This window comes from Calliphora vicina, chromosome 1 (genome assembly GCF_958450345.1).
Source record: "Calliphora vicina chromosome 1, idCalVici1.1, whole genome shotgun sequence".
NCBI lineage: Eukaryota > Metazoa > Arthropoda > Insecta > Diptera > Calliphoridae > Calliphora > Calliphora vicina.
In genome coordinates, this window is record NC_088780.1 from 82,038,078 (window position 1) to 82,182,256 (window position 144,179).

The window sequence follows — 144,179 nt, forward strand, 5'->3', positions numbered from 1 at the left end:
CATCTTGTATAAATTCGTACTATAGAGTAGTTAATGATAAATTTTGCCATTAGTATTATTGGAAATTCGTAATAAAGATCGTTCGTACTACTGGACGTCCACTGTATATCACAATCGTTGCCTAATGAAAATTATAAGTTTTATCATGCTCTGTAAACCACAATAATTGAAAAGTGCTTGTATAACGTCAAAATAACCATACGGTTCGATATTACTTTTTTGACAACTTTCATTTGTTGCATATCTGTAATAATCTGTGATGTACACTTTATATCATTTAATTAAAATTATTAAGTTGCTGAAAAGCAACTTAAATTTCAGAAATTTACATATTACCGATTTTGCTGACTTTCAATACAAACATTCCGTCACGTGACTGACAAAATCTGGACATTTGCCAACACTGCTCGCCATACAGATTTGAACAAGTATAGCTTTAAGTTCTCATGCTTATTTTATCAGAAATTTTCCCAATTAAATTAAATCGCAATAAAAATCAGAGTTTATAAAATCTGTTAACTTGACAGCCATAAATTACTTTAAATGGTATACAGTTGTGGGCATACAATTAAGTTACTACTCATCTGCTGTTGCCTTCGCTTTACAAAAAAAATTACAAAAAACAAGTAAGAAAACATGGTATGTCAAGCCCGACCATGTAATACCCTACACTACGGTTAAATATTTGCTCGAGTAACCGATTAAACCAGAAACCCGATTCATTGAATACCATAGTATCTGTTGATCAAATTTGTTTGGTATTAGAAAGGAGTAATATCGGTTAATAAATTCACATAGCCCAATACAAATTTATAACCCCCCCCCCCGAATAATTTGTGTATACTGTAAAGTATTTTGAAAATCGGGCAACTATTGTCCCTAGTCCCCAAACAAGGTCCCCCTCACAAAATGGCTTGAACATTAATAATTGTCTTACAATAATTAATATCGCGATGAAATCTATTTACAAACTTTTGAGAGGATTGGACCATAATTGACCCTAACCCCGATATAACCACTATATCAAAAAATATTTTATTGTCAATAAATATAATTATATTAACATAATTTTTTTTGATTCAAGTCCCCTTAGAAGGCCAAAAATACATATTGCTGGTATACAAGATTCGGCTCAAACATTATTCCAGCTAATAACTCGGATTTATAATATTTGTTGTAGTAAATAGATAAAAATAATTGGGGTATTCACTCGATCTACATATTGTCATAATGTCCTAATTTGTTATAATAGTTGATGTTGTGTTTTAAATAAAAAAAAGTATTATTTTATGACAAAACATTAAACATAATTCAAATAGTCTTATTAGTTTAGAACTTTTTTATTTGAAACACAATAAAAATTTGTTTAAATTATCATAATATATTAGGACATTATGACAATATGACCAAATAGTAGACCGTGTGAATACTGCAAATGTTAATAAATAAAAATTATTGTATTAAATTCCTTTGTAGTTATGTCTTAATATTTTTGTAAAGTAAATAAAGGCAACAGCAGATGAGTAACTTAATTGTATGTCCACAGCTATATGTATTGGGTATATTGCGTTTGTGCTGATGTTTGTAACGCTCAAAAATATTAGCCTAACACCCACCTTAAACTATACCAATTGACACCGAACCATTTTCTGAGTCAATTAAACGATGTCCGTCTGTCTGGTTGGCTGGCTGGCCATGTAAACCTTGTGCGCAAAGTACAGATCGCAACTTTGATGATATTCGAAGCCTATTGAAACTGTCTGAAATCGGTTCATTATTTCACCTAGTCCCCATACAAATATCCTCCCGAAATTGGACTTTATTGGTCATAAATGTTTAATTTATATAGGTATCTACACAAATTTTGCTCCAAATAAGTTTTATAAATATATGTATATAGAATTCTTGTCACCAAATTTTATTATGATCGGTCCATAATTAATCATAGGTCCCATATAAGACCCGCTTCCGAAATCACTTTAACGTGCATAAATCTCCTAAAAACTTTCATATAGACATAATTCACACAACCTAATTTCATGGTGATCGGTCCATAATTGGTCATAGCTCCCATATAAGGCCCACTTCTGAAAATCATTCACGAAAATTAATTATTGAAATTTTAAAAGAAAAATTATTTTGCTGATTTACTTAGTGTAGGGTATACTTTCTTACTTGCTTTAAAGTGTACTTCTGAATATATTGTGAATTAGTTTGTGTAATTATTTACACCTACATATGTATATAAGTATCTGCATATATGCACTTATAATTATACAATATTTAAATGAAAATTTATTTAAATGTAATTTAAGTGTTATTTATTTACTCTTACAATTATTATTATTATTTTTTTTTTATTTAAAAATGATTGGTCATCAGTGTATATCGTGAATCTCTGACTTGATGTAATTGATGTCAACCGGCTGTACAATGAATGACTTCATTCGTGTATTGTTATTAGACAACAAAACACACATCAAATTCAATTAAAAATTCTATTCGAGAATAAACATACAATTGATTCTACTTGTAGAATAATAAAGAAAAAAAAATTAATTGAAAATATTGTTGCACAATTCATATGCAAAACATCAGGACATACAGAGTACTGATTCCTTGTTTCCTCTTTGCCATTTCAATCATTCATAAAAATCAAACTGAATATTACTGCCGAACATGGTTACAACGAACTCGATGGAACCGATACAATTAGTTCGTTATTAAATGTAGTTCATTATCAAATTGTGAAAAATTTGTATTAAAATATTTGGCGTAAACTCTTAAATTATTGAAATATTATGTATATAACGGTATATCAGAAAAACCAGAGGGCTTAGAACTTAAATTTGATCCTTAAAGGTTAGGTTCCTCTAAAATAAAAATTTGACGTAAATATAGTACTTTAACAAATATTTTATAACACATGCCATGTAGTATACCGCTTTCAAAGACTACAATCCAACCAATTTAGAAAGAAAAATTCAGTTCATTATCGATAATAATTTAGCTACATATGATAATTTTCATCTGATCAAATATAAAAAATTAACTTTTTTCCAAATTTAAATTAAATATTTATATTTACATATTTTGGCTACCTTAGTTTTGATATGTTTACTAACTAATGGCAAAATTTATGTTTTTTCCAATGAAATTCAATTCTGTCCGGCGACGTGTATAATTTTTTTTTCTGCATTACATGAGAGGCATATTTGCCATATATTCACTTATTAAAATATTCTCCATCGAAGTTTTCACAAAGGATTTCTTTATACATACTTTGTGTTTCATATAAAAAATTTGCATTTTGCAGGCCAGGTGATAAATACGAGACTTTAAAAACATCGGCATATGATATACGCGTTGCCCCATATTACGTTATTTTAAAGTTAAGAATCAACATACAGTAATAAATACACTTATTTTCTTGTGTTATATTCATACATTTTGTTTGTCTATTCGTCAATGTTAGCCCTTTTTTAGCCACTTTTTGGCCCTTTTTTTAGCCTTTTTTTTCTAAGTATTTGGCCCTTTTTGTTCACCAAGAATTGGCAACACTGGTCCGATCATCAGGAAACTTTTTCTTAAAAGGATTTAGAAAAGCTAAAGATATTATATAGAGTGAATGAGAATTACAGACACTCAATCTTTATTGGAAAAAATTTAAAATTTTAAACAAAACATTTCTTATATTCCCTACTACAATTGGTTGGTTTCTTGCCGACTCGAACTGTAGTTTGTAAGTGGGTAAAGGGAAAACCAAACAGAAATAAAACAAGTTGCTTTATTGTTTTCGCAAGAAAATCAAAATAAAGCAAGTTGCCAGTTTAGTCTTGATGCACTGGCACCTGCAAATTTATCATCAAAATGCCAGATCATCAGGAAACCTTTACCCTAATTTTTGATATTCTGTTAATTTTAAATAAATATATGTGATGGAAATACACTGGTACATATCATAATATTAATAGGCAAGTCGATTTCTTTAGACTCCTTTTACGCTCACATTATACATTCAATTTGATGTTTATTATCATTATACATTCAAGAAGATGTTACTAACACATATGCAAAAACGTGTACATGTGAACCAAGGCGTATTTGTTGCCGGGACGCACTCACCTTGTTAATACGCCTTGATGTGAACCTTAAGCTAAAAAGTAAACAAAGCAATGCATGTTTGTCCAATTTGTTGTTGTAAATAAATAAGAGAAACAATTAAACTGTATTTATTTCGCTCTGTTTTAACCTTTAACTTATGACGTGAAAATTTTTGACATAGTCACAGATGTGGTGTAAATTTTACACCTTATAATTTTTGCAAAAATTTTACTTTAAAAAACATTTTTTCTTTAATATTTGCTTTTCAAAAATAAGATACAACAATTTTAATTTAAAAAAATTAAAAAAAGAAAGCAAAATGTTATTTGAAACAAAAATCCAGGCACTTTATTTCGCAAGCCTTTTTGATAAAACTTTAAAAAAATGAAGAGAGGGTGTAATATTTACCACCACCTCATAAGTTAAAGGTTAAGTGAGAGTTGTTATAGAAAACAAAGAAGAAGACTTTAGTAATTTAAAGTCACAAAAATATATTTTGAAGGCGTTTTTCTTATTTTCTAACTCCCACATGCATAAATAATTTTTAAATTGATCAAAATTAAACAAAATTTCCATTCAAAATTTCTGTTATAAACATTTGACAAATTTAAAAACTGTTTATGCATATGGGGGTAAATATGTAATTGTACATGAGTAAATAGTTTTTTTTAATATGTGCAGAAATATAATTATGACGGTTTTCAAACTTCATATGAATCAATTACTTATCACTGCATGAAGTTTAATCAAAAATGCGACGGGTCGGAAAAAATGGTGAGTCGCCTCCCATACAAAGTAAATATGTTTCTAAATATTTTGTGAACTATAATTGCAAGATTCTTCAAACATGGTCTAAATGGCTCTTTTATAATTTTGCTGTTTCGCTGAAATTGTTCGGGATTGGAATAGTGGGCGTGGCTTACCCTATACAAAGTATATAATTCATTTCGAATATCTGTAGAACTATAATTGTAAAAGTGTTCAAAATTATAGCGAATTAACTTCTTATTACTGTGCGGAGTTTAGCTGAATATAGGCGGAATTAGATTAGAGGGCAAAGCACCCAAAATGGGAGGGGTCGGAAAAGGAGGTGAGTCACGTCCCATACAAAGTAATAATTACAAGGTTCTTCAAACTTTGTCCGCATAGCTCTCTTACCATTTTACACAGATTGGCTGAAAATAGTCGGGATTGCATTAGTGGTTGTGGCACAAAGTAAATAATTAATTTTGAATATCTGGAGAACTAACTATAATTCTAAAAGTATTTAAACTCTGTATCAATCAATTTATTACCATTCTACGGAGGTTAGCTAAAAACGAATTTATTCCTGTTCCCTGTTCGAAGTTTTGATAAGCATGATCGGCATAGTAGGAATTAACTCTCCCTTATAAAGGAAAGTTAAAGTAAATATTGATATTTACATAACTGTTCAAAAATGGGTGGGATCAGAGCAGTGGAGTGGTATCTCCCACACAAAATTAGTTAGTTATTTTCGAATATCAAGTGAACTGTAATTGAGTGATTCTAAAATTTTGTATGTGTTATTTTCGTATTTCCATTCATATTTTTTTAATTTTACTAGGATAGGGTAGCGAAGTGCACCGGGTTATGCTAGTTCCTATAAACGCACATCACTATATGGGCAATTCCAGTAAAATAGATTTTGCAAAAATAAGAGTATTTGAAAAATAATTTGGTCTTTATGTTCCATTAGGAGGGTGCTATATTTTAAAATAATAAAAAGTTCTTTCGAAATATTGTTGTCCAAAATATTGAGCGAAATAATGGTAGAAACATTTTAGAAATATGCGAAAATATTCGAATCGTGAGAGGCGTTATGTTATCTTTTAATTTCTTACTCTAAACGAAAAATTTTTCCTTTACAATCCGTCATATTTAAATAAAAACAATCTTTGTATGATTTTATAATAAATAAAATTTAATATCGTACGTGCAATACCTTACGTGACATATTTTTCTCTTATAATAAAACAATATATAGTATATTCTGTAAATATATGTATACAAAAACTAAAAAAGTGAATAGAAAATATACATTCGGTTTCAATAAACAATTTGACAATAGCAAAAAAACAATCAGAGTCAAATTCATTTCATACTACAAGCTAATTGGAAGCCTAGTTTTCGCCGCAATTTTAGCCTAAAACATACCTAAACATTAAAAAATTAAATATAATCAGTTTAAACTATTATTTTTGTCTTTAAAATGTTGTAATATGATCTAAATACTTTCACATAGTAACATTTTATTATTTTCTTCTATTCAAATCATCTTAAAAAAAAGTTTCAAGGGTTTTTGTGTTTTCAGTCGTGGTAGCGATTCTCGTGGAATTACCCATATGGGTAAATTTGTTAATCAAATCTTTGTCAAACCATTGTCTAACTGCAGAAAGTTCCAAACTGTTTTCCTTCTCCTTTATAATATCAACGTAGTTTGGCCTATCAACGTCTTTTGTTTTTAATGATCATGATTTTCTTTTTCAATAAATAGTTTGATTTTGTTATTGATACTTAAAATATATTTTTACTTTAAGTCTGACTTATTATATAAAAATTTTATAAATTTTATTGGAAAACAATGCCAAAATTGAGCTTTATTATTTGGCTTTAAATTTAATTTTTTAGCATTTTTAGATCTATTTTAAAGGCGATTTATTTAGCTTTATATTACTTTAAAATCTGGTCAAACTGATTTCTATTCAAAATCAGTAATTAGTAGAAATATGTATAAATATTTACAAATTAAAGGAAACGCCAAATACACCGTTTCCCAGTGTTTTTATTATTTCGTTTTAATTACAATTCATACATACAAAGGTATTTTGATTCAAATCTAATAGATTTTGTTTAAATTAACACTCTAAAATACCATAAGAGAACACTGAGTGAGTGTGTTTATTTGTTAACTAGTCTGTTCAAATTTATATTCTATAATGAATGACGCGAACAATTTATTACGCGTTGACCATCATTTTATTTCGCTACATCATTTATGTAGGTCTCTCAGATTAAAAACAAACAACAAATCCAGCCAGCGCACAGTGATTTGCATTTTCATTTTATGTAAATAAAATAAATATAATTACTCACACAAATTAACATACATATGTACATTCATCTGTATTCACTAATCAAATTAAGTAGTACATTTTAATTATGTAATAACATAAATACCTTCATATTAATTGAAGTTTAACTTTCATGTGTTAAAATAACATAAGTCATTTTCTTTGAGAATTTATTAAATGAATTTCAGAATTCTTTGTACATTTGGAATTTTGACATAAAAAACATATGAAATAATAAATAATTTCTTGTGATTTATGATAAATAGATTCGACAGCCGCCTGAAGCTAAACTCACTTGGGTTCTGCGTCACACAGTGGATATTCCGGATATAGAGAAGGTTTAGTTGAGTTTAAGTTTTTTTTATGTAAATTCAAAATTTTTGGCCAAATTTTCTCGAAAGGAAATCGGGAAAGGTTTGGATATTATTAGCAAAAAAGCAGACTAAGGTATGTAACCCACTTTGGGGCTTCGAAAACTAATTAATTTTAGTATAATTTTTATGCAATTGAATAAAATGTTATTCAAAATTTGACTACTTTTACAAAATCTGTGTAATGTTTATTAATTCTAGTAAATGTGTTTACTAAAATTTCTAAAAAAAATAATTTTAAAAATAGATGTGACATTTTGTTTCTACTATAGCTTAGTATTCTGTTCATATTTGCGAGAATTTATGGTTTTTTCATGCGAACAATTTTATATGCAACTGTTGGTTTTAATTTCGTGCGAAGTGCTGCTCATATTATGTATTTCGTTGTAGAAAAATAAGGCTGCCAGATTATTTCACATGTTTTTCACAATAAGAACAGAGTACTGCTTTTGCGAAATTATTTCGCAAATATTTCATTTCACATATTTCATATGTAGTTTGAGAGCATTTCGCACAAAATTTTGAACAGAGTCCTAAGCTTTTTGGCTGAAGTGGGGTGCATATCTATGTATATCGATTTAAAGCCAGTTCCTATATATATTATATAACATATTTTTTATAACATCCCTTTTTTGTTAAAATGTTACCATATTTCAAACTAATTTAAAATGTTTTACTTTGATTACACACTGCTACAAATAACACTTTTTCTCAGAACTTAAAAAGCGACCTAAAAAGCGGGGTTGTATGCATCAATGAGGACATACAAAAAGCGTTTTCAAAGATTTTGAAACACCTTTGAAATTTTGAGTTATTTTGAAAGAAAAAAACTGTTATAGACAACTGTTCAAACAATTATGGAAGGGCAAAGAATTAGGCTTTCATGAAATGTACATACATATGTTCCAAGAAATTAGGTGAGTTTTTATAAAAAGTTTCGCATTTTATATAGAAAAAACCAAGACATTACTTGTTAAAATTGGTTTATATTTGCAAAAGTTATTACAATTTTTGGAAAAAATTAAAACTGTACAAATAAACTGTACATTTTCACTGGAATTCAAGTTGAATGCAAGTGTAATTCAAGCCTTGAATTATAGTCAAGCAATTGAAGTACAGTTGTATTGCACTTTATTTCAATAGCATTCTCCAGTAAAAATTAAACATAAATTCAAGCCATAAGTTTTTTGTTTAAATAATATTTAATTTTTCAAATATTTTTCATGTTTAAAACGTAATTACATTTGCATTAAAGCCAAATTCCAACAAAATATTCAAGTGCTTGAATTTTTGGGGCTTTGGTGCTTATTGGATATAGTTAATTGTTTTTTTATTCATACTAAGAAAGGTGTTAATGATAAGTTGAATAACTTCTACAATTTCAATCGATTTGAAAAATTAAAACAATATTCGTAAAAGCTTTCACATCAAAATAAGCAATGAAAAGTTATTAAAATCAAATAAAAGTTGATAAATTTTGTTTTTATTTTTTTAGATATTCTTAACAAAAACAATACATACTTATAATTTACAAATGTTTCAAAAAATTTAAAGTCGGGTAAATACTGGCTGAGTTACAGGTCGATAAGTTGACGAACATAGGTCGTTATTATTCACGACTAAGCGCATTGAGATATAGCAAGAAAACTTTTTACGTGTTAATCGGAATTTATTAGAAATAAGTGGATGTTTTTAGCAAAATAGTTGAACATCCATTACCGTAGATATTTGCGATAAACAAAATAAAGTCATGGTAAAAAACGAAAATGTCAAAATTTAAGTATCTTTTAAACTATAAGATATAACTTAGTGAAATAAACTGGAAACTCTTTAAATTCCACTTGCTTTACAACAAAGTTTCATTCATTGAAATCTGTCTACATGTGTACAAGTTTTCCTACCGCGATGTGGTCAACTTTGACACCCTGTATAAATACATTTTGGATTATTTCCGAAATTTTTGTTCAATGCGGGACGATTTTACTTTAAATAAACTATTGTCATAATGATTTTATTTGTTTATCAGTTGTTCTATGTCTGAGAAATTTTAAAACACATTTGGTCAATTCACAAGGTCTTCTATCATGTCATATTGTCATAATGTCCTAATATTTCACAATGGTTTAAAAATGTTGTTATTGCCTTTCAAGCTAAAAATTACCTAAAATAATACTATTCTGTATATGTACTTGGTCAATTCACAAGGTCTCTTATCATGTCATATTGTCCACCGATATTGATGAAACATATATGGTTTAAAAGGTTATTTTCTCTAGATGCGCTCAATATAATTTTTTTTAAAACATTTTTTTTCATAAAAGTTGTAAAAAGCGTTTTAAATTTGCTTGAAAAACAACAACAACATGTTTATACACATCTAAATACACGTGTATTTGTACACAAACGTGAAAAATATGTTTGTGTATACTCAAAAGTAACTGTATATTTTCGTTATTAGTGGTCGAATTTTGACAGCCAGGCGATCCTAGTATAAATTATTGCTTAGTATAACTTAATTGTTACAAAATAAATAAAATAGAACAAAAATTAAGTGTGTAGAATTATGAATTATTACAATAGTATAACGTAGAATAACATTGAAATACAATAATAAGAAATAAAAATTATATTTGTACATACAATCACATTACATTAAAAAGATTTGGTTTTTAATTTGAAAACAATTTAAAAATGTTTCTTTCAAATTTAAATGCGTTGCTTACGTCCCAAATTAAATTATACCCGTAATGTACTATGTAACCCGATTAATCTAATAAATAAAACATTTTATGTGATAATCTCATTTCTTTTTAAAAACATTCCTACTCTAAAACTATGTTGTCTTTATTTTTGTAAAATGTTTGGATGGTCAAAATTGTAATTGCATCATTATTACAACGTAAATATAAGAATGTTGCATAAACTTACTTTTAAACTTATCTAAAACCCACATCGTATGATCCAACAATATTTCAGGAAGTACAATAAATCTACAAAATAGTCTATAACAATATACATTTGTACATACTGATGCATTTATTTAATAGCGTTTGTTCTCAATAATCTCAACACTAATTATGAGAATATTTATTTATTTTTTTTTTCTACGAGACTTAGAAAGGCACTGTGCAATCAGAATAACAACAGAGAAATATTTTTGTTTAAATATTAAAAACAAAACACAAAAAAATTAATCTGTGTGTTTATAAAGTAAACAGTATCTGGCTACAAAATTCTGAACGTTAAGACCCTAGAGAAATATACATAGAGACGAGACACTTCGTTTTGTCGAACAAAAAAAAAACAACAACTAATATGACTCATACAACAACAAAACACATTGATTTCCAAAAAACCGAAAATTTTCAAACCGCGGTTTCGGGTTTAAAAAATTTAAAACCGATCGTTATCGGTTTTGATATAATTTGTTAAATATTCAGTGTTAAAGAAATAAAATCAGTTGATAATATAGGAAATGCTATACAAATTTAAAATTCAAGAGGATAAAGGAAAATTTATTTTAATGGTACTCTTTTAATATATTAAATTAGTTAGCGTGTATACATTAAAGTTTAATAAAAGTTCCGTAAAATATACCTTAAGGTCTTAGATTTAGATGAAACTGTCATCAGTTTTGGAAATAATTTTTTTTTCTGTCCAAATGTAATTCGGTATTTTTATACCCTTCACCTTCGTGAGAAGGGTATACATATATAAGTTTGTCATTCCGTTTGTAATTTCTGTTGAAATCAATTTTCTGAAGACCCAAAATATCTTCGGGATCCAAATCTTCAATAAGTTTGTCAGAAATGCTTTCAAGAAGTTTCCTATTTAAAATCAGCAAAATCGGTCCACAAATGGCTGAGATATGAGGAAAAAACCAGAACAACCTCGATTTTTGACCCATATCTGGATTACTAAGAGCTAGTTTCTTACTTGTCAGTTAAACTCAGCTTAACACGCTGTTATATTAATCCTGAAACATATTTTGCCGGAATTTAACCAATGATTGTGTTTCTCACTAGTGGATTAATTTTGTTACCATTGCCATACTTTTCAGTCAAATCACATGTTTATTCTTCAAATTTTTTCATATAAATATGGCAATACTATACATTTATAAGAAAAAGCAACCGCGTTACATAACTTTTTTTGTAAATTTTAACTTTCTAAAAGAAAAAGCGACATAAAAGTATATAAAATGTATATTAAAAATTATATTGATGTTAATAAAGCAAATAAAAACAAAGAGCTGCTGTGCTGAATTGTTTATTTTATTTTCCATCTGTTTGTGCTTTGGCATTTTATACTTAGGTTTAACTCACCAATGATGCTCAGTTAAACCTAGATTATATAGCATATAAACAATAAATGAGAAACACAATTTTTAGTTTAATTTAGGTTTAAGCGAAGAATGTAGATTATCTCTATCCCAGAAACTAGCTCTAAGTCATTAATATAGACAATATGGATATCTAATGATATATATTTCGTAAGACCATAGTAAGTTGGACCTACAATGGGTCAAAATTGGAAAAAAATATTTCAATTCACCAAAAAAAAAAAATTTTTAAAAACAAAAAAAATTTAAATTTAAAAAATTTTAAAAAAATAATTTTGTTTACCTAAAAATATTTCAAATTTGTATTTTGAAGTATACTTGTTTTTTTTTATATTGATTGATTAAAGAAGTAATTTTCTAAGTTTTTCTGGCTATTGGGCCTAATTAATAGTTCATTCAAGCCTAAAGTATACACATTAGGCCGGGTCGAATTGTATGGACCATAAAAAAGTAAAAAATCGTATAGCAGAAACGCAATCTACGGAAAATTCTAAGATTCCTCAAGAAACCATAGGTCTAAAATGAAATCCTATCTTGCGCATTTCGACATTTATCCAATGATATTTCAGTATACAGTAATTTTTACTTACCTGCACAATCAACTTTGCACGATATTTTGTGCAGGCAATGCACTTACCTGCTCATTGATGCTGGTAAGTGCATTTACAGGTTACTGCCCAAAAAAGCAGCTAACGGCAAATAATTTACATGAAGCTTTGTGATTTTTCCGTCTAAAAATAACGTCAAATTGATATTTTAGCTACTTTTAAAATTATTAAGAAGTTTACAACATATTTTTTCATTCAAAACCGTATTTTTCTTATTTGTTTTGAATTAATTTTGTATTAGGCAGCTAAATTAATTTTTTTTCATGAAAACCAGTATTATGCACTTATCTTAAATGTGCAGGTATGAACAATGCACTTAAATTAACGAATTTATATGGAGTTTGGTAAATAAATATACAAAACACAAGTTTTGTGCACTTATATGGAAAATGCTCTTAAGTAAAAAGCAGGTAAGTCAAAACTACTGTATATATATTTTTTTAATAGTTTTTTTAATTGGATAAAAGTCGAAATGCGAAAGATAGGATTTCTTGGGGAAAATTTCTTAGAATTTTCCGTAGAATGCATTTTTTATGAAAAAAATCTACCTAATACAGATGTTCAACACATTTTTGTATTGCTTCTAGAGCAGTGATGTTCAAAAATAAAAATGAAGATGTATTGGTGAGAGAGCTACCCAGCAAACATAATGTCAAACACTTAAAATAAGAACAAAATAAAGAATGTTTAGATTTAGAATTTTTGCCAGATATAACCAATTTATTAAATGAATGTAATTTAAATTTTAAGGAAATAAAAGAATATACATTATACGTCCGAAATTCTCTCAAATTTTTTATTTATTTCTGACTTTGTTGTTTTGTGTTCAATTGTAATTGAAACGCGTGTGTTTGCTATGCTTCGTCCAAAAACCAACCAACAACAATGCTTAATAAATTTCTTAAAAAAATTAGACATTTGTTATGCTCTTTAAAGAGAATAAGAATATGTGTGTTGTTACTCAGCGCCAGTGTTGCCAGGCAAAGTTTACCTCTTGTCCCCAATCTGAAAGTCGATGTCCCCAAAAAAATCCCCATTTCAAAATTGAAATCCCCAATTTTGTCCCCATAAAAAAAATTAAATTATATTTTTAATACTAAATTTTACTATGTTGAGTTTAACAAACAAAAGTTGCAATATGGCATAATTACATACGACAAGCATTTTTACATCTATTTACCTCATTGTCAGTTTTCAAAAAGTTGATTCATCGATTTGGGAACAAGTTGTTTGGAAGATGTCATTTACTTTGAAACCTGCCAAAGAATTCTTGATGTTTATCCGATTTTTTTTATAACTCCTTGAGAAATCATATATAACTCCTTGAGAAATCAAGAGCTTTATAATATTCGATTTTTTATTCCAGGAAATGAAAGTATATTTTGTAAAAAATGCACAAAATAAGCCTTAATTTCACCGGAAGTGGAATCCATTTAAGTATAATTTAAAAACTCATTGTCGTATTAAAATAGAACTTAAAGAAAACACTCTGCTACAAAATAAAACTTTTTGTCAGAACTTGAAAAGCGACCTAATGGGAGTTGTAGGCCTAGGTGAGGGAATACTAAAACCATTTTTAAAGTTTTTGAAACACCCTCAAAATTTTGAGTTATTTTGAAAAAACTGTTTTATGTAGTACTTTAGTACCTCTAACTCACACATTTTTAGACCGATTTAAAAATTTTCAAAATTTTTCAAAGAATTAAGCTTTCATAAAATGAAATGATGTATGTTTTTATAAAAAGTTTGCATATTTTTTTCGTCGTTTTACAAATTCAACAAAGTTATTTTAATTTTTTTCTATGAAAACCTATTTTTTACACAGTGTTTTAAAGACAATAAAATATATAGAAATAAACATAACTTGTCGAAATCGGTTTATATTTGCAAAAGTTATTAAACTTTTTCGAAAAAAGGTCCAACAAATACCATGTAAATTAAAAACTGTACCACCATAGTGGGAAGGGTATATGATGTTTGCAAAGTGCAAAAATATTGTCCCAACACCCACCTTAAAGTATACCAATCTGTTCTGGATCACTTTCTGAGTCGATTTTGCGATGTCTGTCCGTCCATGTAAACCTTGTAATCAAACTACAGGTCGCAATTTCAAAGATAATTTGGTACAAGCTCTTGTATTGCCGCAAGGACGAAGCCTATTGAATTTGATTAGAATGGGTACATCATTTCTCATAGCCCCCATACGATTGCCATATCTGATAATAGTTAAGCTCTCATAAATATCTTAGTTATATAGATATAAAAACCAAATTCAGCAAAAATAAGTTTTATATATGCCGAACTCGCCTCACCAAATTTCCCATATAATGCCCACTTCCGAAAATCGTTTTAATGAGCATAGATTTCTTAAAAATGTTTTAAATTCAAATAAAATTCAACACAAATAGTTTTCATATATACAGAAGACATGTTAAGAACTAAATTTTCTTTATACATTGCAATGATAGCTTATAAAAATGTATATCAATGCATTGGTATAAGCTCTCATATCAAAATAAGTATTGAAAAGCTACTAAAATCAAATTTTGCTTTTTTTAGATATTCTTAACAAAAACAATACTTATAAGTTACAAATGTATCAAAAGATATACGATGTTTTAAAACGTAATCAGTTTTCTTTCCAAACCCGTTGAAAAATATAAAGACGGACAAAAACTGACTAAAGCGGAATGATTTGTTCGTCTGATTTGTGATTGAAAATTTTCAATTACTTGTGATTTTGTTCGCGAACACGAATAAATTATACTCACAAATCAACCGTGTGTGGGCCAGCTTAAGTTACAGGTCGACGATAAGTTGATGAACATCACTGAAAACTTTTTTTTTAGAATAACTTCTGAATTTGAGGGTGTTTCTGAACTTTTTTTTACATTTTTTTCACTTTCGCACAGTGTAATTAATATTTAAATACGAAGTCAAAAATTAGCTCTTAGAGAATGATTCAGCTTTCTGTGTTTAGCAAGAATTTAAAACAATTTAATATCTGTCAACTTTTGATGAAATCCTTTTTTCATTTTTTTATTATCAAAATAGTGTCCTATAAACGAAAAATCTAAAATTTTTTCATCAAATTCTGAAGAAATGAAAGAAATAAAATATGATTATTTATAATGAGAATAAGCTCTATAAAATTAAAATATACAATAGAGGTATTCACAATGTAGAGTAAATGGCCTTGCAATGTAGTAAATGAGCACAATATCAAAAAACTAAACAAAATACATTAGAAATTGAAATGTTTGTCAATAAATAGCTAATAAAAATAAAATAAAAATGTAAAATCACCAAAAATGGATGTAAATCCCCAAATTTTGTTAAAATCCCCAAATCCCTCCCCACGAAATTCTGTCCCCAAAAAAATCTTGAAATCCCCAAATTGGGGACAAATCCCCACATCTGGCTACACTGCTCAGCGCGAAAGCACAATGAAATGAACATCATTGTTCTAGACTCTAGAATCTAGAGTGATCAAATATTCGACATACATATTCCAAAAACAGGTTTTCGAATAATTCGAAAAAGCGTAATTTTTAAAAACCGGTTTTCGGTTTTTTCAATTAAAAACCGGTTCGAATAACCGGTTTTTAAATTTTTTGTCCATTTATGAATTGAGGTATAAATTAAATATTAACACAAAAAATACAACTAACTATTAGGTTAGTTGTATTTTTTAAAATAATATTTCAAGAAGAGACTACAATTTAAATGATTTGAGGACACACGATTCCTCAATTTATTTTTGATTAAAAAAGTAACAGAAATAACACGATCATTTATAGTTGAAATTGCATTGTATAAAAAATTTACTTTATTTTAACTTTTTGAAAATTTGTCCAAGTACTCAGAATCTTGTCAATATATTCTGAACCTACATATATCTACGTATAGGTAGCTGGAACGATTAATTATAACTTTTATTAAAATCAGTAGTGACAATGGCAGTGGTACAGTATCAATGACTTTTTATGATATCCACCAATTTAAAAGACACGGTTGGTATAAACTACGTAGAACAGGAAAAACAAAAATGAGCCAGAAATAATGACAATGGCGTTCGACTGCGCCTAGTCCTTGATGTATAACTTGTTAATGACATACAACATGAAATCATAACACACATTTAGAAGAAAAGTGTTGTTTAAAGTAATCCCTAATAATTAAAATTAATCGCAGAATCTTAAAATAAATTAAAAAAAATATTCGATTTTGTCGAATAATTCGAGACAAAAAAAACCGGTTTGTCGAATAATTCTTTGTAAAAAGAGATGATTTCTGCCGAGCCATCTCTTCTAAATTCGGTGAATAAGGCGGATGAGGGAGCAATTCTTAGTCTAATTCAGAGATTATTGTGGAAAATCAAATCACACATATTCTTATGCTTTCTTATTCCCAAGAGATCATTCAAAATTGAAACCACTGGCTTCCACAATCTATCGCTCGCACTTTAAATCTCTGATCGGCTAACACCATATCGTGAATTTGTTCAATTGCCTCCTGTGTACAGACCTCAACTGCGCATCTAGAATGTTCGGCATCTTCGGTGCCTGTATGGCCACAACGAAATTCAGTAAATCACTTTTTTGCCATTAAAAATTTATGGTGCAGAATTACCATTGTATTTATCAAGCTTAGCCTTGATTTGAGTGATGTTTTTTTTTGTCTGCAAACACAAACTAATGTGTGTAGAAGAGTGCGATTGGGATAGTATAAATAAAATTAAATGTTGTTACGTTTTTACCTTTTAAAAAAACCGGATACATAAACATTTAGTGTTGGCATACTTACAAAACAATGCTAATAACTGCGTACTTATCAACATTGTTGATAAGTAGAAGCTTCTACTGATGGACATGTTTATAAACATGAGGAATGTTGCAGGCAGTTGTTACAGACCGTTAAATTCAAATCGCTAACGCAAATTCGTATGAATATAGTAATGAAACCTTGAGAGAAAATAAGCAAGTCGTATTAGATTAGGGTTCCATTTGTATATAAACAACGCAAAAAATACTAACAGTTGTTATCATCTTATTTCATGCGGATTGTGTAAAAGCAACAGTCAGACAACTTTCATTACATTTTTAGCATACTGATGAATTCTAATTTTATTTTCGTAGTCCCCTTTTATAACGCTGAAATTGAATAGTTTAGATAGATTTCGAATTTGTCAATCACGTTTTAAGTACAAATTACTTCAGTATTTTCTAGTAAATTTTTCAATATTCATATAAATACGTAAGAAAAACTATTAAAGGTATTTATGGACGGCAATACTGAGTATTAACACTGTTCAAATTTAAAATATTGAAATCATTTGGTATTTCAAGAAATCGTTTCGAAAAAACATTTATTGTTTACACGATTGTATTACAAATACATATTTTATTTCTTTGTTGATTGATATTTTTCTGCAAACTTTATTTTTACTTTATATTTTGTTGACATTTTTGTTTGCTTTATTTTTATTTATAAATACACAACCGATACATATGAAAATAAAGGGTTTTTGAATTGTTTTAAACATGATACAAGGTAGAAGGTAGAATCATTAGGGAGAGAGTTTAAAATGCTATGCCTTGTTACGTCAAATAATAGAAAAATAAAAAACAGAAATCCAAAAATTTAATCGGAGTCATTGAAATGATGCATGCAAATCCGGGAGTGTTTCTTCAGCTCAATACCGCAGGCTGCACTCAATTCTTTAATTTTATTTTCAGCACATTTCATAAATCTTACGAGATTTTGTTCAAATGAACATTTACAAAAACAACATTTAACACGCATGTTTCTTATATTTTTTAAATTGAATTTAAATTATTTTTCAATTTAGTTAATTTTTGATGTTTTATTTCAATTGTACTTTTATTTTTTATTTAATATTAGTCTGACAATTCAAGGCATGTACAATTGAGAACATATTTTTTTCTGATTCTACCTATTATTGTTTTAAACCATGATACAATAATTGTAGAAGGTAGAATCACTAGGTAGAGTTTTCAATATTTAGCCATATAACGTTCAACTTTGATTTTGATTTTTTTCATATTTTTTTATATTTTCTTTTGTTTGACGTTACAAGAATTGTATAATTGAGAATTTATTTTCTACTGAGTGTACCTTATATTGTTGTATCATGGTTTTAAACAAAAATTGAATACCGACCGTAAATCAAAAAATCATTCGTATTTTTGGAAAATCTAATAAAAATTTAGTTTAGACGATGAAATTGTATTATGATACTTGAGTTTTTGACAAATGTTAATATTCAATATTGCCGTCTATAAATAAATACCTTAAGAAAGTTAGTCAGTCAGACTTGATCATATGAAACCTACATAGGTTTTTTTAAGAAGTAAATTAAGTGTGTTTTAGAAATTTTGCGATAAATCTGAGCTATGACGCATTATGGACCGATCGTCTAAAAATTAAGTAGCATGATTTATGTACATACAAAACTTCCCAGGAAAAATTTTGTGAATTTTTGTAATGACCACTAGTTATTTCATGCATTCTTTTGTAAGGAGTGGTGGTTACCCAGCACATTATTTTATTTACTAGAATAAGTACTTATTTTTATGCAGGCTGGTAATGAACTTTTGCATTTAGCACAGTTATCTAGTGTGTTTGACTGGAAAACGGGAGGTTAGTGGTTCGCCACCTGTCTAAGCCATTCATTTTTTTGTTCATATCATATTCATTTATATGTTGATGTTAAAACTATTGTTAGCTTACAATAAAATAACTCGTACATGGAGCAGTGAGTTAGCAGCTTGACTATCAAACACAAGCAAATAATGTGACTGTTCGATTCCCACACAAGGCAATCTTTTTTGTGTTTTTTTTTTAGCTACATATTCTTGTTGTGAATTTACTACTTATTTCTCAACGGATTGTAAGTACATTTGTAAGCTTGACCCCTGAATTTTTTAAAAATCTCGAACGGTAAGTAGTGTTTCAGTCAAATAATAAGTAGTTATCGCTTTGCTCCAATTATACTTGCTGGCTTACTAGGTAAGCAAAGTTTTTGCTGGGTTATTCAACTATTGTATGCTTTTTAAAGAGTTTTTCGGAATCATTTGTGTGTATGAATTGAAACTTATTGGAGTTGTATTATATTTGGATAGCAAAATTTTTATGTTTTTGAAAAATTCGGGACTAGCAGATCCCAAGCTGTTTGTATGAATCCCTGGTAATACCGGGATTTTTTATATTTTTGGATGCTTTTTAAGCTCTGACCTTATGTCGAAAATAACGTATGCACTAAATATTATTGGAATATCTTCAAAATTTCAACCTCAGAAAGTGATGCTGAGTGTTTCGTTATACTTTAAGTGGCAAACTAACATTTTATCTGCTCAAACGTATTCTAACATTCCCACTATGGTGGTATAATTAAGTTTCAGTACAATCAGAGTCGAAAAATAAATTGTTTAATGATACAATTGGTACAATTTGTAAATTTCACTTGCCATTTCTGATTCAAATTAGCGTTACGAATCGGTGGCGAATATTGCATATTATAGGAAAATCGTTCATAATTGTCAGACCAGAACCTGTATCTTTTAAATACGTCGACCTGTAAGTATGTACATTTGAAAATGGTTACTTACTTAGTATATGACCGATTTCAATTTGTTTCCAATGTGTTTGTAATGAAACAAACATTTTTCTTCTCCCTTGTATATGTACGAATATATACCCAACAGTTCTGGGTGACTACATATATTACGTATAGACTTATTAATGCATTGGATTCACTTACCGGTTAGATATCATGAGTTACGTTACTAGCTACCTACGGGTGCTAAGCGGAAGTTAATTGACCTCAAATTGTCAGTTTAAAAGAGAGCTGCTAGACTGCCCATTAACCGATTGCTTGTAAACAAACCTTCCTCCAACTACTCTCCAACTGATAATTTCTGATAGATTACCTGTGATGTAGGTATGCTTAATAAACTGTATGAGAATTATGTCAACACAATTTGTATAAATTCAGTATGTACGTACCACTCTAGATTACTTAAAGACACTTAAGTGACAATTGATTTCACGCAAGATTACCTGGGGTGTATAAAGTAACTAATTGAATTCTGTGCACTACAAAGAGCACATACATACGTGTTAAATGACCCAAAATATATAAATTGAAATCAGCCAGTGATCGGAGAATAGTGACAATTACTGTCTCTATGTGATACACCGACTATTTGTAAAACTGCTGGGTACGTACTATGTATGAATATATGAATGTACATATTATGTAGGTATCTACGTATGTGTAGATAAATAGGTGTAGTAGAAGTCATCATTGTATGAGTGAATGTTTGTAGAACAAAATTTTTTTCTCATAGATAAAATACATCAAATTGGATAAATGGATGTGTGTATCTTTTTGTTATGAGTCTACTTCGCAGCATGCGATTGAAATGCACATTCAGTTTATTTCTCAACTCGGAACGGTATAGATGAACTTTTAAAAGCGATCGATCCACCACAATTCAAATGTAAATTATTTTTTGTAAAACATTTTATGACACGATACACATATTTTTAAAAACTAAGAGCAACAGGCAGACAAATAGACTGTGTCGAGTGCTACTAAACTTTCGAATGAGAAATAATTTTGTTGCTAAAGAAAATCGGTGAACTTGCATAAAAATAACGCATTCAAACGATATTGTGCAACTGCCATCGCGACCTCCATTCAGCCAAACTGTTATAGTATCCAGAGAAATGCACATTCACCCGAGCTCCCCGAATTCAGATATATCGCTGCAATCGGAGGAGAGTGCCGCCATTAAAATACAAGCCGGTTTTCGTGGTTACAGAGTGCGTAAACAGTTGACTGGCCGTCCACATTCTCGCAATACGTCCAACGGTTATCAGGGTTTCAATTCGATTTTGCGTCGTCAGCAGCGTCATCAACAGAGCGGCATGTCGCAAAATCAGGGTTCTGGCAGTAACGGTGTAACATCGGCTCCAGCACAGCTCAGACAAGAACGTAGCGGTGAATCAGAAAACGCCTCTGTAGAAGATCGTTGTGCTACAAAAATTCAAGCTGGAGTTCGCGGTTTCTTGGTTCGCAAAAAACAAAAGGCAGCCGCTGATGCAGCCACAAAGATACAAGCCGGATTTCGTGGATTCAAAGCTCGCAAAGAAGTTCAAAAAATTAAACAGAAATAGATTTTAAAACATAGTTAAATACATACCTATATTTGATTACTTAACAAATAATATCCAAAGACAATATGCATACTTAGTTGGTGATAATATCCCGAGTGTACATAAAATGCAAATCAATCAACTATTCAAGTTCAACTATTCAACCATCGCATCCATCCAATCAAATTGTCTGTCCATCGTTTACATACTTATAACCCACACAAATAATTCCTTAATTGATTGATAACTATACTATCTACTATCTACTATGCTATAGTATTGTATTGTAGTACTACTTAGTATATTTATTACGAGTATATGTTGCTTTTGAACAAACATAGATAATTATGTTAGTAACTACTAAATCTTGCATAGATATACATATAATTAACTATTTATTTATTTATTGTAGTGTATTTGAATAGTAGGTAGATAGATCTTTAGATTTAGATCTGTTCGAGCAAACGTGTACTTTTAAGCTTTTTAGACATGTATAGAATAATGAATTTTATTAAAATGTTTAACTTAGATTGTAGTGAATGTATTTCCCCACATTAATTTAAGTAAATATTTGTGTAAATCTAACTAAATGTAGGTCTCTTATTAATTTGTTCATTATTATTTTTAGTTTTTATTTTAATTATTATTATTACTTATTAGTTATTACTTATTATTATTTTATTTTTCTTTTTGTTTTGCGTTCTAAGAAGTATTTCGTAGTAACTTATAAATTTTATTGTGTTAATTGTACGAACAAATTGTACGCCAAACAAAAAATACATCCATTATACATTATACAAACAAAAATTTACATTTAAATACATAAAACAATAATACAATTTAAATAAAATTAAAACAAAAACTATGTATTTACTAAATAGTAATTTTAATTGAATCGATATTGAAAGGTCAAGTTAATTTGTTATTTTTGAAAAATTATTGCAATTATTGAAACAAACCCATATTTAAAATAAAAATATGTAACGCTTAACTAACATGCAATCAATTACACAGGTCAACTGCAAAAAAGGCTTCACTAACCACTATATAGATTTGATTTTTGAATTCTATGGATAGAGTTTTTTTTTTAAATTTTTATCTAAAATTGTGATAATAACTCAAAAAGGGTTAGTCCGATATTATTGAAGTAAACTTAGAAAAGTTCAAATTTATATAACCTCCAATCTGTTTATATATTACGTTTTAAGCGGCTCAGTAATTTCGGAGTTATAATAACAAATTGAAGCAAAAAATATATTTTTTACGTGAAATTAGCTAATTTTTGTGTTTTAGAAAACTCATAAAAAATCGAAAACGGCAGAACTTGTTCAGGTTTATTACTTTGTCGCAATGCCGCGTATAATAGCAACAAAATGAAATATCGAAGATAAAAATCGAAGGTTATATAAATTTGAACTTTTCTAAGTTTATTTCAATAACATCGGATTAAAACTTTTTGAGATATCATAAATTATGTGGAGAAACATCTAAAAAAATTCACAATTTTAGAAAAAAAAAAAATCTCCATAGAATTTAAAATTTGTTCCATATTTGTACTAATGGAACCACAATACATCAAAATTGTGTAGTGTTTTAAAAATCCTCTAAATTTTTTTGGATTTTATTGCCCTGTGTTATTTACCGAACCAAATTTTTATGTTTCGAATTATAAGTTAGAGAACAAATATACATCATTCATTCCAAGAAAAATGAATTTCAGACTATTTTTCATTTCCATTTTTAAATTGTCTAATTTTGAAAAATTAGCTTTTAATTCAAAAGTCGACAAAGTATATACGATTATATATTCGTTTCTTGTAAAGCTGTGGTTCGATTTAAACAATTTTTATTTATACTATTTTTTAACATATTATAATATGAAAAATATGTTCAGATTTTAATATATTAAAAAATAGTCAAATTTATCAAAAATGTTTCAGAAAATTGCATTTGTATTATGAGTAGACTTTTAAATGACAATAACCTTTCATATCGTGCTTAACCCTTTCGCTACATTGTATCCATATGGATACATTTTAGATTTTTAACTTCGATATTTATAAATATTTTTAAAAAATTGTTTTTGAATCTATTTGGAGATATTTACAATTTATTTCATTGAATTATCGCTATTCGTGTTCGATTGATAGCAATTTGAAATTGTGTGTAAATAGATTTTTGAAAGTAAAAAAAAAAAAATAAAAAAAAGTGTTTTTGATTTTTTGCATATAAAATTTGTAAAAACTCGAATTTTGTAATAAAAATGATTTAGAAATGCTTAGAAACATATTAGGAAAAAACAAAAATAAAAGAGATTGCAAAAAAAAATCATGGGAGCTAAAAATTTAATTTGGTAAAACGGATAAACCAGGACTCGTAGGTCTTTAATTTAATTAAACATGTAACTTTAAAAAATATGACAACGTTGCTGAACTTTACTTAAATTTCAAGCATTTAGTGTTTAGATGACGGAAAATCCAATATAATGAAAATTTTATTTGGGGGCCATCCTAATGGACACATACACTTATTTTTTGGTTGTAGTTAATTAAAAATTAGATCACATTTAGAAACATTTATAAGTATGTACGTATGCGAGCACAATATTATTGCGTTCTTAATTTAGGAAACAAATTGAAAGATCTATGTAGTTATGTTCGTATATCTATGCAGTACACATTTCAATTTATGATGTCAATAAGTTTTGAATGAAAACTTTTGCTAAAAAAATATGGATTTAATAAAGAAAAACAATAAAATAAGAACAAATTAAAAATAATGAGAACGACAGCAAAACAAGATCAAAAATATTTGTGATTTGTGCCAAATTCAATAATAGATTTATGAGTTTATTTCATTTTAACATTGAACTTGACATGAAACGAGTATCTGTGTATTCTGTAAGTGTACAAATACAAGTACATACAACATTAATATTAATATATGCAACATACATAACTATGTACGTACATACAAATGTGTGTTGGATTGTTGCAACTTTATATATAAACATACATACATTCATATGAATGTTTGTACATTCCACAAATGTTCGTGTTGCAATAATTTACTAGTTTTCAATATTCTTTGTTTATTCTACCTACTAAATACTAGTAAAACGATCGTGTCGCTCTTATTTGGTGTGTCTTTGATACAAAAATTTACTGCGAGTTTTTTTTTATCCAAAATAAAAAGTTGCAAACCTTCAAAATGTTCATTTAGCTCTCTAGTATATTTTTAATCGCTTATAAACAAATGTGTGCACAAATAAATGAATGAATATAATATAAAGAATTGTGAGCGTTCTACTTATTACGTCTGTTCAAACTCAGCCAGAAAATACGCTCCCAAAAAAATAAATCAAAACGAATGAAAAACATGAAAACAAATTTTCATATGTTTATTTTGCAATATTAAAGAAACAATATTATTATTTATATGTATATATATGTATGTATATACAGTGGCTCCATCGCATAATCGGACAAAGTTTGTCTGATATAAATATGCTCTAAACATGAAAGATGTACCAAGATAATAGTTTTTTTCTCTTCTATTTATACTCCACATACCTGTATATCTAAAAAATAACAAAAATAAAAATTTGCATAATTGAAACTGTAAATTTGAACAGAAAAAATAAAATAACTCAATTTCTTGCGCTCAACATACATATAATCGGACAAAGTAAAACAGGTATTCCAAAGTGTGCGATCAGTATTAGTTGCATATCCTTTGTTGTCTAGAATGGCCTGTAATCGCTCTTACCAAATTTTGCCATATTTCGGCTCTGTTGAGTTCCATGCTTCCAGTAAGGACTCTTTAAGAAGTATCCCAAAATAAAATCGACCCCAAAGCGATTATAGGCCATTCTAGCCAACAACTTTGGAATACATACATATTTTACTTTGTCCGATTACACAGGTCAACAGCAAAAAAAGGCTTGACTAACCACTATATAGATTTGATACATCATGACTACCTAAGAATAAAAATGGTAAAATTTTTTAAATTCTATGGATATATTTTTTAAAAAAAAACTTTAAGTAAAATTATAATTTTTGTTAGACGTTTTCCACATAATTAATGATAACTCAAAAAGCGTTAGTCTAAAATAAACTTAAGAAAGTTTAGATTTATATAACCTTTAATCCGTTTATATATTGCATTTCAATAGGCTCAGCTTTTTCGGGGTTATAATAACAAATTAAAGCAAAAAAAAAACGGCAGTAATTGTTCAGGTTTATTACTTTATCGAAAAGATTGATTCTTTTCGAATTTGTACACAATTTAGTGAATTCGCTCATTTTCACAAAATTGTTTTTAAGTTTACTTTAATAATATCGGACTAACGGTTTTTTGAATAATCATTAATTATGTGGAGAAACATCTAAAAAAATTCACAATTTTACTAAAAAAAAATTAAAATTTGGACCATATTTGTTCTACTGGAACCACAATACATCAAAATAGTGTAGTGGTTTAAAAAGCCTCTAAAATTTTTTCGGTTTTGTGTCCTGTGTTATGTTTTGTGTGCAAGAAATTGAGTTACATATTTTGGTTTCTCTGTAAAAATTATGCAAATTTTTATTAAAAAACTAATTTTTTGGTAATTTTTAGAGCACATTTATATCAGACAAACTCTTACATGACATCGCGTGAGAACGGCTGGAGCGATTTGGCTGATTATTTTTTAATCGATTCGAAATTTTCTGCAGATGGTTTGTAAAGAAAAAATTCAAAAATTCCGTGTAAAACTTGGAAAAAATTGAGTCCAGTCGACCGTAATAAAAAATCTCCCCAAAGTATGCAGTACAAATTTAGATATTTTATTTGCTAATAAATAAGAACAGGCAGTTGTATGTGGGAGAAACTTGAAGAACTAACATTAGTAAATGCTAACGGGCGAAGCCGGGGCGGTCAACTAGTACATATTTTTAAAGCAACTTTTTAAAAATCCCAAAAATGGGCAAACTAATTCAGAACACATTGGGGTATACAAAACTGGTTGTCAGTTTTGGAAGAATGCAGTCCTCCTATCTTTAAATTTAAATAAAACAAAATGCATTTTTTATTTGTTTGTCAAGCATATCGATGTATGGAATACAACATAGTGTAAATGTCCGCCGCGGCTTCGGTAGGTGGCTCCCATCCGAAATGTCCAATTTTCTTTGACTCTGGCGCATAAATCAGGCTGAATTTGTCCGATGCTATGGGCTGTGTTGGCTTTGAGGGCCGCTGTGGTTTGTGAATTATTCGCATAGACCTGCAACTTAAGAAAACCTCACAAAAAAGTCTTACGGGGTCAAATCGCACGATCTCGATGGCCAGTCTGCTGACGTACCCATTCATCCAGAAATGGGCTTCATCGCGTAAAATGTACGAAGTACACTGAACATGGCTCCAACAGAACACACATTTTGATAAACCAATATTATTATTTGGCGATTTGGCACAAAAAACTGAATAAATAACAGCCAATTCGATAGATCTTCAACAGTATGGCCTCTATCGACTGTCAAAGTTCAGAAGTCCTTATTGGATTACCCTTTATATATCTATAGCAATAAATAAATAAATATATACTCAAGGTACCCCCCCATTTGCGTTCGTAACACATCTTCTATAGCCATGGGAAATTTTATTAAAATCTGACTATCCGTTTAGAAATTACAGATTTTCTCAAAATTTATTGCAATCTGACTGATTTTCATACAATTAAAATTTTAAAATTGATTTCCGGCCGTGTTTCTGAATCAGGATCTTAATGTTGAATATTTTCACTTAAAAACGTATAATTTGTAGTTAAATTTATACAATTAAGAAAGAATAGTCGTTCAGACCTGACTATATAATACCCTACACCAAGTATATGAGCAATATCATATGATCTGAAATCATTATTTGTGGGCAATATATGGGAGCAATGATCCATTATTGACCGATCATCAACAAATTTATTACCATGATCTCTGTGCATATAAAACATTTTTGAGTTATATTGTATATAGATATCAATACTAATAATGGGACTTATATTGTAAGGTTGTCATATGGCCTTGAATGAGCTTTAGTTTGTTAGGCTAAAAAAATGTTTTAATTTAAAAGCTTTACGACTAATCATTTCAGTTGGAAATTGTTACTTGGCACCAATACAACTTTGATGAAAAGGTTCTGTACTAGTTCTATATTTATTGATTTTTGCTTGACATTTCGGAACTACTTATATGTATGTGTTATCACGCTTCGAACAAGTTTTAAGAATCAGTTGGGGAATATTATTATTCCTTTGAAGCTTTTATACAAAAAGTTTTGAAATACTTACATATATTTACTAAAGAAATTTACGCTATGTACATTAAATAATAATTTTTATTCGTTTTAAACAGAGCTGTAAAATAATGATTAATTTTTGAATGAACATTAATTTTTCCCAAATTATGAGTGGAATTAATATTTGAATAAAAATTATTGAATGCATTCGTTTCATCCAAAAAAAGAACAGCATTCATTTTGTTAAAGACTTTCATTCCAATTCATAAATAAACTCCGATTCTTTAATAAAATGGTCCTTATCGTGATTCCAAGCTATAATTCTTTTATTCTGCTTTTACATACAGCAATTTTTTTGAGAATGCAATAACAAAATGAGAATGTAATAACAAAAGACAATTGAAATAACTTTTCTTTCTTCTTTCCTATGTCTTCTATAAAAACAGAATTGCTTCTAGAACAATTGCAGACTTATTACCAGGGAAACCGGAAATATGCTCTAAAAAACCGTTTTAAGCGCTTTAAATATGCAGTAAAAACTTTAAAATATCCTCTTAAAATTTAAAAAATATGCTTTTAAAAAAAAGCTTTTACATAATTTTTAACCAACTAAATATACTTTTATTTAAAAAAATCAATACAATTCATTTCTAAAAAGGTAAAGTAACATAAAATAAATAAAAATAACAAGAACTAAAACAAGTATAACAAAAAATAAATACAACATAAAAACAATAGGAACTTAAGCTATGAAAAGTCCTCGAGAGGTATTTTTTGATGATATTTTATATAAATATAAGGTCACTTCTTCAATTAAGGTTATTATTGCAATATATTACAAAATATTGACTTAAATTTTCAAATAAAAATCGTTTTCTATTGGATCTGAAAACATTTTTATACATAGAAAATGTTCTTTCGACATCAACTGATGTTATAGGAGCAAATTTTAAAAGACAATATTTCATTTTGAATTAGAACTAAAATTTGATATTTAGATGGCGCTATTATTAAAATTGTGCATATTTTATATTAAAAAATCCATCTATTTTTCAATTTTGAATTTTAAACAAAGGAAGATAAAACCTGTAACACAACAGCGAAAAATAAGTAAGACAAAAATTTGTTTTTGATAAAGTCAAAATATGCTATTAAACAGTAAAATATGCTCTAAAAACGCAAAAATATGACATAAATATGCTCTTAAAACAAATATATGCAAAAATATGAATTTAAGGGTAAAATATGCACTAACAAATAGTTCTGAAACGTGTAAATATCTTATCCATTTGCCCATTAGACTCACCAGAAAAAACATGCGTTTGCATATTTTGGTTTCAATGCTTATTACATTACATACAAAGGTTCGAAAGAATTAACTCTTAATTTCATTTTAGGAATCAAATTCAATTTTATCTCTTAACAATTCTGTTAATGAATTCATTGTGAACATGTTTTAAAACATTGGTTTAATACTACACACAATGTTGTATATAAGTGTTTATTTGAGGGGCTTAGGGCACAAGGGGTTCAAGTGACTTATGTTTAATAATGACAAAAAAGAGGTTAAAGTCAATTTACAATAGATTAGATGCTATCTTTTTAATTAATACAGATCCTGAGATATATTTTAATCTAAAGCTAGGTACTCTGTTCAAAATTTCGTGCGAAATGCTGTCAAACTACATATTAAATATTTGGAATGAAATATTTTCGAAGTGATTTCGCGAAAGAAGTACTCTGTTCTTATTGTGGAAACATGTGAAATACATCTGTTTTTTCACACGAAATAACATAAGCAGCACTTCTTTCGCACGAAATAAAAACCATAATTTTTTGGAAATATGAACAGAGTACTAGGCTTTTAATTAAAACATTCAATTGTTTGGCATGGCATTTAAGATATTAGCTTTAAGGAAATATTGAGACCTATTCTATATTTTGAGTTCGATGGAGTAAGAGTAATTGCATGGTTAAATAAAAACTCATCAGTTTTGATAAATTGTTGAAAAATGTGAAGATGTTTTAAGAAAATTAACCTTACTCATTTCATAATAAGTTGAGAGAGAGAACGCCAAGAAAATATACAAAACTGATTTTAAATGGAATCTATTCTTCAAAATTTTAAAGATAATGACAAAATTTTAACAAAAATATTCATTTCCCGCCAACATTAGAGTGTCCCAAAAAATTTTTTTTTGGAATTTTGGAACGCATACGCTCTATTTTTTATATATATAAAACTATAGCTAAATATGAAATTTTGTCTTTCTCAGTTTTTGTAAAAATTTGAAAAAATATTCAAAAAATATGAAATTTTGAAAGACAAAATTTCATATTTAACTATAGTTTTATATATGTACACATCTGCTCAAAATAATAGATACACCAAAATTTATTTTTTAAAAACGAAAAAAAATAATGGTATATTGTAAAATTATAAAAAAAATTCAGTCGATTTTTATTTATAGTTAAAAGGAGAGTAAAAAACAAAAACAAAATATTTCATAATTAATAATAAATATTATAAAGTAAATACATTATCACTTGTGCACTTGTGGTGTTAAGTTGTGTTTACAAATTTACAAAGTGTTTTTCTTATTTTTATAAAAAACAGTTACATTTGCATTGTTTAAAACAATAACAAATTAATACAAAATTACTAAACGAGCGTGTTGTGATGAAGATGTTACTGCCTACCTAAGGCTGAGCAAAATGAGTAAAACAAATAAACCAACCTCTTCTCAGAGAGTTGGAAATCAAAATTATTATGCTCCCCTACAAACAATTGATGACGATGATGATGATATTGTTATCGATGATGTTGCTAAAGAAAAAATACCACCTCTAACCATATTGAAGTGTAAAATAGAGCAAGTACACGAATTGATGAGAATATTAAAAATAACCGATTATTCGATTCGAAAAATGTCTATTGGTTTGAAAGTTTTCTGCTCAAAGAAAACTGATTATGATATTTTTTGTAAATCTTTGAAACAAAATTGTGATTTTGAATTCTTTACGTATGCTAATAAAAATGAGAAACCGTTCAAAGCTGTACTTTTAGGATTGGATAAATGCGACCCAGCAGTAATTAAAAATGATCTCCTTGCTAAAGGCTTAAAATGTACAGATGTCAAAATTGTCACCAGAGAAAAAGAAAATAGAGGTGAAATTGTAATTGTTATTGTTTATTTTGAGAGGAAATCAATTTCATTGAAAGAATTGAGACAAAATTATTGCTCAATTAATTATATAAAAGTCAGGTGGGAGTACCAGAAACCAAACAGATCTAAAATAACACAATGCTACAATTGCCAGATGTTTGGCCACGGTTCTAGCAGGTGCAACGTCAAAACCTACTGTGCAAATTGTGCCGGTAACCACAGGACTACGGAATGCAAATCAAATGTCATTCAATGCGCAAACTGTAAAGGTTCCCATAAGGCTATGTCACCAGAATGTCCAAACAGAGCAACATATATTGGAGTTAAGCAGCGCTCTCCGCCAAGAAGGGTTTCCAGACCTGTAAGTAATTATTTAAATAATAGTAGCACAGAATATACTACTAATTTCCCAAATACATTAAATCAGAATGTAACGACCAACCCAAATCCCTGGGGAAATACGTTACCATCAACCCAGAATAATAATGAAAATCTTTTTTCTCTGGAGGAATTAAAAACATTAACTGTTGAGCTCATTAACAATTTGAGCAAATGTAAGTCTCGAGCCGACCAATTTGAGGTAATAACTAGTCTCGCATTCAAATTTCTCTCACGATGAACAACAATGTATTGAAAATGGCTCTATGGAATGCTCGTGGTGTTCGTTTAAAAAAGGTTGAACTTTTTCAGTTCATAAACAAAAACAATATTGATATCTGTCTTCTTTGTGAAACTTGGCTAAATGATAAAATATCTATTAGACACAACAACTTTAACTGCTACAGATATGACCGTAAACAAGGTAGAGGAGGCGGAGTAGCTTTGCTGATAAAGAAAAATATACCACATGAGTTATTACCACTTAAAAACACAAAACTAATTGAGCATATAGGAGTTAAAATCTTATTTGGAAATGAATTCTTACATCTATACTCATGTTATTTCCCTGGTGGTTTAAGGGTAAACTCTAATAGTAAACAAATGTTTATTTCTGACCTGCGTATGTTAACAAATGTAAACAGTAAATATATTATTGGAGGTGATCTAAATTGCAGAAATCGTTTTTGGGGATGTCATAAAAATAATTGTTGGGGTAATATCCTTTATGAAAAAATTCAACCAAATCATCTGGAAATCGTCTATCCCTTTGAAAGTACATATATACCAGCTGATCCAAGAAGGCGACCATCTACGTTAGACTTTTTCATAACAAATAACCCACAAATAATATCCACAATAAAGGCGATAAACGACCTAAGCTCCGACCACCTCCCAGTAGTGGGAAATATAAATTTGAGTCTTAATTTAATTGAAAATACAACATATAATTTTAATAAAGCAAATTGGACTAAATATGCTCGACACATAAATAGAAATCTACCTCTTCAACCAAACTTTACAGAAGTATTAAGTACTTCTGAAATTGATGATTATATCATGCATTTCAACAACACAATATCTGCAGCAATAGATCATAGTGTACCAAAAAGCAAAAAATTTATACCTGACAAGAAATTGCCAAACGATATAAAAATTTTAATCCAATATCGAAACATCTATAGAAGAAATTGGAAAAGATATAGGGATATAAATGATCACCAGCAAATGACTCGGCTAAACAAGGTTATCACAAATGAAATTATTAAATATAATAACAAATCATGGAATAGCATGCTTTCTACGTTAGATAAATATTCTGCGCCGTTCTGGAATATATCAAAAATATTAAAAAGAAAACACAAAAATATTCCTTTGCTTAAAGAAAATTCTAGAATATACAGTACACTAGAGGAAAAATGCAATATATTAGCAGACACGTTTTATTTAAACAACAATTTTTCAAACCATCTTAGTGATGACGAAACTATATTTGATGTTAATAATGCCGTAAATAGTATAAGACACACTGAAATAAATAACATATCCCAGAGTTATTATATATCTGCCGAAAATACTTCCAATTTTATTAAAATGTTGAAAAATAAAAAATCACCTGGTATAGATGAAATTAATAACAGATGTTTAAAAAATCTGCCAAAAAAAGGAATCAAATATATTACAAATATATTTAATGCATGCTTAAAGCTATGCTACTTTCCAAAACAATGGAAAAAGTCTAAAACAATAGCAATACCTAAACCAAACAAACCTGCTGAAGCTCCGGGGTCTTACAGACCTATTAGTCTATTACCAACAACCAGCAAAATATTGGAAAAGATAATTAAAGAGAAAATATTGAACTTTGTTGATTCACATAATATTTTTCCTACTAACCAATTTGGTTTTAGAAGACAACACAATACATCCCAACCATTACTTAAAATTAAAAAACTAGTTAAAAATGATTTCGAAAATGGAAAATCAACAGGAATGGTTCTTCTTGACATTAAATCAGCCTTTGACTCTGTATGGCATAATGGCCTTATATACAAGTTAAAATCGTTTAATTTCCCACACGAAATAATCAAAATCATATTAAGTTTTCTAACTGATAGATCTTTTCGTGTTTATATAGGAAAAACAAATTCACGTGAGGTTCATATAAATGCTGGATGCCCCCAAGGTTCCTGTTTATCGCCAGTTTTATATAACATTTACATAGCCGATCTTTCAATTGAAAACAAAAAAATTTAATTAAATCCATTTTCCACCCCATAATGTTTTATTGCACACCTGTCTGGTCTACGTCAGCAAATTGCCACAGGAAAAAGCTCCAAGTGGCACAAAACAAGCTTTTAAAAATGATTTTTAAACTTCCTTGGCACTATTCAACGCGTAGACTCCACACACTCGCTGATTTTCCTACCATCAATGTTAAATTGAATTATTTAACAGAAAACTTTATCAGAAGATGTGAACACTCAGAATTCCAGCACATAAACGAGCTAATCGCTTTATAAATTTTACCCTTTTTTAACCTAGTTTTAGTTCTTAGTATATAGAAATTAATTCAAAAAGGTTTTTTAAATTTTTTCCTCCAAAACAATTAACACATAAACTTATTATCAATATTACAACAAAACAAAATGTTTAAGTAGAAAAGGAATATATTTATTGCTAACCTCTTCAAGTAATAAGATAAAGTGTAAACAAATAAATATTAAAAATAAACACATAATAATAAAAAAAAAAATATAAAGTAAATTAAATTTCTTAAATTTCGAAAAATCTGGTGCTCATAATAATAGATACATTTTTAAAAATTCTTATTAAACAAAAGCTAATAAATTTTATCTTAAAAAAATTAGTTTATTATTAAAGTAAAGCTAGTATCCAGTATATCCACCTTTGTTTTGTAAAACTTTCTCCACTCTTCTGGGCATACTGGATATCAAGTTCTGACACTTCTCCAATGGAATCTCGTACCATATTTTTTGCGTTTTCTCCCATAAATCGTCTTTATTTTTGAAAACTTCCTTCGAAAGCCTTATCTTTAATTCACTCCACAAGTTTTCTATTGGGTTTAAATTAGGGGATTGGCTGGGCCAGCTTAAAACAGGTACGTTATTCTCCAAGAACCAGTTTTTAACTAATCTTGAACTATGTTTTGGGTCGTTGTCCTGCTGGAATGTCCATATTAATGGCATATTTTCCGATGCATATGGAAGCATTACGTTTTCCAATATGTCTCTATACCCACTAGCATTCATGGTATCTTCTATTCGGAATATCGGACCAACACCATTCCATGAAAAGCAACCCCAAACCATTATGTTTCCCCCGCCATGTTTTACCGTCTTTTTTGTAAATTTAACGTGGAATTCTTTTCCTTTTGGTCGGCGTACATTTCTTTGGCAGTCGTTTCCAAACAAATTTATTTTTGTTTCGTCGCTCCATAAAATATTTCTCCATTTTTTTTTCGCCTTCACACCCGGACCATTGTAAGTGCTCTTTAGCAAATTCTAATCTTGTCTTGATATTTTTTTGGCGCATTAGTGGCACTTTTCTGGCAATTCTTCCCGGCAATTTAGCTTGTAAAAGACGACGACGAACTGTTTGTGGACTGATTTCGTTACATAGCTCCGCAGAAATAGCTTTCGATGATATGAAAGGGTCTTTTTTAATCATAAGGACGATCCGCCTATCTGTTTCTGGACTGGTTTTCTTTGGTCTACCGCGAGTTTCTCTTTTTTGTTTTTTAGATAAAGCATTTTGGACAAAATGTAAAGATCCCGTAATGATTTTCCTTGATTCTCATCGTTTGAACAATTTTTTTCTCATCTTCGGTACAATGATGATTTCGTCCCATTTTCTTCAAAAGAGTCCTATTTTTTATAAAATTGTTGCTAAAATTTAAATTATACTTACTGTTTCACGTAAATAGGAACAAAAAATTGCACAAAAAAAAAATTGTATATAAACAAATTACAAATTACTGATGTGTATCTATTTTTATGAGCAAATAATTTTTTGTAATTCAAATAAATTCGTTTTTAAAAATCAACATGAAAGCAAATAGTTGCCAGATTTTTGACTGACATGACATTACCAGATAGAAATTTTAATAATATGATGTATTCTTAACGCTTGCGAGGAAATTTTCAATGTTACCGCCATTTAAATTTTTTCCAATTAGGTGTATCTATTATTTTGAGCAGATGTGTATATAAAAAAATAGATGGTATGCGTTCCAAAATTCCAAAAACAAAATTTTTGGGACACTCTAGCCAACATGTATGTAAAGTAATTTAACCTGTAAACGTTTTTATAGTGTATTCTGAATTAAATATTCTATCTTTCTGTATTAAAAACTAAATATTAAATAGTAGACTTAGCGTCTTTGCACTCCAAGCTAAAGTATTAATAGATTTTTTTTCTGTGCGATAACATTAAATTTTATTTAATAGAAATATGTATTTGCATTAGATGTGATATAAGTAAATTTGGAATTGTTTTATTCCCTAATCTATAAGCATTCGACGTCTGTCTTTTTTCTTTTTTTCACCTTCGGCACTTTTTATTTTCTTTCTCATGTATTTGGGTATGACGCGCAACACTTCTGAATCTATTTGCACGGGCATCGAGTTTTGTCTCATTGCAAGCCATCTCATTTTGTTTTCTTCGATTTTCTTGGCGCGGATTGTCGCAGCCGTTTTGGCTGAAATGTGAAAAACAATATAAACATACACGTATTTATTAATAACAAAACGGCACAAGTGAAAACAAAACAAAAATATAAATAAAATAAATGAAAACATGATAATATTCATTCAAAATAGTATGAATTAAAACATTTTATATAAAAAAAAACACATAAATTAAACACACATAGTATGTAGTAGGTATATCCCAGCAAAATATAGATTATGCTAATAATTCGAATTTACAATATATACCTAAGACTTCTTCACAAAAGTGTTATTATGTAAATAATTATTGGATTTTTCGTATACTGTTGGCATTCGCAGAAAACTTTTCAGAAAATGTGAATTCTTAGGGAATTGCCATTACCTATAACATCCAAAATATTAGTTTTAAAAATGCTATAAATAGTGAAAACATTTGCATAATCTGTGCAGAGAAGTTCTGTTTAAGCTTATCAACCTTTAATCCGTTCTTCTTTTATTATCGAAGTAATTAATGGTTGTTTTTTTAAGCCCGATAGAACTTACGAAAGGTTTAACTGTCAAACAAACTATCATACTGCGTTCACTTTTTGACATTTATGATCAGTATACTCCGGCAAATCATCATAAATAGATTGACGCTGAACAACGCTACCAACTTATCAAAATTTACATTCAGAAAAATGTATAGCACCAAAAGATTTACACGCTGCACAGTGGCGCCCGTATAACAAGTGAGGTTGCAAAAATCAAAATTTCATGTGCCCCTAAAAAATATTGAATAAACCTCTTTTACAGTAAATTGTCCAATGATTTCAAAAATGCTAATTATTACAATCAGACTTTTGGTTCAGAAGATATAGCCCTTCAAAGTTGACTGATTTTCAGTTTTCAAAAAAACAGACAATTTTTTGGTAATTTTTACAATATATCGAAAACTATGTAACTGATCGTCATTATTTTTGATTCTTTTGATAGATAGATATATTTATTAAGAAAAGAATAAACAAAAATTGTACTGTTTGCTTTGTATTTGTCCAGGTAAATCGATATTTACCAACTATTAATTTTTTCAATATTTCTCAAATTTGATGGAAAATAAAAAAAACTATCAATTTCTATATTTGCCACATTTTCAAAATAAGTTCCATTTCCAGCTGCCCGTTCTTACCCCATTTTTTGCTAGAGGTAAAATTTTGAAAAAAGACATGGTTTCAAAAATGACATACTATGACCGTGAAAAACAAACCAAAAATTTTTTTTAATCTTTTCTGGAATAATTTTAAATCATAAAAGCGTTTAAAAAGAAACATAAAAAAATTATAATAAATATTTTATTTTACTTCCCATAAAATTGATTTATCAGCAAATTTTAACCTTGCTAACACATAAGTATGCACCTGAAAGGCGTAGAACCATTTCAAACCCTCATTTCATCGGCTGATCAATTATATATCATATGCCTTTTAAATTTTTTGATTATGTCATTTTGTTTAAAAGTTATGATTTTTGCAACGTAAAAACTCAAATGGCGCCACTGTGCGCTGGTGGCATCATCCACCTTATAGTCTAGACCTTGTCCCGTCCGAATAGTATTTGTTTTCTTCGATGCAGAACGCTCTCTCTGGAGCACGCTTCCCTTTAGAACAGAGTATCTGAAATTGTCTTGATTTGTTCTTGGCCTCAAAACATGTGTTCTTTTGGCTCGGAATCCATATGTTGCCAGAAAGATTAGAAAAGGTCGAGCCAATACTTAAAATTTATATTGTACAAATGTTTAAAAATAAAAGCAATCAACTTGAAAAAATCCCGTTTTTTAAGTCATACACCCAATTATTTTGCAGGTTTTTTGAAACTTAAATATGAAGTTATCGATTTCCGATTTTTATAGATGCTCACGTCTAGAACTGTGCCATTTAGTGTAAAAATACGATTGTGAAAGTTTTAGCTCAATCGGACTTTGCCTTCCCGTGCCGAAAGTGCCTCGATGTTTTAAAAATTACTACTAATTTTTCTCATTTTGACAAGAAATTTAGGAAAAAAAATTAACATATTTCGAGAAAAATTTAAATAAAAGGTAATATTTATTTAAAATATATCCGTATTTAATTGTGTATGAGTTTTTGTCTTCGTACGATACCGTTATCCTATTTTTAAGGGCGAATCTCCAATTTTAAAAATTGAATTTGTTGATCATCACATTGGGATTTATTGAGATCATAATAGAGAATAAAAATATGAAAAAATGATGTCAATTCCTCCTACAGTTTTTCCGTAAGTAGGATTTAATTCTTGCGATTTTCGGGAAAAACCATTTGTTTGGCCATATTTTGGGGAATGAGACCAATTTCCTTACTGTTATGAATTTTACGGTAAATACGGATATATTTTTAATAATTTTAATTCTTCTCGAAATATGTTAATTTTTTTCCTAAATTTCTTGTCAAGATGAGAAAAATTAGCAATCATTTTTAAAACTTCGTGGCACTTTCGGCACGGGAAGGCAAAGTCCGAATGAGCTAAAACTTTTACAATCCTATTTTTACATTAAAAGGAACAATTCAAGATGTGAGCACTAGGGTGGCCATTTTTTCCCCTTGTAAATGCAACTCAAAACTTCAAAGGGCTTGCGGCACGTCTTAACCCCAACCGATTTACCTAAAATTGTTACAGGATGATTTTTTTTACTAATGTTCACCAAACTGGGGGGTGAGAATGGCTAAAATCAACTTTCGTTTATTAAAGGCCACCCTAGTGAGCACTTAAACATTTTAAGAAAAGAATTTTGCCCTTTCACAAAAACCAACCAATATGTATTGGACTGGTTTGAAATCGCATGACTTTCAATGTACAAATATTTTAAGATTTGCCAAAGCTAAATACATACATACGTTTTTTGTCCTAAATCAGAAAACTTATCGATAAGATAGCTTAAATGTGTTTTTTAATTACGTTCTAACATCTGTTTGTAGTACTTACATTGTTTTAATAAACTTACGAACTAGTGTTTTTAAAATACTTAACAGAATTTATTCATTTGATTTTCGGGTATCATAATTTTTCTGAAAGTTTTTGCGCAAATAAAAATATTTTTTTGGAAATTGTATTAATTTTTGATGCACAATCAAGCGACTGGTGAAATCAGATTTGCAATATATTCAACAGTTTTTGCTCTACAGAAAAATATGCTCAAAATGCGCGTCTTTAGGTGCGTTGAACCACCACAAGGAGTGAACATTTTCCATAAAGAAGGACGCCATTATTTTTATTTGCGCAAAAAACTTCAGGAAATTTATGATACCCGCAAATCAAATTTTTGAAATTAACTCTAATGTACATTGTACATATATGCAGTTTTCAGCATTTGTACACATTATTTGCAATTATAAGCCACAAATGTATGAATGACAGAATATAACAATTTAGTAAATTTCCAAATTAAAATATTATTGTATTTTTGTTTACTCTGTTTACAATATGTTCCCATAAGATTTTCCGGAAATGATGTACATACATACATTTACATTTAAGAATGATGAGTGAATTCTTAATGATAATTTGTTTTTTTTTTCTGTAATTTATAAAATGACGTATTAAACAAAAAACACACTGATATTATTGTTCGTGTTGTTGTGGGAGTAGCAAATAATTTATTTTAAAACAAAAGACATAAATGTTATAGAAATATTTGCGTCAAAACATTTAATTGTCAGACTGTTTTTGAGTGAGATACTAAAAGAAAAAAAATCTAATGTGCTGTTTTTCTATAGCGAACGAGTACTTTGAGTGGAAATTTAACATGTGTTTTGTTATTGTAACAAAAACAAAATACATATAAAACGTCCTCTCAAAGCACTCGTTCGCTATAGAAAAACAGCACATAAATAATTTCATAGAATTTGAAATAGCAAAAAAATTAAAAAAAAACTCGAACACATGTCAACAATCATCATCGATTTGGCCATAGAGAAGAACACATAAAGCGGAAACTCAAACAAAAAAATTATTCAAAATCATCACACATGCAACTGCTGTTTTTGTTTTATGTACATAGTTTTTTTTCTAATACATTCTCACCACTTGGGTTTTCGACAACTGAGTCAGGTCTTTGACAGGATAGTTTCCGGTCTATGTGTATTTATCATAGTTGGGGGTAGTGCACTAAATGTTGATTGAAATCAGCATTGCACTATCACTCACTAAAATTGCAAAATATTTAGTTTGCACTATTTTTTTATCAGCTTGATAATGCTTATTTCTTAACTAGCACTAACAAAAATAGTGATAGTGATAATTTTTTAACTATCACTAAACGAAGATTTAGTGCAAAAATCTGCACTACAATTAATTAGTGCAAAATTTTAACCTGCAATCAAAATAATGCTGCATTAAACGTAATATCACTAAATTTTCACAAAATGAATAGTCATGAAATTGTTGAATCCAAATTCGAAAAATAAAAATTTTAAATAGTTTTGTTATTTTTAAGTTTTAAATTAGTGCACAGAAATAAACTTAAACCATTTTGAACTTAAAAATTTAGTGCACAATTTGGAGTTGCACTCAAATTAGTGCATACAAACAAGTTGCAATAAACTGATGATTGCATTTTTTTAAATCAACTAATTTAATTTTGAGTGCAAAATTTTTTAACTCACTATCACTAATATTTAGTGAGGCTGTTAATTTTCAACTCAGCACTAAATATGAACAAAATGATTGCACTAATTTTGCAAACTGCAAAATTAGTGCACTACCCCCCTTTATGGTATTTATCTATGGATTTGGCATTGTAAAATTACGAGCAATTTTTAAAAATAGTGATTCACCGCATTGCAATTTGCAATTTAAAACAAAATCGGAAATAATAAAGCATTTTCACTTTTTACAAATATTAGATATTTATATTGAATCATAATGGAAATCTTTGAGATATCCTAATCAGTCATAAATACTTGATAAATACATTAGTAAGAAGAACAGGTGGAGTGAATTCCTATGCCGGCAAATACAAACAAACGGTTTCCGGTTTAACCGAACGGTTTCGAATTTTGTCATTCTAAAAAACCTGTTAACCGGTTTTATATTAAAATTTTATTCAATATGAACAAGTAAGAGTGTTATATTCTGCTGCGTCGAAACCCTCTATCAATATGTAAAAATGCGGGATTTTTTCAAATGTTTAGCATTTTGTACAGCATACATTTATTCAAAGTATTGGCCATTGTTAGCTATGACCTTTTCCCATCTTTCTGCCAACATATGGATTCCGAGGCAGAATAACTGCTCATCTTTTGAGAACAAGAACGAATCAACACAATTTCGGATACTCTGTTCTGAAGTGAAGCGTATCCCAGAGATGGCGTTCTGCATCGATCGAAACAAATAGTAGTCGGACGGGGTAAGATCTGGACTATAGGGCGGGTAAGGCTGGTCATAATAGATAGAACTCTTCTGCTCCCACCAAATACAGAGCATTACCTTAGAGCTATTGATATATGGATATCAGCTGGTTGGTCGGGCTTCACATACATCTCTTACGCTTTGGGTTATTGTACTGGATCCATTTTCATCGTTAATAATGGTTCGGTGCAAAAATGATTTTCATTTATAGCATTCAAGCTGCTTGAACGCTATCATGCATAATTGTGTTTCAGGATCACTCGGCTTCAATACGTATGGAACCCAATTTCGCTGCTGAATCCCACTGCTCGTAAACGTTTCGAAATTGGGGCTTGAATAGCTTCCAATGATTTTGCAAGCTCTTGTTGAGTGTGTCAACAATCTTCATGGAGTTGTGCTTCCAATTCGTGGTGTTGAAATTTTTGTCTGGCCTGGGCAATCTATGGCTTCCATGTCAAAACCACCACTTCTGAACCGGACATACTATCTCTCGCACGTTGAAACGGATGGAACACATTCACCATAAGCTTTGAAGAGCAATCGATGTACTTTAGCGGCACTTTTTTTCAAATTAATTAAGTAAAGCATAACTTACCGCATATGACGATGCGTTGGTACAAAATTTGACATTTTCGAAGCAACAAAAAAGTTTGTTCTTTAGTTTATAATAAGGGTACTCATTTAAACGCTTAAGTTTCCCATTCGTTCAATTGTGCAAATTTGCGCGACGTGTTTCAGGAACCCACCTTTTCAATTTTGTGAAAGTTTATACATTAAATTTCTCTCTATTTGATAAAAATGTCAAATAATAATACATTCAACAAAAGCTTTAAAAAAAAGTTTTTCAAATTGTTTAAATTTAAATCCAAAGATACACAATTTTCATATGCAAATAATATTTATGTATGTATGTACAATTTTATTTGATTTTTATTTTTCATAAACAAAAACAGCTGATTCATCAATCGCACAATAAATTCAAGTTTGCGAGTCGAAATTGTAGCGCAAACTTTTACATGAGGACCCTTAATGTTTAATAACTAACAGATAAGTACCCTTCAGAATGACATATAAGTTATTAAACGACAAAAACCGCGTTCAAAAGATACGACATCTATTCTAAGTCCCGCTTTTCAAGTTATATACCCACTAATTTGTCTTCATGGGGACTTGAATCAGTTATGGTCCGAACTGTACAGAATTTGATAGATTGATTAATTTCATAAAACTTTCAATGACTTACGTCGAAATTTATATGAGTAGGGTAAATTATGGACTGATCCTCACCAAAGTTTTAAAGATTTATGTTCATATATAACTTGTTTATATTCAATTTCATCACGATATTATTTGTTATAAGACAATTATGAATGTTCAAGTAATTTTCTGAGGGTGATCTTGTATGAGGACTAGGGACAAATGTTGCCCGATTTTCTCCATACTATTTGTATAGACATTTTTCTTAAAGAGAAAATAAAAACAATTTCATGTTTAAACGTTTGTTTCATATTTTTTAATTTAGCAATAGCAATAAATAATTTGTTTGGCTTCAATTCTAATTGTATTTTCTTTACGATCATAAGATCGGTTAATTTGGTTCCTAATTTATATAAATTGTTTACATTTACCTTTAAATACTAACACAGTGCTACACCAATCCAAATATACTATGGATGGTAAAATAATAGAGATATTAGTGATTTTTAGTTAAATTTTAACTATTTTTTTTATGCTAAATTTTTGGGGCACTTTAAAATAAAATTCTTAATAAATGAGAAATTAACCGGGCTCTTTTTTGTTATGTCTTATTTCTGACTTTCTGGTTGAATTTTCCGTTTTGGTGTATTCAGGGACTTATAGTAAAATTTTTTGCTGAACATTTTAACCCCTTAAATCCCTGTTTTAAGGGTGTTTTTTGCTCCATGCTTTGAGGATTTAGAGGGTTAACATATTCTACAAAAATGTTCTCCGTAATATTTTACATAAATTTTCTGAACACATTTTATACCTAAAATGTAAGGATCACATGGATTCTTATGCTGATTAACAATAAGAATGTGCCAGAGTTGGGGAAACTTTAACCCCCCCTCAAATGAAATTCAGATGTAAATTTTCAAAATGCCGATACACGTGTCTTTTTTTTTGTCTCCTCTATCAAAATTTATTAGTCTGACCTTGTAATTTTGGAAAAAATTGATTTTGTTATATAGTGTTATTAAACTGAGTATGTGCCACGGACGTAACGAATCTTGATACGGAGGTTTTGACTTAGTACACAAGACAAAAAAATATTAATTCCGATTTTATGCAGACACATTGTGAAATAATTTATCATCATGCATAAAGACGACATCTTTGTCTGAATCTTTGGCGTGACAAACCTGAATACGTATTATTAAAGAACATAATAATCTTAGATTGCCTAGTATCTAGAGGGCTTAAACTATGAACTCATGTTGGTACCTAAAAAGGCCGCTGATAATAAGGAATATCAACGATAATTAACTGCGAAATCATCCCTTAATAGGCTCGACTCCCAACAAATATCTACTTAAAAAACAAATGTATAAAATGTTGCCAACAAAATTCATCAACATTTCATTTCATTAAGGTTATTCATTTAAAAAAAAGGGAAAATTACACACTGATTTTTTTACACCTTTAAACAACAAAAACATGAACAAAATTCCACAAAAAAAATATTTTTTTTTTGATTTTTTTCTTTGAACGAGTACTTTGAGTGAAAATTTAGCATGTGTTTTGTTATTGTAACAAAAACAAAATACATGTAAATTGTCCACTCAAAACGTCCACTCGCTATAGAAAAACAGCACATAATTTTCCATTTTTTTTAAAATGAATACCCTTATTATGTTATAAATTATTTGATAAAATAAATTTTTAAAGCAAATTATACCTGTTGATACCATATCCATATCCAAACTAAGCTTGACGGTAGCATTTTCATTCATACCTCCATCACTAGAAGGTAGAGTTTTATCTTCTTTTTTAATATTTTTATTAAGCTTGCCATTTTCACTTCCACTTCCATTACTGCTGCTGTTGCCTTCATCTGGTGTTGAATCATTTCGAAGAGCATCGCCTCTTTGCAACATAATAGATCTTTTTTGGGCCAAAGTGTTTTCCATGCTGGTGGCAAATTCTGGTGAGAGATTTTCGTCATCTTTTCGATTAGCTTCAGCTAGCCTTTTTCTATAATGTTGTCTATAGACATTTTGAATTCTTTTAGCTGCTGCCTCTTGCACCAAATGTTCCAAAGATTCATTTATTGCTGCATTTCCAAACGACACCTTATTTATGTCATCATGAGGTATTGATTTGCCATCACTGGCGATGCTAGTTTTTCCCAATCGTTTTCGCGTTAGATAACCTCTAGCACCAGCTTGAATTTTGGTAACTGCCGATACTATGGTGGATTCAGTTTCGGTAGAACTGTCACCATTCTCGACTAGAGCAGTGCTCACATTAAAGTCGTCATATTTTTGAGTTTTTGATTCAGAGTTAGTGCCATCAGAATTTGCTGCGGCTTTGTCAAAACAATCCGAATCTGCCTCCGACAAAGAGTAGGCCATCATTTTACGACGAATATTTTCTGCAGTATCATCGTCCAAACATAAACTGCCACTATTGAGTTCGTAATCGGGTGGTTCTATGTATTTGATGGACTCATCAATTGTGACATTTTTCAAAAGAGATTTTGCATCACCATCGCCTGCTATTGTATGAACCCGCTTAAGTGAACCTTTAGATGGAAACGTTTCATCGATGTCAATGTTATCTAGAAAGTAAAAGTTGTCATCTTTATCACCACCAATAATAACTTCAACGTCACTTTGGCCTGAGCTTTCGCGAGTTTCTTCTCGGTTTAACTTATTGATCACGATTCCTTCTTCATCTGTGTCTAAATTATCCATAGGTGCAACTAATGGTTCTTCAAAGTTGTAGTCTTTAGGTTTGTCTAAGTTTGATACTTTCGTTGTAGAATCTCGACGTTGTTGCATTTTTGTAATGGCCATTTCGGTTTTATGTAATTTAACAGTTTTTGTACTTAAACTATCTTCAGTATCATCAATATCCGATGAAGAAGAGGTATCCGTGTTTACAGCTGCCTCAGTAAGGACTTTGGCATCTCTAATGCTGTCCGATGTATTGTGCGGTCTTGATGCTGACTTTTTAATGCAGGGTTCTTCTAGTCGTTCATAGGGAATTTCCGAATCACATTGCGCCTTTTGAGAATCGGTAAAGTCCGAAAGGATTTTTGTAATTTCTGCAATATCTGGAGATGTAAATTTAATTTCTTTGTTGTGATGATTTACTACATCAGAGTAGTGACGTTCAACGTTTATAAATTGATCAATAATACTTGTGTACTTGAATGCCTTTTCGTTTTTATAGGCCAATTGCTTTTCTAAATGAATTTAGTGTAGGAAGAAATAATTAATTAAAGAAGTTATTATAAATAAATATTATAGAACCTATAACGTACCGTTAGACGTAATCTCATTCATTAAAGTATTTGCTTCTTGTTTAGTATGTTCAGTATTTGCATTTTCAATTATGCCTGTTCCAGTTCCTATTACTGAAACTGTATCTTTAGAGATATTAGTTGATGGATTATTTGCCAAGTCTACACTATTTCTACTACGATTAGATACAGGTGCTGTTGGGCTTCTACTAAAGTTGTTTGCATCAATGGTTTCCAAATTACTACTTGAGCCAACTAAATATTGTGATGGATTGTTTAATTCAACATAAGCTTCGGTCTCTTCAAAAGAAATTTCTGATGTCGTTTTTGTCAATGAATCGTTAGCTATAATTGGTTCATCACCAACAAACCAATTAGATTTCGATGATTCTGTCTTTGTTTCCAAGTCTGAACTTAATTTGGATTTTTGTTCAATAAAATGTTTAAAAGCTCTTTGTATTTTTCTGGCTGCTTGGTCTTGGATAATCTGATTGGTTTTAATGTTTTCCTGGGACACTACAGATTGAATATCTTCTTTGGCGGGAGCTGTTGGTTCAAAATAAAAGTGGCCAATTGAAAGGTCATGCTTAGTTTCATTAATTTCCCCAGATTCTTCTTTCATAACATTGTTAATATCAAAGCTAGTTACTGTATTAGTGATACTATTGCAATTAGGATTGGTAATTTCGTTATTAATACTTTCAATTTTGGAACTATTACTGGATTTTAGAAGTTCATTGCTTTTATTGTTGTTCTGGTTTTCTGTATTCGTTTCACTATTGCTCGAATTTTGATTCATATTGTTGATGTATCTGATATTTTCAGATACATTTGTCTCAATTGATTCACTGTCATTAGAATTTTTGTTATTAACTTTGATATTCGCATCTGTAATATTACTTATGCTGTCCTTGATCTTTTCTATAGGATCGTTTATATCACAATTGGCTGGCAAAATGTTAATGGTTTCAAATTTCTGTTTTTCTGAATTGCTATTGCTCATCGTTGTGCCTGAGTCCGTTTCATCAACAGTTTTTGACAGATCGTGTGTTTTATTTTCAGAACAATCGATATCATCCTCAGTACTATTTAAATCTGTTTGCAGTATAATGACATTAAGGTGTTCTTGTACAATTGATTCTTGTTTGGATTCACTATTAATATTGTTGCTAGATGATTTAGTTTTATTAATATATTCATTTCTATCACTACCGATCGAAGAACGATTATTTCTATGTTCTTTTGAGATCGATTCACTTTCATTACCACAATCATCGGAATTTTCAACCAATTGTTTAATTTTTTTTTCACCAGTTTCTTTATAATTTTCAATTTCTGTAGGCTTTTCTTGTGAAATAACACGATTAATTGATGCAGTTACAAATGCTTCTTTTTTTAAAATATTATTTTCTATACTAGCCTGGTCTTTCAATTCATTACATTTGGTATTATTTACTTCGTCATGAGATGTTGAATTAGCATCGTTATCAATATTGTGGAATTGATGGTATTTCTTGTCTGGGGTTTCAACTGAATTTTCAGAAGTATCAATACTTTCGACAGCTTTTAAAATTCTTTTTTGCTTATATTGACGATAAGCTCGCTGAATACTCTTAGCAGCAGTTTCCTTCAAGTCTTCGTAAAATGGATCATTGTTTGGTGGAGTAGGAGCTTGTTCAATGATGTGTTCATAGTCTTGTATCTGTTCATTTTGTGATTGAATTTCCTTGCTAACCATTTCATCTATGGCAAATTCGTAAATTCCCCCCTGTGTTTCATGTCCGCTGTTCAAATTTGTTGGCGTTGCCTTTAAATATTCACCATTGTGTTTTTCATCTAGAAATTCATCTGAAATGAAAGAATTGTCTTCTTTGGAGCCTGTTGTCCAACTTGTACTGGTAGTGTCGCTGATTTTCTCCAAATTGGCTAGGAAATCATCATCAATTGAGTGTAATAGGTCTGGAGGTTTTGGTGTTTCCGATTCACTAAGTTCTATAATTGTCTGGAGCATTGGCTCGGGTGTTAACGAATATTCACTAAATTCATTCAGATGTTCGTCATTGTCGGAATTGTGTTGGGAATCGTTTTCGATTCTTAGCCGTATGATTTCATCAATGGTATATGTAATATCTAAGTCAACATCATGAATATTGTATTCGAATTCATGCAAATCTTGAAATAATTTTGTTGGTGTTTCGGCATCCAATAGTGGTTCAGCATCTGCACACTCGACGAGGTTTAATTTTGATAAACTGAGTTTCTTATCGTCTTTAATGAATACTACTTCAGTATTAGGTTTAGTCGATGACTCTTCTTCTATTGATGTGGCTATCTTAGTGGTATGCACTTTGTTAGATTCGCCCATGTTTATTGTAAAAGAAGTTGGTTCTTTATAGGATTTTTGATTTGAATGACTTGCCTTATCATTTGATACTGTGTCAGGTACACCATAAAAATACCTAGGTATCCGTTCAATATCTTTTGGTGGATTTGAATCATTAGATGTGCGGTATATATTGTGATTATTGGTGGGAGATGATTCCATTTGTGTTATGTTTTCTTTCAAAATTTCGGGCTCAACAATATCAATGATTTGTTCTTCGTTTTTAGTGTCAGCTAATCTTGCTTTGTTTATTTCGTGAACGGAACCCGTCATTGTTTGTTCTTTCGGTTCATTTTCTTTATAATCGTATTGACTAAGTGGAATGCTATTATTCATTACATATTCTTTCCAAAACGATTTCAAATGTGTTTCAGCAAAACGTTGACCAGAAATACTTCCAAGGAGACCTTCGTTAAAATTTCTAATTCTACCAATGTTAAAATTTTGATTGCCAATAAATGTTTCTGGGGTTTGAATGCCAATATTATGTGTGGTATCCTAGCCAAATAAGAATGTGACTGTTTAAAAATGTTCAACTTATTAATACCTTACCAATATATACTTGTTCGTTTGTATGTTCTCCCTTAACATCAGTATTTGTTTGTCCAGTAATTTCTGAAAGAATATTATTTGGAGGGAAATGTTATTGAAGTAAGTAATTATTTTAGACTGAATTACTTACAAAGACCTCCTCGGTCAACAATATACATAATTCATTTTCAGTTTTAACGTTAATGAAAACAAATCGCTTACGGACATTATAGTACAAAGATTAAATGTAGCAATCAGTTCGAAAAACCTAAATATTTTTCCAAATGTATTTATTTAGATCATATTTTTTATACTAGCTCTCTAAAATATATCAAATTTCGGTCATAGACTCTCAAAACATATGTATATATCGGTTTGTCTGTCTGTCTGTTGAAGACACGACCGGTATAAGTATTTTTGACTGGTTAATATGCGTTAAATATGTCCATTAATAAAAGTTTAGGTTATGGAGCGCTCCCAAGCATGAAAAATTCATTCTATTCCTTTTAATTTTGAAAACTATGGCATTCCTATAGCATTGAAAATTATTACTAATTTCGTTAATTAGTTTATTACATTTCGATTCCAATGCGAAAATAAACAACTATGATGATATATTCGACTATGACGAATTTTATATATCCACCACCAATATAATGCTGGCACTAATTTTTTTTACATTTTGTATAAAAACATTTATTTTGATCAGATTTTACCTATAATATTCAGTACCAACTTTTATGGATACCACTATTCAGGAAGATATTTTTTCAAAACAAATTGTTCTTTTACAATAGGAATAACGTGTGCAAAATTTCAGTGTTCTATCTGGAGAATATTTAATATTTCGATGTGTTGCAAACGGAGCGATAAATCAATATACCCCCCAATTTTATGTTTGGGTGTGGGTATCAAAATTAAATATCTGTCACACAACAAAAGTTATGGGCTCTTTCAAAAAATTCATAATAATTTTCATAGCTATAGGGTTCAGCTATAGGTTCAACATTAATCGTTCGTGCTTGCAAATGATCCTTTACCTACTCACCAGATTTTATCCAAATAGAAAAACCATAGCTAAAATATAAAACGGATTTACTCAATAATAATGATCTTAAGAAACTAATTTTGGTATAAAATTTTAATGGTTTAAGGATGTCAGAAATGTATTTAAACATCAATGGATTAATTGAAAAACATTGCTAATTAGACGAAATAAGAGAAATATTTTAGCACATGTGAAGAAAAAAATGAACGCTGAAGCGTTTAGGCTTCATTTGTTTAAAAGATGAAAGAAGATACCCAGGGAGAAAAAAAACGACACGACAACTGGTCTTTGGTGATGCGTGGTTCCTTAGGTGTAGCGACCGGTTCTAGCTCTAATTTCAACATGGCAATGTTCTAGGAGGGGATAAATAGATAGGTCACGGAATAAACCTGTTCAGTTTTGGACACTGGTCACAAAATTAGTGTAAAATTAATAGATAACTGTCAACACACACATGTCACTCAGTGGTTTAGAATTTTTTTTTGAAAATTATTAGGTATATCCGGAACAATTGGAGACAATTTCACGTGGTTGGAGCTAAGGCGATTTCGAGTTGATTTGCAGTTGTTCTGCTTCCTAGCGCTAAAGTTGGACACCTCGGGTCTCAATTTTTTTGAAAAAATCGCCAAAAATCCATTTATGATCCGAATGAGCTGAAATTTAAAATATAAATAGTGCCTAAGAAGATTTAGGTTTATTTGTTTATTTTTTTTTTAATTTTGCTCATCTTTATATGTTTTTTAAGATGTGGCGGGCCTACGGAGGGTCGTTTTTTTTAATGTCATCTATATAAAATTTTAAATAAAATAAAAACAACTTACAACTCCGTAGGTCCGCCACATCTAAAAAAACCATAAAAAGATCGAGCAAAATTTAAAAAAATAAATAAATAAACCTAAATATCTCTTCAACTAATAAGGATAACCAACACATGTAAGCATATTTTTTTTAGATCTTCTATATTATCTATCCACTACATATTTATATTTGAAGTTTCAGCTTAATGGATTTTTTAAAAAAAAATTTAGACCCGAGGTGATCAACTTTGAGAGGCAATGCTAAGAAGCTGAACCACTGCAAATAAACACGAAAATACCTTAGCTCCAACCACGTGAAATTTCGTAACAATTTTTCCAATAGTTCCCGATATACCGAATTATTTCCAACAAAAAAAAACTTATCTAAATCACTATGTGTCATGGCAATTGTCACTAGTGTGTTTAAATGAATTGCTTTCCGCTGTATATCTAAAATTTCATAATTATTTTTTCGTATATGATTGAAAGAACGAATACAATATTTGTTCTCATTGCTTCTATTAGAGGAATAATGAGGCTTATGGAAAGTTCATGGCCGACTATTGTTAATTTAACTAACCTTGATCAAAGTTTTCATGTTTAATTTCATTATCAATTGTGGTTTCAACGTTCGCTGTATGGTTTGATAAATTTAGTTCCGAACTTGTGTCCATAGTTTTGTCCTTTGTTATTAGTTTAGTTTCATTTAGAGTATCGATAGATCTTGTTATTCCATTGCCATCAGAGATCATATTATTGTGGTCATCTGAATGTGTTTCTTTTAAGGAAGTTTCTTAAAAAAAAACAATAAATTATAATATCAATTAAATTCATTTGAACATACCGTTACATATTATTCCCTCGCTCTTAGAATGGGTTAAAGAATCATTATTATTAATATATGGCGCATCTGCTACAACTTGAGATTGATTTGATATATCTTGTAACTCAGAGCCCATCACTGAACCTTTTAACTCATTTGATGTCAAAGTAGAATGATCCTTGATAATATTAAGATTTTTTGATTCATCAGCAGCTAGTGGTGTTTGATCGTCAATTGAAATGTGGGTATCTTTATTTGTAATATTGTTATTATTCGATTCGTTGTTAATTTTTATAAGTTGTTCAGAGTTTGGAATATTGGGGTTTGAATCAATATTTACAATTTCAGCTGATGGATGCAATTCATCATTGTTTGTAGTCCCAGTTTTTTCGTTTTTTGTGCTGCTATATGATAGATCTTCATGTATATTACCGACATTTGATACATTTAATTTATTAATTGCAGTGTTTGAACTTTCAATTTCTTCTATATGTTTTGTTGTAGACGAATCATGAACTAATGGATTGGAAACTTCTGTTTTCGCTTTGTTTTCTAAAGGAGAGCTTTCAGTATTTTCATTTGCATTAGTTTCACCATCTTCTAATTTAATTGTAACATTTTCATTAGTCTGTGCTGAATTTTGTTGTTGAACCTCAATAATTGATGGCTGAAGTTTATTCATGTGTAAATCCGAGGTCTTGCTTCCAACATTTGATTTAATGCCTGAAAGTTCTGGTTCTGAAGGCAACATTGTAGATGAAATGTTGTTTTCAATGTCGCTGGAGTTTACCAGAGAGGATTTTAATTGATAATCTTTTGGATTAGCTTCTCCTTCTGATGCAATTTCCTTGTTCAAAATATGCGTAAGTGTTTTTGAATTGTTTAAAATGGAACTATTTGTTATAGAATCTGGTTGTTGAATCATCTTACTTTCATTTGAATTCACGTTTTCATTAAATTTTGAAATTTGTTCGTCTTGGATTGTAAACAATTTTTGGTTAGATTTTTTATCATCGTTTTTATCTTCTGAATTGGAACCATCGTAATTGCGAGTTTCATCTTCCTCTGACTCTAAGGATATTTCGTTATTTTCTAAATTTGTGTCGTTCTTATTGTCATTGTTGGAATGTTGAGCATTTTCGTTGTAGGAATTACTATCATTGTGAAACTCTTCGCTGTTTTTACTGCCAGTAGTTGAGTCTTTGTCCATCTTTTCATTTGTATTGTTATCTCTATCATGTTGATTATTATTATACTGTTCATTTTTTGAGCTTATTTCAGAATTTGTGTTCAGTTCGATTTCGTTATAATTTGAATTTTTTACCTCATTTTCCATTTGTTTTGCTTCAATTGGCACAACATTGCAATTCAGGGATATTGAGGTTTTTTCATTGAGCTTTTCACAAGATTCCTCGTGTTTTGAAATGTCTTGAATTACTTCATTATCCTTTTTTAAATTGTTTTCATCATCATTTACATTTTTATTAGTAATTTCAAATTCATTCAAAACCTTAGAGGAACATTTATCATCATGATTGCTATCAGATCCGGTTTCTTGTGTTTCTAAATTTAGCGGTTTTGGTGATTGCGGTTTTTCAACTGTCTCTATAACACTGGTCATTTTTGCTTTTGATTCCAGTTTTGGGTCACTATCATGCGTTTGATTTTTATTGTCACTTCCAACTGCCTCATCTGCAGAGTTGGTGGTATCAATTTGTTCATATTTTGCTTGTATAGAATAGGAATTCGAAACATTGCTTCCCTTATCTACACCATCTAAATGTTTTTCTGGAGCTGTTTCTTCAGTACTTGTACATTTTATTTCAAAAATGTCTGACTGTTTTTGTGCGTCATCCTTGCATGTTGTATCTTGTTTAGTTAACGATAACTGGCTACTGACTTCGCTACCGGTAGAAGTTGCAATATCCTCTTTTAAATCATCTGCAAACATTTTCTTTTCGCCATCATCATTATTTTCAATTGCAGAGGAAGATGAATTTGAGGCTGCTAATTGATGTTTTGTGTAAACTGTATTTATATTTTTGATATCACCACTACTTTCATTAGTAGCAGTATTCTGCTCGGCATGCCTTTCGATTTCTAATTTATTTTTTGAATCTACGTTACTACTGGATTTTTCTTCCTTCGAAGTTCCAAATTCTTTTTCAAACGATCGTTCTGACTCATTCTCACTTGATAATGACTTTGATTTTTCATAATGTTTTTCTTTAATGTCTTTCTTTTCCGTGTTTTCAAATTTGTCTTTATTATCACGTTCATGGCTATCATTTAGATTTTTATCTTGAATTCCATTTCTTGATTCCTCTAATTGAGGTTGAGCATTATCGTTAGAACTCAGTGAGAAAAGCTTTTCGGTCGTACTATTACCATCGTGTTCATTCGTATCTGTAGGAGAGGTTTCAATTGCAGTTTCTCTTTTAACCCGATCTTCTGAAATAGTAAATTCTTCAGAAGACTTTTCAGAATTTATACCGCTATTATTTGATTTTTCTGGCTGTTTGTTTGGAGTCTTACTGATTATGTTATTATAATCCATGTATTGGGTATCAACTTCAGTATAGCTTGGTATCTTATCTAGTGTTTCAGCTTTAATGTGTTTATTGGAATTAAGTTTTACATCGCTTTCATTAGGTTTAACTGCACTCCTAACAGTTGTTAATTCCTTAACTTCATCTAAGTCCGATTTTGTATCCGATATTTGTTTATGTCTTTCCATTTGTGTTTCATGCACACACCTTTTTGTGATAAGCTCCTCTGCTGTGTTAACTGTACTCCTAACAGTTGTTGATTCCTTAACTGCATCTAAGTCAGATTTTGTATCTGATATTTGTTTATGCTCCTCTGTCGTGTTAGCATTTAGGTCATGTTTCGCAATAAGATCATTAGCAGAAGAATTTTTACCATTCTCTTGTGCTACATTACCACTACCAGAAGTATTTAACAAATTTGTATCAGTTATGGAATCATCTGTACCTAAGTTATTCATATTTTCTGCCAATTTAGTTTGCAAAGTATCCATTAGTTTTTGTTTAACTTGTTCCTTATCTGTTGATTCAGCCGATTTCAAAGTAAATGTTTTATCAATTGCGTCGTCAGTGATGATGTTATTATAATTTAATTCGTTTATAGAGGATCCTTGTGGGATTTTTTCCTGGTCACCTTTTTTAGTTGGTTCAGCTATATTATCATTAGCGTTGATGGGATTAATATCATTTGTTTCTAACTCAGTTTTGGAATTTTTAGATAAAATCATATCTTGATCGGTTATTTTGGTAGAGTTATCTGGATCATTAACAGTTTCCTGTTTAATTGTTTTATCAACAGATTCACCAGTTATATTGTTACTTTCAGACAACATCATTTGCAAAGGTTCTTGTAATGAGTTTGATTTATTTATTGTAATTGAATTTTCGGGTTCGTTCATATTTTGACCTTTGTCAGTTTTTTGGACTAAATTTTCAACATCAGTTTGTGATATTTCTGACTCAACTTTAGGTTTTATATCTTTCTTGTCTTCTAATATAGTAGAAGACATTTCTTTGAATTCAGATGCATCATTAATGACAATTTTATCATTGGTTTTATTTAATGGTTTATCAAGTTCATGTTTTTCATTTGTCTTGATATCATCTGTTTCACAATTAATTGACAAATCATCAATAATATAACTAGTTTCAATTTGCTCGGTTTGTAAAGTTTTTGGCAGATTTGTATTTTGTTTCAATTCATCGTTCGATTGAGGTTGTACTTCTGATTTTATGTCAACGTTTTTATAAGTGTTTTCCTGCGATTCAGTAAAAGTTTTATCAATCGCATAGTCAGTGATGATATTACTATAATTTAATTCGTTTATAGAGGATCCTTGTGGGATTTTTTCCTGGTCACCTTTATTAGTTGTTTCAGATATATTATCATTAGCGTTGATGGGATTAATATCATTTGTATCTAACTCTTGATCGGTTATTTTGGTAGAGTTAACTGGATCATTAACAGTTTCCTGTTTAATTGTTTTATCAACAGATTCAACAGTTATATTGTTACTTTCAGACAACATCATTTGTAAAGGTTTTTGTAATGAGTTTGATTTAGTTACAGTATTTAAATTTTCGGGTTCGTTCATATTTTGATCGCCTTTGTCAGATTTTTTGACTAAATTTTCTACATCAGTTTGTGATATTTCTGACTCATCTTTAGGTTTTATATCTTTCTTGTCTTCTAATATAGTAGAAGACATTTCTTTGTCATCATTAATGACAATTTTATCATTGGTTTTATTTAATGGTTTATCAAGTTCATGTTTTTCATTTGTCTTGATATCATCTGTTTCACAATTAATTGACAAATCATCAATAATATAACTAGTTTCAATTGGCTCGGTTTGTAAAGTTTTTGGCAGATTTGTATTTTGTTTCAATTCATCGTTCGATTGAGGTTGTACTTCTGATTTTATGTCAACGTTTTTATAAGTGTTTTCCTGCGATTCAGTAAAAGTTTTATCAATCGCATAGTCAGTGATGATATTACTATAATTTAATTCGTTTATAGAGGATCCTTGTGGGATTTTTTCCTGGTCACCTTTATTAGTTGTTTCAGCTATATTATCATTAGCGTTGATGGGATTAATATCATTTGTATCTAACTCTTGATCGGTTATTTTGGTAGAGTTATCTGGATCATTAACAGTTTCCTGTTTAATTGTTTTACCAACAGATTCAACAGTTATATTTTTACTTTCAGACAACATCATTTGTAAAGGTTTTTGTAATGAGTTTGATTTAGTTACAGTATTTAAATTTTCGGGTTCGTTCATATTTTGATCGCCTTTGTCAGATTTTTTGACTAAATTTTCTACATCAGTTTGTGATATTTCTGACTCATCTTTAGGTTTTATATCTTTTTTGTCTTCTAATATAGTAGAAGACATTTCTTTGTCATCATTATTGACAATTTTATCTTTGGTTTTATTTAATGGTTTATCAAGTTCATGTTTTTCATTTGTCTTGATATCATCTTTTTCATAATTGATTGATAAATCATCAATAATATAACTAGTTTCAATTGGATCGGTTTGTAAAGTTTTTGGCAGATTTGTATTTTGTTTCAATTCATCGTTCGATTCGAATTGTGGTTCTGATTTTATGCCAACGTCTTTATCTTGCGACTCGCTAGTAACATTTGTTTTAATTTCAGTTTGACCGGATTTTTGTTTAAATTCATCCTTCGGTTGGAGTTGTATTTCTGATTTTATATCAACGTTTTTATAAATGTTTTCCTGCGATTCAGTTTGATTTGAAACTTCAAGTGTATCATTGCTATTTTCCACATTATTATTATCGTCTGGAAGTGCATTAGCAACATCATTTGTTTCATTACAATCAGAATGTGGTATTATGGCTGTATTTTCAATAGATTCGACTTTAGATTGAAATGTTTTCTCATTTGTATGTTCAATAGCAGATTCGCTTGTAATTGATTCAGATTGCTGTTTCTGGGATAAATTTTCTGAAGTCAAATCAACAGTTTGATTTACTGAAGTAGTCTTTTCTTCTAAATCCTTTTGGGTAGTGCCTGCATGTCTATTTTTATCGACTGCAACTTCAATACTCAGATTATTATCTGATTGTTGTTCTGTATTCAACTCCACATTATCAGAATTATTATTTTTTTCATGCACAACTGCTTGAAAGGATTGTTGAATATTTTTAGCTACTTTGTCATTAGCAGTTGGTTCAATAGAATTTTCAGTTATACTAGCTTCATGCTTATTTTTATCTACTGTTTCATGTTTATCATTCATCTCAGTTGGGAGAGATTTTACTCTTTCAGATTCACTTTGAGATTTGATAGATTGATTATCGTCTTTTAAGTCATCTAATGCGTCTGTATTTATGTTTTTTTCATCCAACGTCATAGTTGTTGGGCTTTCATGCAGTTTGATGCCCTGAATAGTTTTATGAATTACTTCAACTTTATCATTTAAATTATTCGACTCTTTTACAGATTTAAAAGCTTTGAAATCAACTTCATCATGTTTCGATTCATGTGATGGGCTATTATCCTTAATTGTATGCAAATCTTTTAGTTTCGTATCCTGGTTATCATTATCAGTATTTTCTTCTGCGACACTAGATTCCTTCTCTTTATTCATGTCAAGATTTCTCTGTAGTATATCATTAGAAGTCTTATTAATTTCACATAATTTGGTTTTAGAAACTTCTTCCAGTTTATTATCCATTTCATCTTTTGTAGTTGTTGTTTCGTCTGAATCAAGTAGAGGTTTCTCAGATTGTGATTTGAGGCTTACATCTTCATTTATTGAATTCTTAGTATTATTATCGTTCATATTTAAGTCGCCTTGGAAAGTTTCTTCTTGATTTAAATCCATTTCATCTTTAACTGTTTTATTGATGATGACTTCATTTATTACATTCGACATATGTTCAGATTTATCAACTTGGTTTTCTAATTTTATGTCAACATTTGTGTCATTCAAGTTATTGGTTTTCATATCTTCAATCAATTCATTCTTAAAAGTTTGTTCAAGTTTATTTTCCGTTTCTATTTCGTTCACTGCAATATCATGTTTGGTTTCAACATCTTTTCCTTTTTCGTGTAGATGTTCGTTTATTTCAGATTTGGGTTCGAATTCATTACCAGATTCTTTGTCGTGGGTTATATCCATTTGCTTTTCTAAAAAATTGCTTGTGCAACTTTTGGTTTTATCTGACACTACTTCGGAGCTTTTAACTAGATTCGTATCGGTTTCATTTGATTTTTCTAAAGTGATTTCTTCAGATTTTATTCCAATAATTGTAGCAGCATTATTTTTGTTATCCAATAGGTTTGGATTGGCTATATCCTGTTTAATCGAATCATCATCCTTTGAATCCTGTGTGTTATTTAAATTTATTTCTAATTTATGCTCTTTTATTATCTTATCCATTTCAGTTCTTGTATTTATTTCGTTTTTATCAAAATTTTCCTTAGTTTCCGATGATGGTATCTCTGCATTTTCTTTTGAATTTGAGGCCAAAATTGCACCTATTGTATCGTTTGTATCCACTTCAGCAGATTTTTCTAAAGTGATTTCTTCAGATTTTATTCCAATAATTGTAGCAGCATTATTTTTGTTATCCAATAGGTTTGGATTGGCTATATCCTGTTTAATCGAATCATCATGATTTTCCTTTGAATACTGTGTGTTATTTAAATTTGTTTCTAATTTGGGCTCTATTGTATTTGATTCATTTTTATCAAAATTTTCTTTAGTTTCCGATGATGGTATATCTGCATTGTCTTTTGGAATTGAGGCCAAAATTGCACCTATTTTATCGTTTGTATCCACTTCAGCAGATATATTTTCATCGTCATCATTTATTTTGGGTCTTATAAGTTCGTTGTTTAATTTCGAACTAATATTTCTATTGAAAGAATTGTTAGCTTGTGTTTCAGGTTTCTCAAAATCTTTTTCCACTTCTGAGACATTATCTGTATTTGCTGATGTGACGTTTTCTTCGTGTTGCTCGGTTTGCGATGTATCATGTAAATTCATATCTTGTTTGTCGTTACCAGTAGTTTTATTTGCCTCACTAGTTTCGATTACCGATTTATTTTGAGTAGAATTTGCAACATCAAGTTTCTTATTTTCATGCTCATTAATTTGAGAAACTTTTTCTAAGAATTCAGGTTTATCATTTATTTCTTGATTTTTGAATTTATTGGAAATATTTGCATCGTCGGCATTTGATTCCATATTAGAATCTAAACTGCATTGGTTTAAATCATTGGTAGATTTGTTTATGGAATTTTTATTGTTTGAATCCATTTTAGTTTCAAAGATTTCTTCTAATAAATCAGATTTATTATTTTCCATAATTGAATCTTTTTGTTTATCATGTTCAGTCTCATTTTCAATCGAATCTTTGTTTCTATCTATCCTTTGCTTTTGTTCTTCTGTAGTTGTTTTACCTTCGCCTTCATTCTCATTTGCAATCGAAACATTCTGTGTATCAAGACTTTGTCTGTGTTCAATTTTACTGGATTTATCTTGACCTTCAATCGTATCTTCTTTCTGTTTATCTAAAATTGGTTTTTGTTCATTTTCTGATATTTCGTTAATATTCTGTATGTGAAATTTATCGACTATTTCTGAGATATTATCGGCAGAGCCACAAGAAGAGTTAGTTTGTTCAATTTCATGGCATGTTTTAATTGTTTTATTGTTTGTCGTGCATTCCACGTCACTAAGTTTCTTATCAAGCGATTCGGAGGACTTATTAACTAGTCTCTTAATGTTATTAGTGCTGTGAATTAAAATTGTATTGGCTTCTTTTGCCAAATTAAGGCTGCTCTCCTTTGTTATTACTTCGGTTTCTGAATTTAGTTCAGATTCTGAAAACAATTTCTCCTTATTTAAATCTTTATTAAGTTTGTCAATTTCAGCATAATGAATACCGCCGGATTTTTTTGGTAATTCACCCATTTCTGACTTTGAAATAAGCTCTTTGTCATTAAGATTCTCCATATGGTCATTGCCAAATGTTTCGGCATTTATTGAACTTACTATTACACTATCAATGCTGCCATGTTCGTTGGATTTTAAAAATTTTTGAGATTCTAGAGTTGATTTACCTTCCAAGTCATTTCTCGCTAAAGGATTTTCACCTGTCTCATTGATAGATTTTAATTCTTCATTTTTTGAAACCGCAGTATTATTCATTAGTTCAGTGGCACCTGAAATTATAAATTTGGTAAAAATCAATTACACGATAATGACAATAGCTTAAAATATTTAACAAAATATATAATTTTACCTAAGATCATAAACAGGGCAACCAAAAATAATGTTTTATGCGCATAAAATATGCCCTTAAAAACGTAAAATATGCTCTTAAAATGTAAAAAATATGCACTTAAAAATAATTGGATATTGTATGATTTCAATGTTACTTATATTAAAAAAAAAATTTAACTCATAAATTAAAATTGGTTATTATAGGACTATATTTCGATTTTAGTAATTTTGACAATACATGAATATAGTTTGATTAAATTTATTTTAGTATATTTAGCAATAAATTACTGTGTGTTTACTTAAGTTTTCAAACTAAATCTTGGTTTCAGATTTAGGTAGAGTTTCTTAGACAATCTTAATCAAATGATTTGTATCATCTATTAAAATGCCTAATACTTCAAACTTTTTTTTAGTAATTAGTGGTATAACATTTTACTTTCTCAATCCATGTGTTCCAATGTTTATAGGATCAGTAGGGAGAGGCTGTTCCGCATAAATTTCTTGAAACATTTTTATTCTACATAAAGCTTTAAAACTTTTTTTTTTATCATTTTAATAATGTCTATGTCTAAACTCTAATTGCAATTGATTTTGGAGAATTTATTATGTATGTTGATTAACATCTAAATAAAAGTCCAAAATTGAAATAGAATTATCTGCGGCAATTAAAAAAAAATTTTGTTGAAGTTTTATCATGAGGACTGAAGATACCATGACATTTCCTATGTTTCTTCATTTCTCATCCATTGTTATGTCTATCGATATCCATGTATGTATGTGCAATGTACAACATTTTTTTTGGGTCACACTAATGTGACCCAAGTGACAAGAATTTCGTATATGGGCAATTCCATATCATCGTACGTGACATTTGTACGCCTATAGAGTGGAATAGATTTTGCAAAAATAAGAGTATCTGAAAAATAATTTGGTGTTTATGTTCCATTCAGAGGGTACTATATTTTAAAATAATAAAAACTTGTCCAAAATATTGAGCGAAATAAGGGTATATCGTACGTGACATAAAACGGAACTCATTTTGAGGTACATGTAGAAATATGCGAAAATATTCGAATCGTGAGAGGCGTTATGTTTTCTTTTAATTTCTTACACTAAACGAAATATTTTTCCTTTACAATCCATCATGTTTATTTAAAAACAATCTTTGGATGATTTTATAATAAACAAAATTTAATATCGTACGTGACATACCGTACGTGACAGATTTTTCTCTTATAATAAAACAATATATATTCTGTAAATATATGTATACAAAAACTAAAAAAGTGAATAGAAAATATATATTCAGTTTCAATAAACAATTTGGCAAAAAAAAAACAATCAGAGTCAAATTCATTTCATACTACAAGCTAATTGGGAGCCTAGTTTTCGCCGCAATTTTAGCCTAATACACACCTAAAACATTAAAAAATTAAATATAATCAGTTTAAACTATTATTTTTGCCAATAAAATGTTGTAATAAGCTGTGACCTAGCAAAAAATGGTGCTTCCTCGGAAGCAGGTTAGTAAGGCAGACAGCACTTGTATACTGCTACCACTTCGCATGAAAGATTACATGATTTTTATATGGGATTCCTTGCGTAGAGGCTCTGCATAAGGAATCCAAAATAAGAATATTTCACAGCTTTAAAATTAATCTGATTTCATCGAATTAAATATGTGCAAACAATTGTGCACATAGATTTTAGAGCTGCTGAGAAGCAATAAAATCTTACAGACCCAGTGATTGCCTAACAAGAAGCGCTGATTTTTTCTAAGTTCTTCACCACCTATACGAATAGCTTAATGTATGCTTTCTAAAAACATTTTTGTAAGGCAATAATTTTAGGATGCAATTAATGTAGCAGTAGAAGATTCAGTAATCATATTTTATGCTTCCAAATCCAGAATATTTTTTGCTGGGAAATACTTTCACATAGTAACATTTTATTATTTTGTTCTATTCAAATCATCTTGAAAAAAAGTTTCAAGGGTTTTTGTGTTTTCAGTCGTGGTAGCGATTCTCGTGGAATTGCCCATATGGGACATTTCATGTCATTTCCATTTATATTGGATAGTAATTCAGACACAATTTTTCAACAAGATCGGTCGAGAACTCTCTGAGTTAGGGAGGGGTCAAAATTTGACTTTTGTCCATGCAGGTGTTTTTTCTTATCCATGTAACTTATTACCTATTGTTCTTAGCAAAATGTGTCCCAAATAGATAGCTCTTTCTTCAATCTTTCGAAAAAAAAGCATTTAAAAAGAAAAATAAAAAGTGTTTAATATTTTTTTCCGAAATCAAAAACTTTTTGGACTTTTTTTCAAAATGGGCCTTTCTTATTTTTTTTTTAGCTCAAATAAAAGCTGAGATATTTTTTTTATGAAGACCTTTTGGTCGCTTAGAGCGATGTGAGTTCGGTATCTATCAAAATAAATGTTTTTTAACTCAAAACATACAAAACATTAAACACATTTCTTAATTTTTTATAAAATATCTTGCAGCATTAAAAATATTAGGTTCATCTGATTCAGGCGATAAGGGTTTGGGGTCTCCACACTTACTCTGTCAATTCACACTTTTTAAAATTTTGAAAACTATTATCGTTATGAGTATTATTATTCGACCAAACCTCTAATCCACCACCAATCGAAATTAAGCCTTAACTGCAAAGTCATCCTGTATAAGACAGTCTTAAAACCAATTTGGACATACGGAATAAAATTATGGGAAGCAATACCAGTATAGATCTTATACAGAGGGCACAATCCGAAATTCTTAGAACCATGACGGGAGCTCCATGGTTCATAAGAAACGAGAACATCCACAGAGACTTAGATGTAACCTTGGTCAAAGATGAATTCAGAAAAACTCGTGAAGCTTATTTATCAAAATTACATCATCATCCGAATCCCCTCGCAAGGCTACTTACAGATGAAGGCCATTATCTTAAAATATATGTATATAAGTGACGTTATTAACCGTGTATGTAAGATAAACACAAATATTGCAAACTAACGTTTTGTTGCAAGAAAAGCATGAAGTTCGTCTTATACATGATTTTGAACATCGTTGAACATATTTGTCTAACATGGTATTAAACTTTTAGCGTATTTGTAAATGCGTCAATCATGCACTGCCTGACTTCAAATTAGCCACGTTCACTGACTTTGTTTTCGAATGTTTTTTAACATTATCAATACTTGAATTATTAACTTTAACGTTATTTTTTGTATTTCTTTAACAATAAAAAACTTCATTCATTACTTTTTTAAAAAAATAATTCGATTAATTTTAAACGTGTGATCGAATTATTCGAACAAGTTAAAATCTCTTATTCGAATTATTCGTTTCATTCGAATAAGAGAAAAATCGAATAATTCGAATACCCTAATGGTTACCTAAATACAAAAATGGTATAATTTTTCAATTCTATCGATAGATTTTTTTAGATGTTTCTCCACATAATTTATGATAACTCAATATAACACTTGTAAGAACATACTATTTTCTAAAAATGAGTGAATTCACTTAATTGTGAATAAATTAAAAAATAATTAATCGATTTTTATGATCGATATCTCATTTTGTTGCCTTCAGTTAAGTGGTTAGTGAAGCCTTTTTTGCTGTTGACCTGTGTAATTGATAACCCATGTTGTGTGTTGTTTTCAATAACAAAATGTATTGATTAATATGTATTTGCTTAAGTTTCTTCCTCTCAGTAACCTTTATTTGAATAATTTAATTTATGGCATATCTTGTACATATGTATATCTATTTATGTACATATGTATTTCAAATAAAATTCTAACATTCATAACATTTCTAATTATCGTTAACTATTATCTTACCTTTGTCAATTTGTTGGATTTCCACATTCCTTTCAGGAACGTTGGCATTCCTATTATCATCTACATCTTGGTTGTTAGTAGTGGCTTCGATCTGCGCATGTCCATTGGCGGATTGTTTCAAATAATCGGAAATATTTTTATCGTCATTTTCAATTTGAACGCCTTCAATAATAGTCTTTGTCAGAATGCTTTCGCTTGTACTCGGTTCAGATGTTTCACGACCCGATTCTGTTGCTGAGAGTAAAGCTGTAGATGCCGATGTATATGAAACATCTTCGGAATTATTTTCTGCTTCATTTTGATTTATTTGCAGTTGAGGCACTATTGGCATTTCCTCTGTTTTTGTAGTCATCGAATCTAGGTCCAGTGAATGGTGGTTGGAAGAGATTCCCTTAGTTTTAGTTATGGTTGATTTTCTTTTTAAATAACGACGAATATATGTTTGAATTATGTAAATGGCGTTCATGTACTTCTCGGAATAAATTGAATAATTTTCAGACATCTTACTCACATTATTACTGTTTGTATCAGCGGCATTTAAGGTCTCTGACTGAAATGCTGAGTCATTGTTCTGAATATTGTGGATAGAACTAAAATGTTCAATTTGATTGCTATGTGCATATGCTTCGCCAAGTATTCTGCCACAAGTACATTTCACATACGGTGTGAATAGGAAACGTTCTTTATTCATAAAATAATTTTCATACGCCGAGTAATTAATTTCTTTTGGTTCAGCTTGAGATTCAGTACTTGTGACTGCTTTTATATGTCGAAAGTACTCCACAGCAAAATCACATAAATTTTGTGGTTGTTCCCTGAGCACAGCTTTTATTAATTCTTTTATAAGATTTGTAAGACCTTCGGGAATGATGGAGTAAACTAAGGCGACAGGAACCTGATAACGTTGAGGATTTTGTATATAGGAAAAATCATATTTTCCGGAACTATTTTCAAAACTCCTAACAGCATAATTTTCTTTCTGAGGGAGACGAGACGAGAAATAATTTTCGGCAAAATCGTAAATATCTGTTGGCTTTTCCTTAAGAATTTCCCGTGTAAGATCTTTCATCAGATCTCGAAGACCTGCTGGAACTTGAGGTTTTGTAATAGTTGACATATTTTTGTTGAATTAAAAGAATCCTTTTTCACTTTAATAATTTCTATATATTGTAGTTTTCGCTTTGAATGTTGGATCAATAATAAGAAAAAAATTACTGTCAGTAACCAAAGTGACCGTCTAAAATAAAAAAGAAATACTGTTGCCCTCGGCAACCAATAGCCAAAACAAAAGTTCTCATGAAATTTTAAAAACGATAAAAATTTCTAAATAAACACTTGTTGATGAGTCGTTTAGAGACCGATAAATTTGGTTACGTTGGAAACTACTGGCAGTGGTGGTTAACGACCTCTAAACTTGTATGTAAACATTACCGGTAAAATACAAAAACTAAATGAATAAACTGTTGATGTAGGTCATAAAATCACATTTATTGATTTATTTCAAAGAAGTGCTACTAAAGTGTGTATTCAAACAAATGTGAAATATAAAATTAGTCATCACGTGCTTCGACTATGCGACATATTATTGGTATATCTTGGACACGAGTGGGATTGGCTATCGAATTTGGATTCAAATGACTTTGAATAAGATTCGTTTTGAATTTCTGCCATTGGCGAGTATATAAAAAGTCCTTAAATAGAGTTTGCCTTGAAGGTATGGTCGTGTCTAGGTAAAATCGTCTTCTTTGCCAAATATTGCCGGGGTTTTGGTCTTTCTCAAGGAGCCAAAATCGTGGTATCATCAAACATTGCACAGTTGTACGAGCCATTACAACTCGATGCTCAAGTTTTTCACCAAGACCAAAAATGCTTCCAAATGTTAGAGATCCCACATCAATAAAATGATTTTCCAGTTTTCCAATAGGTCGCTAAAAATATATCAAAATTTAAAATGTCTCAATAAGGTTTTAAATATTTCTTAATTTCAATAATGTTAAATGGATATTTTTATAAAACACAAAATATGTTCGTTCGAAATTTTTTATGGGAAATAACAACAACTACGCAGTGTTTGAATTGTGAAAGTTTAATTTTTCAATTTAAGTTCGAACCACTTCAAATGATTAATCAAACAATTAATCAGAAGAAAATTGTTAACTAACCCATAAATCCATTTTCAACATCTAATTCTTCAACTTCATTCAAAGGCTTTTATTTAAATAAAATTCATTCATCGTTGAATTAATTCACAATGCACAGTTGGACCGCATGAGTCCACCAAGGGAACGGCCAGGGGTACCCAAATTAGGGTATGTTCTAGGGTTCCTACGCGGAAAAAATTTCCCGGGAATATTTTTTTGTAAATTTTCGGGAAATGTTTGTCGGGAATTTTCGTTTTCTTCTGAAAGTTACAATATTTAGATTCTCTGTGATGGCCAAATTTGTTGCTAATTGAATTATTCTATTATACCCATATATTTCTTAAGTTCTACACAATTTTCAATTGTACTTCAGAAATTTCTAATTGTATTTCAGAAATTTCAATTTAGTATTAAAAAAGACAATTTATTCAAAAAAAATTTAAACCAAAAGGTTTAATTTTGTATTAAAAAAATTCCCGGGATCGAAAATATTTTTTAATTTCCTCCCGGGAAAGGAAAAAGTCCGGGAATTTAGGAACCCTAGTATGTTCAATTTTTAAAACGATCATATTTCTTCGTTTGTGTCCCGATGTCAACAATTTACATATCTAGAATCTCTTCGTCGAGCACTATAAATTATCACAGGTCAAAATTGCGACCTGTACTCTGTGCACAAGACGAAGGGACGATCGGTATAATTTAAGGTGTGTGTTAGACTAATATTTTTGGGCGTTACAAATATCTGCACAAACGCATTATACCCTACAAATATAACAAAATTTTATTTTCACGAAAAGGGTAAAGGCCCAACTGTTCGAATACATATAAAACGTATGTGACAAACTATAATGTACTTAAGAGAGTTTCGTCAAATTTTATTTGCTTAAAGGCCTAGTTAGTTTGTACGTTCCGTTCCGTTCCGAATCAGCTGTTTTGTTTTTAGCATAGGGAAAGTTGTGCATGTCGTTAGTTTTTCTGTAACGTTGCCGTTCTGTTGCGGATGAATCTGTTGAAAACAGAATTTTGTCCGCAACGTTAAGTGACAACTAAAACAGCTGATATCATATATACACAAAAATGAAAACAATATGAAAGCAGTGGTGCCAACATTTTTGAAAGGGAAATATTTATTATTAACAAAAGAATAAAAAATATAATATTTTCAAAAAAACATTGAAATTTAATAAAATAAATATAAATTTCTTTTAATGTATGTACTATGTATGTAAAAAAATTAGATTAAATTAAATCATTAACAAAAAATATATGTATGTATTTATAAAAATGTTCACAATAATATGTTGAAGGTCTAAATACAAAAAACACTAAAAATAGGCACAGAACAGAAACGTTACAGAACGCAAAGACTAATGGAGCCTTAAGCAAAGAGCGAAGCTGGTCGCACATTCCGTAAGTTTGTTTATTGTATACAAAGAAAATAAAGAAAAAATGAAAAGGATGAAGAAAATTAATTTATTTTCATAAATTTGCAAATGGGGCTAAATTGTTTTAAATGCACATAAGTACATTATGGCCTCCTAAAAGTTTCTTCGGATTTTCTTAAGCATTTGACAGTCTTTTCGTTCGGTTTTGACATTAACTTAAGCTAGCTTATTCATTATACCCTACACCACCATAGTGGGGAGGGTATAATGCGTTTGTGCAAATGTTTTTTTATTTGTATCGAAAACTATTTTTTTAATGTTTAATGATTTGTTTTTCCATATAAACTTTCACTTGAGCTGGGTTTAGAAAATAAGGTCCCAATAAAATCACTAAATACTACACAACCTTCCCACAGTATTGAGCTTTGGTACAAAAGAACAAATGTTTTAAATTAAGCCTTCAAACTGTTTTTAATTAATAAAAATTATGTACAATAACTAATAAAAATAAATTTAAAAAATTAAAAACGAAAGTACATACAATTACAAAACAAACATTTAAAATAATAAAACAAAATGAATAATAATATAAGACTAATATTGGAAGAACTGGTAAAAATAACTGAGTTGAAAAACAGAGACTCGTCATAGAGACATTAGACTTTGAGACCATCCAACCGATTAGCTCCAAACTTTTATCATTGGAATGGAAATTTTCTGAATATGGTTTTGGACACCTAAAATGCTACATTAGGATCATTCGGTGATTTCGTAAAGAAGATTTTCGAATTTTCTCATACAAACATTTTTCATCTATATATATAAAAATGGATGTATGTTCCGAATGAACTCAAAAACGGCTGGACCGATTTTAATGAAATTTTCAGGGAATCTTCAGAATAGCCTAGCTGGTAACACTCTAAAGTCAGATTTTTGATTTTCGGTCTGTGGGCGGAGGGTTGTGTCAAAATAAAATTTTTACATTATACCGCTAATGCCATCTATATATATGGGGGATTTCATGTCAAGTGAAAAAAAAAGTCAAAAATTGTAAGTCTTGAGTTAAAAAATATTTATTTTGATAGATATCCCACTCGCATCCCACTAAGCGACCAAAAGGGTCTTCAAGGATAATATCTAAGCTTTTGTTTGACCTAAAAAAAAAGATTAAAAAAGGGTCCATTTTGAAAAAAAAAGTCAACAAAGTTTTTGATTTTGCAAAAAAAGTCAAAAATTTTATGTTTTGAGTTACAAAATATTTATTTTGATAGATATCCCACTCGCATCCCACTAAGCGACCAAGTAGGTGTTCAAGGAAAATATCTAAACTTTATTTTAAGAAAAAAAATAAAAAAAAATAGCGTATTTTAAAAAAAAGTCAAAAAAGTTTTTGATTTCGGAAAAAAAATATTAAAAATTTTTTATTTTTTTTTTAAATATTTTTTTTCGAAAGATCGAAGAAATAGCTATCTATACTATTTGGAACACATTTTGCTAAGAACAATAGGTAATAAGTTACATGGATAAGAAAAAACCCCTGTTTGACCAAATTGTCAAAATTTTACCCCCTATAACTCAGAGAGTTCTCGACCGATGTTGTTGAAAAATTGTTTCTGAGTTACTATCCAATAGAGCTAACCTTGGTGCAAATTTCATCCCGATCGGAAGACATCGATTTCAAAAGTTGGTTCACTTGACATGAAATCCCCCATATATAAAACCGCTGGAATGATTTTGATGAACCCAGCGGTTAACACTGTATATTTACTTTATACCGCTAATGCCATATATTTCATAAAAATGGATGTGTGAATGTATGTTCCGTATGGACTCAAAAATGGCTGGACCGATTTTGATAAAATTTTCACGGAATCTTCAGAAAAGCCTTTTGGGTAACAGTGTAAAGTCAAATTTTTTGATTTTCGGTATGTGATAAACAATTTTGTTTACTCTTGCATATTAGGTGCATGAATAAGAAATTTCAATATGAAATCTACTTTTAATCAAAAAATTATGATGTTAACAAGCTCGACGACCAAATGCAATTGAAAGTGTCTGGCACACTTAATGAACGAAGAACAAGTCGTCAATTGTCCTACTTAATTTTTGAATTCATTGGAACCAGCCGAAATGCCACCACATGTATTAACATTGAAGGTTGGATTACCGACTTTTTCCGACACTGCTTATTAAAATCGAGATGTAATATAAAACAGATGTTTTCTAAAGGCCAGCAACGCGGACCGGGTTCAGCTAGTATTTAATATTTACAGTAGATTATAATTACATCGACAATTTTATGTAGAATATGAGTTTTATTTTATAATTCTAAACATAAGTCGAAAAGGGTTCCTCCTAATTTTATCACAACTTTGCAAACATTTTAAGAGTTTACGAGTTCTTTTCCATTTGTGTTTTCACTTAAAGTCTTGTTATTCTAACAGATTTACTTGGAGATTATTTGCAGATATTTTTTAAAATATTCAATGTTTTTACAATTTTAATACAAAATATTTATAAAAAGTTGTCTGTATTTACTCTTTTAAGTGAGGACTTAAAAGTGTAAATACCTTTAAAATGTTTGGCATATTTGATATCAACGTGATATAATTATATGAAAAAAAAACTTTTGGATGTAGAGACCTCTTCAATTTTTTATATTTTTTTTAATCATCCGTTCTCTATTGTTTTAAATAAATAATATTGTTTTTAATGAAATACATGTAAACATAAAATGTATTTAATTTAATTTCAATAAACTTTATTTTGATGGATTGATGGAAAATATGTTTTCTAAAAAAATTAAAAAATTACCCCCCCCCCCAAATTCGTTGTACAGTCGTATAAGTTGTAAGTCATCTGAATGTACAATAGTTGTACAAATGTTGTTGATAATTTCTATATAAATGTTTTGTACAATACCTACAACATTTTTACATATGTATGTTTTTCGAATGTTGTATGAAAATTTAAGTGTTACCAAAAGTTCATATTTATACATAAACAAAAAAAATTTAAATATTTTAATGCAAAATAACAGCCAAACTTTAACACTGAAATCAGTAAACTTATTTAATTTATGAAAAACGATAATTTGTTTTAAATAAAAATTGTTTGCATTTTTTACACAATGCACACATTAGTTCGCTTTCATTATTAATTTTACATATTAATATATTTTGGAATGTTTTTTGTTATCATCTTCGTTTGGAATTGTCAAGGCTTGGCAGGGTAAACTTACGACTTGGCGAAATTTGTGTTCACAACCACAATAGTTGTAACATACAATGTACAACATACAACTAGATTCTGAATTGGACAATAATAATTGTATGTAGCTTAATACTATTAATTTTACCTGATAAGAAGGAGTTTCAGCTGAACGTGAAGATCCACACAAAGAATCACGTATTGACTCACGTAATGATTGTAAAGTGAATCGTTTCTTGTCACTTTTACTAGGTCTTTTACTTTGGTCATCAAAAGAGGTTCGGATTGCATTTGGATCTATGAAATCAGTATGGCTCGATCGCATGGGGGACAAAATAGCACCCTTATCTGGTTTGATATCTTTCTTGGTAATTTTGCTATTTGAGGTTACTGTAGTATCGTTTCCCATATCTGTGAATTCAAGTGATATTTTAGTTTAAATTTGTTTTATATATTTAATTCAACATACACTTACGGTTATTTTCAGAGCCTTTAATGTCTGCTGTTTGCTTGTTTCCAATTCCATAGTTTGTTTCTTCACCAATTTCATTTCTATGATGTGGTTGTTCCGTTTTTACTTCCAGCTGGTTATAATTATCTTCTGAAATTTTTTTGGAGCATTCTTTAGATTCTTCAGCTTCACTTTCGCTTGGTTCTGCTAAACCACATCTTATTTCCATATTTTTGATATCGATCTGTCTAAACTAAAAATATACATAAGCGGAATTCAATATTTTATTGTTAAATTGCTGTAAAATTTGTAACGCTGCAATTGGAAATAAATAACCTTTTTTCGAAAAAGTACTTACATTAATTTTTAGTTATACAGAAAATAAAAAAAAATACACTATACAACAAAATAAAATTCTTTTCAAAATACAAGGTCCGACCAATAAATGTTGAAAGAGGAGACAAAAAAAAGTCACTTATATCGGCGTTTTGAAAGTTTACATCTGAGCTTCCCAACTCTGGCACATTCTTATTGTTAATCGGCATAAGAAACCATGTGATCCTTACATTTTAGGTATAAAATGTGTTCAGCAAATTTAAATATTACGGAGAACATTTTTGTAGAATATGCATGTCCTTCTTTTAAAAAAGAGAAAAAATACCATTAAAACAGTTATTTGAATACCATTAAAACAGTTATTTAAAATGTTTCGAAAAAATTTTACTATAAGTCCCTGAATACACCAAAACGGAAAATTCAACCAGAAAGTCAGAAATAAGACACAGCAAATGAGAGGTTAATTTCGCATTTATTAAGAATTTTATTTTAAAGTACCCCAAAAATTTAGCATGAAAAAAAAATAGTTCAAAATAATAGTAGAAATTTGGATAGGATATTCACTAATTACATTATTTTTATCTCTAGGCAATTCCACTTCATTACCATACAATGTCCAGCATATTTCTGCGATAAGCGAATGAATGCTTTTGAATTTATAGCGTTCTTCAATTGGTGCGCATGTCTGATGAAATTTTTGACCAAAATTCAACAAAATTTAATTTTGTAATTTCCCACTTTGAGAACAAGTTGTCAAAATAATCTGATGAGCATGCTGAACAATTTCATCACACATGAGCACCCATTGAAGAACGCTTATAGCTGAAAGATGCTGGACATTGTATGATAATGAAGTGGAAATGCCTAGAGCTAAAAAATGTAATTAATGAATACTTCCTATCCAAATTTGCTATCGAAGGTAAAATAAGATATTAGTGATTTTTAGTTAAATTTGAACTATCTTTTCATGCTAAATTTTCGAGGTAGGTACTTTAAAATAAAATTCTTAATAAATGCGAAATTAACCCTAGGCTCTATTTTTGTGTGTCTTATTTCTGACTTTCTGGTTGAATTTTCCGTTTTGGTGTATTCAGGGACTTATAGTAAAATTTCACAGATAATATTTTTGCGGAATAACTTAACCCCTTAAATCGCTGTTTTAATGGTGTTTTTCTTTAAAATAAGGACAAAAAAGACCCATGCCTTGAAGATTTAGAGGGTTAACATATACAACAAAAATGTTCTCCGTAATATTTTACATAAATTTCCTGAATACATTTTATACCTAAAATGTAAGGATCACATGGTTTCATATGCCGATTAACAATAAGAATGTGCCAGAGTTGGGAAACTTTGACCCTCCCTTCATATGAAATTCAGATGTAAACTTTCAAAAATAAGTATTTATTTGTAAAAATATAAATCAATTATAATTACATACATATAAAGGTATTTATAGACCACAATACTGAGTATTAACACTTTTCAAATTTTAAATATTATTGAAGTCATTCGGTATTTCAAGAATTTTTCGTGGAGAATTTTTCATGAAAAATTCCAAATATTGAAAAATTTGACTTTTGATCCTCAAGATGTAAGGCTTAGCGTTTTCCGATTTTAGTAAAACATTTTGACTATATTTCAATTGACCTGGACTATAATATTCTGAAATGGTTTTACTTAAAAATCATAACAGTAAGGAATTGGGCTCATTCGCCAAAAAATAATTTTTTCTCGAAAATCGCAAAAATTAAATCGCAGGTACGGAAAAACTATAGGAGGTATTGACATACTTTTTTCACATTTTTATTCCCTATTATGTTGTCAATAAATCCCCAAGTGATGATCAAAAAATTCTGAAATTTGTTTAACAAAATTTTTAAAAATTTGAAATTGGAGTTTGGAAACTGCCGCTAAAAAAAATATTTTTTTTGGTTATACCTGCCAATAGGTTAACTAGGATACAGTTAACCTATTGGCAGGAAGATAAAAACTCATAAAAAGTAAATATGGATATATTTTAAGGAAGAACAAACTTTTGTTTTAATATTTCTCAAAATATGTTAATTTTGTTCCTACATTTCTTGTTCTAGTGACCTGAGACACGTTAATGGCCTGGCGATTTTTTAATAACTTTAACATTTTTTAACCAATTATTGTCTTTTATATCTCATTAGAACGACAATTATGTACACATTTCGATTCTTTTAAATTAAATTACAAAAGTAATTATTTAATAGCAAAATTTAAAAAAAAAAACTGATAAAGTCCAAACAAAAGTCGAAACTAAATCGAAAGTCAAAACTAAATTTTTTTTGGTGGTATTTTAGGTCATTACGAAAGTTTTCAGCGGGTACCGTTTATATAGATAACCGATACATATGAAAATAAAAAGTTTTTGAATTGTTTTAAACAAATTTTAAATGCCGACAGTAAATCAAAAGAATCATACGTATTTTTGAAAATCTAATACAAATATTGTTTAGAAGATGAAATTACCCAGTATTGCCGTCTATAACTACCTTAGCATATTAAATAAATACCTTAACATATTAAATATTTTGAGAAAAAAAGTATTACAAAAATGTTTACAGAAGTGAAAGAAAGGATAATCAAAATAATAATGAAGTGTTCATTTAACGACAAAATTCTTATTGCTATCAAATTTTGGTAACGATTCTTTCTGAGCTTTGATGAATCTTTTTGTCTATGTTAAGCAAAATAACAATTATGTTAAGAAGAATACATTATGTATTATTTTCATTCTTAAATCAGCTCTTATGTTAACCAAAAACTAATATCTGCTGATTTAAAAACGTCATTTAAAAAAACATAGGAAACAAACAGAATTAAGCAAATGCAACACAATTTTAAGAGAACTAACTGATATGTTACTTAACATTTTATTTTATATACTGTGTTGGAGACAGTGTTACCATATGTCAAGTTTTCCCTTTTTTTGCAAGGTTTTTGAGATGCAAAAAGTTTTTTGGAAAATTGTAAATTTTTATTGATATCCTATAAGTTGAACCGTTAATTTCAAAATGATTGTCCCCAAATTCATTTACTAAATGGGGAGATTGATTTGAAAAATATTTGAAGTGTCTGCAGCACTAAATTCTCATAAATTATCTCAGTCTGATTACATATATGTAAGAATTGGGTTTTGTAATTTTTGTATGTACTTAAAAAAAGTTTTTTTGTTAAAAAAAAGTTTTTTGTTTATAAATAAAAGGTTTCCTTCAAAAAACATAGGAAAATAACAGAATTAAGCAAATGCAACAACATTTTAAGAAAACTTACTGATATGGTACTTAACATTTTATTTTATACACTGTGTTGGACATATAGCTAAATTTACTATGCTCCTAAAAATATGCAGTAACTGTTTTTACCGGTGAATGTTGAAAAATATAAAAGAATGACATTTAACAGTTTGTTGAAATACTTAAAAGAACGACATTAAAAGTACCTGTTACTTTCTCCATTTGTTACCAGTGATTTTTTAAAAACGTTACCAGTGAATGTTGAAAAATATAAAAGAACTTAAATGTGCCTGTTACTTGCTATATTCAGTAACTGTTGTTACCAGTGATTTTTCAATCACAGTGATTAAATCACAGGAATGCAAATATCGCTCATATCTAATGGCAGTTCATTCATATGCAACATACAAATGATACACAATTCTGGTCTACCCAATCTTTTTTCTAGTAAACGAATATGCTATTAAACAATTTTGTGATATACCCGTATCCAAGAAAAAGATTATAATGTTCGTAATTGTTCTGTTTCTTTACAATCCGACTGATCATATTCAAGTTCAGATGCACTGCACACCGCTGAGCCTTTCAACAATGTTAGAAAAAAAATTTGACCCATCCTAAAATATATGAATATGGAATAAATTATTACCCTATGTCTATACCTGATTATGATTTCTGCATATACATATTATTGCTTCGTTATGACAAAATTGTTAGTGCTTTTGCTCAGACCACATTGTTTAGACAACAAACGTCATTTTATGTTATGATAAATATTTGTCGAGTCTAGGCAGGGAGTTAGTATTTTGGACGAGCTATCAGACAGCTATTTATGTAACCAGTATTGATCATATGTAATAGGTAGAACAGCTGGGGCGTGTAAATCTAGTTTTAGGTGTAGCTACATAATTTGAGTCATACATACTATAATATTGGCCGACGACACTTTCTTACGCTTAGTACGATTAATGATTCACAATAGTTCCATTAAAATACTTTAACTTGCACAGTGATATTAAAAAAGAAGACCCAATTAGTTTTATATGTTTTAATGACAACTATTGGCTTTCCGTTTTCCTGATTTTAATAAATTATTCGGTTGGCCTTGTTTACTTTTTGTATAAAATAATGAAAAAGCCGTTTGTACAACTGGCTATAATCATTTAAATCATGTATCTGCTGCAATGACAAAGCATCAACTCAAATATTTATAAATGGCTGATTTATTCCCAAAATATTTTCATTCTGTGCACTATGGAGTGTGATTTGACGATATGTATGTACTTACATCACGACTTTTAGTAGATTGCTTAATAGTTTCATTATCATCGGAAGCAATTATCTCGTCAACATCATAAGCAGAATTATTTACTGAATTATTTTCCTCTCTTAAAATCTTTAAAAGCTGCGTATTAGAGATATCTTGAAATATTGATTTGGAGCCCTCTTTGGTTATATCAGCGAGTTCGAAACTTTTAACACCTCGTTTATGGCTGACCTGTACATGGAGAAATTGTAGTAACAGAGTATAAATTTGGAAACACGATTTTATTTGCGTATCTACCAACCATCATTTTTAAACACTGCAAAATCATGCATTCACCACTAATGACAAAATGAACGTAACTCAACTGGCCCTTGTCCTCGTAGTAGATGGTTTCCAGAGGTTCGAATTGGCGCAACACACACAACTTACAAGCATTTGCAATCTGAAGACATTCAAAAAGTCATATAATATTTAATATGCATATATTAAATATAGTTTACTAATAGATTTATTCACCTGATCTCTTGTAAAAAATTTAAAATAATCTAATGCCATGATTGCACTCTTCTTTTCTGTCCATTGTTGTTCCATTTCAGGCCGTAGTACCAGTTCAAAATCCTCTTCAAATACCACCAACAGCTCAACCACATCTATATAGTAGAAAGAGAAATTATAATAAATCTATTTCAAATTATTGAAAGACATTTAAACTCATAAAGTTGTAAAAAAAATAAATCATCAAATAACAAACGTACAAAATTTAAACGGTTTTCGAGACTGGCACGATATAAATTTATGTTTTCAACCAATAATAAATTGGTTTACATTCTAAAACAAAAAATAAAAACAACAAAAATACAAGAAACGAATACTATTTATAATATAGGGGAAAAAAGTACCTTAGAACATTTGTCATAATTATATGAGTGAGTAAATGTTTAAATTATATTATTAATTTGTTGAAATATAAAATTGGCATTGACATTATTTGTATTAAGTACTTACGAGTACCTCAATATAATTTATTCATTGTGAAAATTTTTTTTATTAAAATATTCAACTGTCTGATTTTGAAAGTCAATTAAATTTACTTTAGCACACTCTAAAATTTACCACGTTATTTTTTGTAAGGGAACAGAGAACTATAGCTATGCACTTTGAGATGTGAACTAAAAATTGTTCAATAATTAAAATAACATCCAATGGAAAGAAATATAACGTTTCATGATACTTAACGCAACCCAATATACTTATATTGCATTTTCCATACATTTTAGGCAACAAATCAAAGTTGATGTTAATCAACACAAACAATCAAAAGTCTGGGCTGTTCTGTATGTATGTACATTAGGATGGTCCTAAAAAAAGTTGTCGTTAATCCCGATTTCATTTTGCCATCTAACATATCATTTCCTAAAATTCTTTCTATCGTCAGCCATTGGATCTAAGATCTAAAGGATATTTTTCCAATAATAATATTAAATTATTGGATTGTGGATTATCTTGTGTTTATTTAACCCTCCGAAAAGAATTTGTTTGTGCTCAGACCCAATTGAGTTTTAAATGTATCTAATTTTTATACTGAACATTTTTGAGCGGCGCACAGAGGTTTGAAATGTACCAAAAGTGGCGATTAATTCAAAAGCTGAACTTTATCTGCCAAAGTCATGTTTGGTATTGGGTTAAAGTGCATTAAATAATACATCACATACAGCTAAAAGTACAGTTGTAAGCAGTGTTGCCAAAACATTATTGGGAAAAAATGCTAGATTTTTCTCAAAAACATGATAAAAAGTGCTAAAAATTTTAAAAAAGTGCTAACAAAAAGAAATAAAAAATTGGCTTTATAGTAAACTATGAGATCTGTATTTCTTTAAAATTCATTTTCATACTTAAATATGAATATAATAATACGATGTTCATTTGACTGAACACACGTTCAACGTCCGCATTAGACCATGGAAGACTAAGAAGTTTTAAAACAAAATTGTCAGTTTCCTCGAATCTCCGGCATCTCTTTATGCTTTTACCTCTGCCCAGAAAGATACTGTGTTGTTATTATTAATCAATTTTATATATTGAATGTTGGAATATTGGTCAATTATTTTTCCTATTTGTTCCTCGTTAATACAAAATAATTTTAAAATTGGTAAAATTTCGCCTTTTTGGGAACTTAAAACGTTTTGGACGGAAAAAGATCTATATTTTGTAAAACTTTTATATTGTCTAGTAATCTTAAATAAAGAAGGGTTTAGTTTATGTATTTTTTATGCATATTTATATGCATTTAGCTTACCTTTGTTTTAATTGGGTTATTAATCCAACAACGAATTTGATGCAATTATTTCTAATTCCTTGTACTTTATTTTTTCGAATTTTACCTGAGTTTTTTTAATTTTTCCACATGCATTTCGAATTCATGTACAAAATTTGATCTTCGAAATCGTCGTATAATATATCTATATTTTCGTTATCCAATATCTTTTTTTTTAAGAAAGTTTAATTAACTATCTCATAGAGTTATGTCTTTTAAAATAACAAAACATATTTTTGTGGAAAAATAATTAAAATTAATTAAAAAATTATTGAAATACACAGAAAAAAGTTTCAACATTAATATTATGATTTCAATTCATAGCATTTATAAATAATTTCTTAAATGGTATGATTTTTTCATATTTTTTGTTTTCAAAAAAAATCTAGAAGGCTTAAAAAATATTATTGCAATTTCATTTATATTTTTATGTTGTTCAAAAATGTTTGAAATTTTCATTTGAAATTTTTTATGATTTTCATCTACAAAATGAGAAAATATGCGCGAAATTCACTAAATTTAGTAAAGAGGATTAAATGCCTTAATGTTTATGGATGTTTTATTATGATTAATGATATTTTTTAAGTTTCAAATATTTATAATTCATCTTAAAATATTGGCTATTATGCAATTTTTTTAAAATAATTCTTTAGATAATACAATAATAATGCAATTTATTATATACAATTTTATAATATTTATGAACATGTTCTTATTCTGAATGAAAATAGTTTGGGAAAAAAAGTCATGTTCGATTAATAATATTTATTACAAAATCATTCCAATTATGAATTTCTTTTTTCTGTGTACCAAAAATGTTAAAAAATGCCAAATAAAAATCCTAGAAAAATATTTAAAAATGCTAAAAAAAAACTGCCAGGTGCTAGATTATTTTTTTTGGTGCTAAATGAGTAAAAAGTGCTAGATCTAGCACTAAAAGTGCTAAATTGGCAACACTGGTTGTAAGTAACATACTTTATTGGTGCTTTCAAAGTCAAATAATTTTTTCAAATTTTGCGAGCTGTGGTTAAAATTGAAAATTGTGATATTACAAGAGTTTATAATTTTTGTTAAGTCTGTTAAAAGTAGAAATATTAAAATGGAACCAGCTTGTATATTTTTTGAGGTTTTTACTTATTTAAGTTAAAAACATACACTGAAACGAAACAGGTTAAAACAAATTTTTCTTCCCTTTTTTTAAAGTTGTGTTTTTATGTATTTATGATCATGATACAATAATTTTAGAAGGTAGAATCATTAGGGAGAGTTGTCAATTTTATGCCTTGTAAAGTCAAACAACTGAAATATGAAAAACAAAATTGAAAAAAATAGACTGAGAAACTACAAAAAAACACATTAAAAGTTTGAATCACTTTTTCTTTGGTGGATATTCCATCTGCTTAAGCAAGAAAATAAGTCATTCCTTTAATTGGTTGGCATCAGACGTGCAGGTTTTGATTCAATGTAGTCCGAATTCTTAAAATGATACATACAAATCCTTGAATGTTTCTTTAGTTGAACTCCACAAGCAGCACTCCATTCAATTATTTTATTTTCTGGACACTATTTGTACATTTATAAAATTTTGTCAAAAACTAAAATTAAATTTTGAATTAAATTTATACTAATATAAATAAAATTTATACTAATAAAATATTAATGCTTTAATGGGTTAAAAAAATGTTTAACTTTTTTTTCTAAAATGATGTGTTTTTATGAATTTATGATTATTCATTACTAAAAATTATAATACTCTCTTTTGCGACTTTTTAGAAAAAATTTGTACTTTTATAAAATTTTATAAAAACAAAAATTGTATTTTAAATTAAATTTGTACTAATATATGTAAATACATATAGCTCATTTGCTGCAACAACGTCATAATCCCAAAAAATTCGTTTCGAGAAATTTTACTATTTCTTAAATAAATTTTCAACAAATCATGCGATTTGGAAAATAAAACCTTATTTAAATAGTAGATATTAGTATCTTTCTAATCTGTATTTAAGCCAAATTTTTACTTGTCAAATTTGACGTTTACAACGAAAAAACACTCTCATACAAAAAATAATTGACTTTTTTAAAACTGATAAAACTATTGAATGACTAAAGAACGGCGCATATTTTGTATTACTCAGTTCAAAACACCCGGATTTTGAGTTATGACGTTGTTGCAGCAAATGAGCGATATAATAAATTTATTATTTGAATTTTTTAATAGCACATTAAGTATGCTTTAATTTCCAATTTTATTCATTAATTTATCGCTTTCCATTCCAAAGTTACTGCTTAAATTGTGAACTAAGGTCTTTTTTCCATAAAACAATAATGCGCTTAACGGGTTAAAAACAATGTTAACTTTTTTTTCTAAAATGCTGTGTTTTTATGTGCTTATAATAACACATCAATAAAAAAATATAATATTTTAAAACTACGGCTTCTATGAATTAATCGCCACTTTAGGTATCATTGAACCCACTGTGCGGCGTTTCGAACAAAATAGAATAGTGAAAGTTACATTTTCGATATATTTATGATAAAAGAACAATATTTTTATTATATCTTCACACACATACATAAGACAATGAGTCCTGTCAGAGCAATACGCTCCATTTATCGGCTCATACGTCACCGCTCAACGGAGTGTTAAAAAAAACATGCTGTTATTAACATTTTTTATAAGTATGACAACATTATCTGTAAAGCAGCATTAAAAACTTTAGGTGATCACTGCAGAAATATACAATATTGGAATCTACTAGAAGATGGCGCTTTGTATATCAATAGTAACAGCGAGTTGCTATATCGTAAGCACTGCTTCAGTTAACAGCAACCGTAGTACCAGTGTAAGTGGGTGTAAAACACTATTTAAAATTTTGTGTACATTTTAATAATGAGTTGTTGCAATTTTAAAACTACTTGCAATATGTAAAAAACCAAAAAAATCATGAAGAAATCCCAGCAAAGGCCACGCCAAATATTTTGGTTTGGTAAAGTTTCATTGTGTTTCTCTACATATAAAAAGGGGTGTTCCTAATGTAGAAAAGTGTAAATGGAAATGAAAATTTAAATAAAATCATGCCAAAACTCATAAATTCAATAATACAAATAAAACAAAAAATAAAATGTAGAACAATTTGATTGCGTTTGTGTGCCTCCGTTTGTGTTTTACATTGTTTGGAGCGACAAAAAATAAAAAATTTTACAAAACTAATCCTTAAAGTTGTAATATGTATTTATGTTTGCGGCAATGTTGTCATAACTCAAAAAATTATGTTTCATATAACATGGTTTTAAATGTATCAAGTTATGCTGATATCCTCTCAATAACTTTTATGAAAATTAAAATCGTATATTTACTTAAATTAATGATTTATATTTAATTCATAATTTCCTTTATTCAACTCTTCCAGGTAATTTAGATTTTTTAGCCGTAGGTAACAAATATTAATATTCTTACCAAATCCATTACCATAGCAGCAAGAGTATATACTAAACTCCGACCCAAACCTCGATTTTTGGAAAATACATTTCCACAAATAACATAGTTATTTAAGATAGTTCACAAATATCAGGCTGGGGGTAATGATTACATTATATAATTTATTAATATTATAATTACATACCATTACCTTGCAAGTGTAATTGGATTTTTGCAATGACTATTACTTATGCAAAAAGGGTAAATCGCTTGATACGATTGTAAAATATTCAAGTTATTATAAATTCCTTTGACCATTGTTAGCAAATTCGATTTTTCGAGGTTGAAATCAACATTCCTATGTCAAGAGATAGATACATATTTGTCCACTAGAAATATCATTTATTACCAAAAAATTAGTTTTCCAAAAAGTTTTCAATATTTTAACGTATACTAAGTTATATATGGGGCATTTCATGTCAAGTGAAACAACTTTTGAAATCGATGTCTTCCGATCGGGATGAAATTGGCACCAGTTCTATTGGATAGTAATTCAGAGACAATTTCAGTTAGACATTTTAAGACCTATGTGGTCGCTTAGTGGGATGCAAGTGGGATATCTTTCAAAATAAATATTTTGTAACTCAAGACATACAATTTGTTATTTTTTTTTTTGCAAATTCTAACGTTTTTTCCAAAATGGGCCCTTTTTTAAATTTTTTTCCTCAAAATAAAGTTTAATATGTTTTTGGTCACTTTGTGGGATGCGAGTGGGATATCTCTCAAAATAAATGTTTTGTAACTCAAGATATAAAATTTTTGATTTTTTTTTGCCAATTATCTGAGATATTTTAAAAGCTACATTTTGAGTTATGACGATATTGTAAAAAAGCGATTGTCCAACACACAGTGGTATAGAAAAAAGGGGGAACTTCTAAACTCTTAGTCTGATTTAAATGAAATTTACATGCGCAAAGAAGAAGTGTTGTCGAGTCTAAGTATTGAATTTTTAACGCATGAGCCCACCTCAGGTATGTTTAATTTTTATAACGATCCTATTTCTCCGTCTGTGTTCCGATTACAAAAAAAATTAAATATATAGAATCTCCTCGTCGACCACTGCAAAACATCGCCGTAGCTATCAATTATCTCTTTTAGATGGCCAAATATGTTCATAAATATTTTGTAAAGGGTTCCGATACCACGCTAAGATTCTAAGACGATATAGCTATGTCCGTCCTTCTATTGAAAATACGATATGGCCACACGAAAGGAACTAGCTGGCTGAAATTTTCCACAAATATTCTCTGTTGATAAATCAGAAAAATATTTTATTTTCACATATTGGTGGTGGGTGAACAAGATTCGTCACAGCCGAATATACAATTTGTTCTTGTTTTCATTGACATTTCTCCTTCCTTTCTATAGATTGCATAACGATAAAAAATTATTAATTGGAATGAATTTTGTAATAAATATTATTAATCGAACATGACTTTTTTTTCCAAACTTTATTCATTCAGAATAAGAACATGTTCATAAATATTATGAAATTGTACATGACTGAAATTTTTGAACAACATAGAAATATATGTAACTGAAATTATATTTTTCAAGCCTTCTAGATTTTATTTAAAAACATAAAATATGAAAAAATATCATACTATTTAATAAACTATTTATAAATGTTATGAATTTAAACCTATGAAATCCAATCATAATATTTGTGTTGAAACTTTTTTCTGTGTAGGAATTAATTTAATGAAGAATGAATTATCAACGAAATTAATTCAATACAGTTAAAGTACAAATATATTAATCCGTAATGAATTCATTAACGGAATGGTTAAGAGATACAATTTAATTTGATTTAAAAAATGGATTTAAGAATTAATTTTTTGGAACCTTTGGTATATATGTACATATATTTTCTTCACTTGTTGTTTGGTATTTTATTCGAATTTTATGAATTAGTTTAACGTGGTGGGAAGTATTTTGTTATAATTTCAATTAAGTATTTACATGCGATATTCTGCCATCAGAGATATATTTGTTACGTAAAATAACTTATAATCAAAACAACAAATTTGTGTAAATACAATACATGTAGACAGAAGCTATAAACATAACTTTATTTGCTCTTTAAAAAGATTACATTCAATCATCATGGCGTGTCAACATGTAATGAATCCTAAAAGGTACAATAACAACTTCAAATTGATTGTTTTTCGAATTAAATTTTTTACCACAAATAATTGATTTGATTTTTAAATATTAAGGTATTTTCAGACGACAGTTATATTTGTATTAATATTTGTCAAAAAAAACTTTTTTATCGTAATACAATAATGTCGTCTGTTCCAATATCGTATTAACTAAACTATTGCCACATTTTGAGTTTTTTCTGAAATCTTTTGAGTTCAAATCGAGGATACGGCAAAATTGTGAGAGCTAATTTTTGATGCATTAATCTTTCATATCTCATAATTTTACATCTTCATAGAAATAATAAAATATTGAATAGGTTACGATTCCAAATTTTAATATTTAAAAACTACTTTTTTGGTAACATTTAAAAAAAATATTTTCTGGGCAATACTAGCGAGGAACTATGATATAGACCCGTTAAAAATATGTTAAACTGGCATAAACGAATGCTTTGTGAACATTATGTGTAAAATGCATTCTACGCCAATTTTAGAAGTTTAAATATTTGACATGTTATAGAATTGTCGAAGTGTCCGATTTGTCTGAAATTATACATACGTGTATTTACATACATATATTAATAATTAGAGAAGTGACCATAATTTCGACATTGTCGCAATTTGAAATGCTCTAATGTTTATATTTGCTTAATTAAGAACAAAACATGATAATTATACATTTAAATTAAAAGTCATCAGTTGAAACTTACTTGTAGTTGTGTAAGTATGTCTTCTTACACTTCTTTCTATTAATTCGCCATCGCCCAAACAGTCTCCTGGACCACATATCTTTTCTACTCGATTTACCCAACAATGCTGTAACTTAAATTACAAAATTAAATGTAAAATGCCTGCGCTTTGAGAGTAATTTGCTAACATGATCATATGCCCTTTTGCTGACTTCTACTTCACCCGTAAGTATAAAATACACCATCATTGGCCAGTCACCTTCATTAATTAATTTTCGACCAGGGCCAATCACCATAAATTTTACGTATTTTGCCAATCGAGCTCGAATTTTCTATGTGTAAAGAAGAATATTACGAATAAATTAAACCGAATCAAAGATAAAAAGCAATTCTGTAAACATTTTACCGGTGGAATTTTATTAAAACAATTTAAACTAGCCATCAAAGACACTAATTTTTTCCGTTCTTCAGTAGTGCGCAGTGCATGATGAGTTCTAATCAAAGATTTTTCCTAAAACCGTTGGAACATGTGTTACATTTTGTTATTAATTATTAGTAGTTCATAGTAGTATTTAGTATTTGTTTATTTGAACATACCGCCATTGTTAGCAGACCAATTTTACGCTGAGTTCTCACAAGCATAGCTATATTTTTCTTGACATTTAACGATAATTTTTGATCACCGGCATCCACCAACCAAATGCGGTTTAATGCCACACTGCGTATTAAATTTCGAAAACGCGAACGAGCAATTTTTTTCTTTTTGCCTTCTTCAGCATCTCGTGTTCTCTTAGACATTTTCAGTCAAATTATTTTGTATATGTTGGTATAAAAAAATAAATAAAATTAGAATGTCATAGAATCTATGTTTAATATTTCTTTGCCAGTGATATCAACATATTAAATTTTATTATCGTTATAAGATAACTAGAGGATACTTGGTGTGTGCTACTACGCTAAAAGAATTTTTTTTCTAAGCATTTCGAAATGCCTTCCATGCAAATCACTTACCTTTAACTTGAATTTTGATGGGACAACTTAACTATCAGCTGGGAAATTTTGATTTTTTACAGAAGAACGCAGGAAGATCATGAATAATTCCGCTACTTTTTAACAATCAGAAATCACAGGAATTTTAAATTTTTCCTGCATCTGCAGAAAAACCTTTCTAAATTTCTAATCGCTTATTGATAATGTTTTAAAAAAAACTAACACTTATGTCGTATTTTTATTATTAACCACTCCCTTTTTACTAAAGTTGAAATATACTTGTCTGAGTTGAAACCGAAAATTTAAATAAATATGTCGGATTCCGAATTCGACAGTTTAAAAAAATCCGAATTAGCAAGGAAAATTTGTCGACGAACCACATTATGTTTCAAAAAGTACCGCACTATGCAATTAATTGATCCGGTTTGTTACATTTTTTGTGCCTCTGTAGAAAAAATAACTATTTCTTTATTGAATCTTTATTCTTATAATAAACTTCTTTTTTCATTAAACATTTTTTTGTAAATGAGTACCAATGAGAAGTATAAATTAGACCATTAAAACCTTCAAATTTCAAAAAACTGCCAAAATCCATTTGAAAGTTTTTAAGAAGGACAACAATTCCATTTAAATTTAATTTCTGAGATATGGGATACTAAAAATACCAAAACTGTGTTTTTGCTCGTTTTATCCCCTTAAAATTTGAATTTTTTGGTGCTAGCTTTATTAGTTCCGGATAGAAACTTGACATTTAATGGTTGTACAATGTACATAATAATAATAATATGTTTACCTTTTTATCACTATTTAGTTGTCCGAATGGTTACTGGTTACAGTAACTAAAATATTGTTTAAATTAAATTAAGACAACAATTATATGTTTACGACAACAATATATTGTTACAACGAACATAGTATAGTTGTCGTAATCATGTCGAACCATGTTTTTTCTCTGCGTGTACACAGATTTTGAATTAATATACATACATAATATTAATACACACTTATACATAATAATAATAGTTAAATGATTTGAACAAACAAAGAACAAACAGAGATTAACTTATTTAGATATTTTTGAAAATTTTCCAAATAATTAAAATCTTGTTTTATGTCGCTAGTGACTCGCAAAATTTAGAAACTCAGCTACAAGTTTCTAAATTTTGCGAGTCACTTTCAATATATTTTAAATCCGAACTGATGAACTTTCATTTAGATCTGACGGTATACGAATTTAGGCGAATTTATTACAGGTGACATTAAATAGCCATCTGATTATATTTAGCTTGATATGTTTAAAAAAAACAAAAACAAGGCGTATTAACAAGGTGAGTGCGTCCCGGCAACTGTTGTATTTGTTGCCGGGACAACAGGCAATTTGTTTTTGTTAAAATGTACGGTAAATGTCAAAATCAAGGCGAATTAAAATATTACTATGTTATTTACAATAACAAATGTAAACATAAACAATGTTTGACATATAGTGTACATAAATCCACAGCGAATTAAGAAACAGCTGATTTTATGCACTCACCTTGTTAATACGCCTTGAACAAAAATAAGCTCGTTTTGTCATAAAATAACACTTTTTTATTTCAAAACATTTTTCTTCAAAAAAGTTTAGTTTTTTTAAGTATCAAAAATTCATTAAATGTATCTAAAAACATTCATATTTGTTTTCATTGCCAATTCGATTTATAAGAGATATCGTTATCGAAAGATTTTGTAACTTCACATTAGAGATGAGCGATCCCCTGATTTTTGAAGAACGTCGTTCTCAGTGAACGTGATTTATAAATCACTGTTCTTTTAAACAGTGACTGTGATCACGTTTTATCTATGTTAAGCAAAATAACAATTATGTTAAGAAGAATACATAACATATTATTTTCATTCTTAAATCTGTTCTTATGTTAACCAAAACTAATATTTGCTGATTTAAAAACGTCTGTTAAAAAACATAGGAAAATAACAGAATTAAGCAAATGCATATATATATGCGCCTAAAAATATGCAGTGACTGCTGTTACCAGTGAATGTTAAAAAATATAAAAGAACGACATTTAACAGTTTGTTGAAATACGTAAAAGAACGACTTTCTGCATTTGTTACCAGTGAATGTTGAATAATATAAAAGAACGACATTTAACAGTATGTTGAAAAATATGAAAGAACGACTTAAATGAACCTGTTACTTGCTATATTCAGTAACTGTTGTTACCAGTGATTTTTCAATCACAGTGATTAAATCACAGGTATGGAAATATCGCTCATCTCTACTTCACATACACAGTTACCGCTCCTGACAGTCATTTCCAAGCAGTTCTACGAGACTGTCGTAAACTAGTGATTTTGGATAACGTTTAAAGTCCCTACACTATAGATTACATAGAGACACTTAAGTGACAATTGTCTTTATGCTAGATTGCATGGGATATATAAAGTAACCAATTGACTTCTCTCTGCATTACAAATAGCACGTCAAATGACCCAAAATATATAAATTGGAGTCAGCCAAGTGATCAGATATTATTGACAATTTCCGACTATAAGGGATACATTTACTAATTACTTAATTGCTGGGTTATTACGAGATAAAAATTAAGGTTGGATGCTACTTTACAGCACGATCAAAATATTGATTATTTTAAAAGGAAAGTCACAATATAGATGCTCTAAAGATTATGGCTTTAAACAAGTGTTGTGTATTTTTTGGACATTTCGAAATCCATACTTAATTATTTTAAGTTTCTGTACAAAAATATAAGTGCATATTTTTTAAATTTTTAGGTCATTTTTTGATTTTTTTGAAGCATATTTTAGGCGCATATTTTCCAATAATAAATGCATGAAAATCCGCCCCCTACCAGGGAAACCAAAATATGCAAATGCATATTTTTTCTGGTGAGTCTAATGAGCACATGGATAAGACGTTTCAGAACTATTTAAGAATTTTGGCATCGATTTGTTAGTGCATATTTTTGCATATTTTACCCTTAAATTCATATTTTTGCATATATTTGTTTTAAGAGCATATTTTACTGTTTAATAGCATATTTTGACTTTATCAAAAACAAATTTTGTCTTACTTATTTTTCGCTGTTGCGTTACAGGTTTTTACTTCCTTTGTTTAAAATTCAAAATTGAATTTATTGCAATAATAACCTTAATTGAAGAAGTGACTTTATATTTATATAAAATATCATCAAAAAATACCTTTCGAGGCCTTTTCATAGCTTATTGTTTTTATGTTCTATTTATTCTTTGTTATACTTGTATTAGTTTATGTTATTTTGGTTTATTTTATGTTACTTTACTATTTACTATTTAGAAATGAATTGTATTGATTTTTTTTTTAATAAAAGTATATTTTTTGGTTAAAAATTATGTAAAAGTTTGTTTTTTAAGAGCATATTTTTTAAATTTTAAGAGCATATTTTAAAGTTTTTACTGCATATTTAAAGCGCTTAAAACGTTTTTTTTAGAGCATATCTCCGGTTTCCCTGGTTATAACCAATATTGAAAAAAAAACCTGAAATAATTGTTTATATGTATAGGCACATCTTCTGATGTGTAGATCCACTAAGAGGGGGTTTTTGGGAATTCTATTTTTAAGGGGGTGGAAATGGGTAAAATTGGTAATTAAACATCTTCGGAACTAATAAAAAAATCCAACTTAATCTGAATTTATACAAAAAATAAGCTAGTTTTTGATGGTTCTACTTTTAAGGTGATAAAACGAGCGAAAACCCAGTTTTGGTACTTTTTTGTATCCCATATCTCAAAAATTCTAAAAACATTTCAAATAGATTTTAGCAGTTTTTTGAAATTTGAACTTGTTGACGTGATTCTAATGCAAACAGATTTTTTATGTATAGTTGTTGATTTTTGTTTAAAATAAAATTACGTTGTAAATTTATATGTATATTACAACAATCGAATTTTATTGTTCAAAAAAGAAAGGAAGTATGTAAGCAACGACAAAATAAATGATTTAATGTACAAAGGTATTTAATGTTATAAGCTCAAAACAAAAAAAAGAATGATGAAATTTAATGAGAAAAATGTATTTATATGAAATTGAGAAAACATTTAAAACCGTTAAACATAATTCTGCAAAACAAATTAGATCAGTAAGATAAACGATAACAAAATAAAAATAAACATATGATACACTAAACAAAATTATAAATATTAGTTATATCAATCAAGCGCTTTCATTTATTCAAACAGAACTTTTTTTGGTACTTTTTTACAAAAAAATATAAAAATATAGAATTAATAAAGAAAAAGTTTTCTACAGAGGGACACAAAATGTGCTAAACCGGATCGCTACTTATAGGGTCGTTTATTTTTCAGTTAATTTATATATAAAAAAATTAGTTTTAGTTGAAACTATAAGTGATCTCTGATTGTGGTGCTTCTTTTGGTTAAAAATATAAGTAATCTCAGATTATCGTCCCTTTGATATTTGAACCACTATTTACCGACTTATAGCCAGATTTAGTATGTTATAGTGAATTTTCTTATGAAAAATCGGTCTAGGTTTATAAGTGATAGAATGTCGTACTTTTTCCGTTTGGACCACTACACTATCGATTTTCTTTGATATAGATTGTGTCAAAGGCACGAAGATCGTAATTTTTCCCATTTAGTGTACTTTTTTCTTATTGTCAGTAACTCACCGATCGACTTATTGGACTTTTTTTTTAAACATCTATATATTTAAAAATACAAGGCCTGACTCTTTCATTCACTCACTCACTCATTCAGTGACTCATCAGTGAGTGGGTGAGTGAATGAGTCAGGACTTGTATTTTTATATAATAGATGTTTACAAAAAAGCCCAATAAGTCGATCGTATTTATACTTTAGTAACGGTGTGTATATATAAATTCACGTTTTAAGTTTTGAGATTTGTAGGCCATTAAGTCAGTATAGACAATAAATGAATGAAAGCAAAACGGAATAGCAAAGAAGCAGTAAGATTTTAATTTTCGAAAAAATAACTGCTACTTTTAAGCATCTCATCTCAAACAAAAATCTTGGTTTAAAAAAAGGAGTACATCACAAGTAATCAAAATAAATGTAGGTCTGTAGGTATATTTAAAAATAATATGTAAAAAATAACAAATCTATTTATTTAATAGTAAAAAGTTCTATTTTTTCTCCCATTATTTCCTCATTGCGTTCTAATGTCAATAGATATTGAGCCAAAAAACTGATTTTATCATTTGGCTGATGAATATGAAGATGAGCAAAGGCGTTTCTCAACGTAGATCCCATGGAAACTTTAATTTCATTAGCAATTGAGTCATCGCCTTCCGTTGATTTTCCTTGTGGTACCCAATCATATTCGTTAAAATGAGAAAATTTGCACATCTGAGTTTTGCATGCGTGCAGCATTTGAAACAATGGACTCAAAACACTTTCACACGTCTTTATGAAGGACACTTCCTTGGCGAACTGTTTATTTATCTCATTCAAATCTTTTTCACAATTTCTAACGATTTCAGGGTCATTACTTTGAACAGCAAACGCCTTCAAATGATTAATGGTTGTTTGGTGAAATTGTTTTAGTTTTGTTTTTTCGATGTGCAATTGCTCTAAACATTTTTTTGATTCCTCAACAATTAGTTCACGTTTCTTCAGCATGTCATCAATACGCTTGTTGAAGCACTCCCTGATGGTGTCAATATTTTCCACATTCTTTTGAAATTCAAAAAGCCTCTCATCTGAAGCACACGCCATTTTTTTCAATTCGGAACAATGGAACATAACATTGTCTATTGATTGCTTGAGCTCTTTCTGAACATTCCTCAGCTCAATATTTATGCGTTGGTAATCGTTGTCAAAACAAGATAAGCAATTGAGTAACTCCCTCACGCATTTCTTGTGAGGATTAGGTAGTTCGCTCCTACAAGCTGTCAACATTTTACCAATCCTAAATGAACTATTTTTTATTTAACTATTTATGAATTTCGTAAAATTTTCACTAAAAATATGTATGTAGTATGTTGAACAATTTCAAATTATCAAACAAGTCAGAGTGCTATATTTGGCTGTTCCAAAATATAGAAATATACTTAGTGCGGAATCTCTCCTATCAAAGACCTAACCATAGATAAATACACATAGATCGGAAAAAACGTACATATGTGAAAACAAAAACAACACTCGTATGTGTGATTAATTTGAGTAATTTTTTCTAGTTTCCGCTCTAAGCATAGAGAAACAACAAGAGCGGAAACTAGAAAAAAACTCAAACCAAAATTTTACTCAAAATAATCACACATACGAGTGTTGTTTTTGTTTTCACATTATTTTATTTACTAATACATTCTCACCACTAAGGTTTTTGACAACTGAGTTAGGTCTTTGACAGGAGAGTTTCCGCTCTATGTATATTTCTCTATGGCTCTAAGTATGTGTATTTCTATATGGACCTAACTCAGTTGTCGAAAGCTGAAAGAGGTGAGAATGAATTCGAAAAAAAACATTTGAAAACATAAACAACACTCATATGTGTGATTATTTTGAGTAATTTTTTGTTTGAGTTTTTTATCTAGTTTCCACTCTATGTGCATTTTTCTATGGTTCAGAATCTAATATCGAATTTTGTGCCAACAAAGCGTCATATGCGGGAAGTTTTGCTTTTCTTCTTTAATTTGAAATTAAGTGCCGCTGAAGCACACCGATTCCTCACCAAAGCTTATAGTGAATGTGTTCCATCGGTTTCAACGTGCGATAGATGGTTTGTTTGGTTCAGAAAACAGATCGCCCTGGCGGGCCAAAAAAGTTTCAACACCAAGAATTGGACACATTACTCATTGCTATTCAAGCAGCAATTTCAAACATTTTGGGAGCTGCAGAATTCATCCAAAAACAGGGAAATTTGGTACCATACGAATCATGGATCCATTACGATTACCCGAAGCTTAAGAGATCGTACGTGAAGCCCGGCCAACCAGCCGAATACACACCAAAGTCAAATATCCATGGCGCTAAGGTAATATTCAGTATTTGGTGGGACCGAAAGGTCCTATCTATCATGAGCTGATGCAATCTTGCCAGCCCATCACAGGGAACATGTACCGAACATAACTGATTCGTTTGAAGCGAGCACTGCACAGTGGGGGAACTAAGAAAAAAAAGTGGAAATAAATCTGTAACTTCTAAACAAATAGCCCGATTTTTAAATTTCATGTGGCTATTAAAACTTATGCCAAATTTTTGTTTGCGTATCAAATTAAGTAGGGAAAACTTAACAACTCGCAGAGAATTCATAAAAATTCTGTTAGGTGGGCAACATATGTACTTTTTTATGAATTTCTATGTTAGGTAAATTCTCTGCGAGTTGTTATGTTAAATTGCCATGTATAAAACATAAGGGAGACATATTATATATCAATGGATAGAGGATTTTGTGTACTTTTCAAAAATGTATATAACTTTTGACAATTAAAAAAATCATGGAAGAATACTTTTTTGAAAAATATGACAAAAACTGGTTTTTATTGAATTTTTGCATATATGTATACAAATTTTTCGAATTGAAATAAAATTTTTATTCATGAATAGTTTTTAATGAAATTTCACAGTTATGGGAAAATTTCTATTTAAAATGGAAAAAATAGAAACAAATTTTGAAATTTATTATCAGCAATCCCGCAATTCCCAAAAAAGTGTTGAAAAATCCCAAAATTGGGAATATTTAGTTTTTTGGCTATAATATTCATATCAGGGTCGGGTTTATCGGAACACTTTACAAAATAATTAGAAACATATTGGGCCATTTAAAATCAGTTACTATATTTTGATATCGAATATGCGATTTGAGAATTTTTGCGCTAAAGTTGAATTTTAAACAATTCTTTTTCTATTTAACACATACAAGTGTTGTTACTCCAATTAAGGAAAAAACTTGAGCTATAAGAGATAAATGAGGTTTTTCATAGTGCTCGATGAGGAGATTCTATATGAAATCGGAACACTGAACTCGACAACATTTCCTCTTTGTGCATGTGAAATTTCATTCAAATCGGACATATTATAATATTATATAAGTTACATATTTATTTCCGTTTAAATAAATAATTGTCGGGAAATTCTGGTATGATCATAAGCGTAGCTAGACTATTATTCTGGGGTGGGCAAGTACCCTTCCCAAATAGTAAAAATAAACAATTTTTTTTATAAAAAAAATAATTTTTTATTAAAACAAAACTAAAATATCACAAAAAATCAGTTTGCTAACATAACTACTTAATTTTTAATATATAAAACTGCTAATTTATTTTATAAAATATTTTTATAATTTTTTTTTTATTTGTTCCTTATTATATTAGTTAGACAAAATACTATTTTTGAGTTGAAAAGATTTATTTATATATAAACTCTATATATTTAAAAATGGAATATTGTGTACAATTATTGTACAAATAATTTTATAAATAAAGAATTGAATTGAAAAAAAACTGCTAAATTTGAAAATCGTTTCTGAAGCATTGCACTACGTAACCATTTTTATATTCTACGCATAGCTGAGAAACTTCATTCGCAACTAGCAGAACTAATTGTAATGCATAATGCCTCTATGATAAGAATTTTTGCGCTGATGATATGTGTGAACACGAATCCACAATAACTAAGTTTAGCCTGTCGGATAAAAAATGAACCAAAAAGGTTTGCGGATTTGACTCCTTTATTTTAGCTTGTAAAAACCAAACATTACATGTGCTCCGTTGTACGATTGGCATTGGAATATTTTTTAACTTTTTGGGTTCCAAAAACCCCATAATTAATGTTCTAGAGCACAGGAATCTCTTAACGGAACAATCTAAAAATCCAAAAAAAATTTCTGCGATTTTCCAAATTTTTATCTGGGGTGGTTTTACCTACCCCAGCACCCCCCTATCTACGCCAATGGGTATGATCAATATTTTTAAATGAGTGTGTCATTCTTAATAAAAGGTTTGTTCTTAATAAAAGGTTTCTTCTTTGTCATTTCTAAATTTTTCTACTGAAAATAGTTTTAAAGTAAAAACCGATGAATAATTGTCGGTTTTTATGTTAAAACCGAACACGAAACACGGTTTTAACATAAAAACCGACAACAGACATCTTCTTTAAACTCGAATTCAAATTTCCGATGTCAATATCACCCTTCTTGAATTTATCTATCAGCCTCTTCTTCAATTCTGTTTCGTTTCCCGCTGTCGCACAGTGGTATAGAAAAAAGAGGGAAATAAATCTGTAACATCTAAACGGTTAGTCCGGTACCTCATGGGCCTCATGTTACATTTTTAAAACGATCCTATTTCTTCGTTTGTGTTCATATATAAAATCAAATATCTCTTAAAGTGTAGGAGATATTCGCATTTGAAAATTAAAATTTAAACATTTCCCGATGTTCTCCATTTTTCCTTTATTAGACTGACAACAAATGTATGTGTCAAATAAAATAAATTTAAAAATAATGACTGAGTCCAAATTTATATGCATTTGAATTTAATAGTGGCGATTTTTCGCAAATTTTTTTGGAACGTTACGTTTTTACCTTTTAAAACGGTGTTTTTTTTTCCTTTAAATAAACTGTATTCTTCTAATTGCAAATAAAAACAGTAGTTTAAAATTTGTAACAACTTTTTATTTATTTAAATTTACACAATAATTTAAATAGTTTTTAATACATACTTTAAAAACACACCGGAAATACAGTCCATGTTAAGTCTAACAGCGCCTACTCCCTGCAACTTGCTGATATTTGTCATATTTTAGTAGTTTCATGAATTATCTAACAGACAAACGTAGAATGTTCTATTTATAGACCTTGTAGCAGCTTTAACAGTAAATGTTGATATACATATTTATAAACAATGTTAATAACAGCGTGTTATCAACATTGTTGATAAGTAGAAGTTTCGAGCACTGGAAATGTTTATAAACATTGTGAATGTTGCATGCAGACGTCACATACCGGTAAATTCAAATAGTTAATGCAATTTCGTAACATTAATGGTAATATGGGACCACAAGACAAATATATTTTCCCCTTTGTGTGTTTGAATCTATTTCTGTTATAAATATATCTACTTGTTTTAAAAACAAATAATACTAATTGTAGTTTCTCTTTGAAACATTTGTCTGTCATATTTTAAATAAAATAATTCTTTGAAAATTATTCATTCAATAAAGATTTAATATTGTTTTATATAAAAAATTAAAATTTGTTATTTTTAACATTTGGCGACGAGGATATACATCTTATATTCAAAAATGGATATGAACGCTCTATCTCAAATCCTGCAGCAATTCCAGCAGTCGAATCAACAATTTGTAACTCAAATTCTTGCGCAGAATAAATCTCTTATGGAAGATGTAGTTTCAAAAAACAAAAATGCGCCATCAATACCATCTTTCGGAAAATTCAACACAGACGTTGACAAATGGTCTACCTATCAGTTTCAAATGGAACATTATTTTAAAGCTAACTCCATTTCTTGTGATGACACAAAACGTTCTTGTTTTCTCAGTTGGGTTGGGACTGATATATTGGAATTATTGCAAAAATTGTTCGAGGGTAAAGCTGAAGAGAAGTCATACAAAGAATTAGTAAGTACATTAGATGAATATTTTATGAAAAAGCTACATATCTTGGCGGCTCGATTCAAATTTTATAATAACATGAGGATGAAACCGAATCAAAGTTATAACGAATGGGTTGCAGAACTGCGTGGAGCTGCAAGACAATGTGATTTTACATGTAATAACGAAAACTGCAGAGAATCGTACGTCGATAATAAGATTAGAGATATGATCGTATTATACACACCACATGAGAAAATCAGATCATCTTGTCTTCAAAAGTCAAATCCAACATTAGAAGAAGTGCTACAAATTTGTAACATTTTCGAAGCAACTGTAAATGCATACAGTGAAATACGAAGTACCGTAGAATCATCAACTGACGTTAATGCTGTACAACGTTCCTCAAATCGATTACAAACTAATATCTCAAATAAATATTTTCAGTCCTGTCGAGGTTGTGGCAAATTTCATCAACGAATTGATTGTTATCACTTCAAAAATAAAACAAAATGCAATAAGTGTCATAAATTAGGTCATATATCGAAAGTATGTCAATCGCAAGCAACAAATGTACAAAGGGAAAGTTTAGCTGATCAAAATAAAAACTATCAAAAAGTTCGTCAAGTTCAAGAAACATCATTAGAAGAAACATCTATAAGTCAAATAGAAGAAATCGGGACTTCAAGCGTTAATAACATTCAAGGTAAATAACATAAATTTTGTATTTCAAATAGACACTGGAGCTTCATGTTCCCTGATTGGGTTAGACGTTTATAGAAAACTACATTGTCCATTGTGTATTCCTACCAATAAAGTATTGACATCTTATGGTGGTACAGTATTACCATTAAAAGGAAAGACTACCGTCGAAGTTGAAATAGGTAATGAAAGGAAACTATTAGATCTTTATGTCGTTGATATTGATCACGTAACTAACATATTTGGGTACGATTGGTTTAAACAATTAAGGTTTGAAATAAAATATCCATTTTACAATTTATCTAATGAAGAATGCTTACAAATGCAAAACGAATCTCGAAAAACCCTAGAAATAGCACTCAATAATCTTCAAAAAGATTTTAGCATAATTTTTTCTGATGGTCTTGGTCATTGTGAAACTTTTAAAGCAAAAGTAAATTTGAAATCAAATTCTATTCCAAAATTCATGAAGCCATATTCTTTACCATTTGCTTTATATGAAAAAGTTCGTGACGAAATTAATCGCCTTGAGTCTATCAATGTCATAAAACCAGTTAAGACTAGCGAGTGGGCATCCCCAATAGTTGTTGCAAAAAGCCTAATGGTTCTATTCGAATATGTGTAGATTTCAAAGTTACTTTAAATGCTCAAATTGAAGTTGATAGATACCCCATACCACGAATTGAGGACCTCTTCCATAAACTCCAAGGAGGTCAATATTTTTCAAAAATCGATTTAAGTGAAGCGTATTTACAAATTGAACTCTCTGAAGATTCAAGGAAATTTATTGGTTTATACCAATATAACCGAATGCCTTTTGGAATCTCAAGTGCTCCAGCAATTTTCCAAAGATTTATGGAAGAGATCGTAGCAGGTATTTCCGGGTGTGCTGTTTACCTAGATGATATAATTGTAACAGGTCGATCAAATGATGAACATATTAGGAATTTGACAAATGTGCTTACAAAACTAAAGTTCCATGGACTAAAATGTAAACCTGAAAAATGTTCTTTTGCAAAATCATCGGTTGAATATGTTGGTCACATCATTGATTGTTATGGTATCAAACCATCAGAAAAAACATTAGATGCCATTCGACAAATGCCTAAACCATCAAATATTAAAGAGTTAGAGGCATTTATAGGAAAAATAAATTACTTTAAAAAACCTATTGGTGATGATATTGAATTTGATCAAAATGAAACTGATATACAATTTATTGAAGAAGTATACAATACCATTTTAGAAGATTGTCCCATTGATGCAAGTATCATATCCAAATACTCTAAAGAAGATGAGATTTTAAAAATTGTTTCTAATTACGTAATGAATGGTTGGCCAGAACATATCAAACCCGATAATGTAATAAATCCATATTTTGTTAGAAAACATTCAATTTCCATAGAAAATGGTGTACTTCTTCTTCACAATGATAGTTCTCGTGTAATTATAAAAAAAATATTTTTGGCATAGAAGGTCTTCCACAAACGATAGTTAGTGATAATGGCACGCAATTCACTTCGTCTGATTTTAAGCGTTTTTGTCAACTGAACTCAATAGAACATTTAACAACTGCACCGTTTCACCCAGCCTCGAATGGATTAGCAGAGCGTTTTGTTCGAACTTTTAAATCGTCATTTTATAAAATATGTCAAGAAGAACCCAAACAAGAACAGGCTTTATATAAATATCTCACAACATACAGAGCAACTCCAAATCCGATTTCAGGCAGATCACCGGCAGAGTTATTGCACGGTCGTCAACCACGAACAATTTTAACAGCAATGTTTCCAGTTAAACATAATAATGTTAATACAAGTTCAAAATTTAATATTGGTCAAAAAGTATATGTAAGAAATTTTTCAGGAAATAAACGTTGGATACAGGGTGAGGTAAAAGATAAGATTGGAAATTTCATGTATTTAATAGACACATTACAAGGAATATAAAAAGACATCAAAATCAAATGAAAAATAGACTGGATGTAACAAACCACAATCAACAATCGAACGATGATCAAAGTTCGAATCAATTTACTTTACCAAGGACAGAAACATCGATTTAGACATAATAATTCCAAATAACCAGTTGAACCAACAAGAACAGAGACATCCAGAAAATAATTTACAAATTCCAAATAATGAATCAGCAAATGAACAGCTCACTGTACAGCCTGATAATTTAACAGGAAATACACAGATTCCTACCAAATCTTCAACAAATGTTCAGCAAACTATTGATCGTCAACAGATGTTTATAAGAAGCCGATCTGAAAAACGCCAACAACAATTTACTCCTAGACGTTCAGAAAGAATAAGAAAAAAATCTCGAGTAGAACTAAATAGGAGTGACGGAATGTTATAAATATATCTACTTGTTTTAAAAACAAATAATACTAATTGTAATTTCTCTTTGAAACATTTGTCTGTCATATTTTAAATAAAATTATTCTTTGAAAATTATTCATTCAATCAAGATTTAATATTGTTTTATATAAAAAATTAAAATTTGTTATTTTTAACAATTTCGCTGTAGTCTGAATAAACAAATATTGCAAATAATTGTGTACAATGTACCACACAAGCAATCCATGGATTATATTTATGTGGGTTTGATCAAACACGTGAAACATCTAGGTGTCAAATAATTTACCTAGTCTGACCTTACCTTTAATCACAAGCTCATAAACCATATTATCGATAACCTCTTTATCCTAATAAACACTTTGATATGTGAGTAATTTTTCTGCTAACATGAGCAAATAAATATATTACATTAATATTTTTCAGTTGAAACACTGCTCTCTGGAGCAAAAAAAATTTTTATATGAAATCTAGCAAACCAAAAAAAATATAAGAATGCACGGATGTAATTTGTTTGTTCATACAGCCAAACTGTTCATGACTAAATATTACCGTTCTACAACCTACTAAACACAGCTTCTGACAGAAAGGTTTGTGTATTTGCTAACTAAATTAGTACTAAACCGTACAAATTAGCGGTGACATAAACACTTCTTTGTACAAATCTCCTATCTGGCAATATTTGACTGCTGTACGAACAACAAAAAGTGGTTTTGTTATTGCATTGTTGCCAATTTAGCCGTTTTCAGCCTAGATCTAGCGATTTTATTTAGGCATAAAAAATTAATAAATTTTATTTAGCTGGGGGTCGATTCTGGTTCTGTGAAACGGTGAGATGAAAGGTTATTTCATATTTTCATAGAGTTTCTGATTCTCGTTTAGTGAAAAAATTATAAATAAATTCAAATGTTTTCATATGAAAAGAAAAAGTGGAATAAAATAAATTGAAGAACGGGAATCGCAATTTGTGAAATAATAATATGAAAAGTTCTTATGAACACAAAAACGAAAATGAAAAGTTTTTTTTTTTCATTTCACCGTTTCACAGAACCAGAATCTACCCCCCAGAATATATATTTTATTTCGTCCTAGCATTTTTTTTTATTTTAAACTTTTCTTTTACATTTTTGGAATCTCAATACTTTTTTAAAAAATAAAACAATATTTTTTATCAGATGACAAAGACAAATTTCAGCATGAACGAACCAACCACGGTGGTCAATTCCGGCCAAAAATACATAAATTCTTTATTTCTTCATAAAAATGTTTTAAATTTTGTATTTGTATTAAGATTAACATAACCGATCGATCGATAAATATATCGATGTTCAAATACAGGGTTTGGCCAAAAAAGCATGAACGTTCTATAAGTATCAAAAAATTTGCATGTAAGTGGCTGAAATTTAGTCCAAAAATAAAGAATAAAATATGTAATCGAAAAAAAATTGGGCATTCAAATTTCGGATTACATATACAGGGTTTGGCCAAACAATCATGGACGTTTTAAAAGCATCGAAAAAATTAGGTTATTCATGTAAATGCCTGAAATTTAGTCCAAAAATGAAGAATAGCAAAAGTGATTGAAATAATGGTCGTACAAATTTCGGAATACATATACAGGGTTTGGCCAAACAATCATGGACGTTTTGAAATTATCGGAAAAGTTAGATTATTCATGTAAAATTTTAAATTTGGTGTACATTTAAGAAAAACATACTAGATCCATCGCAAAAAATATTAGAAATTGCATACAGGAGTTGGCCAAATAAACATTGACATTATAAAAGTATCGAAAAAAGTATGTAATTTTTGTACATGGCTTAAATTAGGTTTATAATTAAAAATAACATAAATAATCCATTGAAAAAATTTCGACATTCAAATACATGTTTTGGCCAATTCAGCATAGACGTAAAAACTCTCAAACTTACATCATTTTTGAAATTGACCAAAAAAAATACAAAAAAAATTTGTAAAATATGAAGGCACTGAAATCGAATGGCAGATAATTGCAGCTGAAATTTATAGTACTTACTCTTGATACTTTATAGTATTAGATGTAATTTACACTTAACCTTTAATAGCCCCATTTAATTTGTTCTGGCCTTACAAACTTTTTTAATTTAGTTTCTATAGATTTAAAACTACTAGAACACGAAAAAACTCCTTAATAACTACATGGAATGGTTAACTGCTAACTATTTTATAAAAACATGTGCTAATTTGCAAAAGAATTTACCACCGTGCAATGTATGAGTCTTTCAAAAATATTTTAAGTATTTGAATGCAGATGATTTTTATGATTTGTTTCGATTTTCAGCCATTTTTAATTTCCAAACATTTTCTGAGCTGAAGAGTTTGCAACCTTGCAGATGAGCAAAACCAAAGGGGAATTGAATTAAAATGTGTATGAATTCATCATGAATCAAAAATTTGGGAATACATTCATTCGAATTGAATTAAAATTTGAATAAATTCATCATGAAATAGAAATTTTTCAATGCATTCGTTTCATCCAAAAAATCAGCGACATAACTGTTATAAGAAATATCTAAAAAAATTTAGCCATAACTGTTATATTGTAGAAATAAATTTTTGTTTCTTTAAATAATAGTTATTCTCAATGAAAATAAGTTATGCTTTTCAATAAGTGCTATTCATAATAAATATTTTTTTTCGTTGCTCATAACTTTTATTTTTGATTACTCATAACTTTTATTTTCGATTTAACTCCGATTAACTTCGATTAAATCTCCACTTCAACCAATATCCGATCTTCTGATCGACGAATCTAAATACATCATCTACATACAAATTGAAGTGGATACATCGCGAGAGTTATTAGCAGCAATAGCTGAAATAGAGAGCTTTAAACCTATGAGACTGGACGTAGAAGCCGATTTGTTGCAATATTAGGAAGGGAAAAGGGATACTTTTGCAATTTTTAAATAAATTGGTTCATATTGTCTATGCACTGCCGGCTAAACGTCTTTCTGTTGAAAGAGCATTTTCTGCTTTGCGTATTTTGTTGACTGAGAAAAGGTGCAACTTGGCGGACAATGCGTTTGCTAAAACATTGATTGTGAAACAAAATTCTTCATAATTAAAAAACACACAATAAATAACATCAATCTCTTACCAAGCTTATTTTTTGCGACTTTAAAGGTTAAATTCAATGTATGTACTAATAAAATGCAACCAATGTGGCGATAGAAACTTCTTTTGAGTTATGAACAACGAAAAAAATATATTCTTTAGAATAACTCTTATTAGGCAACTTAAAAACATACAAATTGAAAAAAAGTTATGAGCAACGTAAAAAAATATTAATCGAAAATAAAAGTTATGAGCAACGAATAAAATATTTATTATGAATAACTCTTATTTGAAAACGTAAAAATTATTCATTGATTTATGCCTAACTTTTTCAGTCTCAAAAAATTTAATAACAGTTATTTTTGGTCTCTGCAAAAAATTAATTCAATTAAAATTTGAATGAATTAAATTTATTATTCACTTTCATTGTAATTAATTTGTTTAATTCACCTTTTTGTTACGATAAAAATGACAAACAAAAGAATATGAGAATCTCAAATTAAATGTTCCTCATGTCAAAAACAAAAGCACGCTCAAACAATTCAAATAAAAACAATTTCACCTAGCCCCCATACAAATGTCCTCCCGAAATTGGACTTTATTCGTGATAAATGTTTAATTCATATAGGTATCTACACAAATTTCGCTCCAAATAAGTTTTATATATACGGAAATCATGTCACCAAATTGTATGATGATCGGTCCATAAATAGTCATAGCTCCCATATAAGGCCCGCTTCGGAAAATGACTTAAAGGAGCATAAATCTCCTAAAAATGTTGGTATACACATAAAATTCAACACAAAGAACTTTCATATAGATATAAAAAACATGACATAATTTCATGGCGATCGGTCCATAATTAATCATAGCTCCCATATAATGCACTCTTCCAAAAATCATTCCCGAAAATAAATTATTGTAATTTACAAAAAAAATTATTTAATTTAGTTAGCGTAGGGTATTATATTAGTTTTTCTAATTTAATAGTGGCATTAGATAGGTTTTGTCACACATGTAGTTTTCATGGGTATAAAATCAATAAATTCCGGAAAACTTAGGAATTCCGGCTAAGATAAATCAGGAAAATAAGCGTAGTTCGTTTCGAAATATAAATTTTTCTAATCAGATTGTAGATAAACCAATTTAAACCACTATTATTGTTATTATTTTCTCTAAATATGAATATCCTTAAAAGATATCCTTAAATTCCTTTAAGAACATAAAATTTAAATTTGAGTCATTCTTAATAACCGAATTATTCAATTGTGGCTTAAGTTGAGTGATAAATATTATTGTATGACATTTTAATCCAATATTTTTTACGTACGGATAATTATAAAATATTTAGTAAAAACAGTGTAAAATTGTGAGAGCAACAAAAATGCAACTCCAAGGAAATTGACTTTATTTTTAAAATTTAAAAAAAAATAATTATAAAAAATTGCTAAAAACTATAACAATGCAGTAGCACCATTTACTATTAATACAAACTAATTTAAGGACATTAAAATTCAAAAAGATAAACATTTTATCCAAAAAACGCCCTGCTCCTATTCCGTTATAAAAATTTGGATACAATTATAAATTGTGTTAAGATTAAAGTGTCGAAATAATTTTGATGGCTAGTTTTGAAATGGATTTTATTGAAATAAAACTAAAATGTTAGACATTGAAGTAATCAAGACTGTGTTACCTGATCCATGGAAGGTGGCATCATATATTTTCAACCTCCAAAAGATAATTTAATGATGCAAATATAACAAGGAGAAACCAATCCACTAAACCATATATAATATACAAAAATAAATTAAACGCCTATGCTTTTCGGAGCAGGTGCTTCATGCAAAAATAGTGCAGTTGTATGATATGGAAGGTCAATTAAAGTAATGTTAATTTATTCGAGTCTGATAGTTTAGATCTGTTACTCAGGTCGTATGGTCAGAGATATTCCCTTAAATATTAAATTAAAATAGTAAACAATTGCGATAGCTTAGTAATTACTTAAGCTACTGTGAAATAGGAACAGTGTCAAATTTAATATTATTGTTACGAAATTGTACTTGAATTCAAATATAACGATTTTAACGGCTGATTTAAAAGTAGCATAATGCTTTCAAATAACAGTGCTGTAATGGCAGACTGTAACATATCTGTGGGCATTGTTAAATAAAAGCTTTCAGTTGATTTGATCATAAGTTGGCAACGCTGTATTCGAATATTCAGTTAAAGAACATTGTAGAAAGTACACCACAGATGGCGTATGATCTAGAATATTCGAACTTTGACAGTTAAAGAGCTTTCTAGATGGTAATGCAGTGTTATAAATAGTGGCAGAGGTTGAAGTCGTGAGTGAGTTTATCAGATACGCTTTTCGAATAAACATCATCTAAGTGCCTTAAAGTGTGTTGTGTTTTTCAAGTAAATTCGTGTACATTATAAATTGTGTCTGTAATTCTGACAATTTATAAACGTGTATAAAAAACATTGAGTGGCTATTTAATTCTGTTGTTGTTGTACATTTCAAAGAAATAAAGAGTTGTTACTACTAAACGGCTTTTATTTGCAATCAAAAGTATCCGGTTTATTTAAAGGAAATAAACCATCGTTTTGAAAAGGTTATAACGTAACATTATTTACAGTTGTCTTCCTCTGTTTAGGAATTCGTTTACTTACTAAAATAAATGGATATTTGAATACGGTTTCATTATTTGTAGTTTTTACAGACCACATGATGTTATATGATTGTGAAAATATTATTTTTGTATTCAATTTCAGCACCCTTCTAATATTTACTAGTATTATCCTTTTGATATTGAGCTCTTATCCACTCAGTTTTAGGCACACCGCCACAATTATTTGATTTCCTTTTCATAGAGAATACCCACAAGATTTTAAAATGCTAAAAAAATAAATAAAAATTTTCTTTTTTTCGAACAATTCACAATATTGAACGGAAAATGCATCATCGCTAATTCTGTTATCCTTTGTAGATTTCATATCCTTGAATTTATTAGTATTGACAGTAAATTACTATATTGTAAGAGTATTATATTTTTTTTAGCAATTTTTTATAATTGCTTTTTTTTAAATTTTAAAAGTTAGTCAATTTCCTTAGAGTTGCATTTTTTTTGATCTCACAAATTTACCACCGATTTTTCTAAAAATTTTATATTTATCTTTACGTACAAAAATATTGGACAAAATGTCATACAATAATTGACTATGACCACAAAGAATACGAAATAGCAGATAAAAAGAATTGGATTCCGTTATATAAAAAATCATACCAGTTGAAGATCACATAGCATATCGTTGCAATTTTTATGCTCGGTACTGTACATACAGCTGCGAAAAAAAATAGCACCACACCCCAAAAAAAAAACCCCTTCATGTTTAATTGTTTTTGTTGTATATTTTGGATTGTATTCGAGTTTTGAGGACGTCTGAAGTATAAGCGAGAGCCTTCTCCACTATACATGACAAATTTACTCTCATCTGTCCATAATATATTCTTCCACTTTTGTATTGGCCAATTTTGATGTACCTTTTGGAACTTCATGCGCTTGGCGATATGCATTGCATTTAAAAGAGGGGCCTTTCTTGGACTGCACGCTTTTAAATTATGTTCTCTGAGGCATGTGCGATCTGTTTCTACTGTCGCAGTTATATTAAGGTCCTTTATTAGTTCGGTTACAGCTTTGAAAGGATCCCTTTTGCTCTCGCGGATCAATCTTTTGGCGTGAATGGGGGGGGGGGTTGAGTTTTCAGAACTCGTTTTATTTCACGTCTTTCAGCCTTTATAATAAATTGCGTTGTGATTAATTTTGTTAGAAAACCCAACCAATCGACCAACTTCTCCATAAGATTTTCCATCCGATATTAGTTTTTTTATTATTTCCATTAAAGCATTTATGCGAAACAAAACTGTTTTTATAAAAAATGTGTAAGTGGTGCTATTTTATTTTTCGGCATTTTTTTTGTAATTTTTACTTCAAATTGCTAAAAAAAAAATTACTTTAACAATTCCAAGAGAAGTACTGTAGTTCTAAATTGTTTACCTAAATTCGCGGGAATGACTAAAAGCGAACCAATACCATGAAAATTGGATAATTTGGTAATACTAATTAGGTTGGATCGATTTGTATGGGTGCAAAAAATGTAAAAATCGTAGTGTTGAAATATTCTACGATGAATTCTAAACTGTGCCCTGGAAACAATAGATCTAAAATGAATATTCGAATTCTTCGTAGGACACTTTCTGCAGAAGTCGTCTTTTCTGTCATTTTCAATCCAGTGTCCAAGAATAATTATTTATCTTTTCAACCCTACCACCCAAGAACCAAAATATTAACTACTTATGTGTGTGCGGGTCATCCACTGTTCCATATTTCAAAAACTATCGATTAAATATCAAATTTTGTACATATGTTAATATTTTGACAGATATTTAAAAATAAAAATAAGAAATGCTGTAATTTATAAGATATTGTATCTTGTTGTATTAGAAAGGCACTTAATAAATACAAATACAAATGTATTTGAATATGTTATTTAGCTCTTTCAAAGGTGAAAACTCATTTTCACCAAAATTCTAGTTGGTAAGTTTTTAATTAGGATCTGTAGAAGGATTCCACATAGCTTACTATTAAACTTATACAAGTCTTTTAAATTAATTAAGACACCATTAAAATTAAAAACGGGCAGATCAAATATTTTTATTAACGATATATTTTATCACTTATTGTAAACAATGCGTGGAAAGTGATATTGAGGATGACATTTATAATGATTACGTTGAAATAGACTAAGGCCATGATCTTAAAATATATATAATGATAAACACAATGGCCCATAATCATAGTCAAACACTAAAGTCGGTTCTTTTTAGAAACAACTTTAAAATAAAAACCTGCTTTTAATTATTTTGCAACTATAGTCAAAATTAAAGTATGTTTTAAATTGAACCGACTTTAACTGGGTGCCACCGCAAATGTAGAAAATGTTTTCATACAACATACAACAAAATACAGACAAGTGGCAACGCTGAACAGCTGACATACAAAATTAAAAAAAAAAACAAAAAGGTAAACAATAAAAGTAACCGGGACAACTAAAGAAAAAAAATTGTTTGTTGTGGAAAAATGAAATAAATAAGATGAATATTTAGGTACTAATTTTATTGATAACTGTTCAATAATGGCAAAATCTCTACCAATATCTTGTAACTTAAACATTTTTTACTTTCTGCCGAACTTTTTTACTTGGTGAAGGAATAACAGCTTCAGCTAGTTTTATATTTAAAGTCGACTTCAACGTCAGAAGTATACTTTAACTTGTCTATGATAGACCTAAATGATAGACCTTGAGTAAAGTCGAGTTTAATTCTCTTAAAGTATTCTTTATTTCTGACTATTATTATGGGCCAATATATTGCAAACTTACGTTTTGTTGCAAGAAAAACATGGAGTTCGTCTTATATATGATTTTAAACATCGTTGGACATCTTTGTCTAACATGGAAATAAACTTTTTGCGTATTTATAAATGCATCAATCATGCACTATCTGACTTCAAATTAGCCACTTTGACTGACAATGATATCAAACTTTGGACAGATTTGTGTAATTCCCTAAGACCACTTTATTAAGAAAAGATTCGGAAACGTTGATAGAACATGAGGGTATAATATATACAATTTGTTATTTAGAAAAACTTAATAATTAATTTCCTAATGAACGACATACGTTTATATTGTACTTGAATTCAGGATCATTACCAGCTACCTCAAATTGTTTAAATCATAGCTTAAAATCGGAAACTAAAGAGTTTGCTATCCAATTGTTTTATAGATTATTTAGGAGGAAATCTGATCAGAATATTTCTGATGAAAATTTAATGATGGATTTTGTTTTCGAATGTTTTATCAATACTTGACTTGTTGCCTTTAACGTAAGTTTTTGTTTTTCTTTAACAATAAAATATTAAAAAACCTTTTTTTTTTTAAATAAATTATTCGAATAATTCGATTAATTTTAAACGTGTGATCGATTTGTTCGAACAAAATTCGTATTCGAATTATTCGTTTCATTCGAACAATAGAAAAATCGAATAATTTGAATATCCTAGTCCTTATAGAATTCGAAGACGATCTAGCTATGTTCGTCCGTCTGTCTGTTGAATGCACGATAGGGCCTACAGTTAATGACTTAGGGGGTGATATTATTATTATTCTCTGTTTTTTTTTTTGGAGAATATGGCTATATGATACATACATTTCAATAGAATAGTGGTATCCATGAAAATAGGCAAAAGCTGATAAAAATAAATGTTTTTATACCAAATGCACAAAAATCGATGTCAGTATTATATTGATGGTGGCTGGTCGGTCGGCACAGCCGAATATAACAGACTTAATTGATGAAAGATATCGAAAAATCAGCAATTAAACACTTTTTGAAACGAAGTCTAATATTTGTATTTCGATTTTTTCGATCATAATTAACTATGCAAATTGGTGTAAGCATTGTTGGTGTAAATTTTTAAGATTTAAAACTTAAATGGTAGAATATTTGAAAATGTATAAGTATAATTATATGTACCATTATAGGTAATTGTAGGTATGTATGTACTTATGTATATTTAAATATTCTAGTCCGTAGTAAGTACATTCTTTGGTAAAACTTGAAATGAGCCAAAGATACAAACAACTCGAGACATACATGCATAAATATATAAATGTGAGGGTGATTGCAAGGAAAAGTTTGTCTTGATGAAGGAAAAATGCAATAAAAGAATCAACAAAAACCGTAGAAGGTGCTGTTGTTGTTGGTTGTCTAAGTATTGTAGGTTTAAGTGTAAAGCGGTAGTTCCGCGACCAGCATCTAACTGTAAGGATCCCATTACAATATTGAACACAAAAAAATAAACTGGAAAATCAACTTTGGAACAGCACAAGTCAGTTTGAAATACGAACATAAGTAGTTGGTTGCTTGCACTATCGCATGTTTATTATGTTTCCATCCAAAAGAACTGGATTGAATGTTAAATTTCTAAAAAAAAATCAAATGGTTGGTGGAAGTCAAGTCTATGTTGGCTCGTTCATTCGTTCGATCTATTGGTTGTTGGATAGTAAATATGTTGTACGAGAATGAATATTGTTAAATTTGAATTCGACAAAATTAATTCATGTGTTCGTTCGTATGCAAAATGATCGTTAGGCTAATTGGAGAATATGTTTTTGTTTTTAGTTTCAAATCTACTTGAATGAGGAAAACTCTATTCTAACCACGAACGTGCACTGGCAAAATTGAAAACATGATCAGTTTTTTTTTCTTCTATTGTTTTCATTATAAAGTTCATCAAACTCTAACGAGTATTTATGAACGTATAAGTGTTCATTAGCGTTTTTATACTCTTCAACATGGTTGGTAAGTGTATATATAACAACAGTTTTCAAATGGCCCTCTAGGGGTCCGTATAATCATTACAAGGGGACCGCGAAGAACTCTGAAAACCTTAAGACTAGGATTTGTAATTTTTCGAATCGAGGAAAAAATACATATATGTTTCATTCGAATGATTAACATTTTTCAATTTAGAATACAATTTAAAAAAAGTTTATCAGCCTAGCTATAAAAGAAATTTTAAAGTTAATTTTTGTTAAAGTTGACTTTATTTTAAAATAGAACTTTTGTTTTTTTCGTACCATAAGAAATATTTTAATGCCCTAATTTTGTAATACGTAACGAAACGTTTTTTTCGAATAAATTTGTCATTTTTGAATTTTCATATTTTTCAAAACGTATTTTTCGTTTCTGTATATAAAATTGAATTTTATAAAACAGAGCAAAACGTTCACAAGCGCTTGAAACATCAAAATCAAACGTTGAGAATTTCTTTTCGTTTCAATATATTTTTCATAGATTTTTAAATTTTCAAAGAAAAAACATTTTTTTGAGAATGTGTTTTTTCTTTTTATACATAAAAAATACAACAACAAAAATTTGTTTTCCAAATAAATGTAAAAAACAATCAAAAATTTAAAAATTTTTTCAATAAATTTTATTTGTTGGAAAATAAATAAAAATAATTTAATTTATTTGGCAGAAAGTTGACATAAAAACGATGTTTTCAAACTTGGTACCACATCAAAAAATTGACTTGAAACGCAAATATCGTTTCGTTTTATAAAATACCAAATTTTTATTTTTTCGTTCCAAACGGAAACGCAAACGAAAATTCGTTTGAAGATACAAAATGAGGCCATAAAATTCAAATAATTGAAAATATTTTTCAATCAATGTAAATAAAAAAAGGAAATTTCAAAAAATTAAAAATTTAAATAGTACTCTCCAAATTTTTGTTTAAACATATACAGCCTAACCCAGGCGCGGATCCAAGTCAACCATTTGGGGGGGGGGTGTTAATTAAAATTAGTTCTACATTTTTGGTTTTATTCCTTTTTTATATGAAAACTTTTCGGTTTTGGGGGAGAAATTTCCTATTTCACCCCCTCTGGATCCACGCCTGGCCTAACCACAAAAGCTTTAAAGTCGACTTTAAGTCCATAAAGTTGACTATTATTTTAAATTTCGTACCATAAAACAAATCTCAAATATAATTTAAAATGTTGTTTTATTATTTAAAAAAAAGCTTTTTGTATTAAACTTTTATGTGCTTTTTGTTTTTTTAAATTTTTGAAATTTCTGTTTATTATTTACATTCAATTATTTGGATGTATATGTTGGAAAAAGTTTTGAAGCTTTTTTCAAATAAAAACAAAAGTTCTATTTTAAAATAAAGTCGACTTTAACAAAAATTAACTTTAAAATTTCTTTCATAGTTATGGTGTTTGTTTTTATTTGAAAAAAGCTTCAAAACTTTTTCTATGTTTACAAAAATATTTTACCAAAAAATTTATTTTTAAATTTAGTATGTACTTTTTAGAGAACAAAAATAGTTTTTTAATAGCTTTATAAGCTTTTTAATTAATTAGAGTATATATCGATCAAAGTATTATCGACCTTTTGTTTTCTCTACATGCCAAAGCATCTAAGCTAGTTATGAATTGTGAATAAGATGTACAACTATCTATGAATTATTTTCTAGTTTCTGTTTTACTAGTTCCGACTTTATTTATGATTTCTGAATAAGCGGCTATACCTCTTTTTATTTCCGAACTAATGTTATACTGTTGTTATATATTTTTAAAAGAGTTATACTAAATTAATCTCTGACTTCTTGTCTGAAAATACAACAATATATCAACAAATTACAGTAGTATGTACTTCTTATAGAGTAAATCAAATTTATTGATATCTGTTGTATTGCCAAACCACAAGTCAGAGAATAATTTAGTATATTTAACCATTTTTAATATATAAACATACATTACAACATTTGCAAGGTATATATGTATTAGCAGAAATAAAAAGTGCTATATGTAGTTATTTTACAGAGTGTATTTTAGTCAAACATCTTACAAATTAACCGATACTTTGGAATCTAAAGTATTTCAATCAACAATTATTTCATAAAATAATTTAAATGCTCTAAGTTATTGTTATTTACGTCTATAGATGCATACCTATATTATTTAGAGGATGGTTTCCCAACTCGCCATATATAACTGGCAGTAGGAAAATCATGACATTTCCAGACTTATGATGTACTCTTCCTGGGACTGTCCTTGTGAATTGTTTATGGTCATAGCGAATGCAAGTTTCACTGGGAACTGAATATGTTTTAACTGGAACGGCAAATCGGTTGAAGTCAAGGAAATTCGGTAAATTTGGCATTCTTCTCTCCAAAATCCTTGCCACTATCACATTGTTCGTTAACTTTTGTACAGTTCGAGGCATGAAGATTTCGACATCGTCTTCGTTTCGATCAATATAATATTTATTACCTCTGATATTTTAATTTCCTTTGTATAACTACTTATTGTAACTTAGCATTAAACTTGAATTTACAATATGCCCACACTATTAGTAAAAGTTATAAACACATGTAATTGTTGTATTTCATTTGAAATGAATTTAAATTCTCACAAACTAATTACTAAATACAAAACATGGTCGTGAGCAAAAAACGACGAAATGGGTGTTTAGGTATATGGCTGAATTTAAAAAATAACATCTGTATTTTTATTCATTTTGAAAAAATCACGTTAGCATATTTCTAGAATTTATTCAAAATTTTTTTATAAAAGGCAAAAATAGTTAATTTTTTAAATATTTTGTAAAATTCCCGAGATAGATAAACAAATATTTTTGTTATTCAGGATATGGAAAAAGTTCTAGAAACCCTAGTTGTGAACTTTTCCCCATGAGTATTTGCGCTACTGTGATGTGTATATATTTAAATATTTATATTAAAAATCTTGATGTAGTTATGTATGATTTATTCATAATATCGGTAACATTCTTCACCCGTTGCCGTCAAATTGGCGCCATTGACTAATTCAGTTTTCAGTGTATAAGTAGCACACTTTTGTTTGTTAAATAAACAAAAATTTAATATTGTATAAATAAAATATGAAATGAAATAAAATTTTCAATCATAGCGCCAGTGCCAGATCGAACGTAACTAAACATTCGGCAGGTATTAGATGCAAAAAATCACACTTTATCCCTATCTAGAACCCTTTTATACTACTTACATACATATATATACATATATTTATTACGATCTTTATAGCAATTTTCGAAAAATTGATTTCTTTTGTAATAGTTTCCAGATGGGCCAAACATTTATTTGCAATACGGTAAAATAGAACATGCACGTAATTATAAAATTATAATATTTATAAATGTTAGCCAATAAAAAGTTTTAATTTACCAATAAATAAGTCTGTGGTCGTTTGGAAAAACTAGGTAACTCCACTTTTTGCGAAAATTGAGATAACACCAAAAATAGAAGTAATTATCGACTCTGTCAAATCGAAATTTTGATATAGTTTCTCATTTAAAAGTTATTTTCATGTAGAAACTTGCTAACTCCATGCTTTTTTTAAAAAACCAGTTAACTCCATATTTTCTTAAAAAATAAAAAATTAGAAGTTTAAAACGACATTGTATCGAAAACTAAGAGAGAAAGAGCGAAATAGAACAAATTTAAAATTTGAACCTAAAACAAAAAAAAAACTCGGTTTATTTTTGATATGTATATAAGAATAAGAGGAAAAAATATTTTTTGAAAAAACTGGGTAACTCCATTGAGTCAAATAATCAATGTTTTACCACAAATGATTAGACCCTTTCACACTAGGCAATTTAGTTGCGCAAGTCTCTTGTGTTTGTAGATGCCAGAAGAAATGTCGGGTTAAGGAGAAGAAAATTTTAAATGCTGTTTTGTTGTTGGGCAAGAGACTTGCGCAACTAAATTGCCTAGTGTGAAAGGGGTCTTACTAAAGTTGCCTTAATTCCTTAAAATATAAAAATAAATTAAATTTTTTTGTTATTTTTTTGGAAAAACTAGGTATCTCAATTTTTCGAAAAAACCAGGTAACTAACATCGATTTTGGGTTCTAATGTCCAAAAATGAGTTCAATGGAACCAGAAATCTTCAACATTATTTAATATTATGTTTTGCTTCACTAATATAATTAGTGAAATATGTTTTAAACTTTAAATGTGTTTTACTCGTGTTTTCAAAAAATTAAGTTACCTAGTTTTTATAAACCACCACAGAAGTTATAATCGTAAACTCTTTTATTTTTCTTAAAATGCAATTGTGAATATAACAAACGTAAATTTGTATTTAATGTAAAATCATTTATATAGTTTATTCATTATTGGATTTGTTTATTTTAACTTTATCTTAAGCCATTTTACCTAAAGAAGTAGAAAATGAAGGAAATTCAAAGTTGAAAATTTTCTATAAAAAATGTTCAGCTATTTTCTATAGTAAACTTACACATTATCAATTACGATTTATTTACATTTTTATTTAAATATAATAGCGGTATTCACAATGTAGAGTACTAGGCCTAGTAATGTAGTAAAAGAGCACAATATCCAAAACCTAAAAACAAAATACATTTGAAATTGAAATGTTTGTCAATAAATAGCTTTTCTGCTTTTTTACTAGGTCAAGTAATCTACATTGTGAATACCGCTAATATAATTATTTTTGTAATATGCTAATTTTTATGTGGATCCAATATATTAAACCCATTAACGATGAGCTACGATTACGCTGTCTGTCAATAAAGAATCATATCCCATTTTATCGTTTCAAAACATATCAGTCAATGATTTTACTGGCTCAAAAATATTTCAATATTGGAATACAGAAATGATATTACCACACTAACCCCTATTTTCTCAATATCTGGTTATCGTTTTTCGTAACGTTATACTTCCAATTAACATTTTTTTGTATGAGAACTGTCAGTATATCGTCACGATAAAAAATAACCAGAGATTGAGAAAATGGGGGTAAAATTGTTAAATTGACAACCGCTTGTGGGTACGCTAAGTTCTGCACCGTGGTTTAGAAACCTTTTTATTTTGAAATAATTCGATAGCTCGTGAACGATTGATTTGTACTAGCATAACCCGGTACACTTCGCTACCCCTACCGTAGTAAAATTAAAAAAATATGAATGGAAATACGAAAATAACATATACAAAATTTGAGAATCTCTCAATTACAGTTCACATGATATTCGAAGATAACTAACTAATTTTGTATGGGAGATACCACTCCACTGCTCTGATCCCACCCATTTTTAAACCTTTTATGTAAATATATCAAGCTTTACTTTATAAGGGAGGGGTCATTCATAAGACAACAAAGCTTAGCTAAACTTCGAACAGGGAACAGGAATAAATTCGTTTTTAGCTAACCTCCGTAGAATGGTAATAAACTGATTGATACAGAGTTTAAATACTTTTAGAATTATAGTTCTCCAGATATTCAAAATCAAAATGGTAAGAGAGCTATGCGGACAAAGTTTGAAGAACCTTGCAATTATTACTTTGTATGGGAGGTGACTCACCTGCTTTTCCGACCCCTCCCATTTTGGTTTCCCAGATATTCGAAATCAGTATTTACCCTGTATGGGAGGTGCTATGCCCTCTAATCTAATTCCGTCTATATTCAGCTAAACTCCGCACAGTAATATGAAATTAATTCACTAAAAGTTTAAACACTTTTATACAAATCTACAGATATTCGAAATTAATTATATACTTTGTATAGGGTGTGCCACGCCCACTATTCCAATCCCGAACAATTTAAGTGAAATATGCAAAATTATAAAAGAGCCATATTGACTAAGTTTGAAGAATCTTGCAATTATAGTTCACAAAATATTTAGAAATAACTATTTACTTTGTATGGGAGGCGACTCACCATTTTTTCTGACCCGTCCCATTTTTGATTAAAAATTTTAACTTTTGGCCTTCCGATTTTGATGATACATATTTGCTAAACCCTTTCGAATCCTTTATTATTTTCTTAAATTTTGAAAAACTTGCGATTTTCACGAACCTGATCTCTGTTTTCTTGTTTTAGAATACTTTTGAAAGATAATTATGACCTCTCTAGAGTCTAGACTACATAATTAAAAACATATTTGTTTTCAAAAAATGAATTCAAAATGCAAATGCTATTTTTAGATGCACTTTTGGAAATGTTCTTCCTGCTAAATTTTAAAATTTTTGAAATAATCTTAGAAAGTGTTAAATTGACTAAACAACGAAATTTTTCAAATGCATCTTAAATCAATAAAATCCGTCATCAGCTTCAAAACACACGAATATCAATACCTTATTTTTTTTTAATTTTTAAAAAATTTTATTCACGAATTTTTCTAAATTATAACAAATTAAAATGGAAATGACAAATGACTCTAAATAGTATGTCTTCAACGAATATGATCAAAAACGTAAGAGCCAAGGTCAATTTATTTGTAATATCTGATGGAATTCATAATATGTGTAGTTTAAATATACAAGTGAAAACAAATAATTTTAGGACAATATTATCCCTTTTTTAGAAATTTCGGTATTTAAGTACAAACAATGGGAACACATGTAAGCGTAATTTTGGTAGATATTTTCAAGTATATTTGTATACTATCTAGTAAATATTTCTTTTTTTCAATTTCTACAAATTCGGATAAAAACTGATTTTTGTAGTTTTAGACAAGACCTAAATTAATCCGACAAAATCCAAAATCTTCTAAGATCTTTCAAATGTATTTTTCAATATATATATGTAAATCATTACATTTTATAATTCTTATTATAATCACAATGTGTAATAAAACTGAAGTGACTGGTGACATTAAATGAATTTTGCCAAGTGATATATAGGAAACTTTTTAAAAATAATGTTTCAAACTATTTGTTCATATGAATTCCCTTCTCTATTTCTTATAAGTTTCTCCAGATCTAGGAATATGTGTGTAATAAATACATCATGTATGTATGAGTATTTGTTTTAACTTACCCAGTAAACATTTACAACTAAATCCGCTCAGATTTCTGCAGATTTTCTGGATTATAGTAAGAAAATTATATGAAATAATTCCCCAAAAAATCATTATGAAATAAATCCCCAATATATATTTTGGCAGATTATTTAATTTATAAAGAAAACGTAAAATTTGTAAATTATGTCCCGATATATTTACAACTTGCATTTACCATTCACAAAAAAAAAACAAGTAAGAAAGTAAACACTACCCAGCAAAAACTTCGCTTACTTTTATAATGTCTTTTTTAATAACTTACTTTTTAAGTAGTAAAGTCTAAAAAAACAATTTTTTCAATTTGCCCATTTTTAGAAAAACAGAAAATAATATTGCATTACTGTGTGAAAACCATTATTTGATACACGATGAAATAACTAAGCAGTGGTGTAGTGAGCACAACGGCAGACTACCAAACAGAAGGTTGCAGGTTCGAATCGGGTCTGCGACTTATTTTTTTTTATTTTTATTTTTTTGTGTAAATAAAATTTCTATAAATAACTCTACTAACAAAACAACTTATTTCTGGCCAAAATATAAAGGATTACTTTTGGGACATCGCGAACAAAAATAATGACTTCTTACAGTAGAAAAATAAGTAGTTGAATCGTCAAATTCCCCTTATTTTTCGGCTTATTTGTAAGAAAAGTTTTTGCTGGGTAAGTAAGTGAGCAAAAACATTTTTGTTTTAAAATTTCAATAATTTATTTTCGTGAATGAATTTCGGAAGAGTGCTAGATGGGAGCTATGACTAATTATGGACCGATCGACATGAAATTTGGTTGTATTATTTATGTCTATATGAAAGTTATTTGTGTTGAATTTTATGTATATACATACCAACATTTTTAAGAAATTTATACTCGTTAAAGTGATTTTCGGAAATGATCCTTATATGATTATGACTAATTAATATTGTCTATATTAAAGTTATTTATGTTGAATTTTATGTGTATACCAACATTTTTAGGAGATTTATGCACGTTAAATAGATTTTCGGAAGCGGGTCTTATATGGGAGCTATGACTAATTGTGGACCGAATCATAATAGCAAAATTTGTGTAGATACCTATGTAAATTAAATATTTATGACCGATCAAGTCCAATTTCGTGAGGACATTTGTATGGGGGCTAGGTAGGGTAGCCAGATAACAAAAGTCAAATAACTGGACCATAAGAAAAATTTAACAGGATTTTTAAAAAATAACTGGACAATTTAAAAATGCTCTTATAGTTCAAAAAAGTTAAATTTAAGTTAAGTTTTTTTTTACAAAAATAAAAATAACATAAAATATACAGAAACGTTAAATTCAGTCCTACATATGTACAATCGTCACCTTAAATCCAAAACAACGTATCATCAAAAAATTCGAAATTAATTTTATTATTGATTACGATTCACTACATATATGTATGAATACAAATTTTAAACTTTTACTTTCAAAAATAACCAAAATTCAAACAACATACCATCAATTCCATGATTTTCTTAAACAAAATAAAACGCTTCGAGTAATTAATTAATAGAATTTTACACTATTTTAGGTAGTTTCCTTATATTTTTTAATAAATTTGTTGTAAGAGTTTTTTTTGGAAATCTTTATGAAAATTTAATAAAGTAAATTTTTTTATTTAAGATTTTTTTTCATACAAATTTATATTGATAATACCTTTTTGTGGTTTTAGAAAACATCAATTCAAAATAATGTAAGACGCATATAATAAAGTGTACTTTTTTATAAAATATATTTATAGTTTTATTATAATCCAAATTTGAAAATTTGGTTTAATATCACAAGTAGTTTTAATTTTATATCGTTTTTTGCTTCTTCTATAAACTTGTAAAAAGTGTTGTGTTTGAATTTTAGGTGAAGATATATTAATTTAAATTACATAAAAATATAGAACTATTCTATTTGCCACATATACATATTTTGTATTTTTATTTACAAAATTAACTAACTCTTTTGCTTTAAAATGTTTGCAACTTTCATTAAAATTTAGCCTTATTCAAAATTCAGCCTTTCTTATGAGTATAGATTATTTAAAATACTAATAATTCTTTCAATCGTTTATATATATTGTGTAAGTTATTTTTATGGCATTTAAAAAATAACAAAAAAAAAATGGACCATATATCAATTGGAATATCTTGCGGCATATTATCAAAGGCTTCTCGCATGCAGCAACAGTCATTGTACAACATGTCGTCAATTATATTTGATATTTTTAAAACTGTGTAAGCTCTGTTAAGTTATCCCACGATAAAAGTGATTGCTTTAAATTTAAAAATTAAATTTTGAAGTAAAGTGATTCGTCTCCGAAATCATATCATTGCTCTAAGTACGTAATATCAAATTTTAAAAATTGATTTGCTTCGAATTTTAAAGTTTTTGTTTCGAGAGATAAAATATTTTTTAAAATAGCTACTACTTTGCTTCCATATTTCAACCAATTCAAAAGATTACTCATTGTACAGTTCTATAATAATGCAGGAATAACTTTATAGGGCTAAATTCATGCATTACGTTATACATAAAATACAAATATGCCTCTGACAAACCTTCATCTACATATTTTTCATCATCATTATAACAAATATTTTTCTAAATGAAAGAAATAATTTTTTAACTGGACAAATTGTATTTTAGCTGGAAACTGGACAAGACACAAAAAACTGGACAATCCAGGCCATCTGGCAACCCTAGGGCTAGGTGAAATAATGGACCGATTTCTGTCAGTTTCAATAGATTCCGTCCTTAGGCAGAAAAAATTAATGTACCAAATTTTATCGAGATATCTTCAAAATTTTGACCTGTACTCTGCGCACAAGGTTTACATGGACAGCCAGCCAGACGGGCGGACATCGTTTAATCGACTCAGAAAGTGATTCTAAGTCGATCGATATACTTTAAGGTGGGTGTTACACTAATATTTTTGGGCGTTACAAACATCTGGACTAACATATTATACCCTCCCCACTATGGTGGTGTAGGGTATAGCAACATAATTTTTAAATTATAACAGTGTTCAGAAAAACTCATGATATACATCCATTTGTATGTATGTCAAGAAGTCAGTATAGAATAGTACAATTAAATATGAGTGCAGGAATAAAACTTGCATGGCAAGAGTAATTGTGCTCCCAGATGGTAAGTGCTTACTTGATTTATGTTGAGTACATCCACCAGAACGAATAAAAATTGTATAAGGAGTTAATGGCTCTTAATAGAATTAAGGACGAATGCGAAGATCTTGCAGGATCATTAGAACGGCGATACATCTGCAATGAGTTCAATAATTTCATCTTTTCGTAAAATTTGTGAAACTTAAGATGTACTTATGTTAGTAAATTAAGAAAATCTTGTTCTATTTTTTTCTATATTTCTAATGGTGTTTGAAAATACTTTCCGAGAAAGCAATTAAATTTATTGAATTGCAACTGTCCATGTTGTTGGATTACAGTTCAGGAAACTATACAAGTATTAAAAAAATGTTTATTTTGTCAAAAGTAAAATTTTAAAATTTTCTTATGAAATAAGACCCCAATAATAGGGTGTTATTTCATTTCTGTTTGGGGCATTATTTCATTTCGTTGGGGTCTTATTTAATTTTTAAAATTAGGATTTTATTGCACATGAAATAATGCCCCAATTTTTGGGGCGTTATTTACTCTTATTTTTTGGCTGTAATTTCGTGGGGATTTATTTCATGACGATAGTAGCAGCATCGGAAGTTTTATCATACTTTTGTTCGATATCAATCAGACTTGTCTAAAATTCCTTTAGAATTTCTCTAGACAAGTCTAAAAAAATTATGACATGTTTGACATAGAAAATATTCACTGGGTATAAATATTTGAAGTGAATCGTATAAGTTTAAAATAAACCAGTTTTTGGCTTTTCAGTTCTTGCTTTTAAAACAACTTACGTTGTATAAATGCATTACATTGTTAGTTGGCTTAAAGCATTTTTTTATTTATTTATTTGTTTATTTTTAGAATACATAAAAACGCATTGCACAAATGGCCATAGACAGAAAAATGAAAAAAAAAAAATACAATTTCGAACGAATTATCTAAATGATGTGGATGGAGTGAAATAAAACAAACGACCTTGTAGACGAACGTTTACATTATTATTTGGCCGATCCTTAAAAAACAATTCAGCAGAAATCTCAAACACTTTGGCAACATACATATTATGTACATTATGCATTTACTATGCAATGACTTATTGATGTATGTATTATTAATGTGTGTCTTAAGAAATGCATTTAAATATTTTTTTGAAATATTGATTTAATAAAAAGTGTATTTGATATGGAAATCGGGTCAGTAATTTTTAAATTTTTGTCACAATCTAAACTTTTTATATTCCGGGTAGTCATATTAAATAAATATTTGTCTACTTATTTACATCTATTAAATTAGTTTGAAATATACAATTGAGAATATATTTCAATCGTAATTTCAATCTGAGTTGGTGAACAACTTGCGCATAATCCTATTATAATATAAGGGCGGTAAGTCTGATTTTTATTGTTTTCTTCACACTATTGCACTGCACAGTGGCTTAAAACCTTTTTTTTTTGGAAATAATTCCGTATCTCGGGAACTATTAGAGATATCGTTACGATATCGATATCACAAGGTTGGAGCTGAGGTGTTTTCGAGTTGTTTTACAGCTGTTCAGCTTCGTAAGCGGAATGAGGTCCAGGGGGTGGCAAAGTTGGCAACTTCGGGTCTCACATTTTAAAAATAAAATCTCCAAAAATCCATTTATGATCCGAATGAGCTGAAATTTAAAATAAAATATCCTTGAGAAGGTCTACAAAAATACGCTTACAAATATCAAGAGATATTTAAGTTTATTTTTTTTAATTTTGCCTGACCTCTTTTTAATTTTTTAGATATGGCGGGTCTACGGTATTTGAAAATAAGCACTTAAAAAAACACAAAACTGATTTTTAAAAATCATGATTGAGTCCAAAGTTACATGCATTTGATTTTAAAAAAATTCGCTATTGTTTTGGGAAAAGTACTTTTTTTCTTTTTATGTTATCTAAAAAATTTCTAAAATGATGTATAATGAATTTATACTTTTTGAAAAGCTAACATTACACCAAATATTTTAAATGAAAAAAAAATTATAATTTTTGATACCGAGGGGACCAGGTCCAGTAGACAAAATCCTCTATCCATTGATATATAACATGTCTACCTTATGTTTTTTACGTGGCAAATTAATTAGGGAAAACTTAACAACTCGCAGATAATTTACCTAGCACTGTTATTTACATTCATAAAAATGTTGTTATGTAGGCAACATGCCATTTTATGAATTTCTATGTTAAGTATATTCTCTGCGAGTTGTTAAGTTTTCCGTAATTAATTTGCCACGTAAAAAACATAAGGTAGACATGTTATATATCAATGGATAGAGGATTTTGTCTACTTTTCAATAATGTATATAACTTTTGACAATTAAAAAATTCATGGAATACCTTTTTGAAAAATATGACAAAAAATGCTTTTTATTAAGTTTTTGCATAGATACAAATTTTTCAAATTGTAATAACATTGTTATTTATGAATATTTTTTAATGCAATTTTACACTTAGAGCGTTTGCCAAACGGTAGCAAAGTACTATGGTAAATTATAATTTTCCTATGGTGAGAAAATTTTATAATTCTGCTGTGCCAAATGAAATATCTTTTGACTCTGATAAATTCTGACAACTGTCTAGAAAATTCAAAATACATACCAAGAATTTATACGATTTCCAGTCTGTTTAAATATGTTTGCATTTTATTTAGGATTTACAAATTAAATAAACATAAAATAAAACAAATTTACAACATATCTTATCATATTTTAGTTTGTATATTTATTTTAAGTTTGTCAAAATTTCTATTCGTTTGTCAAAAATTTGTGTAGCCCTATGGGCTAAGGAAATTTTATTCACCTCATATCTATCAAAAATTTACTTTCCCTCATACATTGCTACCGTTTCACATACGCCCTTATATATATTCTTTTATTGAAAATGGAAAAATAAAAACAAATTTTGAAATCCCTAAATTCCCAAAAAAGTATTGAAAAATTCCAAAAATGGAATATTTTCGTTTTTTCGGAACCGTTTACAAAATAATTAAGAACATATTGGGCCATATAAAATGTGTTACTATATTTTGATATCGACTATTCGATTTGAGAATTTTCGCCCTAAAGTTGAATTTTACAGAAAAAATAGTCGTTTTTTGAATGAACCTAGTCCCTCGGCATCAAAAATTATAATTTTTTTTTTCATTTAGAATATTTGGTGTAAAGTTAGCTTTTCAAAAAGTATAAATTCATTATACATCCTTTTAGAAATTTTTTAGATAACTTAAAAAGAAAAAAAGTACTTTTCTTTTTTTAATTTGATTTTGATTTTTAAACAATTCTTTCTTTATTTGATATATACATCTGTTGTTAATGCTATGAAAGAAAAATGGAGAAAATCGGGAAATCGGGAGTAAGGTGGGTAAAAATGTTGAAAATTTAATATTCAAATGCGAATATCTCCTAAGGTATAAGAGATAATTAGCTACGACGAGGTTTTATGTAGTGCTCGATGAGAAGATTCTATATATGTAATTTTTTTGAAATCGGTACACAAACGAAGAAATAGGATAATTTTAAAAATTGACCATACCCGAGGTGTCCTACTTTGGGGACCCCTGACCCAGCTCCTGACGGGCTCATGAGGTCCAGATTCAAAACTTAAACTCGACAACACTTCCCCTTTGCGCATGTGCAATTTCATTCAATTCGGATTAAGGGTTTAGAAGTTACAGATTTATTTCCCTCTTTTTTTTCTCATACCACTGTGCGTTGTGTGGCTGAAAAGATGAAACCGCCCACATTTTATTTCTGCCCACATAAGTGAAAATTATTAAATCCCTTATGTGGAGTTGATATAATACAAGGTGATCTGGGTTATATCGTGAAAACGGTCGTATGGTGATCGGAGAACAAGCATTCAAGCGATACTTTCCAATCAAGAATACCAACTGTGTCAGTATTATCTACCAATGTGATGCCAATGGCATGTTCCCTAAACATATTGAAAAACGTTGGTATTAGCATCACATCCTAAGATGAGATCATGGACCCTTTTACCACAATAGTTTACCAGTGAATGTACGAGAGGACGGATCGGGTTCAAGGTAGGGTAGGTACGCTATAATTGGATACAAAATACATTATTGCCTTTACTGAACATAATACAAGTCCTTAAATTACCTATAGGGGTAGGAGAGAAGAGCACAAAGTATCGTGATAGGACTCCTCGAACTTTACTGGCTACAATCCAGGGTTCTTGGAGTAAGGCCAAGTGGATAACATCCTTCTGTATAAAACGCAGCAGTCTGGGTTAGGGGCCCCTTCTGATCAGTCTCATAAAGGTTTAACCCTTTTTTACCTGTAAGGTTATCGTCATCTTCCGATGTAACTCTGTCCTGTCTAGTCGAAAATCTGCCATATCTGTCTACGACTACCAAACCCGGGCTGTACGCCTAGTTATTCGTGGTCACAGTAACTCAAATGACAGTCCGAATTGTGGCTTCCGCCTGTGTACTCACGCTACCCTTGGGGATTTCAGTACACCCGACCAAGGAGGTGCTTCCAGTTTATACCTCTGCCATAGGTGACGCAGACTAGATTTATACATTCTAACCATCATTCGGACTGACAGAACCAGATTACACCTTCTAGCTACCCTTAACATAGGGAACAGGTGCAATACAGTTCGGTTATGTAACCTATGTAGTCCCGGACCGACAACAAAAAGCAATTTGTTTTTCCCGAAAATCGCAAAATTTGAATCGTAGGTACGGAAAATCTATAGGAGTTATTGTCATACTTTTTCATATTTTTATTCCCTATTATGTTCTCAATAAATCCCAATGGTCTGGCAAATTTGTAATAACTTTAACATTTTTAACAAAATGTTGTCATTTACATCTCATTACAACGATAATTACTGAAAATTTGTTTGCATTTTTTCCGAATTTTGGCGATAATACAGTTATTGGGTTATTTTGAGGGTTAATTTCCAAAAAAAAAAAATAATGTAATATTCATTATATAAATAAATCTACATATTTCTAGAAAACAATGGAGAAACTTAACGAGTTTCACCTATTTATTTCATATACATTTTGCATATATCTGAACTTTTAGGCCTAGTGTCACAAAATTCCACCCGGCACTCTTTAAAATTTTAACAACAATTTTTTTCCATACAACTGATTGTCACTCTAATGCACGTGTTAGAATAACTAGTCACGTAGCTAGGTATGTAACTAGTTGTCACCCGAAAAGATAGGTAAAATCACTAGTTCAGGAGTGGTAACGGTTTGTGTGAAGTTACAAAATCTTTCGATGACGAAATCTCTTTTAAATCGAAATGAAAACAAATAAGAATGTTTTCGATACATTTATGTGCTGTTTTTATAATACAAGCGAGTACTTGAGTGAAAATTTTACATATATTTTGTTTTTGTTAAACTTCCACTCAAATTACTCGATTGTATTATAAAACAAGTAAGAAAGTATGGTCGGTCAAGCCCGACCATATAATACCCTACACCAAGTAAATGAGTAAAAATATTTTTCTTTTAAAATATCAATAATTTATATTTTTGAGTGATTTTCGGAAGTGGGCCTTATATGGGAGCTATGACCAATTATGGACCGATCACCATAAAATTAGGTCGTGTTATTTATGTCTATATTAAAGTTAACTATGTTGAATTTTGTGTGTATACCAACATTTTTAAGCGATTTATGCACGTTAAAGTGATTTTCGGAAGCGGGTCTATGTGGGAGCTATGACTAATTATGGACCGATCGTAACAAAATTTGGTGTTACATGAATTTTGTATATATAAAACTTATTTGGAGCGAAATTTGTGTAGATACATAGATAAATTAAACTTTTATGACCGATAAAGTCCAATTTCGAGGGGACATTTGTATGGGGGCTAGGTGAAATAATGGACCGATTTCAGCCAGTTTCAATAGGCTTCGTCCTTGGGCCGAAAAAGTAATATGTACCAAATTTGATCGAAATATCTTCAAAATTGCGACCTGTACTCTGCGCACAAGGTTTACATGGACAGCCAGCCAGCCAACCAGACGGACGGACGGACGGACGGACGGACATCGTTTAATCGACTCAGAAAGTGATTCTAAGTCGATCGGTATACTTTAAGGTGGGTGTTAGACTAATATTTTTGGGCGTTACAAACATCTGCACAAACGCATAATACCCTCCCCACTATGGTGGTGTAGGGTATAAACAGCACATTAATGAATTGTTGATACTTAAAAACCACTCGAAACTTTTTTGAAGATAAATATTTAGAAACGATAGTTTTCAATTGCTGATAGAGAAATGAAGAACTTAATGCTAGTTTCACAATGTTCGACAAAAAACTTTTTTTCAGGCAACATATTGCCCATTGAAGACAAAAAAATATATTTTTATTAAAAACTTGGATAATATGCATATAAATATGCAGTTTGAAGTAAAATATAACAAAATATTCACTATCAATAAAATATGCAAAAATATGCACTAACAAATCGATGCCATTTTGTACCAAAATGTGCGATTCGGATAGATAATTAGTCTACATTGATATTTGAACGTTCGCATTTGCATATAAATCCGCCCCCTACACATAAGTAATGTAAATTAGACACCAAAGTAATGGTTTTTATGATAGGAATGAAATTACACATGGAATTAAAGCCAAAAAGTTTATTTGTTGCTATTATTAATTTCACTATTCTGAAAAAATAATAAAAAATCAATTTAATTGTACATATGCATATCCAACAGCAAGAACATAAGCAAAATATCATCCAATTTAGAATTTAAATTTTTAAAAAATTTTTGTTAAATTTATTTTCAAGTATTTGACATTTTTATCGATTTGAAACAATCAATTCCTATTTCACTGTTTAAAATTGCACAAAATTTAACAAGGTGGGTTCATGAATCACGTCCCGCAAATGTCCACATTTGCACAAATGGGAAACTTAAACGTTTAAATGAGTATCCTTATTAAGTATGTATGTACTCTTACTTGTGTACTTTTCAATTACTTATTACTCCAACTGCATAAGTATTTACATTTGGAATAGTAGCTTAGTATCTTTTTATCTGTGTTGGTTGGAATTCAATTTCAATTCAATATAACATCCATTGTTAAATATTTATTCTGAATTTGATCGCAGTGACAATAAATCATTCTTTGTTCCTGGGTTAAATGATCATAAAAAATGGTTTGTTTCTTTCACCCACTTTGCCACTTTTGCTGCAAATGTCTTTTGTTGTTTTGCTTAATTTTTCCTCTAAGATTTGTGATTCTTTTTTTGGTTTTCAGTTAACCAACAACCAGAAATAAAATCAAACAAACAGACTCCTTTGTTGGCTTCAAGGCATTCGTACTTGTATTATACACAGATCCATACAATGTTTTTTTTTTTTTTGTTGTTTTGTCTCTGGATTTGTATGGGGGTATGCGGGTTGCAATTTTCTATCTAAATATCTATTTATGTATTGTATATGTATTTTTAAATATGTATGTATGAATGTGGCTATATTTCTATGTGTTGGAATGGTACTCTGCTCTGCTCCACTCCACTCTAAACTTGTTGTACGTGGACAGACCTCTTGAATGGCTGACGGGCTAGTTGGTTGACTCGCTAGCTAAATAACTGGTGATGTGATGTAACAACACTTTTCGCTTATTCGCCTTTGTTAGTTTTTCATTTAATTTTTTGCTGTTGCTGTTGTTGGTTGGCTGGCAGTTGACCAGATCAGTATGCCGCTGATGCTGATCCCAAAACCGTACGATATTGTTGTTGGCTTTGGTTTTCCTTTTAAAATTGTTGCCAATGTGTGAGTCTTGTTACTCTTTAAACCATCTGTAGCAATTGCAATACTTTCTATCGAAAATGTAGCGCAATTGAGAAAAAACAACTGTTTTTATGGAAGTTTCAAACTTACGAATCATGTTGATGCTTAATGTGAAAATATTTGTTTTGCGGAAAAGTTTTAAAAATTTGAGAAATACCGACGCGACCGCCACACCAAAATACATGGGATATTCAAATATTTACTGAATAATATTGCCAGATGGATGTCTCAGACTGCACTTATGCACAATTGTGTCTAAATAATGGAACAGGAATGATAAAGAAGATGAATATTAAATGACCAATGACCGGGTCAAAAACATCACAGAACAAAGTGGCTGGATTAGAGGATATCGGTGGTTGTAAACTATTTGTTGGTTAATTTATTCTTCGTTTCTTTATCATTCACAATTGGACTATTTTAGGTCTTCGAAGGGAAGTGTACTAACCTTCTGAACTAACAAATGATCTAGCTGTTGTTTGATATTTCTTATCGTAAAGTTATAATTTTGTTTTCTTTAACTACATACTTCTAGTTAAATTAATTCCGGTAATGTAGAGTCATTACACAGTTAGTCTAAACCACACATAGTCCGTCCATTCTGCAGTTGTTATTGTTTATTTACATTCATTTAGTTTTGTTTTGGCGGCTGCAGTTAATGTGCCCATTTTTTCTGCTGCTTTTTCTTGTTGCCAATGCATGAATACAACATTTTTTCTTTGCTTTTTGGGGAAAACTTAAATGAAAACCAAAGGCGAACACCTGGAACTAGTTGCAAAATTCAACGCTGCAACTCGATTGCCAGTTAGTTGCTTTTTCTTATTTTGTTCTTTTAGTAAGTAAATGAATACTTTGGCATTACAATGAATATTTGGTGCCAATGAATTATAGTTTGTTGCCACAAATCTATATTTGTGATCTCTGGGTTACACATATTATGTGTGAGTATTTCACTTAAATTTACTTAGACACATATGTATATGTGAATGTATGTACTTACACATACATTAATACATGTGGATCGGTATGGAAAATTCTCTTATTTGCAATAAAATGAGTAACATTTATAATCATTTGTAGATTTCTTATATTTATATAACAAAATTTATACCTATAACCCCCAGTAACACGGAGTCTGGTTATGTTTTTAACTAATAGTTATACTGACAGTTTTCATACAAAAATAGTTTTAACCGAGAGTATAACTATTGGTTAAGGCATAACCAGACTTCGTGTTAATGGGAGTAAGAAATACAAAGTTAATATACATACATAAATATTAGGGTATTCATATTATTCGATTTTTCTCTAGTTCGAATAAAACGAATAATTCGAATAAGAGATTTTAACTCGTTCGAACAATTCACATGTTCAAAATTAATCGAATTATTGGAATAATTTAAATTTTTAAAAATGTAAAGAATGAAGTTTTGATGTAGGTTTTTTAATATTTTATTGTTAAAGAATAACAAAAAATAATGTTAAAGTTAACAATTCAAGTATTAATAATGTTAAAAAACATTCGGAAACAAAGTCTATCATTAAATTTTAATCAGAAATATTCTGATCAGATTCCCTCCCGAACACTCTACAAAACAATTGAGTAGCAAACATTTTCGTTTCCGTTTTGGAGCTATGCTGCAAAAAATTTGAGCTAGTTGGACATGATCCTGAATTCAAGAACAATGTAAACGTATTAAGAACTTTTGTATGTCGGTCATTAATTCGGGTTTCAAATGAGTCACTAATACCCTCAAGCTCTATAAACGTTGCCGCATCGTTGCTTAATCATGAAGTCAGGCAGTGCATTATTGACGCATTTATAAATACACAAAAAGTTTATTACCATGTTAGACAAAGATATCCAACGATGTTTAAAATCATGTATAATACGAACTGCATGTTTTTCTTGCAACAAAACGTAAGTTTGCAATATTTTGTGTTTATCATTGATTTCTTAAATATTTTGCAATATTTACGCTGTTAATAACATCACATGTATATATTTTAATCACGTTTCAAAATCACATTCGCCATCACTTTAATCTAAGTTAATATTTTGATTATTAGTTGCGATAGTGCTAATATTTCGCCAGTATATGTTCACACCACAGCCACCATGGTCATGTTCAGACCCTAAAATTTTTGTTTCGAAATCAATTCCAAAAGTATTCAGCCTTTTTTTCCTTAATAACAAATATTTTATTCTGTACCTTTTATTTTCATTGGTTCAGTCCTAAATTAATCATTTTGAAAGACTTGTTTTTAGAATTGTAACTTCTTGCAGTAATATTTATATATTTATAGAAGAAGCTACGGACCACTCATCTACAGTGATCGAAAGACTTCCTTTATCTTTAGTTATTTGTCAAATTTCAGAAACAATAAAATTTTTGTATGTCACTACTTATTTAAATTTGGAATTATGAAAAATTTTAAGCATTTTAATAAATTTAAATATATATGTATGTACATTTATTCGTTTTATTCGATTAATCTACATAAAATTGTTCGAATTATTCGTTATTCGAAAATGGTCCTTTTGAAACTGTTCGAAAAATTATTCGTAAGAAATTATTCGACTACATTCCCGGGTACTCGGCTATTCCCGAAATATATAATAATACTGTTAATTATGAATATTATAGCAAAATTTCATATAAAAACTTAGTGTTATAATCATTATATATAGAGCTTCGTATTAATTAATTCAATTTGAGCTTAATTCTCTAAAATCTTAATCCGTAATTAAAAAATGTCAGCCTTTCATTTCATAAATTCATTCCCAATATCTAATTCTTTAGCTTCCTTCAAAAGCTTCATTTAAATTGAAGTTAATTAATAAAAGAATTTGTTCAAACTTTGATTAAATTTTTGTTGATTCAATGTTTTTTCTTATTCAGTTTTATTTAGATTTTAATCATTTACAAAATGAATTGAAAACACTTTTCTTAAGTCTTTTAGTAAAAGGAATGAATTCAATACAAATGAATCGTTAAGAGATAAAATTTATTTTGATCTCAAAAACGGAATTAAGAATTAATTCCTTCGATCCTTTGTTATATGTAAATATACATAAAGCTTTCATTTAATGCTTTTAATATAAAAGTTTATACAAATAATTTTTAATAAATATAATGACGGAAAGCTTAAAGATGAAAATTTCCAAATTATTGGATTCAAAAGTATTCATTCACAAAATCAAGACGATATGAATTTTTGTAAGACAACATCTGCAAAACACACTCATTATAAAGCTGTTATTGTTACTAAGAATTGCTGTGTTTCCTTTCAAGGCCAAAATCAAATCTTTACTTGAAAATACCAAATGGTGTGCCGCCATCAAAAGTAGGGGCATTTTTTCTACTAGAGTTTTGTGGAATAATTCGCACAGATCCAGCTTGGCTTTGAAGATTATTCACCTTATGTCTTTTTAAATGTCTATTCGAAAAACTCCAAATAAATAATAATAATAATAAGCGGTCTATTATTGCCGAGATATAAACGAAAAACTGTAAAAAAATCTTTTAAATTTAAAAAAAAATATAGTTCTAACTTGTTTTCTTTGTAGTTTCGTCAGTTTTTAATTCCCGGGAATCCCGACAAAAAATCCCGGGAGTCGGGTAGTGAAAAATTGGCAAAATTCCCGGGAAATTTGTCGCGGGAATTCCCGGGATAAAAACCCTAGTAGGTACTTATATCAGAATTTATACTAACAGTTAGCACAAATTGTCGATTTTGTATCCGAAGTCGGTCAGAAAAAGTTTCAGATTTGTCGGAATTTGTGGGAATTCTTGTCTTCTTGTTGAAGTGAAAATATTGTATGGATTGGTCCTTAACTGAGAAAGTGAAACAAACTAAGAATAAATTTCGATCCAATTCTTTTAAAAAATTGAATTTAGGATATTAAAATTAATATTGAGAAATAACAAATTTAATGTGCTGTTTTCTATAGCGAACGAGTACTTTGAGTGGAAATTTAACATGTGTTTTGTTATTGTAACAAAAACAAAATACATGTAAAACGTCCACTCAAAACGCTCATTCGCTATAGAAAAACAGCACATAAAATAAAAAATCTAAACTAATATTAAAATAACACGAGAAATAAAAATTTGGGCAATTACATGTCATCGTACGTGACATTTGTACGCCTATGAAGTGGAATAGATTTTGCAATAATAAAAGTATCGGAAAAATAAATTGGTATTTATGTTCAACATAAACATTCGAAACATTGTTGTCGAATGTTTCGAAACCGTATATGTGAGAGAGTAATTAAAAAAATGGAGAGTTGGACTACTTGTTATACTTTGGTCCGTAACTTCAACAAATAGATATCTATCAGTGCTTAGTTATTTATGTAGTATCTACGGGTAATTTTTAACCGTAGGTTTTGAATTGAAATTAATGTAAACTTACATTTTAGGTAAATTTATCCGATGGGTATTTCATACATTTAAAAAATTTATCATATCTCCTGTCAAGTAAACATCAAATTGAATTATTTGCAAATATCAAATTAATATCATTTGTTAAATAATTACACTGCGTTACAAATGAAAAAAAAATTGTAACCGCTTTGAAATCGTTTATTAAACATACATATGTATATACAAAATTTCTTTTCATCACGTCTCTTTTTTCTTCCGTAAGAATGTGCAAATTATAATAAAAATTAAAAGGCAAAACTAGAATATTTTACATTAATTAAGCTTAGTTTTATAATTTAGGTTAAAAAAATCATCTTATTAAATTTTAACACAAAATACAGTGCACTCGTGACAATATGAACACCCCAAAATATGAACAGTTTTCACTCATAGGGTACAAAATATGAACTTAGTGAATTAAGCTGTTCATATTTTAAAGCTTTTTAAAATATGAAAAGATTATTTTTTGTTTTTTAACGTGTTTTATCTATCTACACAGAGTTGAAATCTAAATCAACAGGGTAGTGGCTAAATTATAATTCAACTGCTTAATAAGTTTTAGACTAAGTATAACTAAGTCTAGATGGGAATTAGATGCCATTCGCAAATATGAACAATCTTGCAAAAGTGAACATATTCGCCTCTGTGGTTCCACAAAAACCTTTTTATAACTGCTTTCAGTGGTAACCAATATGTGTATTTGTGGTCCCACAAAAATTCCTTCTTTGAGTTTGTCATCACTTAACTTTGAATATACTGTCTTCAAATATTAAAAGCCATCTCCCTCTTTATTCATAGCCTTGACAAAATTTCAAAATTCAAACCAAGTTTTATATGGAGTCGTGGTGAAATTAAATTTTTGATATCTATCAATGGTATATGTTCAACATTCGATTTTCCGCAAACAAACTCTGTACTTTCTGGCCATACTTTTGTAATATAGTTCGACTGTCCCACATACAAATAAATCAATAGTATTTAGTAAATCCACCCTGTAATCCGAGAAAAATAGTTGTAGCTTTGAGATCAGCGCATACTTTCCAGCTGTTTCTTTTAACCCTAAAGTGAGGGTAGTAAAAATAATAATGGACATGTACCTCGCAAACTAGACGTGACTTCAACAAATAGATATCTATCAGTGTTTAGTTATTTATGTAGTATCTACGGGTAAATCAATAGTATTTAGTAAATCAATAGTATTTAGTAAATCCACCCTGTAATCCGAGAAAAATAGTTGTAGCTTTGAGATCAGCGCATACTTTCCAGCTGTTTCTTTTAACCCTAAAGTGAGGGTAGTAAAAATAATAATGGACATGTACCTCGCAAACTAGACGTGATGGATACCACATACGTTTGGAACATTTAATCTATGACTCTTTAACTATTCATTCCAGCTAATAATTAAGAGGGTATCAAAATCGTGTAACGCAGTGTTATGATTAAATGTAACTAAATGGTCATCACAGAGTTAGCAACATGTGAGCAACCTATTCTATAGCATTTTTTATTTTCAAATGATTCTTGTGTCTATATAATATCATAATTTTAAGTAAAAAAAAAACTGAAAATAACCGAAAGTTTGTAAAGTTTGAATAAATTAATTCGAAACTCTAGTACGAAACTAGTAATTTGTCAAAAGTTTTGCTTCTGTTGGTGTTGGTGTTCTTGTCCTTGTTTTCGGTTCGTATTGATTTTCTGTTATTGATATCATCTTGATTCGTTTTATTAAAATGTAGACAAAGAGTCAAACATACATTTAAATGTACTACATACATAAGTATTTACAATTTTTACCATTTTAGTTTTTCAATTTCCTTATCGGCATTCTTCGAACACGACTTGTTGACATAATATCGACAGGAAAACTATACGTTTTCCGGCTTTCATGCATTTATTGTGAATTCATTCATTGACTCAATAATTCATTCATATAATGTTAGGGTTTTCAAATCGAAGGAAAAATAACCAAAAATTAAGGCCAAAAACAAGTTTCTCAAACTTTAAAAAAATTAGTCTCAAACATTTCATAATCTTGAGCTTATTATCGGAAAAATATTTATTGTAGAAGGACTTTTAGCTCATTCAGTCGAAGGAAATAATAAAACAAAACTGTATATGTTCAAAAAATTTACTAACTAACAAATTTCAAATATGTTTCATAGAGTAAGTACAAAATTACGAATAACTTCAGCATTACTGAAAAAAAATAAATAATATTTTTTCCTATTGTTTCACAAAAAGTGCTATAAAATGAGAAATTAAAATTTGTTTTAAATTATAAGACCCCTTTCACACTAGGCAATTTAGTTGCGCAAGTCTCTTGCCCAACAACAAAACAGCATGCAAAATTTTCTTCTCCTTAACCCGACATTACCTCTGGCATCTACAAACACAAGAGACTTGCGCAACTAAATTGCCTAGTGTGAAAGGGGTCTTATAATTTTAAATAAATTTCAATCAGGGTTGGCAAAATTCACAATTTTTGTATTGTATTAAAGCCTAGGTATACTAGTATCAAAAAACCAAAAGCGTAGATTTTTATTATTTGATTTAGTTTACCTACTACTAGGATTAATATTCAAACGAAAGTCATATATAAATAGCTCCATTGTTTAATTTTATTTAAAATACTTATGTAATTATGTATTACTTAAAGGATTTATTACTTTCCATTATTGGTCATATGTCCGTGAAAATGCAAACCCTAACAAATAATCAAATTCATAAAAACATCCATACTAGAGTTTCCAAAAAACCGAAGAATTTCAAAACCGCGGTTTCGGTTTCAAAAAATTGAAAACCGATCGGTTTTTGTTTATTTCAGTTGTTAATATAGGAAATGCTATACAAATTTAAAATTCAAACTTGAGAAGATAAAGGAAAATTGGTATTTTTTTCATAAAATAGTACTTTTTTTATTATTAATATATTAAATTAGTTTATTAGCTTATACACACAATCGGTATCGTAGCGTTGTATCGTTGTATGTCGTAATTTTTTTTTATTATACCCTTCACCTTCGTGAGAAGGGTTTATATAAGGTTTGTTATTCCGTTTGTAATTTCTACATTTTTCATTTCTTGAATATTCTGGATCCTTATAGATAGCGGAGTCGATTAAGCCATGCCCGTTTGCCTGTCTGTCCGTCTGTCTGTTGAAATCAACTTTCCGAAGCCTAAATAAATATCTCCGGAATCGACAAAATCAGTCCACAATAATTTGGTGAAGGGTATATAAGATTCGGCACAGCCGAATATAGCTCTATTACTTGATAATATTTTGTTTTTGTTTCGAAAAATTTTGTTTAAAAAATATTTCTGACATACAACTACGACGCTACGACACCGATTGTGAATTTGCGCAATTATGCTTCTTAGTAAAGATATAGTCAAGAATAGTGGGTATTATGCGTTTGTGCAGATGTTTGTAACGCCCAAAAATATTAGTCTAACGCCACCCTTAAAATATACCGATCGACTTAGAATCACTTTCTGAGTCGATTAAACGATGTCCGTCCGTCTGGTTGGTTGGCTGGCTGGCTGTCCATGTAAACTTTATTTCACCTAGCCCCCATACAAATGTCCTACCGAAATTGGACTTTATCGGTCATAAATGTTTAATTTATAAATGTATCTCCACAAATTGCGCTCCAAATAAGTTTTATATATACAAAATTCATATCACCAAATTTTGTTACGATCGGTCCATAATTAGTCATAGCTCCCATATAGACCCGCTTCCGAAAATCACTTTAACGTGCATAAATCGCTTAAAAATTTTGGAATACTCACAAAATTCTTTCATATAGACATAAATCACACGACCTAATTTCATGGTGATCGGTCCATAATTGGTCATAGCCCCCATATAAGGCCCACTTCCGAAAATCACTCAAAAATATAAATTATTGAAATGTTAAAAGACAAATTTTTTTGCTCTTTTAGTTAGTGTAGGGTATTATATGGTCGGGCTTGACCGACCATACTTTCTTACTTGTTCGTTCTTCAAAATGGTACTTTTTGAATTTTCTATAATATTGAACTTATAATCAGAAAATTATTAACCTGTAATTTTTGAATATTTTATAATAATAAGCGTAAAAATTAAAAATAAGGCAAACGTGATTCTGAATGAGTTAGAATTCACAAAAGGTGACTTTAGTGGTACCTTTCTTTTGCATTTTATATAATATGAAATTAGGCATGAATGCTGATTAGGAATACAAAATGTTGGTCTTTATGCTACTTTTCGAAGCAATAATACGTTTTGAATGAGCTAGAGTCCACATTACAAAGAACCAATAAAAATGAAACTAGAGACTTGTTATCCTGAATTCGTATTAATTCACAAAGCGAGACTTAATAGTACTATTTCTTTCTTCTAATTGGGATGGCAAAGCGCACCAGGTCAGCTAGTACACCATACTTTTATCGAATATTTAAAAATATCTGTGTCTTTGTTACAAATATGTTGCATTCATTTTTTTTAAATTAAATAAATAATATTTAATAATATTTTAAATGAGTTTGTGTCATTCTTTATTAACATGATTCATTGCCTAGCCTGCGAAAGATAGTCTGATACATCATCTGAAGCAATTATTGTAATACAATTTTAAAAAATTTGAAGAAATCTTAAGATATTTTTACATCGAATTGTTTTTAGAGAAATTGGATGAATCATTGGATGCAAAAAAAGTTTGTTTTTCATTTCTAAATTTTGGATTTTTCTACTGAAAACAAATTAAAAAAATAATTGTCGGTTTCGGTTTTAGGCCTTGAAAACCCCCGGTTTCGGTTAAAACCGAACACGAAACTCTAATACATACACAAATATATGTACATCTTAACACACATTTATTTGTGTATATGGATATATATGTATAGGTAAATTAGGATGGCCCTAGAAATAAAATATTTGATAAAATTTAATAAAATTTAAAGTTAGGATAATTAAAAAAGGAAAACAATTTATTTGTTTAATTTATAAAAGACAAATTTACAAAGAAAACGTTGTTTATTTCTCGTGCCCAAGTGAAGAACCCATTTAATTTACGAATTACCGCGAATAAAGCATTGAAAAGAATTTGTTGTACTCTTTAAATTTTAAATATTTGACAAAAACATCAGCTCTTTCGTTAGCAGTTTAATTTAAACCAGTTTTGCCTGTTGTTCCATGAAAAATCCCGACCATATTTCACACTACGATAGGGACATGAGTGGAGAACTAGGTGATATTTCATTTTAGCTGGGAATAACGACTAATTTGTTTGGCTCCCAAAAAAATGGGGACAACCCAAATATACGATTACCTACAATAAATAGTATTATAATGTCGTTTTGAGCCGTATAAAATAATATGTATTTACAATTTGGAACAATCGAACGCTTTCAAATGTTTAGTACAAGAACATAGACATGCCATCAAAATTGCTGGATTTATTACTTTGATAAAATTCAAAGTGTGTAATTTGGCAGAATCAAATTTTCGCGTTTTAAAAACAAAAAAATAAACTAAAACAAACACACTCATGAAATAATAATGGAATACTAAAAAAATGTCTAAATAAAAGTTTTTTTCTTCAAGATTTTTTTTTTGTTGCCGAATAAGAAACAATGCGCCAAAAACCCCCAAACTAAATTTATAAACGAAATTTATACACTTTGACTCTTATTTAAATGTATGTAAAATTCTTCAATATGTTTGTTATACCCTACACGATATTTAGGAGGGTTATTCCTTTGTAATTCCGTTTGTATTTAATAAAAGAAATAATTTCGATATTATGCTTAATATGAGTATATTGTGTGTCCCGAAGAAAAGTGTTTTTGGAAATCTTTTCTATGAATACTAGAGTTTCGTGTTCGGTCTTGGACGCAACCGCGGGTTTCAAGGCCCAAAACCGAACATATTTCTTCTGTTAAAATATTTTCAGTAGAAAAGTTTGAAATTTAGAAATGAAAAAAAAACGTATTAAAAGTTGTAATTTGTTGCCAATCGAATGATTCTATCTTTGAGACCGAATTTAACAGTTGTAGAAGAGGTAATAAAAGTTTGGATGCTTCAACCGAAATTCTTCTTTATCAACTGACTTTCTATTGATAGAACCGAAAAATTTAATGTGTGCAACCGAATCATTCGATTGGTAACAAATTCGGTTGCTTTGTAACTACATATTTACTTTCCTATGTGCAAAGTATTTACAATCAAACTATTAATTACCCGAATGGGTAACGGGTTACCCAACCTTTTATGTCAAATCCCTCACTTTAAGACAAACAAGGATACTGATAACAAAGAAATTCAAACGAAGTATGAAAACACTGTCAATAGTAGGTCTCAAAATATTCTATTATTGTCTTTGAACTGGAGGAAACATCTCCCTTGTTTGGAACTATTTAATTAACAACAAAATAACTCATGCAAAGATTTAAGAATGTCACTATTATAGTTCTCCAGCTATTCGATAATAAAAATTTACCTTGTATGGGAGGGGAACGTCCCTCTGAACCCCTTAAATTTTGGCATAAAAGGACACTGGCATCAACCTAATTTACACAACGTTTAATGACTCCCCCAATTAGAGTTCACTTGGTAATCGAAAATATCTAGAATATACTTGGTTTGGCAGGTACCACTCCACTGTTATGACTTCACCCAGTTTTATATCTTTAATGTACAATTGTAACAAAATAACTCATTTCAAGGTTTACTACTATGAGACATTAAAATTCTTCAGATATTCAATTATAACTATATTGTTTCTATGAGAGGGGTCATTCCCACTAAGCCGATCCCGCCAAGTTGTCATTACTCAAATACAACTATGAAGTGGTATAATGAGAATAATATTGATGTTATACCAAAACAAATCAATTAAAAAAATTGCTCAAATCTTCGTCCAATTAAGATATATTGGCCAATTGTTAAACGTAAATTGAAAAAGAGTGCAGGTACAGTAAATAACCAGATTTTGATGAGAACAAAATGGAATAAATATGCTGGAATAACGGTAGAAGTGGGAAGAAAAGTTGTGCAGCTATTAATCGGAGGCATAAGAAGAAAAGCCAGAAAAACAGACAAAGTTTGAAGAATCTCGTAATTATAGTTCTTAAGATATTTAGAAATAACTATTTACTCCCTGTTCCGATCCTTCCCAATTTGTGTTAAACTTCATGTCGTGAAAAGACATTCACAATTATAGTACTCCATATATTCGTAAATAAATATTTACTTTTTATGAAAGGTGCACGCCCACTTTATAGTTCTGCAGATATTCGAAACTAACTATTCACTTGGTATAGGTGGTACCGACGTAAATTCCGCAAAGTTTTGCGGCTTTCACAGTTATAGTTCACCAGATATTTCGTAATGACTATTTACTTTTTTAGGGAATGTACCAAGCCTACTTAGACATTTTCTAGCGATTTTATTTTCATTTAGCCATAAAAAAATTTTATTTTGTCCTAGCCTTTTTTATTATAAACTTTTCTTGAAATTTTTTTAAAAAATATACCAATATTTTTAATCAAATGACAAAAAAAATCTTACGTAGTGGATTTGATGAGAACAGGCTGCGAAATTGTTTCCGAAACAAACACATCAGTCATATTCAAAAATCAATTTTGCATTTATTTAATGGATTCGATTTTGTTTATAAGTGCCCAGAAATTTGTTTAATTCATCAAAAAGGAACCAATTTATATTGATATTACAATTTTTTAATCTGCTAAGAAATTTAATATTTTATATAAAAGTCGATCTCACTAAATAAAAAGACAACCATTGCTATTCCTGTTCTCACTTTCACCATTCACCGTATTTTTGGAATCATAATTACAACAATATTATGTAATTTCTTCAGCATTTCTAATTATAAATGTTTAGACGTGATTGTTCTAACCTTAATTATATAATTTTATAAACTTTATTTAATATAAATATTATTGTATTATGCTTCCAAAAATACGGTGAATGGTGAAAGTGAGAACAGGAATAGCCATGAATATTTATGAATTTGTATTCAGTTATTTTGGGTTTTAGCCATTTCTAGCCATTTTTAATTCTAAATCTAGCCATTTTCTGAGCTGAAGAGTTGGCAACCTTGGCTATAAGTCACAAACTAACAAATAAAAGGGCATACATTTATTTTTATATACTTATATAGGTATTATGTAACCGGGAAATTTTTGGTCGTCATTGTTTTTTCAACATTAAATAATAATAATGTTATGTTGATGAAACATTTTCAGTTCCGAGCTATCAGCATAATTTATTTAACAAAAATGTCAATAAAAATAACAAACTTTTGGATGTATTCAGGTGTTTATTTCAAACAGTTTTTTTTTTTTTTGAAATTGAATAATTCTATAATATACCAACTCCTATTACAAAGTGTACTGCAAATTCGTATTGGTTTATTTAGAAATTGTTTATCAAATCCAGTGACGTTTAAATTTTAAAAATTAAATTCATTAATGTCAAAAGTTCATACTGTAAGTATGAATTCAATTTCTACGCCACTGTCACCGTAAAAAGGTGAAGGTAGTCACAGATAGAGGGGAAAACAGGTGTTAAATATTTAAAATGTTGCCTGGATACAATAGTATTAACTGCCAAAGTTTGTTATTTTTATTTAAATCGACATTCGTCAGTTGCAGTATAAACTTGTTGTCCTCTTAAAACGTTTGCGTGCGTCTGCGTCTCATTTTGCGAAAACGTGTTGGAAAATTTGCGATATTTATTTTTAAATTCTAATGAACGCGCTCGATTTCCGCGAAACCATTGAACATAAAATGCATTGGCGACCTTAAACTGAAATTAAACGAAATGAGTGAATGCAAAAGAATATTGGCGATATTTGCATTAATTATAAAAATTCTGTGATAATTTTTCTCTGCCACATGCTTGATTTGTTGTAAGTTAACAATTTAGTAGGAGACAACAAAGACATCGTTCGTTTCAGCGACATTGGCAACAACATTGTCAACGCCAATAACGACGTCTACGTCAGCGGCTACGACACAATGTACAACAGCGTGATGAAGTGTTTCATGAATTTTAATAACAACTTTTCCCCTGGGGCGCAATTTACAAGCTCTCTGAAGTTGTTGCCCAAGAATGACTTTATTGTTACGGTAAAATATTGTTAGTGCTCCTACTCTATTGCCCCTGCCCCTACCCCTCAAGTTGTTTTGTTTGTTGTCAATGTTGGTGTTTTCTGTTGTTGTATTGTGATCGTCATCATCATTATAATTCTCATCAATGCGTATGTATGCAAGTTTTCAATAAAACTAACAACGACCAACTTTTCAACTTCAATTGAAAATTTAATTTTCAAACTCATCCACCTGAATGCCTGAATGGATACTTTCCTCCAAGTAAAACTGCACACGTGGTGTCTAGATAATAATAAAACAACTACAATAAGCCATCAAAGTAAGTACATACGAATATTCTTAAGAATTTTTATAGACGACGCGTCGTGTGTTTTTATATTTCAACTCCATACATACTTAATTAACTTAATTTTTGCGTTCAGCACCAAACTTTTGCAGTGTTATTTCCTTTAGATACAACACACATGAGGAGTGGAAACATATTTATCTACACGCACAGTGCTTTCTTTTCATATAACCAGCATTTCCGTTGTGTAATTCCAAGAGGATTTTCCGAAAAAATAGTGGTATAAATTTTTTTTGGAAAAAAGCGGGCAATCCGCTTAAAGCCTAAACTTTAACTAATAAAAACCAGTCTAATTTCATTGAAATTACGTAAAATTCTAAAAAAAATGTCTGACAAAGAATCTCGCAAAATTTACTATGTACTTTATATAGGCAGTGTCACACAAACTGTTCCGATCCACTTAATTTTTAGCTAAACTCCGTACAATGGTAACAAATTGATTCATACAAAAATTTGCAGCGAAACTATGTAAAATAAGACAGCCATTCGGAATCTCGCAATAATCTCCCAAGATATTTTATAGATCGATATAGGAGGAGGTGACTCACCCCCTATTTCGATCCCTCCCTTTTTGGTTCAATTTCATTCAGTGATAAGAAATTGATTCATGTAAAATATGAAGACTTTCACAATCCAAATTTTCAAAATTACTATTTACTTTGTATATAAACAGATTCTAGTTTCAAATATTGCTGTAACATAACTCAGAATGAAACAATTTTGAAACTGAACTTGAAAATATTATGATCCGGTATATTATTGGTATTTTTTATTTTCTCTTAGTTTATTTTTGTAAATATGAACTGAAATTAAAAAATAAATATCCATACATACCAAGTACTACTTTTCATACATTGGAAATATGAAATTTGTGGTCAAAATTAACACCAGAATTAAAGGGGTTAAAGGGGCAAAAAGTTGCCAAAAATGGGAAAATTTCCACCTTAGACACAACGGTAACGATGCCTATAACAAATCGGACATATTAAAGGAGTTATTACAATTGAATATAGTTCTAACCATAGAGAATATATGTACATAGAGCGGAAACTAGAAAAAAACTCAAACAAAAAAATTACTCAAAATAATCACACATACGAGTGTTGTTTTTGTTTTCACATACTTTTTTCTACTAATACATTCTCACCACTTAGGTTTTTGACAACTAAGTTAGGTCTTTGGCAGGAGAGTTTCCGCTCTATGTACATGTTCTCTATGGTTCTAACTTTATTTTAACATTGTTAGTGGACTCAGGTAGTTATTCTGGTTGGATTGTTATACTAACTCCCCTCCAATGTTGGGTAATACATATGTAGCTACTTTTTCCAACTACTAAACCAATTAAGACATCTGTAAAAGCTTTTGCTCATACATATATGTAGTAGAGCTTCTAATAGGAATCGAAAAATGGGCGATATATTCATACATATTATGAAAAATATATTGAAATTTAAATCAATGTACTCTAAATGAAAGTATGTAATTTGTGGTATCCAAATGAACTCAAACAAAAAAGTTGGTAAACATATGCAAATAGTTAGTCTACAATTTTTTATCAAATATTTATTTATTTATTTTCAAGTATGTAATTTCGCGTTGTCCTTACAGTTCTTCCGTGACTGCCATGAATTGTGAGCCGATACAAAGTGTTGCTTGTTATTTTTACAACTTTGTCAATAAACTATTTCTGAGCGCAAAGAAAAGATATAAATAACATTACAAGTTATAACAATAAGGGCTATTCCTGTTCTCATAATTACAACAATATCTATATTAAATAAAGTTTGAAAAATTATACGATTAAGGTTAAAAAAAGTCAAGTGTAAACATTTATAATTAGAAATGGTGAGGAAATTACATAATATTGTTGTAATTATGCTTCCATAAATACGGTGAATGGTGAAAGTGAGAACAGGAATAGCCCTGAATATTTTTATATCACACAGTGCTAACTATTAGGCTTTTTTTGGAAAAAGAAAATGTGTCACACAAATTTTAAAGAATCGGCACAACTAAAAATCATGTGGTATTCATAATTAAATTAAATTTT

General features: G+C 29.3%; 4 protein-coding genes and 1 long non-coding RNA gene across 5 annotated transcripts; 1 reads left to right on the forward strand and 4 right to left on the reverse strand.

Annotated features, from left to right (window-relative positions):
- The first annotated feature begins 20,980 nt into the window (after nt 1–20,980).
- On the forward strand, nt 20,981–22,578 carry LOC135963241 (abnormal spindle-like microcephaly-associated protein homolog). Its single transcript, XM_065515014.1, has one exon. It carries the CDS (start codon nt 21,272–21,274, stop codon nt 21,719–21,721), a length of 450 nt encoding a protein of 149 aa, XP_065371086.1. The 5' UTR covers nt 20,981–21,271; the 3' UTR covers nt 21,722–22,578.
- Nucleotides 22,579–35,940: 13,362 nt separating this feature from the next.
- LOC135949523 (uncharacterized) lies at nt 35,941–44,623 on the reverse strand. Its single transcript, XR_010575875.1, has 2 exons — nt 44,527–44,623; nt 35,941–36,238 (listed from the first exon to the last, which is right to left on the reverse strand). It is a non-coding gene; the product is annotated as an uncharacterized LOC135949523 (long non-coding RNA).
- A 55-nt stretch (nt 44,624–44,678) lies between these two features.
- On the reverse strand, nt 44,679–65,462 carry LOC135951148 (protein PF3D7_1417600). The gene is made up of 7 exons (XM_065500737.1): nt 64,346–65,462; nt 51,699–60,431; nt 51,435–51,647; nt 49,026–49,093; nt 46,117–48,976; nt 44,724–46,038; nt 44,679–44,682 (listed from the first exon to the last, which is right to left on the reverse strand). Exons 1-7 carry the CDS (start codon nt 65,460–65,462, stop codon nt 44,679–44,681), a joined length of 14,310 nt encoding a protein of 4,769 aa, XP_065356809.1.
- A 358-nt stretch (nt 65,463–65,820) lies between these two features.
- On the reverse strand, nt 65,821–85,900 carry LOC135949524 (uncharacterized). Its single transcript, XM_065499113.1, has 10 exons — nt 85,630–85,900; nt 85,439–85,543; nt 85,221–85,364; nt 85,054–85,165; nt 76,918–77,051; nt 76,703–76,843; nt 76,423–76,632; nt 71,557–71,785; nt 71,230–71,492; nt 65,821–66,273 (listed from the first exon to the last, which is right to left on the reverse strand). Exons 1-10 carry the CDS (start codon nt 85,828–85,830, stop codon nt 65,896–65,898), a joined length of 1,917 nt encoding a protein of 638 aa, XP_065355185.1. The 5' UTR covers nt 85,831–85,900; the 3' UTR covers nt 65,821–65,895.
- A 5,217-nt stretch (nt 85,901–91,117) lies between these two features.
- LOC135949525 (uncharacterized) lies at nt 91,118–91,995 on the reverse strand. The gene has a single exon (XM_065499114.1). It carries the CDS (start codon nt 91,954–91,956, stop codon nt 91,162–91,164), a length of 795 nt encoding a protein of 264 aa, XP_065355186.1. The 5' UTR covers nt 91,957–91,995; the 3' UTR covers nt 91,118–91,161.
- Between the last annotated feature and the right edge of the window lie 52,184 nt (nt 91,996–144,179).

Excerpts from the sequence above, each read along its gene's own strand:
- LOC135963241 (XM_065515014.1), top strand. The coding sequence starts at position 21,272 with ATGCACATTCACCCGAGCTCCCCGAATTCAGATATATCGCTGCAATCG.
- LOC135951148 (XM_065500737.1), bottom strand. The coding sequence starts at position 65,462 with ATGTCAACTATTACAAAACCTCAAGTTCCAGCAGGTCTTCGAGATCTG. Across the intron at positions 60,432-64,345 it reads AATCCAACAAATTGACAAAG|GTGCCACTGAACTAATGAAT; the intron begins GTAAGATAATAG and ends TTATAATTTCAG. Across the intron at positions 49,094-51,434 it reads ACATGAAAACTTTGATCAAG|AAATTACTGGACAAACAAAT; the intron begins GTTAGTTAAATT and ends ATATTCTTTCAG.
- LOC135949524 (XM_065499113.1), bottom strand. The coding sequence starts at position 85,830 with ATGTCTAAGAGAACACGAGATGCTGAAGAAGGCAAAAAGAAAAAAATT. Across the intron at positions 76,844-76,917 it reads AATTTTTTACAAGAGATCAG|ATTGCAAATGCTTGTAAGTT; the intron begins GTGAATAAATCT and ends GAATGTCTTCAG. Across the intron at positions 66,274-71,229 it reads CTGAAACTCCTTCTTATCAG|CGACCTATTGGAAAACTGGA; the intron begins GTAAAATTAATA and ends ATATATTTTTAG.
- LOC135949525 (XM_065499114.1), bottom strand. The coding sequence starts at position 91,956 with ATGTTGACAGCTTGTAGGAGCGAACTACCTAATCCTCACAAGAAATGC.